The sequence below is a fragment of the Pelobates fuscus genome, chromosome 5, assembly GCF_036172605.1.
Source record: "Pelobates fuscus isolate aPelFus1 chromosome 5, aPelFus1.pri, whole genome shotgun sequence".
NCBI lineage: Eukaryota > Metazoa > Chordata > Amphibia > Anura > Pelobatidae > Pelobates > Pelobates fuscus.
In genome coordinates this window covers 169,978,273-170,122,451 of record NC_086321.1, presented here as the reverse complement: position 1 = coordinate 170,122,451, position 144,179 = coordinate 169,978,273, and the positions used below count along the sequence as shown (strand labels likewise).

The 144,179-nt window shown below is 40.5% G+C and overlaps 1 protein-coding gene across 4 annotated transcripts; it reads left to right on the top strand.

The window, feature by feature from the left end:
- The first annotated feature begins 25,633 nt into the window (after positions 1 to 25,633).
- FAM222A (family with sequence similarity 222 member A) lies at positions 25,634 to 138,183 on the top strand. 4 transcript variants are annotated; one of them, XR_010090880.1, is made up of 4 exons: positions 72,654 to 72,954; positions 114,301 to 114,421; positions 134,055 to 136,169; positions 136,216 to 138,183. XR_010090880.1 is itself a non-coding variant. In XM_063454667.1 (3 exons), the coding sequence occupies exons 2-3, from the start codon at positions 114,340 to 114,342 to the stop codon at positions 135,290 to 135,292; spliced, it is 1,320 nt and encodes a 439-aa protein (XP_063310737.1). In that variant the 5' UTR covers positions 25,634 to 25,685; positions 114,301 to 114,339; the 3' UTR covers positions 135,293 to 138,183. The 4 variants fall into 4 exon arrangements, 3 of the variants coding, with proteins under 3 accessions (XP_063310737.1, XP_063310736.1, XP_063310738.1); XM_063454667.1 differs by lacking the exon at positions 72,654 to 72,954 and adding an exon at positions 25,634 to 25,685 and having other exon boundaries at positions 134,055 to 138,183; XM_063454666.1 differs by having other exon boundaries at positions 134,055 to 138,183.
- The last annotated feature ends 5,996 nt before the right edge of the window (positions 138,184 to 144,179 follow it).

The following is a 144,179-nucleotide window of genomic DNA, read 5'->3' as shown; positions in this document are numbered from 1 at the left end:
TCACTTCGATTTCCAAATGGATGGCTGCTCACTTCCTCAAACTCAACTTGTCCAAAACAGAACTTCTGGTCTTTCCTCCCTCAAGTGTTACTACCCCTGTGTCTGTCTCCCTCCAAGTCAACGGCGCTACCATCATCTCTACCTCGCAGGCTCGCTGCCTGGGTGTTATTTTTTACTCCAACCTCTCCTTCACCCCTCATGTCCAATCAATCCTCAAATCCTGTGGCTTCCATCTCAAAAACATAGCACGCATCCGCCCCTATTTAACCCCAGATGCGGCTAAGGTGCTGGCCCATGCTCTTGTTCTCTCGCCTGGAATACTGCAATACTCTTCTCAGTAGTCTTAGGTGTTCCCAGATTGCACCGCTGCAATCTATAATGAATGCGGTGGCGAGGCTCATTTTCCTGTCCTCCCGCACCTCTCACGCCTCCCCGCTCTATCAGTCCCTGCATTGGCTTCCAGTTAGATAAAGGGCTCAATTTAAAATTCTGGTGCGTGCTTACAAGTCCTTACATAATGCTGCTCCAACCTACCTATCCTCCCTAAGAAACAATTATGTCCCGTCGAGGCCCCTACGCTCTGCCAAAGACCTACGTATATCCTCTGTCCGTACTCCCACCTCTAACGCTCACCTCCAAGACTTTTCCAGGGCGGCACCTCTTCACCCAGTCTCCACTCCTTCAAAAAAATCATTGAAAACTCACTTCTTCAAGAAAGCATATCAATTAAACTGTTAGCAGGTTTTCATCCCCCACCCTCCATGAGTCCTCCCCTGCGACTGTCAAAAATTACCTACTTAGCCCTCAATTAATACTTTTCTAACAACCTACTTTGTAGCCCTACGTTTACCCTTTGTGTCACTATACTCCACTCCCTCTAGAATGTAAGCTCATTGAGCAGGGCCCTCCACCCCTCTGTACCTGTACATCCAGTTGTCTGGTTACAATTACATGTCTGTTAGTCCACACATTGTACAGCGCTAGGGAGTCTGATGGCGCTATATAAATAATAAAATAATAATAATAATCCTTACCTTTTGTGTCACTTTACCCCACTCCCTCTAGCATGTAAGCTCATTGAGCATGGCCCTCAACCCCTCTGTTCCTGTGTGTCCAACTTGTCTGGTTACAACTACATGTTTGTTCGTCCACCCATTGTAAAGCGCTGCGGAATTTGTTGGCGCTTTATAAATAATAACATTGCAATAATAATAATAATAATTAGGTTCGTACAGTAAAATAACATTTTGTAGAAACAATTTATCAATTACCCAGAACCTTCTCTAGAGATTGGGAAACTTTTGGGAAACCTACTCTCGCTTCCCAACCAGGGGATGCAAAGGAGACTTGTTACACAATGGTAGCGCATGCACATTTATAACACTCGTGGTGAAGCAAGAGAACAGCCAGTAGGCATGTTCTCTTACTGACAGACATTGGCAAAGAGACAATGCTAATACTGTGCATAACGGGGTGGGACCCGCAATATTTACAGTGCTTTCTATTGACATCTATACATTGGCTATACATTTCTCTAACACACTATATAGACAGTTTTAAAAGAGGAATGTGCGTTACTCTTGACAGGCACTCTCTAAAACCTTTACCTATTTCATAAAGTCTTGAAATCCGATATTTATGGAAATATAGAGATGGAGGAAATGTAATGGTATATGAACACAAACACCAACACAGTAAACACTAACATTGATTTTCATTAAACTGGGAATTGTCAGGAATTCTGTAGGGAATTGCAAATATAATGTGGAAATACCTGCACTAAATGTCTGACAGTTTATAACATAGGGTGGTCTGGTTTATTCATTAAACAGTTTATGGTGGTCTATTGAAAGCTGTATTGCAAAATTCAGATTAAAATAGCCAAGCAAGCCAAACCTTAATTAAAGATTAATTTGCCAAAATATTGTAAATCTGTTTTCAATGTACGACTATTTATTGATAAGTGAAAAGAACAATCCCTTTAAAATGTATTTTATGTCTATAACACCATATAAAAAAAGTAGCCCTGGTTCATTTTTCAGAGGCCCATCCTAAATTGTGTGATGTTTGCCTCTATTTTACTGCTGTCAATCATTTTTATTGCTACAGAAAGAAACAGGACTATTTCATATCAGATTTCTCTGCAGGGGAATGGGAACAAAGCAGACTTTTTTATTACCCTTTTTTTGCTGTCAGTGATAACAAACCAGTGGTAAAGATCAATCATGCAAGGCTGTAGGTCTTACATACTGACACAATACCACAATAGATTTAAAACTTGTGGGAAATTAGCTAGGAAAATACAATAGTGTCTATTCACTAAACAGTGACTTTACAACCAGCTGTCAAATTAAAAGCACAAAGTAGCAGATTTAGAATACGAAGTGAAGTGAATTTGAAGCTTGATTTAATGTAAAGATAAACATATTTTACGGAAAGAAAATTAGATGCTAAGATGCTAATCACCAAAATGTGACGTACTGCATAGCTTAAAATATAATCTTCTGCATTACTGGTTTTAAAGGGGAACTGGCACTTGTCGGGTCCCTGCAATTTTTTTTTTTTTGCAGAGAGTCCCCAAGGCCAAAGTCTCATGTCTGGTTACATGGTGGTCCCTGGGGGTAGAATGGGAGGTAGTACATATGTAACTGCATTTCTCTCGACAGTATCTTCTTTTTTGTTTGGGCGTTCAGCTCCCAACATGTTCTTCTGCAATGGGCAGTACTAGTTTATTCTTATGCATGCATAAAAGTTAAACATCTAGATCTGCAGAAGATCCATTGAGACCTTGGAAACTTCCATAGATTATTTCAAACTCTGCTTTTTACCACATTTTGCGCAAAATTAGCAAATTTGTGAGAGTAAGTAGTTTCTATTTGTCTTATGTATATCTTCTGATTGTGCTGGGAATTTCAATAAAATTTGGGTACAGTCTTTATTTTCATAAAGATCCTATCTGAGACAGCACTGCTTTTATTGTTCATCACAAAGTATTGCAGAATCTGTATTTGCAAATATCACTAAGCTATAGGATAGGTTTAATGCAAATGATGGATGAACAGAAGAAGAAGGTAGGGAATCTGAAATAAGGTCACCCTTTGGCCTGGTCTAATTGCACAAAGAATTACACACGCATTATTAAAACTGCATTAGCAAAGCCTACGTTTTGCACATATACATTTAGACATTAAAAAGGTATTTAAATTACCATTATTGCATTCTGGAAAATGGTAATCTGCTGCTGTTTTGTAAAGTAGATTATCGAACCATAATTATGTACACTTACTTGGTGCATAAGAGAAAAAATATTTTTATCTGAAATAATTTTATTTAGACATGACAGATTTCCAACGTCATTTTCTAAATGCTAACAAGCATAGTCACAAATTCGATTGCACGGGTTTGTCTTCACCAACAGCAACGTCTTATTAGCTCTAATTTTATTGTAATTATTATATGTTAACAATACAATTAATGTCATCAGTGCTAGAGACCTTTAGGACGTGTTACATAAAAGAATGAAAACATTATAAGTGCTGATTTTTAAAATATTGATATGAACAAGTTATTGACACCTTTATAAACATGATAACAAATTTAATATCGGCTCACGCTATTAAAGGGACACGCTGAGCATCCATGCATTCTGATGCTTAGAACTTGCAATAAAGTTTGTCACAGTAATATAAGGTAAAAAAAAATGTATATAAAAGAAAACACAAACCCTATATTACCTAATGTGTATTAAATAATAAAAAGTAAAAGTTGCCACTCTGAGGGCGCGAGCCAAAACTTTAATCAAATGTAACCAAAAATCGAACAAGAGGGCGATTCCCTAATCACTGGATATATTATTCCTTTTACAATAAAAGGATAAAATCAATAAAAGCATCTAATTATTAAATTAATTACATGCATAAATATAAATAAAAAAATAATAATAATGGCCACTATGTGGGTGATACATGTATAATGTCATGGCTAACCAATTGTACACACAAATATCTACCAGCCTAGCCAGCAAGAAAACCTCTTTAGGACTATATGTGCCGAGCAAAAAAAAAAAAAGACGCTTTTGATGCGTCGTGGCCGTGAGAGGAAGAAAGGGCTGTGACAGCCCGGTATCCTATATGCAACAAAAACAATACCTGCGGAGATGCTCTGTGCCTCCAATAGGGGTTGCTAAATGAAAAAATAAATAGTCACAGTCACAAATTGGCTCAAGCCATAGTCAAGTACCAAAAACATGTAAAAATCACCACATGGTCCAAAAAATGTAAATATATAAAATAAAAATCTCTCAGTCTACATGTTTTGTCTGTCTAGCAAACTTTATCAAGAATTATGCATTGCTGAATATCCAGTTTTTAGGGGTGGTCTATATAAATAGCGATTAACAGGTGCAGTTGGAATTAGCTCCTGTTCAGTAAATAATTTAAGAGAAACCCCGGTATATAAACAATACCTCCATAAACAATTAAAATAACAATATAAATTAGGCATAATATAAATCAAGGAATCATAATCAAATGATTCAAAATGAAATACTTAGCCACATCTATTAATACCAGTTTAAAATTACACTAGGTGTTGCAAAATAACAAAAAAACTATCTAAAATATGTTAGAATCCCCAATTTATTATGGATATTCCATTCCATCTTTTACTTGATGTTAATAATTTCTATTTTTGTAATTATTTTTATTTTAATTTCCATTATTTATACATATGACATACAAATTGCTTTACATTTTTGGGGGCAGGGCCTAACTGTCATGGAGGACAGACGTGTTTCACTGGAGCTCCTCCACAATCTTGGCATCTAATGCGTTACACAGCCCCATTCAGCTTGATTTCAGCAACACTTGGAGCTCACTCCGACGCCTGACCTTGCTGGGCCCGGTTGCAGGGGTTGGTGATCCGATGAGAGCCGAGCAGCCACACTTGCGACAGCATGCGGCCTTGTGTGCACCGGGTGGGAGAAGTGGCCGCTCTACCGCTCCGGAGCTACCCAGCAACTGCTCTGATGGGGCAAGCACCCCGTTACCCCCCCTCCCCCCAGGATCATTGGGGGTGATCACGGTCCAACCCGGGAGGGCTACACTTCACTGGAGAGAGGGAGAAGTGAAGACTAGAAGACCAGCAGCTAACTCAGCTGCCGACTCACTGGTAATGGCGGACACTACGTGCCTCCCCGCGGCCAGGTTCTCAACAGTGAGCTTCAGACCAAGCTAGAGGCTGTCTTTGCAGCATTTTGGCTAAAGCTGGAGAGCCGGGCACTGCAACATGCCCCACCGCAGGCAAGCAGCCCCTTAGCTAAACGGCACCCTCCACGCACAAAGAAAACACCCATGGCCCCACACATCACCCCAGCACAAGCAAAAGCAGAGACATATGCAGACGGGACCTACTTCTGCACCTCGCCGAGGGTCTCCAGTGCTCCTAGCAACTAATACCCATGGGACTGACCAGCTCCACATGACAAGACCTGTGCCCAAAGGGCTTGAAGCACCTTACTAAGTTGCACAACTATGTGGTGCCCGTGACTGGCATCGACTGACAGAATCTATGAACCGTGAGGGCCAGGGCCTCCTCTCAATTACATGTGCCCTCTACTACACACAGCATTTAAGGGAGATCTGAGTCTCAGTTTTGTTTTAATATTCTGTTACCACATGCTGTCTCGCTGGCCAAAGCCTACCTAGGCTATTTTGCATGATTTTTCGACCTTAACCCCCCTGTTCAAAGTAGTAGAATCTAGAGGGAGCCTCCTGGGACACCTACTCTACTTATTAGCCAGAGCTATGAGATTTAACTTGATTCCATTCTTTAATGATATGATTCACCAAAGACTCATGTCAGCTAGTATAGCCTGTTAATGTTCATGTTTCATGTTGATAATCCCCTGACATAGCTAACTATGCTTGTTTATATTGCCTACACAAAAATGTGCCGCTACTTTAATGCCATATCTGTGAATTATTGTGATAATGCTGTGCTTACTTATGCTGTTTTTTTTAAAAATTGCTTTACATTTTCAATAATTTAATATCATTAACTTTCTAATCATTACTATTATTAATACATGCATAAGCGTGACAAAAATAAAAATAAGAGCAGTAATAATAACATATATATATGCACAAATTATGAATTAGTCATTGTTATTAGTTGTACACCGTTTTTATTTTTTTTATTTTGTATTTACACCCACAATGTATGGAAGAAATTTACATTAGGTTACCCGTGAAACCAAAAAGCAAATTATATCAGAGTAGATATCAGGATGATTAAAACTTCCTAAAAACTGCCAACCAAAACGTCCTACTTACTGCCCAGAGGGAGGCTAGGTGGAGGTACTTACAAATATATATATATATGAAAGCAGACTAAATCACCAACTTACTATACTAAACTGTCCTAAAGGGTATGGTAGTCCAATTCTTCATGACCCCTGGGATATAATGTGTCCAGTTTGAAGATCCATTTTGTCGCCTTTGCTAGTAGTATTTTTACTTCAGAGGCACTTAACAAATATCCCTAAATACTATCAATCTATACTATCTATACTATCAATCTGTATACTATCAATCGCCATAACTTCCTGTTTGTTGTGACTTGTATCATGGATTAAAATGTATAGATATGATACGGCTTTTTTTCAATAATCATGCTAATTAAGAATAACAATACCACCACCTTTATCAGCTCCTTTGATCACTATTTATTGTGCCCTTTTTTATGCTAATAGTTTAGTTTCACCATTATTGAGATTATTATTTTTTGTTAGTTGTAGAGTCACATAATAGATTAAAGTGCTTCAATACTGCTTCATAAAATAAAGGGGTATATTTACCCATATGGGACATGGGATGGTATTAGAGGGTGCCTTAAAATCAGTGGTTATGGAAGCTTTCATTATTTCTTCACAATTCAATTGTTTATTCAAATCTTGAGATGTCTGCAAAAACTGAAGTATGGCAATAGCCTGTTTATCATGGGGATTGTCTACGTCTCGGGAAAGTGCTGATCCTATTACATTCTTGAATATTAAAAGCCCTTATTAAGGTGACCTTCCTAATGAATTCATTTAAATCATTAAAGAGTTCCAATTTGCCTGGTTTTGTTAACAAAGAAAATGTAAGTCTCTTAAGAAATGTATTGTGATGTCTACTCAAGGCCATCCCTAACAAATTCAAGATACGATTTTTCATAAATCAAACTGCTGATCACCAAACTGCAGATTCCATGTATCCTATGTGAGCAGGAGTTTACTGAGCATACTCGGCACTCCAATGTTTGGTCTGTGGACTTATTATAGAAACTGGGAATGTGAAGCAAACATAGGAATTTTAAAAGTACATTTTTTACATTTAATTTATTTATTTTGCTTTTTTTCAAATGTATTAACAATAAACGTGTGCATTTGTTCTCAATTTTCACATTCTGTAACTCCGAGTCTCCGAAGCTCCGTATGAACATATCACCAAACAAACAAAAATTACACAGTGGCTTAGAATGCTCAATTAATTCATGTTTTAGAGTTCTGACCAAAAAAAGGTCAAATGGAATGGAGAAGAAGCATTTTTTTTGGAGGGAGGGCAAAAAAACAACATATTTTGAGAGGTCTCAAAAGAGGTCTGCGCCAAGATGTGCGCTGTATATCCTGTCAAATCAAGAGATGGAAAAAAAGAACTATATTTAAAAGCAGAATTCTTTTAGACACTTTTACTGAAACTATATAGGGAGACAGAGCAGCAGACAGGGATTGACTTGTCTTATCCTTGCATTAAATGTTTGGGAGTGGAAGATTACCCTGTTCATTGATCCTAGTGTAAAACTGGTTAGGTTACTTCTGTGCCTAGCCAGTGCTACTTACAAACATTCTAAGTAGGGAATAGATATCATGGGGCATTATGGCCCCTTACTGACAGACCCTGCAGGATGGGCTGCTGAAGCTGAAGTAAAATGTCCATTGTGTCATGTTCCCCACCCAGGAGGAAAATGGTTGTTTTTTGGACTTTTTTTGCTGCAGTTAGTGACTCAGTCTAAAGTAACAGCAAAATCTACAGTTGTAACAGAAGTGTCAAACTAGGCTTGTGAAGACCACCAGCTCCACAATAACCTTTTCTGCTTTTACTGGCACTGTAGCTCCTTCTAACACAGCTAGTTCATGAATTGCAGCTGCTGTGTTTTATGGTCAAAGCAAAGGAGCAGATAAGCCAGTGGACTTGTTGAAGTCAGAGCCCTTTCTCAATGCATCTTGTCCTCCTCCATGTCCAGAAATGTCTGTATTCTTGCTTGTTCTTTAAATTAATTTGAGGTAGCACTTTGCGTATTTCTATAGTTGTGCTTCCTTCCTTTTTTTCTGTATTCTGGCCCAGGAGGAACTCAACTATGAGTCAGCTGAGGAAAGTCCAGAGAGGAAAAGCTATTTTCTTCAGCTAGTGTGCACTTGATTTGCCTCCTACATCTTTAGCACCTACCAGTGCCACTAGTAGCTCATCCACCACCTCCCTTTCCATTAACATTAGTCAACTAAGTGCTAGCGTAGAGGCTAATGTTGCAGCAGCCTTCACTGCCACTAATAAAAAAGTACCTGCAACATAAACAGCCACGAGGCAAAAAGTGGAGGCGTATGTAGCAAAGTTTGGGATCACCTTGTTTTCCTCCAAAAAGGTTTATTTGCAAAGTGCCAATTATGCAGCAAGGAAGTAAGTAGAGGGAGAGTGCTGGCATGAACCTACATATGCAAAAACACCATAATTTTATGTGACTGAGGAAAGGAGTAGAAAATAAAAGCTGTATCTGATTCTGGGCCACCACCTACTACGAGTTGTACCTCCTCCACAAGTGCCACCCTTAGGCAGAGCATGGGGATACTGAGCATAGTGCCACTAGTCAAAATGGACAGTCAGATTCTCAGTCCTTGTCATCCCAGGGACGTATGCACCAGCCCACTCATGAATGTATTGTTGGATTTCATTCCAGAGGTATATCAAAACAGCAGGCTAACAAAATCACCTGGCAGATTGCTGTAGGGTAAGCATATTTTCCCTAATAAAAGTATACCCCTTTTTAAGCAGCTGATACAGGTCCTTGCTCTTCAATATATAATTTGCTTGCAATTCACACAGCAGTGTTCAAGGTGCAGCTAGCTAAGGCTGTTAAGTCAATCAGTGCAATCCACCACATATTTAGGGAATGCTCCTACTGGCCAGCATGTCTTCCTCACACTTGTGGCAGCCAAAGTGCCTGGGTATGGTGGTGAAGGAGGTCCAACTAAGCAGCCTGTCAGGCTGGAGTGGATTGTTAGAGCAGCAGGGTTATCAATTCCTCCTGCTGCATGCTGAAGTGATGGGCGAAAAGCAAAGATAATCAGACAAGTGGTGGCAAATTGTTTGGGAGAGCAGGCAGTCACCAATGTGCATAATGGGTTTGTGGTCAATGATGAAGTTGTTAACATGGTCAAATCTCTGTGAGGTGGTTATTTTGTAGGTGTGTGCTGTTCTGCACACATTCATTAGCTTGTAGTCAAGGGTGCAATTCCCAAAGGCAACACAAAAATGCAAACCATACTTGATTGTTGAAGGAGGATGGCCGGGCACTTCCACCGCAGTGTGAAGACTAGCCAACTTTGGAGATAGTAGCAAGACAAAACACAGCTTTTCATCTTCCTGCCAGTGACTTCCCTCTGAAGCATGAAGATTGGAAAATAATAAGGAAGAAAATGTCAGTTCATGTGGGAAGTAAAAAAAACTTTGAGACACAGTAGTTCCAGTTTGTGATAGGTCATCCCCTTGTTTACCCACCTCATAACAAGGGTGGATTCCTTCCAGGAAAACAGGAAAATTGCTAAAGTGGGGGAAAATGAGAACTTGGCCTCAGCGCCGAAAACAGAGGTTAGTTTTAGCTATTTTTTTTTTGTTTTGTTTTGTTTACTTTTGTGGGCATTAGAGGAGGGGAGGACCAGGATAGGAAGGGTTACAATGATGAAAAACAATGTTTTTTAAAAACATTTTTTGTTTGGTTGAAGTAAACTTTTTACACTGTAACAATCGACTTTAATTATACAATATAGAGTTTGGGTAAAAAAAAATCTCCAGCTCAGCTTTTTTTTTTATTTTATTTTTTTTTATAACAAATTGTGTTATTTGAAAGGACCACATATTCCAGTGATAGCCATTCAAGTCTACAGCTCAAAATTACTATAGATAATTTGATTGCTGATTTAATTTTTTTCTCCACATCAATTTAAAAGCCAGTAATGATTTGAAGATATAATTACAGAAAATCATTATCATATATGGAGTCATTTAAAAATCTATAATAACATTTAATATAATTATGATCAGGAATAGCTCTGTATATGATTTGCAGGTATAATGCCCACATCAAAGAAAACCAATATTTTTTTGGTAACTAATATAATTTGCTTTCAAAACAAATAAGATGTGAAAATAACTGTATTATCTGAGCGAACGGGAAAGGGGAGTACACAGTAAGAGAGGAGAGATGGAAAGAGGAAAGTATAGGAGACAAAATATAGAAGAGGTGGGATGGGTATAGAACGCAATGCATGCAAAATGGGGAGATTGATTGGTGGAGATTATTGCAATAAGACTTTGTAAGGGGGCTGAAAGTGGAGAGGACAGTGACAGAAAAGAGGGGTAGGATAGGGGGAGAGAGGTAGTCAGAGCAGACAGATGGAATGAGACATTTTAGTGGGAAATGGAGGTAAGAATGTATGAAATAATCAATTATAGAAGAGGAAAAGAAGGTACTTGTGTTAAGGATTGCCTACCACTGATAGACTGAATTAATTGTAATTTCAAGGAATGGAACCTTATTTCTATATATAATGAAAATAGTGATCACTTTATGCGTTTTCATACATGCTATACTTGTTTTGCACTTCCCTCAATCTGTCTCTCCATGGCTTAAGTTTTCCATTCTTTTTTCTTATCGTCATATTGCAGCAAACCTACTGCAGCTTTCATGACTTACCTCTGCAACCTCCGCTCCCTCGCTGTTCCGATGGATGTACACAGGTCGCATGCGTGAATGCAGACCGCGTCCCATGAACTCCGACCGCGTCACGTCTCCCAGGCAACGATAGATGCCTGGGATATGTACGAGATTGTTCCACGCTTCTAGACAGCGCGGCTGAATTTAATTAGGATAATACTCACCTCCATGTCACTCCCCAGCAGATTGACAGCCCCATACACCAATAGGGTGTTATGGAGGCTTATTAAGTAGGTTTGCCTTTTGTATGGCACCCTGTTTAAACCTGGAACCGCTGAGCTTTCATTGATCAGTTGTTATGTTCTACCTTGCTAATGCTACCTGTGTTCCTGTTATCCTGTATACCTGTTTTACCTGACCTTGGACTGCCTATTCATTATTGAACTCCTGCTGCCTGGAATTTGACCTTTTGGATTGTCGACCTTGTTTCTGCCTTGCACCTATTAGATTATCCAACAGTACAAGTACTGCATCCTGAGTTTCATACAAGTTGTACCTGACAGCAACCGTTAGCTAAGTTCCTTAAATGTCTTATAACTACGTCCTTGTATCCCTCAGACTCAACTACTAACATTGCTTATACTAATAGTCTTCACACCTCATCAAATCACCAAATTATCTGAATATACAGAGCAGGAAAGTATTCCACAGGACTGTAACTAGGGGAGTGCAATACATACATGAAGCATAGAACAGTAAATACAGATATAAACATGAGATGGTTTATTGGTTTCTCGACATTTAGTGCATACAGCAATGTTTACATTGCAGGGTTAATGCACCCCTAGTAGCTACCTTCCAGTAACTAAAGGCGCTTCCCCTCCTACAGAGCAATTGACTGGTGCAGTGCTCACTAGTCTCCCAACACTTTAAGGAAGCATTGGATTGTCTGAGATCAAAAATACTGTTGATCTCAGCCAAGGAGGCAGGACCAGAGGGCTACAAGGAGAGTAAATTACATTATTTTATTGGAAACACCTAAATAGTTAACATGACACTATAATGTTAGGAATACATGTTTGTGTTCCTTTAATTACATCTGTTCATGATTGTAGCGGAGAGGTAGTTTAATCCACAGGGTCTCCCCTGGTAGACAGGAAAAGCAGGTAATAATCCAAGTAGGCAGATACAGCATGCAATAATCCAGGTAGCGTTATAAGAATCCTTCCCTCCCAAGAACTAGACGACACATAGGCTGGGAGTCAACTGAGCTTTTAATCACAGGTCACCGTATTTATGGGATTCCCCAGGCAAGGGGTTTCCCTACTGACATTTCAGGGGTTGTACAGTAGGGGACTACATGGGGAACTGAATAACCTGAAATTTTCTCCCATCATGCACTGCTGCACGAGAGGGATACACCCACTAGAATATACAGTTAAGTGGATTATCCCTCCATGCAGCAGAACTGACAATTTACATTAAAACCCATAACTTTTTCATTATTCGTTATATTTAAACGAATGGATGTTCGGTAGATAGCTGGGGTCTGAGCACACATTTCGTGAAAGTACCGCTCAGATCCTAGTTTAAATAACCCAACGCCGCATGAAATACACATTACATTTAAGTTCACTTCAAACTACCGATTTAACATATGGGAACAAACTACAGAAGGACCGTGACTCCCGAACGGCTTGGAAGTCCAGCGGTGTTCGTGCCGTTGAGTAGCTGATTTTAGTTCCAGGCACTCGACGATCAAATATAGCTGGGCTAACAAAGGATCCAAGATGGCCGACCGCCGTGTGGTCGGTAGCCGAACGGCGGCCACCCTGAATCCTGAATGTTGCAATCCTTAATGGGAGCCACAAGACCTCCTGTGTGTGGTCTCCCTTTGGTAGTTTGGCTGTTTCACGAACAGTGTTGAAATTCACTGTTCGTGAAACGATTTGCAGGAAGACTGGCGGCTTTCATGCCGCCAGCATAGGAACGCCATTGTTTGCAAGAACCACACTACATACACTTGGTTCTTAAAGGCATACATACACATTTGTAACACAATGCAGTAAATACAGTTTAAAGTGGCTGGATTTGCCACAATGATAATACTTTCGACTTGATCTGGAAGACATGAGTGCTCTACATCTTTACCTTTTCAATGTTTTCCTATACTATATAACTCTCTCGGTTCTCAAGGCATATCTTTTCAGAAACGTGTTAAATTTAACTAAAACATTCCATAAACTGAAATCCTTCTTTGTCTTCCCTTCCACCACTTTGGAATTGAGCCCCTTTGTTCTTATACATGTTGCAGTAAAGAAACATTTTGTTTAAATTTTGAGTGTGGTGAATTGTGACTTAAAAAGAGGGTAAAACAATGTTGTATAGTTGCTTGCTTGGCATTACTAGCTGCACAATTTTGCACTGTAATTAGGAGAGATTAATTTAACCATAATGCAACAATCAGCTTGTTAGTTATTACAAATTGGTTAAGTACTGCTGACACCATCATTTAGAGTGGTTACCAACCTTTTTCACTTGTGTAGCCATTGTCAGTACATTTCCATAAATTGTACCCTTCATATTAGCAAAATGTTTGTTATTAATATAGTGTTGTTGTTGTTATTTTAAAATTTGCCTTATTTCCCCTTTTTGTAATCAGGAATAGCTCTGTACATGATGCTCCCCTGCTTCTCCTCTGCCCCAGGCATATATATAAATAGCACATACTGTGACGATACACACGATGACACACATGTAGATTCATGGACACACCGATATAAACATTGCCACACATGCAGACACAGAGATGCACACACTGACACACATACATATGCATATACACACATATACAAATAATGATCCACACACAGATATATAGACATACAGAAACACACACTGACACTCATGCAGATGCAGAAACATAGATACAAACACTGACACACATACAGATGCACAAACTGACACACATACAGATGGATAAACACAGATGTGACACACACAGATATACAGATTCAGACACACAGATATTCACACTGGCATACATACAGATACACAGCTACAAATACTAAAATACATACAGACACACACAAAAACACTCAAAGACACAGATACAAACACTGACACATACAGATACAGACACACAGATAAAAACACTGGCACACATAAAGATATCCAGATACAGAGAAACAAACACTGACATACATATAGATATATAGATACATACTTTGACACACATGCAGATGCACAGACACTGACACGCATGTAGATACACAGACACACATATACAAACACTGACACACATGTAGATACACAGACACACAGATACAAAGTCTGACTCACATACAGTTGCACAGACACACTGATACACAAACTGCCTCACATGCAGTTACAGATATACAAACACTGACACACATACAGATACAGACACACAGATAAAAACACTGGCACACATGAAGATACCCACACAGACGGAAAGAAACACTGATATACATATGGATAAAAAAGATACATACACTGATACACATGCAGATTCACAGATACAAACACTGCCACACATACAGATACATAGACACACCGATACAAACACTGCAGCAAATGCAGATAAACGGACACAGACCCTCTGCCCCCTACTTGATCTGAGAGGTAGTGGCAAGCTCTCACTTACTTCCACCATTGACTACAATATTACAGGGACCAGCTGTTAAAGCATTGCAGCGCATGACCAGGCCTCGGATTACATATGTCTTTTGGGTTGCCCTAAGTGCATGCTCCATCAGCCTGCTTATCCAACCTGTGCAGTACGGCTGCACCTGTGGTAGTTCTGCCATTACAGATTGTTTTTTCAAGTACTCCTGGGGGATCTGGTTTGTAGCCAATGTCAGAAAGTCAATGTCAGAAAGTCACCCCCTTGCCCGGCGTCTGACAGCTGGCTTGTCTGTACTATTAGCCTGCCAGCTTTTACCATACAAGCTGGTGGAGTCTGAGGCGTTCAAAACATTTGTAGCTATTGGGACACCACAGTGGAAGGTACCCGGACGAAATTTCTTTTCACAAAAGGCAATCCCCAACCTGTACTCGATTGTGCAAAAGGAAGTAATGGCATGTCTGGCACACAGTGTTGGGGCAAGGGTCCATCTGACCACTGATACCTGGTCTGCAAAGCATGGTCAGGGCAGGTATATCACCTACACTGCGCATTGGGTAAACCCGCTGACGGCTGCCAAGCATGGAATGCGTGGCTCTGCAGAGGAGTTGGTGACACCGCCACGACTTGCAGGCAGGCCTTCTGCCACCTCCTCTACTCCTCCTACTCCATCCTCTTCCATAACCTCCTCGGCTGAGTCCTCTTCTGCTGCTGCGTCTTGCTCCACATCAACGGCACCCCCCCAGCTCCCCAGGTACTATTCCACATCCTGGATACGGCAGTGTCACGCCGTCTTGTGTTTGACTTGCTTGAAAGCAGAGAGACACACCGGACAAGCACTCCTGCCTGCCCTGAACGCACAGGTGGAAAAGTGGCTGACTCCGCAGCAACTGGAGATCGGCAAAGTGGCTTGTGACAGCGGAACAAATTTGTTGGCGGCATTGAAGTTGGGCAAGTTGACACATGTGCCGTGCATGGCACATGTGTGTAATCTGATCGTACAACGCTTTGTGCATAAGTACACAGGCTTACAGGACGTCCTTCTTGTCTCTGTTCTTAACTGCCAACAGCTCCTCTTGGCGCAGAGCTGAGGTCTCCCCCCTTCGTATCCGGGTGCATGCAAGTTGTCCTGGGAAACCTGTGCTGTTCTTTTTAATTGTGCCGCAAGCTACTGTATCAAAACAGTACAGTAGCTTGAACAAAGGGACACTTGTATAAAAATTGTCAGTATACAAGTGGTACCCTTTGTTCATCAGGGGGAATATCAGATCCCAGACAATCTTGCCACTGGTTCCCATATGTTCTGGGCAACCTGGAGGGTCAAGGTGGCTATCCTTTCCCTCGTACACCCGGAAGGCCTGAGTATACTCAGTCTCGCTATCACAGAACTTATACATCTTTATACCATACCTAGAGCGCTTGGAAGGAACATACTGCTTGAATCCCAGCCTTCCCTTATACTTCATCAGGGATTCATCCATGCATATATTCCTTCCAGGTGTATAAGCCTCTGCAAACCTGGCAGCAAAGTGGGTAATCAGGGGGAGGATTTTATACAGCCTGTCAAACTGGGGATGCTCCCTAGGGGGACACAGGCTGTTGTCGCTGAAGTGCATGAAATGCAGAATCATTTCATACCTCTTACTCGACATACATTGGGAGTAAATGGGGGTAGAGCAGATGGGGCTACTGCTCCAGTAGGAGCGGATGGAGGGCTTCTTTATGATGCCCATCAGCATAGTCAATGCCCAGAATCTTTTAAATTCTGGCACAGTGTGTATCTTTGCCAAAAAAGAGTCCGGATTTGTAGCTCGGAATTGATGGGCATATAAATTAGTTTGGGCGACAATGTTCCCCAATACAGGGATCCTTAGGACATGTGTCAATCCATATCTGCCAAGTGACCCTATGTAGGAGGAACAGTCCCTATTCTGCTCTGTGTCAGTGTGTATCAGGGATCCTTAGGATAGGTGTCAATCCATATCTGCCAAGTGACCCTATGTAGGGGGAACAGTCCCTATTCTGCGCTGTGTGAGGAGGAGGAACGGGAAATGAGTAGCTCGGCATCCAACCTTGGGCAAATGGGGTCTTTCATGCTGTCGTGCCTGTTGAGGGACCCTCGTATAAAAAGGCTGAAGGAGAACGACCTGTTCTGGGTGTCCACGCTACTAGACACCCGGTATAAGCAGACAGTGGCGGAAATGTTACCGAATTACAAGTCGGAAAGGATGTAGCATTTGCAAAATAAATTAAAAAGTATGCTTTACACAGCGTATAAGGGTGATGTCACAGCACAACGGGAATCTAACAGGGAAAGAGGTGAAAGAGGTCATCCTCCTCCCACGACCACGCCATATCTGCCAAGTGACCCTATGTAGGGGGAACAGTCCCTATTCTGCTCTGTGTCCGTGTGCATCAGGGGCTCTGAGGACAGGTGTCAATCCATATGTCTAGGTGTCAATATGTCATATGTCAGGTGTCAATCCATATCCATTGTGATTTAGGAATGTTAGGTGATTTCTGCCCTTTATGGATTAAAACCAGACTCTACATCAACTGTGTAATTTTCCATGGGAGTTTTGCCATGGATCCCCCTCCGGCATGCCACAGTCCAGGTGTTAGTCCCCTTGAAACAACTTTTCCATCACTTTTGTGACCAGAAAGAGTCCCTGTTGGTTTTAAAATTCGCCTGCCCATTGAAGTCAATGGCGGTTCGCCCGGTTCGCCGGTTCGCGAACATTTGAGGAAATTTGCGTTCTCCGTCCGCGAACCGAAAATTTCGGGTTCGCGACATCACTAGTTAAAAACAATGCTAAGAAAGAGGTTGTACTTTGCCTAAATGTAAATTGAGAATATACATTCTGCTAATTACATTATGTATTTGGGAAACATATGAGGTGAATGAGTCTTAGAATATGTCATAATAATTAAATAATGTTTTACTTTTTTATTATACAGGTATATTATTTGAAATAAGACTTGTGAAGTAAGACTCTTACCAACTCAGGTAACATCTCATCCATCCATCTGTTGAATCTATCTATCTAATCAGTCACTCACTCTATCTATCTATTTGTCTGTCTATACATCTAAAATATCAGTCTACCCGCTATATCTGTCGAATCAATCTCATCTGTTTATCTCCTTTTATCTAACAAACAATAGTAAGATTGAATTGTTATTCCTGTGTTTTATTAATTGTATTAGAAATGCAGTCATATATCCTGGAAGCTCTAGGAAGCTGGCTGCTACCTGCAGGTTGCGGACAGTGTGTGGGACATCTGTGGATTTATAGCAGAAGGTGAATATACATCATAAGAGCGACACAAACACTTATACACAGCATGTATCTTCATTAGCTGTTATGGTACAGAGAAAACTCCGCTATCTGAGCACTTTGGGATCGTCATGGAAACAGTTCGTCTTGTGCATTACCATAGGATGATAACAAGTCTGTCAAAAGTCTCCCCCCTCCCACCACCTCTGTACTCCAAAACGTATAACATATCCCTTCTTTTTATGGAGTATTTATTGATTAACAGTTCAAATGCCAAAGGAGTGCGTAATGCTTGTCATGGCCTGTTTGGCAGTGAAAGAGTTATTAAACATAATAATTTATAATGTTTGTTTTTTCATGTATTTAAGTGGTTGAATCAGGTGGGAATATTTTAATGATGTAGGTGAAATTATATGAATATTCAAAATACTTTCTATAATTCCAGAAAAAAAGTACTCTATAATTTCAGTAGCAGAAAATAAAAAATTCACTAAATATAAAATACCAAATACTCTTGCTGATAGGACAAAATTAAGCAACAGCCAAATAGTGGATACAAAAATCACAATGTAACAAAGAAGGATGTTAATGATATGTCGTAAAAAGTACTTGGCCTCTGACGTGAATTGAAACAGATAATGGAACTTGAAGAATATGCAGAAGATGGTCATAATATCTAGATAAAATAATGATAATAATTAGTCAATCAGATATCAAAAAGATGTATGTGATCTGATACCAGGACACAATTTAGAGATAAGTCAGGTCTTGCTATTCTGTCAAAAAATGGTTGTAAAATACATATTACATTTTTGATGAAAAGGTGGCGGTGATTATTTCTCTCGCCCAAGTAATATAACTACAGTTGTTTTCACTAAAGTGATCATTCAAAGTGAATTTTAAGTGATTTTCTAATGTATGGCCAAAGTACCACAGCTGGAAGCAGAGTTGACTTAGAGAATTTTTCCTGCTCAGCTATTTTTACCTTGAATTTGAAAGTTACTTTGCCACGTCACTTTGGTGAATAGCCCTGGTAATTATAAAGTAGGATTATCAGTATAAGTGATTGAGATCTCCATCACACTGGGTGTTAATCCCCAATATCCCTCAAATAATCTTCCATTCAATTTTATTAAAATGCACACACAGACCACTGCTCTAACAGAAAGGTTGCCGAGGTCTCTGTAAGCCGAGTTCTGTTGGGATTCTAACAAAGGGCAATGTCTTACAATAGAGAATGCCTGTTATGAACCAGGAGAACTGCCTGCCTGGTTGCAGTGACATAATAATTATGCACATAAATAAATGAAGTACAAACCACAAAATCCAATGATGACTTGATATAGTGCACTCGATATATCTTCCTTAACACTCATCTGGAAAAGCATTAAAGGACCACTCCACAGACACATGAAATGCTTTACATACAAGGAGTATCCAATTTTAGCTGCAGCTTAAAAAAGTGCTTCTTTCTTTGAGAAATCAGCATTTTTATAAACTTATTAAAGGAACACTATAGGGTCAGGAACACAAACATGTATTCCTGACCCTATAGTGTTTAACCCACCATTTAGGTGGCTTGCCAAGGGGAAAGCATTGGATTGGCTGAAATCAGCAAGGGGGCGGGGCCAAGCGCAGTTTTGGTGAACCAGCACCTCCTCATAGAGATGCATTGAATCAATGCATGTAAATGAGGAAAATTCAGCATCCCAATACAGAGCGTGGAGACTCTGAACAGCAGAGCTGCCTACTGTGCAGCACTGAGCAAGGAAGCACCTCCAGTGGCCACCTGAGTAGTGGCCACTTGGAGGTGTCCCTATGGGCAATGTAAACACTGCCTTTTCCTGTGAAAAGGCAGTGTGTGCATAAAAATGCCTGAAAGCAATGATTATACTCACCAGAACAACTACATTAAGCTGTAGTTATTCTGGTGACTATAGTGTTCCTTTTAAGATGATGATCTCTGTTGTGTGTTCATGTGCAGTCAAATGAGTTTCAGGATGTTGTGCTAGAAAGAACAGTGTCTGCCACTAGGAAATGTAAGGCTCTGAAAGCTGAAAACAAGGGTAAATAAGTTTAGAATTTGAAGTAGGGAACGTCTGGGGAAGTGATTAGAATAGAATATTAGGGAATGAGATTAAACCGTCGATATGAAGGTGGAGAGAACCCACCCTCCCCCCTGAAAAAAAAAAAAGAAGAGATATTTTTTGTTCTTTGACTTGTATTGTCTGTTGATTTAACTGACTCTTTGGTTAGCATCAAACAATCTAAGTTAGACTATGCTATTGGCGGTGGTGGTTTTCGTCTTTCTTATCCTCCTGTGGTCGATGCTATTGACACCTGATTCTGTAATTACAGAGCTGTGAAATTGTGTGCGGATGAATTTAGAGAAGGGCTCGGAAATAGGGCAAGTTGCTAATTGCATCATTCCATGTGCACCAGTGTATCATTTTAAACCATTTTGCTGCAGTGGGAGAGAAGGAGCCTCATCTGATATCATACATTTTTCTTATATTAAGATGATTCTTGTGCAAAGAAAAATATTACATTTCCAAAACAGAACAGGTAATGAATGACTCATGATAAACCACATACTTTTAGCTTCCTAGATCAGTTTTTTTGATCACAGAGTATTCTTCTGAAGTTGATCTATGTACTTCTAATTGAGTGGGAGCATCATTTTACTGCTTGCCTGAGGCAATAGAATGGCTGGGACCACCCCTGATTTTGCTAATACAGGAAAACCGTGCACGTATGATCTTTTCCTGCTGCATGTCTGCTGATGTAAGCCAGATGGACTGAAATTTCTAATATTTGACATATATGCTCAATTTGATATGCATTAAACAATAACTCAGATAACTATATTTAAAAACCATGTTAAGAAAATGTATGTACACTAAAAATGAATAGAACATATCAATCACATTTTTTCCTGAATTTATACATACATAAACACACAAAAAATGAGTGGGCACAGACAGGTGTAGGATCAATCATCCATCCTTTTTAGTTAACCTAAATTAAATTATATGGTCTCTTGTTCTCTAAAGCAAAAAAAAAAAATATATATATATATATATATATATATACGGTATATATATATATATATATATATATATATATATATATATATATATATAGTGCTTATTTCCTTGTACAAGACAGCATTATAGCATGTAATAATAATTATTCACATTATTCCTATTAACAGAGTACCAGAGTACCTTGCATATTTCAGCAGACTAATGCAGAGCTATGTATGTGAACATTTGGCGATATTGTATATAATGTTCACATTTAGTATTGGGATCCCAAAGGTATGAAATCAAGGTTCAGCCGCTGGCAGAAACAGTCTTCCCCAGTTGTTCCAATGGACATAGGGCTACTGACTGCTTGGTGATTTAATTATTATTATTATTATTATTTTATTATTTATATAGCGCCATCAGATTCCATAGCACTGTAGCAGGTATTTGATGTCCCTGTGTTGGCGATTTAGGCCTCAAGTTAATATGTTTGGATAAACTTATAAGATATTTCATATTATTAGATAAATATTAAAATGTATTTACTTTTTTTAAAATTATGAAAATATCAAAAATATATCATATATAACACATTTATCAAAAATATCAAAATATTGTTAAAATAGTAAATCAAGATAAAACCATTATTTTGCATTAGCAAGGAGCGTGTAGAAATCGCTTAAGTTGACAAATTCACTAAACATATTACCTCCTCTCTGTGTCTTTATGTTAGACTTTTGCTTTTACCCTCTTTCGTTCCTAATTTGCTATCTCTTGCATTTACAGGTGTTTCGACTTTTAAATGTATACTGCTTACTAATTGGCTGGAAAGTCCGCATTGTATGAGATTTAATATAGACAGGGCCGGCGCGTCCATAAGGCGGCACAGGCGGCCGGCCGCCTTAGGGCGCACCAGCTCCGGGGGCGCAAGATTTCAGTGACCGGCAGGAGGGAAGCGCTCCCTCCTGCCAGCCACCATCTCCGCCCCCGGCGCGGCAGTGCTGCGATCAGGCGCTGCAAGGGAGCTCTAACCTCTCTGCTCTGCTCCCTCGCGCGCTGTCTAGTGATGCCGCGGGAGCCGGAATATGATGTCATATTCCGGCTCCCGCGGTATCAGCAGACAGGCAGCCCGCGAGGGAGCAGAGCAGAGAGGTTAGAGCTCCCTCGCAGCGCCTGATCGCAGCACTGCCGCATGCCGACCAGCAGCCCCACTGGACCCCAGGGAATGATTCACACCAGCTCTCCGGGTAGGGAGGCTGGGTGGATATTATTTATTTATTAAAATAATTTGTGAATGTATGTGATGTGTCTGTGTGTGAGAGTGTCTGTGTGAGAGTGTGTGAGTGTCTGTGAGTGAGTGTGTGAGTGTCTGTGTGAGTGTGTGTGAGTGAGTGTCTGTGTGTATGTGTCTGTGAGTGTGTCTGTGAGTGAGTATGTGTCTCTGTGTGAGTGTCTGTGTGTCTGTGAGTGAGTGTGTGTGTCTGTGTGTCTGTGAGTGTGTGTGTGTGTGTGTGTGTGTGTGAGAGTGTCTGTCTGTGTGTGTGAGTGTCTGTGTGTATGTGTCTGTGAGTGAGTGAGTATGTGTCTCTGTGAGAGTGTCTGTGTGTCTGTGAGTGAGTGTGTGTCTGTGTGTGTGAGTGAGTGTCTGTGTGTCTGTGAGTGTGTATGTGTCTCTGTGTGTCTGTGTGTGAGTGTCTGTGTGTGAGTGTCTGTGTGTGTGTCTGTGTGTGAGTGTCTGTGTGTGAGTGTCTGTGTATGAGTGAGTGTGTGAGTGTCTGTATGTGTCTCTGTGTGAGTGAGTGAGTGTGTGCGTGAGTGAGTGTATGTGTGTCTGTGAGTGACTGTGTGTCTGTGAGTGACTGTGTGAGTGAGTGTATGTGTGTCTGTGAGTGACTGAGTGTGTGCGTGAGTGAGTGTATGTGTGTCTGTGAGTGACTGTGAGTGTGTGCGTGAGTGAGTGTATGTGTGTCTGTGAGTGATTGTATGAGTGTTGCATGTGAGTGTGTCAGTGTATGTGTGTGTCTGTCAGTGTGTGTTTGTGAGTGTCTGTCAAATCAGTGAGAGTATATTTGTCATTGAGTCTGTGTGTGACTATCAGTGTGTCTGTCAATGAGTGTCAATCAGTGTGTGTGTGTGTCAGATCAGTGAGTCTCTGTGTTTGTCGTTGAGTGTGTGTGACTGTCAGAAGAACACTAAGGGACAGGGAAGGGAGGGGACCAATAATGGACGGGGACAGGGGCTGGTTAAGAGGCACATAGGTGAAGATGTTATTTTTGAATTGGGGGGGGGGGGCGGAAAAATACATCTTCGCCTATGTACCCAAAAATCCTTGCACCGGCCCTGAATATAGACACATGCAAAATAATACATATTCGGATGAGGAATGTACAAGCAAATTATACTCTGAATGGTAATGTGTTAGGGGAAAACAATACAAGTGAAGAACTAGGGAATGGTTATAAAGAAAATATAATTTTGAATTTGAATAAATCAGTAGTAAGATCCCATCTTAATTATTTGTGCAACTTTGGTCACCTGTTTAAAAAAAAAAAAAAAAAGAAGTGAAAGAACTAAAAAGTAGAAGTGGTCTAAAAATGGAAGAAATTCTAGAAAATGTTAATGATAAAGTGGGTGCCTATAGTGTCCCTTTAAGTGACCTTCAATAACATTAGGCAATAATTCAGAATTGCTGCAAAATTGGGACCAATCTGAATCGATTTTAATGTGCTTACTCTTTACAAGCGCCATTTGTTCCTGGCCCTTTATTTCACCTTTTCACTCACAGGTACATATATATTTTCATACATATCAACACATACTCACCAAAAGGATAGTCCATATATGTTTTCTGTAGAAAATACTGCTTGAATTCATAGGAACAATATGTAATGTATATTGAAGCAAAGTTAAAATTTTCTTCTTTTTTTTATGTGGAAGTAAATGTATAATTCAATTTCTCTGGCACACTCAGTTAGCATTCAGGACAAGGTACAAATAACTTGTGGTAAAACAAAAGTGAAATAAAATGTCCACAGAACAGATCCATCTATAGATTGTAAGCCTTTTAACCCAGCATAAGGTGTGTTGGTTATTAATAAATGAAAATAATAGTGGGAATAAGAGAGGATGTATATGACACACATTAAACTGTTACTGAAAAGGTTCTTATTAGAAACACTCCATAGGAACCATCAAGTATTGAAGCACATATCTCTATCTGCGATTTAAATCCTATTCAAATGAGCAATCTGGAAAAAATAAAAAGACGCAAGGGGTTTATATTCATTACCATATGTTTTGCTTATCATATAACATGTTAAGTATCCCTCCTCTCTTCTAAGTGTTGCTGTTTGCAAACTAATTATGAAGCCATTAGAAATCAGAAAGACAAACATGGGCAGCGATTTTAAAGGAAAGCTATGATATTTTCCTGCGTACACCCTTATACTAATACTAGCAGCTATCTGTAGTGTTAAAGAGAACCTGTCATTTTACCTATAGTGACAGCACCTCATTCACTCACCCAAGGAAACATTATTGAAACACTTACTGGGGTGAGGTGTGTAGCCCAAATAAGTATAAAACAAATTTACTTCTGCAGCACTTCCTAACCCTGGGCATCATCGTCACCCTATGATGTTGATAGGGCACATGTGCATGGTTGGGCATCCATACCTCCGAAGTCTCACTATTTAGGAGGGACAGTCCCAATTTTGGGTGCAAACCCCTTTGTCCCTCTTTTCTATCCTAATGTCCCTCTTTTCTAGGAGCTGGATTGGAATATCGTTTTTGTGTCTTAGTGTGCATAACAGAGCGCCACGGCTATAACATTCACAGCCATGTGTCCTTAAACTACAATAAATGTGTTTAGAAATCAGTCTGTATAAAAAAGATACATTGTTCTTGTTCTAAATACATTTTAGTTGCATAAACTGTGCTCTGCTGTAATTTCTTGTTTGTATATTCTGCTATTGACCATGGTTTGTTTCTTGATATTGTATACTTCTGTAACCCTGACCTGGCACGTTGATACGTTTTCCTGATTTTCTGTATTACAGAGCTAGGTTAATATCTACGTTTATTCTGTCTTTGTTTCTTTGACATTGGTAAGTATTTGAGTATGTTTTTCTCTCTTTTGTACGCTAAGCTCAGCCACTCTAAGGCGCGGTAATATGTCTATTCTACTTGTCTTTATTTGTTGTCCTAAGTTCTGCCTTTTAGGGAATACTAACAGTGACAGTCTTAAAGAGCACCCAGTGCTAACATTTAGCTAGCTTTAAAGTTGAATATAAAAAGCAGGATGTGACAGTTTCCTTTTAATAACTTTGTTGTAAATGCTAAGATTATGTTTAGGGGCGGGGGTACATTTTAGTGGCCTATACATTCTTCCAATGCCTTTCAAGACAGATGGCTTTCCTCACCTACATGTAAGGACCACACTAAATGGAAGTTTTAATGTTTTCAAAAACATCCGTAAGTCATACCTGAAAACCACCCTCTTCCTGTGTTTTTCAGGAAACAAGGTTTAGGCTGTTAAAGTAGGTGGGTTAGAACATAAAGTAGGCTTGATCAATAAAAAAAACAAATGTCTGGGTGGGGGTGAGGAGCAGTTAAGGTTCTTGTTGTTATTGCTTTATAGATGGAGATAACCATGACTGATGTAACTGTACCTGTGTACACAGAACTTCTGAGGGAGGCTGACAAGCAAGACATGGGATATCTCTCATGGCTGGAGGGGAGTGACACATGACTAAAGGATAAACTGGTAATTTATTAATGATATACATTGAAATTTTAATTATTTAAAATTAAATGTATATATATATATATATACATATATATATATATATACATATTTTTTTGTCTTAAATATTAGCATAAAAGCATAAAAATCTTTTTGTGTCACATACTGTAGGTTTGGCAAAAATGGATAAAAATAGTCTAACATAATGCGTAAAGGACAACTTTCACTTCACTGGTGTTTACATCATTTAATAAAACATTGAAAATCAACTCGAATTTGAACTAAAGGATTCCTCTAACCTTTTTTATCCTGTTTAAATAATGATTGTTGGGTAGTGATTTCGCGAACATAAAATTTTCGGTTCGCGAACGGCGAATGCGAACTTCCGCAAATGTTCGCGAACGGGCGAACCGGACGAACCGCCATAGACTTCAATGGGCAGGCGAGTTTTAAAACCCACAGGGACTCTTTCTGGCCACAATAGTGATGGAAACGTTGTTTCAAGGGGACTAACACCTGGACTGTGGCGTGCCGGAGGGGGATCCATGGCAAAACTCCCATGGAAAATTACATAGTTAATGCAGAGTCTGGTTTTAATCCATAAAGGGCATAAATCACCTAACATTCCTAAATTGTTTGGAATAACGTGCTTTAAAACATCAGGTATGATGTTGTATCGATCAGGTAGTGTAAGGGTTACGCCCGCTTCACAGTGACAGACCAAACTTCCCGTTTAACGCACCGCAAACAACCGCGAACAGTCCATTTGCACAAACGCAAACTCCCCATTTGCACAAGGTTGGATACCAAGCTAGCCATGTCCCGTTCCTTGTCCTCACTGATGTCATTGAAGGTCTCTTCCTCCACCCAGCCACGTACAACACCAAGGGTCCCCGAAAGGTGACAACAAGCCCCCTGGGACGCCTGCTGTGTTTGGTCTTCCACCTCCTCAAAGCCACCTTCCTCCTTTGACTCCTCTTCTTCAGACTCCTCTCTCTGCATTGCCTCTCTCTGCATTATTATAAGGTGTGTTAAGTAGTACTATTCCTTTTTTTTTTTATTCTTTATTTATTCCAGTACAAGACATTACAAGCACTACACATACAGCAACATAGGATTTTGAATAAACAAGCATGTACACTGTGATCATGACATGTTACAGTAGCAAAATGAGTTAACAGGCAAGGTCACCCAAATCCCGTAACCAGAGACTGCTAGGTGCAATTACGTCTCAAATTTTCAAGGTAAGTCGCAACTCCATGTAAGCTTGGATATCCCGCCTGGGTTTTAATGGTATATAAAACAGTAAACAGAAAACATATGATAAATGATGACCGCACACGTATTTCCAAAAGAATAATAGGGATAATACGACAGTGCTTAGTACAGGAGCGTATCATCTTTACCACGATTCTATTGTTACCCGCTTGTATTTCCAACATGTGCGATCGGGCCAGAAAATAAGGAGCTAAGAGTTGAAAGAGAAAGAAAGAATAGAGGAAGTGCCTTGAAAGTCCGAGGTCTTAGAGAAGGGGGTGGAGGGAACAGTGGGGGGGGGGGGGGGGTGAGTCCGAGGAGTGTTGCCCGATAAAAAGGTGTCTTGAATAGTTTGCTATCCTGTCGCCGCTTACCCCCACAGGAGTCTGCATCATCTCTGCCCGTGGCCAAGTCAAGTCAATATAATGCACCACCTTTCTCAAATGACCCCAGAGGTGAGTTTGGAAGCCCTAACTCACCCTTCCTATTTCAGTCGCTTGCAGTGCTATTTGTCCAGGGGCTCCAGATTTTATCGAATTCCTGCATTGTCCCCCTGACCTGTGCCGTTAGCTTATCCATCAGGAAAGTATCTTTTATTTTCTGTTTTACCATCGCTATTGTAGGAGTCTCCCTCTGCAGCCACACCTGCGCTAGGGCTCTTCTAGCCGCCAGGTTTATTTTTTTGGATGAGGGTTTGCTCCATTTTTGTCCATCCATCCATGGATCTGGACAACAGATACACCCATGGGTCTAGTTTCACCTCTCTATCAAAAACTTCTCGCTGCAAAGCAGCAATCCGTTTCCAATAGGTTTGTGCCTCCAGACATTCCCACCACATGTGTATATATGTACCCTTAAGACCACAGCCTCTCCAGCACAGGTCCGTCGGGTTTTTACCCATTCGGTACAGCTTCACTGGGGTGGTGTACCACCTAAATAATGTCTTATAGGATTGTTCCTGCAAGGAGACGCACACTAAAGATTTTGCAGCAGCCTCCCATATATCTTGCCATTCTATACCCTCCAAAACCTCATTGAGATCAGCTTCTCACTGATTTGTATATGTGATATCTCCCTATTCTAGTGTGTGTGTGCTCAGGTGAGAATACAAACAGGAAATGAGGCCTGTTGGGAATTGTTCCCTCTTACACATCCTTTCATAAAACGTCAATTGGGTCAGCGCGGCCGCCTTGATCCAGGGGTCTCGGGCGAAATCTCTAAGCTGGAGATACCAGAAATAATCAAAGGGACGTAGTGGAGCTCTGCTTTTTAGCGCATCGAACGTGATAAAGGAGCCATTTTCAAACATTTCGCACAGTCTCTGCAGCCCCGTGCTTTCGATACCTTTTAAGTCTCGGGGACGCATGCCCGGCATAAATGCCTTGTTTCTTAAGAATGGGGTCATGGGCGACGGGACGGAGGTCAGTCCGTATTTAATGGCGGCGGCGTCCCAAACTTTAAGGGAGTTGCGTATCGCTGGGCATACCATTTGATCAATTGGTCTTTGTTCCTTAGGAGTCCACATAAGGAACTGGGGCATGTCTGGGCCCATCAATGAGGATTCCAGATCCACCCACCTCCTCTCTTCTGGGGGTGAGTGCCATAGTGCGATTTGGGCCAATTGAGCCGCCACGTAATAATAGTAAAGGTTTGGAAGGCTAAGGCCTCCTCTATCCTTAGCTCTATAGAGGACATTACGGGAGATCCTATGCCTTCTATTCTGCCAGATAAACTTGCCTATAGCCCGTTGAAGCGGACCCAAGTTAAATTTAGTCAAGTGGACCGGAAGAGCCTGGAACAAGAAAAGTATGCTAGGCAGCACATTCCTTTTCACTGAATGTATTCTTCCGATCCACGAGATCGTTTTGTCAACCCATTTCTCCATGTCGTTTATTAAATGTCTAATCAGCGGGACATAATTTTGCTGATATAGTTGGGAGGGGTCTGCCGTCAACCAGATACCTAAGTATTTGATCTGGTCCCTCTCCATTTGGATGTGATAAATCCTCCCTATATTCGATGCATCATCTTCCGTCATACCTATGGGGATCGCGCTCGATTTGTATAAATTAACTTTATAGCCAGCTACCTCGCCGTATTCCGTCAGAATCCCGGTCAGAGCTGCCATAGAGGCCCTCGGGTCTGTTAATGTCAGCAATACGTCATCAGCGAATCCCGAGACAACATATTGCGTGTCCCCCACAGTAACTCCTTTGACATCTGGGGCATCCCGTATAGCTTGCATGAGGGGTTCCAGCGAAAGGACAAACAGCAGCGGTGAAAGAAGGCAACCTTGTCTCGTACCATTACTCAGATGGAACGGTATAATTTGCGCTCCTGAAATCTGAATTTGCGCCCTGACTTTGGAGTACATAGCCTGAACAGTCATTACAAACCTGGTCGGCATGCTGAAGTGGTGCAATACTTCAAATAAATAAGGCCATTTGACCCTGTCAAATGCCTTTTCGGCATCGAGTGACAGTGTCGGGGTGCCCTTCGTAGCCCGTCTCCCTATAAGGTCTATATTGCGCCTTGTGTTTTCAAACAGTTGTCTGCCGGGTACAAAGCCCACCTGATCTGGGTGTATCAGACCTGTAAGGATCGGGTTCAATCTGCCTGCTAGTACTTTAGCTAAAATTTTGGAGTCGTGATTAATTAGAGAAATAGGGCGAAAATTCTCCGGGGCCGAGTCGTCATTACCTGGCTTAGGTAGTAGAACGATATTCGCTAAAGACATATCTCTATCTGGCGTCCCCCCGTCCATCAAGTCGTTGAACCAGGGTTCCATGTGAGGCAGGAGTTCCTCTCGGAAGGCTTTATAATAGCTTCCATTGAAGCCATCGGGTCCAGGTGCCTTATTGCTTTTCAAGGCGGAGATCGCCGCATCTATTTCAACGGCCATAATAGTTTTTTTCCAGGGCTGCCGAGGCCACCACATCTAACTTGGGGAGATGTAACCGAGAGAGGAATGCCCGTATCCCATCCAATTCCCGTCCTGGGTCCGTGGTTCCGTCTGTCGAGTGGTTATAGAGCTTGGTATAGTATTCCGTAAACACCTTGGTGATCTCTGTGGGGTTTGTCTTATAGTCTCCTGCTGTGTTATTGATCCTTGTGATGTGTGTGCCCTGTTGCCACGGTCTAAGGGATCTTGCTAACAAGGTATCCATCTTGTTCACCTTTTCATGAAGGTACGTTTTGGCCATATTATAGCTCTCGCGGTGTCATCCAGGAGCGTTTCCCTAATCGAATTCTGTACGTTCTGCACCGCCGTTAAATTAGTAGGTGTAGGGTCTGACTTTTGCCGTTGTTCCGCCGTTCTTAAAGCTTCTAATAATGATGATAATAGTTGAGACTTGCATTGTTTCTTCAGTGTCGCTTCTCTAATCAGTATACCCCTAATGACAGTCTTATGAGCTGCCCATACCGTGGCCTTCTACACCCCCCGACTCCGCTTCCCTGACAAAATATTCCTTAAGTTCCTTACGAATTATCTCAACGATTTCTAGGTCTTGAAGTAAGGATCTATTTAGCCTCCAGGTCCAAGGGGACGCCACGCTCAGCTTGTCCAAAGTAAGGGAGATATCCGCATGATCTGACCAGGTTATGGATCCCACCCTGGATTCCGAAACCTTGGGAACAGCTTGGGAGTTTACCAGAAAAAGGTCTATTCTTGAATATGTATCGTGCGATGGCGAATAAAACGTGTAGTCGTTATCGTCCGGATGCTGAGCCCTCCATATGTCTATCAGACCAGATTGTTGCATGAATGCGTGTAATAATTTATCTTGTCCTCCCCTTCTGTGTGACCGTGGGACTCCCCTACATGGACCCCTATTTATTGCCGGGGACGGTGCTGGATTAAAATCCCCGCCTACAACAACTATGCCGTGTGGTAGCGTGTTTACTATGTGAGTCAGCTCCATCCAGAATTCTCTGGATGGATCGTTAGGAGCGTATAGATTGAGGATATGTATAGCATGAGAATGCAAGGACCCTGACACCAATACGTAGCGCCCACCCGGATCCGCACTAACCTTTCTGACCCTGAGTGGGCATCTATGATGTATGAGGATAGCGACTCCATTCCTCTTATTAAGGGCTCTAGCTTCATATGGGGTCCTGAATAAATGGTCTTTCAGGGCGAACTTTGCTGATTTCGACAAGTGCGTCTCCTGCAGGAAGGCTATATCGGGGTTCATGCGTTTTAGTTCCCTAAACATGAGCCGTCTCTTTTTAGGGGCATTTAGGCCTTTAACATTAAGGGATAATAGTTTCACAGGCATGATTTATCCTGTAAGATATCTCTGTATTTAAACATACCGTCATATCTGGTCGTAGTCATAATGCTCTGAGCACCCTCCGACTCCCCCCCCAGAGGAGATATATGAGGAATAGGGATAGTAGGGAAGAAGGGTATAAAGAGTATAGAGGAAAAGAAAAAAATGAAACCAAACACTTTGTACAAAGACCGCCTGGTCTTACCTGTCGCCAGGCGTATTTGGGGTAAATGTCCCGACACCCCCTGAACAACAAAAGATACCTGGGATGTTCGGGACATGGACCAGCCAATAAAGGCACTACTTGAGTGCCAACTGGATCTTAATAAGAAAAAACACATTATAACCTGTGCTTCTACGCAGGGTATAAAGGGCAGCCATATAAGATTTAACAAGGCAAGAATCTTAATAGCTGGGGACAGACTGTCAAGTACAGTTCACTATATATCTACAACTGTTTTTTTTTTGTTTTTTTTTTGTCAAAACAAAATAAGGCGAGTCTAGGAACAGGAACGAGAAAACCTGTCTCTAATACACCCAAGTATATTAAAAGCAAACACATAGAGATCTAAGCCACGTATAGAAACGGGGTTTGGCAACCACCGGCGTGTAGGGGCGTCCCCAGGGGCCATTCTCCAGTATTAAGCCAGTTATATGAAAGCTAAGGGGCAGGAGGGGGCGGGGATACACTACGCCATCCCACCGAAGGGATCCTAATTACTATTGTTCGGTTCCGGTTCCCCTCACCCCCACCCATGGGTGGATGAAAGAGCGAAACCTAGCTACCGGGCCCACCACCGCGTCCACCACCCCCCCCCCCACCTCGATCATGGATCCGACCATAAAGAATTCCGCTATGTAGCCCCCCCTCCCCACCTGGCTGGCCTGGTGGGGGGCTCCGCTCAGGGCCGAACTGTCGTTGCGAGCCTAAACGATCCCCCCTCCTAACGTCAGTTACAACACTACCTCTCATGCTCCCCCCGAACCCAACTGTCGCCTATGCAATCAAAATCGAAGCAATAACGCGACACAAGTATATATACAGTGTGATGCATACGAGTATTTCTGGGCAGTCACCCCTCCCCCCTTTAAATGTGGAGTCCAAATAAACAGTTCCCCAAGGGGAGTCAATGCCGCATGGCGAGGGAGTCCCATAACCCACTTCGTGGCGGCAGTGGGGTGAAGAAGTGGCCTCCGGTCTCGATCCCCCTCCATTCCGAAAACCCCACCACCCAAAAAAAAAGACAATACCGCCCAATCCCACTGCACTCAAAAATAAGAGAGAGGGAGAAAAAATAAATAGAGATAATGGAAAATACCAGCAAAACAAAACAGCCCTAACCCGCCCAACAAGGGGAGAAGACCCCCCCCCATTCCTGCTAGGACCCGGGAGCTTCCCGTGCAGCTCCAACGGCTGCTCCCAATCTGAGCACCCCATGAGGTGCTCCCCGGTGTGAGCCAGGCCTCAAAACCAGCCATCCCATCCGCATCCTACGTACCCTCCCCAGGAGCTACAGCCGCCAAGATCTCCTACCCGCTGTCCTCCAATGGATCCGGGTCATCCGACATCTATGGGCCTCATTCTCCCGCCGCGTACCACTCGCGAGAGAGGGGACAAAGCGCCTCCTCAGCCGGGGGGAACTCCGCCATCGCGACCGGGTTCTGTATGCCCAGACTCCTCAGGAATTCCACAGGGTCTCCATCAGCGTACAGGATTTTAGTGCATCCATCTTTGAATGCCAGCAATCGGAACGGAAAGCCCCAGGCGTACTTCACTCCATGTTTCTGCAAAAGCCCCGTCACCGGGCGCCACAGCCTCCGCTTTTGGAGGGTAGCAGGTGTCAGGTCTTGGAATAGGGTAAGTTCCTCTCCGCCATACCTGATAGGGCCTTCCCTGCTACGCTTCATGAGGGCTTCCTTCGTCCTGTAAAACAGGAACTTGATGATAATGTCCCTCGGGCGGGTATCATTTGCCGTTTCGCCCTGAGAGCTCTGTGCGCTCTCTCTATGTGCCATTGGTGGTCCGGCACTTCGGGTAGCAGTGGCTTGAGGATCTTAGTTACCACTTCCATCAGCGGTCCTTCTCCCTCTTGTTCAGGTAAGCCCCGAAGCCTGATATTATTCCGCCGGGATCTGTTCCCTAGGTCATCAAGGGCAGACTCCACAGTGGTTAGTCTGGAGGACAGTCGGTTAATCTAGGCTGTAGCGGCATTGTTGGCCACGGCCGTGGACTCCACTCGCTGCTCAAGCACCGACGTCCTCACGCCCTGGGCCTGGATCTCAGCCTTAACTTCATGGGTGTTCTTGGTGATTTCGGCAGCAAAATAGCTTCGGACCTCCGCTAATTTAGCCAGGATCTGTGCAGTGTTAGCCTCCGAGACTTCCGAGGCTGCTGCCGCGCCTGGGCTAGGAGGCGAGCGTGGCGCCATCGGGCTATCCCGTCCGCCATCTTGGGTGCTAGATCGCATGGTGCGGGAGGCCGCGAACATATCAGTGGCTCCCTGTTCCGCTGGCTTCTTGGGCTGCTTTTTCGGGGCCCACTTGTCCATATCGACTCCCCCGTGCGTTGCCTCGTTCAGGTCAGTGTTTTTTTCGCTTTAGTTTGCTTTTGGCCTCGTGGTCCTAGCGGAGCTTCACTTGGACACGTCCATCTTGCTCCGGCTGCAGACCACGCCCCCCAAGTAGTACTATTCCTATCAGTTTAATCCCTGTTACGTCCCCTATCAGGGGACGTCTATATATGGCATCGATTTTAGGAACCGGGAGATGGAAAAAGATGCTTGGTCGGTCCTCCTACTTCAAATTTGGGGCACTGTGCGTGCAATCTAATGTGCCACCTGATAGGAGTGGTGTGTTAAGTAGAACTATTCTTATCAGTTTAATCCCTGTTACGTCCCCTATGACGTTATCATCAACTAACTGCTATTCAATCTATTACAGTCAATGTTTTTTTTTTTTTTAAATGTACACTACTGTTACACCAGATATGAGTTGCACTGGTGTGACACTGTGCCCTGGCAGGCCCTGAAATGCACACGCGTGAAGGAAACTAACTGCTTTTATATTACAGTCCAAAAAGGTTTTTTTTGTTAAATGCAAGCTATTGTGACACCAGATAGGAGTGGTGGCACTGGGCAAGTGGGCACAGTATACGCTGTGAGCCTGACACACATGCTGGCAGACAACTAACTGCTATTCAATCTATTACAGTCAAAATTTTATTTTATTTTTTAAATGTACACTATTGTTACACCAGACATGAGTTGCACTGGTATGACACTGTGCCCTGGCAGGCCCTGAAACGCACACTAGTGAAGGAAACTGACTGCTATTATATTACAGTCAAAAAAGTTTTGTTTTATTTAAATGCAAGCTATTGGGACACCAGTGAGTGAGTGGTGCCACTGGGCAAGTGGGCACAGTATATGCTGTGAGCCTGACACACAGGCTGGCAGGCAAGCAACTGCAATTACATTACACAGAAAAAAAAAAAGACTGAAAAAGCAGCCCTGAAAAGGGCTTTTTGGGGTGCTGTCCTTACAGCAGAGATCAGATGAGTCCTTCAGGACTGTAGTGGACACTGAATACACTAGCCTAACTATCCATTTCTCTATCAAATCAGCAGCAGCTACACTATACTGAATGTAAAATGGATGCTGTCCAGGAGGTGGGAGGGTCTGGGAGGGAGGGTCTGCTGCTGATTGACTAGAATGTGTCTGCTGACTGTGAGGTACAGGGTCAAAGTTTACTCAATGATGACGAATAGGGCGACCGCGAACAAGCGATGTTCGCCAAGAACTATTCGCCAGTGAACCGTTCGGGACATCACTATTGTTGGGCATTATTCTATGAACTATAATCCTTTTGAGGGGGATACATTTCCGGTATAAGATGCCCTATTGGGCATTGTGGAGAAGGGTCCCCCTCTCAAATGGTTATAGTTAAGGGGGGATAGTAACAATTTATGTAACCAAAATGTAATTTAGAACAAGAATAATGTATCTCATTAACACAGACTGATTTCTAAACACATGTATTGTATTGTAGTTTAAATGGACATTATAGGAACCCAAACCAATTCATCTCATTGAAGTGGTCCGGGTGTAGTGTCCCTGTCCCATTAACCATGCAATGTAAAACATTGCCTCCCAGACAGCCACTAGAAGAGCTTCCTGGCTTTTCACTCCGTGAAACAATGTTGGACATCCTCACACTGTGCATGAGTAAGTCCAGTTCAATGCTTGCCGAGCATGTGCACTAGGTTCCTGGATCGTTGTGATGTTAGAGGAAGAGACGGAGACAGGTTAGTGTTTTTTAACCCCTCCAACACTTGGGAGGTGACGATAACTTTATGACAGAGGGACACACAGCATTAGGAATGCAGTTTTGTGTATTCCTAACACCATAGTGTTCCTTTAAAGAAATATTACTGGGGATATTATTGCTGTGGATCTATGTTATACACTTTAACAATATGGAGCTCCTAGAAAATATGGACATTAGGATAGAAAAGGAGGACAGAGGGATTTGCGCCCAAAATGAAAAATGTAATTTCAAACAAGGGGCACTTGAAACTTAAGGATTGTGCTATAAAACCTTACAAATGATCCATACTCTGAGCTGGTTGACAGTGAGCTCTTACTCCATCTCTCCTATTCCCCCCGATTGCTATAATGCATGATTAAAGTATCTGTTCCCAGTCTTCTTACTGCGTAGCAAGAAGGAAGATGGGCCTGCCATACTAGTCATGTTGCAGTCAAATTCTTATTTACAATCTGAACTTCAAATCTAAACCACACAGGAAGATAAGTGAGCTTTTATGGGCTAAAATGTTTTCATCATTTTTCAGTGCAGAATGAAACCAATCATGATTTTGGCAGTGAAGGAGTTTATCTTTTGGATTTAAGCATTTGCTCATCTAAGAGTCAATAGACTTATCAGCTAAGTATTATAAAAATTATTTTAGTTAAGATTGAATTGCCAAGAAATAACATTACATAAAGCTGCAATCATTTTTGATGCTGATAAATATGTTTAAGGTCAATGAAAAGCTGACTATGTTGTTTTTTTAATACCATGTTAAAAATTAAATTAGCTTCGTAATTTTATGCAAGATTTCAGATTTAGGATTTAGTGACATATTTTGTTTCCTTCTGACCTTGGTCTGACAATTGCATGCTTCATCCCTATTAAAAAACACACACACACACAGTGGGTGTAACTAAGAACCACAAGGACGACAGTGCAAGAATAAATGAAGGTGTTCCTTTGTCGACCTTCATCACTCCCCCCGAAGTAACACATCTAAGTGTTATTGTTTGTGAGGCTTAAATGAGTGTGATTGTGATGATTGGCTGCATGTGATATGTATCTGTGGAGTGTGATTGTGTGTGTGGCAGACTGAATGTGATTGTGTGTGAGTGCTGGTTGAGTGTTGATGTGTGTGGAGTTGGCTCAGTTTGACTGTGTGTTTGGGGTTTGGCTGCATGTGATTCAGTGCAGAGTTGACTGAATGTGAGTGTGTGTAAGGTTGTCATTGGGCAATTGTTTGGTTGAGTGTGAATGTGTGTGGGGTGATGGAGTGTGACTGTGTGTGCAATATCCTGACAGTAATTGTGTGTGGGGGTTGTGAAATAAAACATGGTATTACCACCCTCAAGCTTACCTTTCTGCAGGGCGGGACTCTAGGTTCTCTTCTATCAATGTGAGTACTGTCCATTCCTGTTTGGCAATGAAAATTAAATGTAAATTAAACTTAATCACCACGTTCCCAGTACTAAAACTCCTCCGCTACAGCTGCCTTCTATGCATCCCAAGACAGGATGCCTGCTAACATCTTCCGCGCTCCTGTCCAATCCAGTTCTTTTCATAGAGAAGCACTGGTTTTGAGATAGGCATGTGTAGCCAATTTAAATAGTGGTATGAGCAGTATTTGATTGGAGGACCCAGTTTCACTCAGTTCTGGGGGAGGAAGCACCTCTAGTCAGGAAGACAGCCACTAGAGGTGTATTTAACCCTGCAATGCTAAACATATCCTTAAACATTGCAAGGTTAAAACTACAGAGTCACTGCATTCAAACCACTTCATTAGAATGAAGTGGTCTGGGTAACTTTAGTGGACCTTTATTTGCTATTTACTGTATTACCAAATTGGCAATATACTAAATAACAGTTTTAGAATATGGCCTCTGTTCAGCCTGGACCTCCCCTTAATAGGCGGAACTCCTGGGCAACCTCTACTGACACATGCTGAACACTTTCAATAAAAATACACACAGGTGTTCACTGAAAACCAGATGTTGTGTTGATGGAAAAAAATCTGGAAAAAAAAATGGCCGAATTCTGACTGCTAATTCTCATATTTACTAAAGCCAATTCCAGTTGATATTCGGTAGGGTCTACTATGTCCCCTCCTAGTATAAATTTAATAGCCCCCACCTACTCACCATGCATGATCATGCACTGTGACTACATACCAGCAAAAGGAAAGTGAGTAAAGCCTCTCAGAACCATGGGAACCTTTCTGACTACAGGGCTACAGGGTAATACTACAACTCCCCATGGGTCTATTTCAATCATGACTAAGGGGGCAGGTGGCTGTAATGACAATTGACTGTATGTAAACAACTGGAGCAACATCACAGTACCAGAAAATAATTAGAAACCATTAAAACTGCTGTCACTGCTTGGCAGTTATGCTTATTCTTCTTTGCTCTTCAAATAAAGAAATTAATAAAATATATTTTAATGTCAGAGTCATCTCGTGGAACTGTGCAATAAAGAGCTTTCAGATGAATGGATTTGGCAGCAATGGGTTAATATGTTTGGTGCTTTAAGTTTCTGCTAATGTGATATAGTCAATTTTCTTTTTAGTTGACAGTTTAATACTTTAGGAGAATTCATTTCACTCCCACTTTTTTGTGATTTTTCTGTTTTATGCAGATATTAGTATTGAATGGCAGAATGCATATTCAGTTTTAAATTGTTGCCTTTTTGTCTCTTTTCATAAATGGATGTCTTAACAAATACATAGGGGTATATTCTCTAAACGCCAAATTGTGGTGAATTAAAAACTCTATATTCCAATGAAAAAGTGAATGCACTCACTAAATTCCAAAACATCCAACCGTGTTTATAGGTTGCAAAAAAAGATCAACGTTTTGACCTCTCGGTCGAAACGCTGATCTTTTTTTGCAACTTCTAAACACGGTTTGACATTTTGGAATCCAGTGAGTGCATTCAGTTTTGCACCTTGACATATTTAGACTTAATCCACCAATCAGAGTGTTATAAGTCAAATTACACAGCGTGGGGAAATTCCACAGAACTTTCCCACGCTGTGTAAAATGACACAGAGCACTCTGATTGGTGGATTTCAAACCAACCAATCAGAGTGCTGTGACAGGTAAATGTAGAGACTTACCTGTCAGTCTCTTCATTTACCTGTCAGAGCATTCTGATTGGATGGCTTAAACCCACCATTCAGAGTGCTCTGAGCCTAATTGCAGGGCGGAGCAAGGCTTTATAAGCCTTGCCCCGCCCTGCAGAGCTCAGGCTGCGCGGAGGCCTCTCTGGGTGAAGATGGATTTTTTTTTTGCGCTCGTTTTTTTTTTGTTTTTGTTTTTTATTGCGTCGGTTATTATGCATTTTTATTTGCCCTTTTTTGGGGCTGAAAAAAGAAGATTTTAGAAGAAAGAAATCATTGAATGGTAAGTGTATTTTTATTTTTAAAGGTACTTAGTTAAATGGTCCCCCCTCATTATTTTTAGGGTGAGGGGGTAGGTAGGAGTTTATTTTTGGGGGGAGGGGGTGACTAGGGGTTTGGGGACCCCTAGTCACCTGGGGGGAGGGGGGTTAAATATGGGTTTAGGGCCCCCACCCGCCGCTCAGGGGTGGTGGTCAGGGGGGAGGACATTAGGTCCCCGACTTATTTTTGTTTAGGGCCTCCACCCACCGCTCAGGGGTGGGGGCCATGGGGGAGGACATTAGGTCCCCCCCAATTTGTGTTTAGGGCCCCCACCCACCACTCAGGGGTGGGGGCCAGGGGGGAGGACATTAGCCACCCCCCAATTTGTGTTTAGGGCCCCCACCCACCGCTCAGGGGTGGGGGCCAGGGGGGAGGACATTAGGTCCCCCCCAATTTGTATTTAGGGCCCCCACCCACCGCTCAGGGGTGGGGGTCGGGGGGGGGGGACATTAGGTCCCTCCCCTTATTTATGTTTAGGGCCCCCACCCACCGCTCAGGAGTGGGGGACGGTGGGGAGGACAATAGGTCCTCACCCCTTTTTTACTTTAGGGCCCCCACCCGCCACTTGGGGGTGGAGGCCGGTGGGGAGGACAATAGGTCCTCCCCCTTTTTTTACTTTAGGGCCCCCACCCACTCAGGGAGGGGGGACCCTTTTTTATTTTATTTTTTTGTTTGTTTAACAGTGAGCAGCCACAGACTGCTCACTGTTTAATAGACATGCCCCTACTCGCGGTATAGCGAGTAGGGGCATAATTTACTAATACTAAGTAATCTTTACTTAGTATTAGTACATTTGGCTGAAAGACCAATTTAGGTCTTTCAGCTTTTTAGTAGATAGCGCCCTAATACCGTGGGAATTAGGGAGTTATCTACTTATTCATTCCTGTCATTACACTGACTGGCTTAGTAACTTACATTTGATATGAATGTATGTTACTTTATTGTTGTAAGTGTTGCAAATGCTTACAGCTGAATCCTGTCTATGTTTGTATACTTTTTATTTGAAATTGTATACAGTGTAACATTCTTCTTCTTTCACTGGGTAAGTATATTCGTACTTAGGCAATACTGTGCTTCGGAACTTCGGAACTTCGGCACTTTGACACCTCGGAACTTCGGAACTTCGGCACTTCAGCAATTCGGCACTTCGGCACTACTACACTTCGGAAAATCGGTAATTTCGGCACTTCGGGACTTCAGCAATTCGGCACTTCGGCACTTCGGCAATTCAACTATTCGGACATTCGGAAGCACTCAAATGTCCGAATTATCTGAAATTCGGACGAATTTTAATTCGGACCGAAACGAATTGCACATGTCTAGTAAAGACATCAAGATCATATATGGAAAATAGCAACAGACAAAATGTCACCTTTACTGGTAAAATTCTTTTATTTTTTTTATTAGTCTTAACATTATGAGCTATTTGAAGAACCTATTGTGTTTGTTTGCATTTTCATTGGTAAGGAAAACATTTGCAAACTACTTCATATGAAAAGGTATGAAAATAAATTGCCTTTTATGTGTGACATTTATAACCCACATAGACTACTTTGGCGTTTATCCATACCCTATTACTTCCGGGTCCTGAGGATTTGCAATAAGAGTGAAGGAAGGGGAACACAGAATATCAGTGTGTCCAATGTGACCAATATTGTTAGTTAGGAGTTACAGAGTCACAGAATGTAATAACGTTTTGAGGATTCTCTTGAATAGATTTGAACAGCGTGATGCCATTAGATCAAAGAGGGCAGAGAAGGGATTACCTCTTCTTCAAAGCTTCAATAATGATTTTAAGATTGTGAGGAAAAAGGTGATGGGCTTTGGGAGATTGTTGCATCTCATACTTTACTGTGCCATATGAGACGCCAATTTCTATATATAAAATAGGTGTGGAAAAACTATTGGTAGAAGGCTGTTATAGCGGAATCAGTAGGAAATTATAGAAAAGATCCATTTGTGTTTTAACATGAATAAAATACTGAATTAGATGCAATATAGGTTATTCTATAACTGAAGTTTGGTGTGCAATCAGCCAACTTGCCAATTACATGGCAAGAGTTTGACAAAATACATGATCGTTCTAGGAAAGGTGGTAAAGTTATGCTTTGTACACCACCAGGAATAATTTGTAGTATTCAGACTTTTTTATTTGGCTCAATAGGGCTTAACACAAGATAATTAGGTAAACTTTTTTTTCTCTAAATTCTTTCTTTTGAATTTTTAAAGAATTGACAAATGACAAAGTTATAAATAATTACAATAAGGTACCCTAGAGTAGAACAATAACAAATGGTTTGACATATACAATTGTCATATTTGCTGTTCTATACAGCATTTACAAAGTTGCTCAATTAGTACATTTGCAGGTCACTAGGTTTCACCTTTTTGTATTTGCTTTGTTAAAAAAAAAAGAGAGAGAGAGAGAGAGAAATTCCACAGAGGGTATCCCTCCTTAGGGTAGTAGAGGGAAAGGTGCATTAATGGGGGAGGCCAAGAGTTCCATATGCATTAATGAAGTGTATTCTTTAGGAAACTATCACTAAAGACATATTTTGCAAATCAGGTGGGTCTTTTGATGGTCGCTTATAATATGTTGGGTTGTTGAAGAAAACATTTAAATTGTAAGTATCTGAAAAAATCTCGGATAGTAAGAATGTTTGGTTTGGCCTATTAATTCTGAATAAGCTTTAATTCGGCCTTCTGTGACTATGTAGACATCTGCTTGGTCTAAATTGTTGTAGTCTTGGGGTTCCATACCAGTAGTAAATATGGGATTTCTATATAGAGGCATTAGTAGGGAGCATTTTAATTTGAGAGCAAATTTTAGTGAAATAGAGTTCCATATATGCAATGAGTGTAAGATAGGGGCATTGGGGCAGAGGTGTGGTGCGTACCTTTTTTAGGAGCCAGATTAAGTAAGGCATCATAGTGGATAGTAGCATGATGTTTTCAATATCCATCCAGCACTTGTCAAGAATTGGGGAATGCCAATCAATTATCTGAGTGACTTGTTTGAAGCCCTACTGTACTTACCCTGGCAGACCGGAGCTTCTGCTCTTCATGCCCAATACTCGAGCCTCCCTGATGCTGGCCACTGTGCGTATACCCCTTTTAAGGACGCAGTGCACGTGTGTCAATGTCATGACATCAGTGAGGCTAATTAGACAAAGTACTAATTCCCTCTCACGTTTTGGGTATGTGGTTACTCCATTAACACCCCCAAACCTATAAAAGATTAGTTAGCCCTATTCACAATGCCTGTTGTAGTGCCTAAGTATCTCAAGAGTGTGCTTATATTTTTAACTATTTGTCTTTTTGGTATTTGACCCGGCTATTCTCTGACTATTCTGTTTTTCTGACTTCCTTGGCCCAGCTTTGGCTTTTGTTATAGGGATTTCTGGATCCCCTTGACCTTGGCTTGTTTTGTATTTTATTTAGTTCATTCAGCCTGGCCACTCTAAGGACCGGTATAGGTACTTTCTCTGTCCCTTTTTGCTGGGTTTATATTTTACATGTTGTAAAAGTTGAGTTGCATATAGAAATTTTTTTTAGGTGCAGGAGTGCTAGGCCACCATTCAAAGAGGGAAAATACATAATTAGCTTGGAGATTTGTTGCCTTTTGCCATCCCAAAAATGTGTAAATGTGCTTTTGTAGAGTCTTGAGTTCATACATTTGAACTGTTCTCAGGGTGGTTTGGAATAAATATAAAAGTACAGGAAGGACATACTTCTTAATGGTAGTTAAGCATCCCAGCCCGGAGATAGAGAATTTGGCTCATTCTTTTAGTTTTTGTTTAATGGTTTTCAGTAGGGGAATGTAGTTTAGCGAGTAGAGTTGATCCCAGTGAGGCAAAATCTTCACTCTTAAATAGGTGAGTGGTTTTTCTAAAATGGGTAAATCAAAGTTTATGTTTAACAATTTGATTGAGTGTTGAGGCATGCAAACAAAGATGGCTGTACACTTGGAGGCATTCACCTTGTAAGTTGATGCAAGTATTGTATTAGACATTAAATAGGTGAGGTAAGGAGGTCATGGGGCGACTAACGGTTACAAAAATATTGTTGGCATATTTCACCACTTTGTATTAATTAGATTGCACCTGGATGCCATAGATTTTGGAATAGTAGCTAGTAGTGGTTCTATACATAAGGCAAATAAAAGTGAGGAAAGGGGGCATCCTTGGCGAGTGCCATTGCGTCTTGCAATACTCTTGGGGAGCCCTGGAATTTAAATTTGTGTGGTCAGCTTCTGTAACTGCTTTTTAAGAGGAACTGTGCTACTCTTACATCTATGCTCTCTGAATGTGACACAAGTATATGTATTATAAATATGACATATGTTGTTTTCTGTGGTATAGACTTGTATTGCATTAAAATACTTTTACTGATACCTGCTGCAATTAACACATATATAAATAGTGGATATTGGTTTCTCACTCATGGAGTCTCCATATACATTATGATAAACTATCAAAATATTGGTTCTCTTTGTTTTTTAAAGTTACTTGTTTGTCATTCCAACATATAATATTTTTTAATATGGTTATATCAGAGTTATTCACACAATAATCCAGCAATATTATAATATAATATTATACAAATAATTGCCTTTAGAGCTTAGCTGATGTAATGTAAGGACAAAGGCAGAGAGAATAAGAATGACGTTGTACAGTTTAATTTTCACCATGAAAAATGTATATTAATTCAATCATTTTATGTTTTCTTTATTTATGTGCCATGTCACCCAAGGATGCTACTTTAACGGTCATTTTATTTTTGAATAGTTTTACCTCACCACCTGCATCTTTTGGGTAGGCAACTAACTACATTTCTATCATTACTAAACAAATAAATAGACAGCACATATTACTGAGCACTGTGTTTTATTACTATTTTTGAAGTGCCAAGAAAAAAATACAGGCATATATTGACATGTCACCATGAGACATAAACACAGGGTTTTCAATAAGAATTGTGGAGCACAGTCGAAATAAATGTACAATTTTAGGAAAGTAAGATATCTAGCAGATGCTTAAATAAGGCCAATGCTTGTTTTGTTACATAAACTATAAATCTGAAAAGTAGTGATGTCGCGAACATAAAATTTTCCGTTTGCGAACGGCGAACGCAAACTTCCGCAAATGTTCGCGAACGGGCGAACCGGGCGAACCGCCATAGACTTCAATAGGCAGGCGAATTTTACAACCCAACCCTGGCCACAATAGTGATGGAAAAGTTGTTTCAAGGGGATTAACACCTGGACTGTGGCATGCCGGAGGGGGATCCATGGCAAAACTCCCATGGAAAATTACATAGTTAATGCAGAGTCTGGTTTTAATCCATAAAGGGCATAAATCACCTAACATTCCTAAATTGTTTGGAATAACGTGCTTTAAAACATCAGGTATGATGTTGTATCGATCAGGTAGTGTAAGGGTTATGCCCGCTTCACAGTGACAGACCAAACTCCCCGTTTAACGCACCGCAAACAACCGCAAACAGTCCATTTGCACAACCGCAAACTCCCCATTTGCACAAGGTTGGATACCAAGCTAGCCATGTCCCGTTCCTTGTCCTCACGATGTCATTGAAGGTCTCTTCCTCCACCCAGCCACGTATAACACCAAGGGTCCCCGAAAGGTGACAAAAAGCCCCTGTATTTTTTTTTTTAAATGTATACTACTGTTACACCAGATATGAGTTGCACTGGTGTGACACTGTGCCCTGGCAGGCCCTGAAACGCACACGTGTGAAGGAAACTGACTGCTATTATTTCACAGTCAAATTTCTAGTTTTTTTTTTTAATGTACACTACTGTTACACCAGATATGAGTTGCACTGGTGTGACACTGTGCCCTGGAAGGCCCTAAAACGCACACGTGTGAAGGAAACTGACTGCTATTATATTACAGTCAAAAAAGTTTTGTTTTTATTAAATGCAAGCTATTGACACCAGATATGAGTGGTGGCACTGGGACCACCTTAAAAATATTGGATATCGCTAAAAATCATGATCACTATATTCTTTCTCTATAAACCTCTAAAACGAACCAAACTACTCATCCATCCGCTATGCCACTTTATCCCACCTAGAACTAGTGCCCAGTTAAAACACTTGACTCTTACTTACCCACACTCAGTCATGCCACACACATTTCACCACTACTCTCACTGAATCCCTCTGACTACGGCTAAATTCATCTTATACATCAGAACACTACTCCTAAGATTGGGTTGTATCCATGTCTCGGGTCTTTCATTTAGAATAGGAGCAGCTTCGGTCTCCTTCAACACTGACACTCCAGTGCATATTATTAAAAGATTGGGCAGGTGGAAATCCTCAGTCTACAACCGATATATTCCTCATCCCGAGAAAGAAATGAGGAAAGCTTTTAAAAGTTTGGTTTTGTAAATATGATGCAATAAGTGTGTTTTTCTTAATACCTTTTCACCCTCTTTGCATGAACCCGATTTACATATATTACCAATATGTTTCTGAACATATATATTATATTATTCACTCACTCACTCTCTGGGCCAGCCTAAGACATCATGCTGCCTAGGTCCAACGATAAATGACTATGGGGGATAATGTATAATAAACACAGGTTACTGGCTATGGGGGGATAATGTATAATAAACACATGTTACTGGCTATGGGGGGGATAATGTATAATAAACACAGGTTACTGGCTATGGGGGGATAATGTATAATAAACACAGGTTACTGGCTATGGGGGGATAATGTATAATAAATACAGGTTACTGGCTATGGGAGGATAATGTATAATAAACACAGGTTATTGGCTATGGGAGGATAATGTATAATAAACACAGGTTACTGGCTATGGGGGATAATGTATAATAAACACAGGTTACTGGCTATGGGGAGGATAATGTATAATAAACACAGGTTACTGACTATGGGGGGATAATGTATAATAAACACAGGTTACTGGCTATGGGGGGATAATGTATAATAAACACAGGTTACTGGCTATGGGGAGGATAATGTATAATAAACACAGGTTACTGACTATGGGGGGGATAATGTATAATAAACACAGGTTACTGGCTATGGGGGGATAATGTATAATAAACACAGGTTACTGGCTATGGGGAGGATAATGTATAATAAACACAGGTTATTGGCTATGGGGGGATAATGTATAATAAACACAGGTTACTGGCTATGGGGAGGATAATGTATAATACCCTAACCCTAGAGGACCAAGCTAGAAACCAAAAAATAAGAATAACCAGAGAGGAGATATAACTCCACAGAGCCCCCTCCCCAGTATTACCTCATACGTAATAAGCTATTGAGACTTGCACATAAACAAACTTTAATTTTATTAGTAATCAGAAAAACAGAAAAGAGACAATACTAAAACTGCTATATAAATCTAAAGGGACCATCTAGTGGGCCTTAAAGAGAGAAAAGTAGTGAAAAGGACTGCTAGGTCTGCCGCTATAGCAAAGAAAATATATTTAACCATATATACCCATGATAATTTCTTTGGTAAATAGTTAAACAATGTTGAGACTCACTAGGTATAAGATAATATATAAAGTGTCTTGCTACATGGTAACAACTAGTATGTCAAATCCTGGAGAGATACCAGAAGCATGAATTTTAACTGTAGCAATAGCCTAACATGAGCCTATATATAGGGCAATAGGAAGAAGGGGAAGGAATAAGTGTAATGGAATAGAAGTGTCTCCTCTCCTTAATTATTCAAAAATTCAAAAATATAGGAGGGGACCGGAGTGTACCGAGTATTTCTCTGTCAAGCAAAATACATAAAGGGAAATATCCCATATGTTTTGCTATTATGAGAATAGTATATCGTACCAGTCCAATAAACTCCTTACACACAGGACTCAAATTAGAAAAATTAGGGTCCAAAAAGCCACCAAACTCCTATCCATGGACCGACTAATAATAGTCAGAGGAAAAAATAGCCTGTTGAGATGGCAGCATAGAAATGTGTCACTAGAGAGTCACCCTCTGTCAGGTAGACCCTCAGTGAACTTGTAACTCTGATAGCTGTCAGGCATATAGGGCTAATGACCTAAACTGAGCTACTAGGGTGGAATACCCCAAAAGATAAACCAGTGTATGTTAGGGAATAGTCCACACAAATATGTAGCAACAGAAGGTAAATCGAAAGGACAGGAGGTTTAGAGGTAATTGAAAAACAAACCCCGACCACTACAACTGAGACTAAGGCCTAGCAGCACTATCAGATGCAGACTCTAAGATGGCGGAGACCGCGCACCTAACCCCAAGATCTGAATTAAAGATGCCCACCCCACAAACGCCGCAACCAACGCGGTTCAGCAGCACCAAAGGATCAGACACCCACAAAGTCCAGCCGCACGCACTCATCCTGGCACCCTAACGGGACACCTACCTCGGGTGACTCTCTTCAAGTTCCCAGCTCCGGTAAGGGGATGGAACAGCAACTAGCGGCGGGAAAAGGGGCACAGCAAGCCAAGCCAGCACTTGCCTGAACAGCAGGGAACGTCAGCCCCCACTCCGCGCCACGCACCCTCTAGACACACCGGGGTCCAGGTCCAGCGAGCCCGATGCCGCACATCAGTCCGTGCAGCACCTGTCAACCAGCCCCGCAGCAGCCGCAACACAGGCAGACCACCGGACAACAGCGTGAACAAGCTGAATCCACAGAGGGCATGAATTAACCAGTCACAAGGGGACTCTCTAAATATGACCTAACTAGTCTTCACCTGTCCCAGTATAACTATGGCAATGTCGAAATATTACCTGTCAATGTTCTAGCCTTACTACTAGCATTCATATGTAGCTATAGGGGTCTAAGGGGTGATGCTATATCTCTCATATCCAGGGGCGTACCTAGAGCATTTGGCACCCGGGGCGGACCCTGAGTGTGGCACCCCCCCCCCCCCAATAATACAAATGTAAGAAAACACCCACATATTTTTTCAATATTTTCAATACCAGTGCTTTTGTAGAAAGGGGCTGGTGAGAACCTTCTAGAAAACTCCTGCCCTGCCCCTTTCTACAAAGCCCCTTGTCTCGCCCTTCATATAAAAACCCTGCACCCCGATCACATACATTTCATACACTCCCTACACATAAAAACCCTGCACCCCGATCACATAAATTTCATTCACTCCCTACACATAAAAATCCTGCACACCCCCTTAATAAAAAACCCTGCACACCCCCTTAATAAAAAACAAAAACGTGCACAACCCCTCTTAATAACAAAAAACCTGCACACCCCCCTTATAAAAACCCTGCACACCCCCTTAACAAAAAACAAAAATCTGCAGTTGTCATGCCTTAACTATGGTATCCTCTTACTTCCTGGTTCCACGGAGCTTAGCCACACCCCTTTATGACACGGTCTCCCTATTTAATCCGACCGCACCAGCTGATCGACGCTGGATTATTGAACTACGTTCCGTACTCACGAACCGGCTACAACATCGTTGTGAAAGCCCTCTGTTACCGGACCGGACTGGAAGACTTCAAGTTCCCTTCACCTCTCCCCATCCACGACTAAAGCTGAACTCTCTCCTTCCAGGATAACCGCCTCTGAGGAGATCTCGGGAACCAGTGTTCTATGTGCCGGAAGCTAAGTAAAACCTCTGTGATAAGCGTTGCATCTCAAAGCTGTTATTTCCTGTCTCCAAAGTCCTTCGATAAAACAAACCCTTTACAGCTAACTTCAACTCATACTTTATCTCAGTTAGCTGCATCTGTCTTGCTTCAGTTAAAGTCTATGGAACAGCTATTGTAACCTCTTATCACCTAATTCATTAATACTACTAAGAGACTCTTTCTGATTCAGTGTCTGCTAATTACTACCGTTTACTACTTAAAGCTACAGTGCCTGTAATTGTGGACTTCAGTTATCGTTTACTACTTAAAGCTACAGTGCCTATAATTGTGGACTTCAGTTATCGTTTACTACTTAAAGCTACAGTGCCTGTAATTGTGGACTTCAGTTATCGTTTACTACTTAAAGCTACAGTGCCTATAATTGTGGACTTCAGTTATCGTTTACAACTTAAAGCTACAGTGCCTGTAATTGTGGACTTCAGTTATCGTTTACTACTTAAAGCTACAGTGCCTATAATTGTGGACTTCAGTTATCGTTTACTACTTAAAGCTACAGTGCCTGTAATTGTGGACTTCAGTTATCGTTTACTACTTAAAGCTACAGTGCCTATAATTGTGGACTTCAGTTATCGTTTACTACTTAAAGCTACAGTGCCTGTAATTGTGGACTTCAGTTATCGTTTACTACTTAAAGCTACAGTGCCTATAATTGCGGACTTCAGTTATCGTTTACTACTTAAAGCTACAGTGCCTGTAATTGTGGACTTCAGTTATCGTTTACTACTTAAAGCTACAGTGCCTATAATTGTGGACTTCAGTTATCGTTTACTACTTAAAGCTACAGTGCCTGTAATTGAGGACTTCAGTTATCGTTTACTAATTAAAGCTACAGTACCTGTAATTGGACTTAAAGTCAATACCGTTTACTTTTTATAATAAATATTCAAACTATAAGAAATCTGCAGTTGTGTTCCTTCATAACAAATGTTTAGACGTGACAGCAGTGCACATCCTCCCTTAATAAATAGAATACTGCAACCCCCTTAATCAAAAAAACCCTGCACCCCCATTATTTAAACCTCCCCCTTTAATTCTTTAATCCACAGACCCTTTAATTAATCCACACACCCCTTAATTAATACACCCCCCTTAATAAATCCTCACCCCCCCTTAATTAATACACCCCCCTTAATTAATCCTCACTCCCCTTAATTAATACACCCCCTTAATTAATCAACACACCCCTTAATTAATACACCCCCCTTAATTAATCCACACACCTCTTAATTAATACACCCCCTTAATTAATCCACACACCCCTTAATTAATACACCCCCTTAATTAATCCTCACTCCCCCTTAATACACCCCCCTTAATTACTCCACCCCCTTAATTAATCCACACCCCCTTAATTAATCCACCCCCCTTAATTATTACACCCCCTTAATTAATCCACTCACCCCTTAATTAATCCTCACTCCCCCTTAATACACCACCCTTAATTAATACTCACTCTCCCCTTAATTAATAAACCCCCCTTAATTAATCCACACACCCTTAATTAATACACCCCCCTTAATTAACCCACACCCCATTAATACACCCCCCTTAATCCACACCCCCCTTAATTAATACTCACCCCCCCCTTAATTAATACTCCCCCCTTAATTAATCAATACACCCCCCTTAATTAATACACCCCCTTAATTAATACACCCCCCTTAATTAATACACCCCCTTAATTAATACACCCCCTTAATTAATACTCACTCCCCCTTAATTAATACACCCCCTTAATTAATACACCCCCTTAATTAATACACCCCCCTTAATTAATACTCACTCCCCCCTTAATTAATACACCCCCCTTAATTAATACACCCCCCTTAATTAATACTCACTCCCCCCTTAATTAATACATCCCCCTTAATTAATCCACTCACCCCTTAATTAATCCAATCACCCCTTAATTAATCCTCACTCCCCCTTAATACACCACCCTTAATTAATACTCACTCTCCCCTTAATTAATACTCACTCTCCCCTTAATTAATACACCCCCCTTAATTAATCCACACCCCCTTAATTAATCCACCCCCTTAATTAACCCACACACCCTTAATACACCCCCCTTAATTAATCCACACCCCCCTTAATTAATACTCACTCCCCCCTTAATTAATACTCCCCCCTTAATTAATCAATACACCCCCCTTAATTAATACACCCCCCTTAATTAATACACCCCCTTAATTAATACACCCCCTTAATACTCACTCCCCCCTTAATTAATACACCCCCTTAATTAATACTCACTCCCCCCTTAATGAATACACCCCCCCTTAATTAATACTCACTCAAACCTTAATTAATACACCCCCCTTAATTAATACACCCCCTTAATTAATACTCACTCCCCCCTTAATTAAAACACCCCTCTTAATTAATACAACCCCCTTAATTAATACTCACTCCCCCCTTAATTAATACACCCCCCCTTAATTAATACACCCCCCTTAATTAATACACACCCCCCTTAATTAAACCTCCCTCCCCTTTAATTCTTTAATCCATTATCCACCCCCCCCCCTTTAATTAATTTAGCCCCATCACATAAAATTACTACTTACATTTTATTGATGCCTTGACCGACTGGGTGCCTCACCGCCCGGATCCTTCCGCTGAAGATCCGTGAAGGGGGGCTGACGGCGCTGCGCACGACGCCATCACGTTGCGCGACGCCGCGGCCCGCAACACTCCTCCCCTTCTCATCCATGTAGTAAGTCCTGCCGGGCCACAAAGGTGCTGCGGCTGTGCGCAGCGTAATGATGGGGGCCGGGGGGTGACACATGACACCGGACGTCATGGCACCCCCCTAGTCAGTGGCACCCGGGGCTGGCCGCCCCCCCCTTAGTACGCCACTGCTCATATCTAAGCATGTACCTAGCTAAACTGAATATACTGCCTGCATGTAACTTTATCTTGCATCTAATTTACCAAAAAATGTGCAATGCCTAGCAACTACCCTATTTGTTATACAAGCCAAGCAGCTCAAGGACTGCCATTGGGGTACCTGGAGCCAGTTTGTATTTTTTTTTTTTACCTGCACAGCAAAAATAAAGATAAAAAAAAAAAAAAAAAGTTTGACTAATACTAGAGGAGAGTTAAATAAGGATAAACAAATTCTTAAATTCCTTCTGTTGCTACATATTTGTGTGGACTATTCGATAACATACACTGGTTTATCTTTTGGGGTATTCCACCCTAGTAGCTCAGTTAAGGTCATTAGCCCTATATGCCTGACAGCTCTCACAGTTACAAGTTCACTGAGGGTCTACCTGACAGAGGGTGACTCCCTAGTGACACATTTCTATGCTGCCATCTCAACAGGCTATTTTTTCCTCTGACTATTATTAGTCGGTCCATGGATAGGAGTTTGGTGGCTTTTTGGACCCTAATTTTTCTAATTTGAGTCCTGTGTGTAAGGAGTTTATTGGACTGGTACGATATACTATTCTCATAATAGCGAAACATATGGGATATTTCCCTTTATGTATTTTGCTTGACAGAGAAATACTCGGTACACTCCGGTCCCCTCCTATATTTTTGAATTTTTGAATAATTAAGGAGAGGAGACACTTCTATTCCATTACACTTATTCCTTCCCCTTCTTCCTATTGCCCTATATATAGGCTCATGTTAGGCTATTGCTACAGTTAAAATTCATGCTTCTGGTATCTCTCCAGGATTTGACATACTAGTTGTTACCATGTAGCAAGACACTTTATATATTATCTTATACCTAGTGAGTCTCAACATTGTTTAACTATTTACCATAGAAATTATCATGGGTATATATGGTTAAATATATTTTCTTTGCTATAGCGGCAGACCTAGCAGTCCTTTTCACTACTTTTCACTCTTTAAGGCCCACTAGATGGTCCCTTTAGATTTATATAGCAGTTTTAGTATTGTCTCTTTTCTGTTTTTCTGATTACTAATAAAATTAAAGTTTGTTTATGTGCAAGTCTCAATAGCTTAAGGTGTAATTACTGCAATATAAAAATTGGCAGCCCCAGATGAGACCATTAAGAAAATGCACAATTGCATCCCCAGACCTCGCATCCTCAACCCCAAGCATGTACCCGAATCTGCACACACTGTTCAATTACCCCCTCACACCAAGTGTGCAGGCAAATTCCTCAGACAGTCTCTTGTACAGAGCCAGGTTGTGCACTGTGTCCAGAGGTCGCTTCCTCTTGGCTCCTTGCCCGGGAAGGGAACAATGGGCTGAAGTTCCACTCAGTGGCGGATCCAGGGGGGGGGGGGGGCAACGGGGCAATTGCCCCCCCCGAGATTCTCCCCTGCCGGCTAATGCAGGGCTGGCATTGCCCAAGTGGCAGCCCTGCAAAGTGCCTGCGGACCGGAGGGGAGATCAGAGTTCCCCCTCCCCGGTCCGCAGGCACTGTGCTGGCAGCCGGCAGGGGAGGGACAGAGGACCCGGGAGCTCAGCCTGCAGTTCCTCCGAGTCCTCCTCTTGCGAGATTTGGAGCGTTGCCGCGGTAACCACGGCAACGCTCCAAATCTCGCGAGATGAACTCTAGCCTTGTAGCTGGGTTTGAGTTCATCTTACCACCACTGGGACCACCAGGGATTCCCCACCGGACCACCAGGGACTAATAAATGTCCCCCCTCCTCCCAGTAAAGGTAAGAAGGAAGGGGGGACATGAATATATTATTTTTAATTAAATTAAAAAAAAAAAAAGCCTCCCTACCCTCCTTACCCCCCATACACACACTACCACACACTGCCCCAGAAACACTGCCCCCATACACACACTACCACACACTGCCCCATACACACACTACCACACACTGCCCCAGAAACACTGCCCCCCATACACACACTACACACGCTGCCCCCCATACACACACTACCACACACTGCCCCAGAAACACTGCCCCCCATACACACACTACGCACACTACCCCCATACACACACTGCCCCACAAACACTGCCCCCATACACACACTACACACACTGCCCCATACACACACTGCCCCAGAAACACTGCCCCCATACACACACTACACACACTGCCCCATACACACACTACCACACACTGCCCCAGAAACACTGCCCCCCATACACACACTACACACACTGCCCCCCATACACACACTACCACACACTGCCCCAGAAACACTGCCACCCATACACACACTACACACACTACCCACATACACACACTGCCCCACAAACACTGCCCCCATACACACACTACCCCCATACACACACTACACACACTGCCCCACAAACACTGCCCCATACACACACTACACACACTACCACACACTGCCCCAGAAACACTGCCCCCCATACACACACTACACACACTACCCCCCTACACACACTGCCCCACAAACACTGCCCCCATACACACACTACACACACTGCCCCATACACACACTACCACACACTGCCCCAGAAACACTGCCCCCATACACACACTACACACACTGCCCCATACACACACTACCACACACTGCCCCAGAAACACTGCTCCCCATACACACACTACACACACTGCCCCCCATACACACACTACCACACACTGCCCCAGAAACACTGCCCCCATACACACACTGCCCCACAAACACTGCCCCCATACACACACTACACACACTACCCCCATACACACACTACACACACTGCCCCACAAACACTGCCCCCATACACACACTACACACACTACCCCCATACACACACTGCCCCCATACACACACTGCCCCATACACACACTACACACACTGCCCCGTACACACACTACACACACTGCCCCCATACACACACTACACACACTGCCCCAGAAACACTGCCCCCCATACACACACTACCCCCATACATACACACACTACACACACTACCCCCATACACACACTACACACACTGCCCCACAAACACTGCCCCCATACACACACTGCCCCATACACACACTACCACACACTGCCCCAGAAACACTGCCCCCCATACACACACTACACACACTGCCCCCATACACACACTACCACACACTGCCCCAGAAACACTGCCCCCATACACACACTACACACACTACCCCCATACACACACTGCCCCACAAACACTGCCCCCATACACACACTACACACACTACCCCCATACACACTACACACACTGCCCCACAAACACTGCCCCCCATACACACACTACCCCCATACATACACACACTACACACACTACCCCCATACACACACTACACACACTGCCCCACAAACACTGCCCCATACACACACTGCCCCATACACACACTACCACACACTGCCCCAGAAACACTGCCCCCCATACACAGGGGCGTATTAGCCGCGAGGCAAACAAGGAATTTGCCTTGGGCGGCATTTTCCAGGGGGCGGCAAAAAACGCCGCCCCCAAATGCCCAAGGCAAATGTCTTGTTAGCCTTGCGGCTAACAGACATGCTGGGCTGGTTGCTGGGCGGCCGGCGAGGGAGCTCTTCCCCTGAGCTCTCTGCTCAGCTCCCTCGCGCGCCGCCCGCAGAGTGAGACTGGGAGCCGGAATATGACGTCATATTCCGGCTCCGCCTCCCAGCCTCACTCTGCGGGCGGCGCGCGAGGGAGCTGAGCAGAGAGCTCAGGGGAAGAGCTCCCTCGCCGGCCGCCCAGCAACCAGCCCAGCATGTCTGTTAGCCGCAAGGCTAACAAGACATTTGCCTTGGGCATTTGGGGGCGGCGTTTTTTGCCGCCCCCTGGAAAATGCCGCCCAAGGCAAATGCCTTGTTTGCCTCGCGGCTAATACGCCCCTGTGTATGGGGGGCAGTGTTTCTGGGGCAGTGTGTGGTAGTGTGTGTATGGGGCAGCACAAAACCAAGATACACCACTGCCCATACACACACTACACACACTGCCCCCATACACACACTACCACACACTGCCCCAGAAACACTGCCCCCATACACACACTACACACACTACCCCCATACACACACTGCCCCACAAACACTGCCCCCATACACACACTACACACACTACCCCCATACACACTACACACACTGCCCCACAAACACTGCCCCCATACACACACTACACACACTACCCCCATACACACACTGCCCCATACACACACTGCCCCCATACACACACTACACACACTGCCCCCCGTACACACACTACACACACTGCCCCCATACACACACTACACACACTGCCCCAGAAACACTGCCCCCCATACACACACTACCCCCATACACACACTACATACACTGCCCCACAAACACTGCCCTCATACACACTGCACACACTGCCCCACAAACACTGCCCCCATACACACACTACACACACTGCCCCACAAACACTGCCCCCATACACACACTACACACACTACCCCCATACACACACTACACACACTGCCCCACAAACACTGCCCCCATACACACTGCCCCACAAACACTGCCCCATACACACACTACACACACTACCCCCATACACACACTGCACACACTGCCCCACAAACACTGCCCCCATACACACACCGCCCCAAACACACACACACACTGCAACTCTCACACACACTGCCACCCTCACCTACACACTGTACCGCTCACACACACACACAGACACACACTGCCCCACACATACACTGCCCCCTAACACACACACACTGCAACCCTGACATACACTGCCGCCCTCACGCACTTGCACTTCACCACTCACACACACACTGCACCTTTCACACACACTTCACGCCTAACACATACCACTGCTCCTATGCCCAATATCCCAGCAGACCCCAGGTAAGTTGTCAAACTGTTCTTAAACGGTTTGACTACTTACTCTGGGATGGGATCCTGGCACTACTGGCGCCATAACTACTACACTGAGATGTAGTGGTTATTGTGCCTGGATTATTTCTTTAAATAATCTGCAAGTGCCCCTCCCGAGATCAGGTTCTGGATCCACCACTGGTTCCACTGGAAGCAGGTATTGTACAAAGTGAGTTGAGCTGAAGTTACCTTCTTCTCGAGTCTCCTCCAGAAACGAGCGCAGATGTCATCAAATGCCAAGAGAAAAGTTTCTTCCCAGTTTTGTTGCATCTCCTCTGCCAGTAGCATGGATTTTACATGTGGAGCTTCTATCTTTAGTCACTAAGGGTGTTGCTTGTTTTCAGTCAACTGAGTGCCTCTAGTGAAGGGAACAGTAATAAAAAAAATAGATAACTGGATTGGCAGGGACTGTCCAGAGGGGGGTAAATGGGGTTCAGCTAGATTATCTGACGGAGAATGGGGTTACTGGCTGCAACCCCTATATTGCGTGACTCAGTGGTGTATCTTGGTTTTGTGCTGCCCTAGGCAGGACAAAACTCAGACACCCCCCCCCCCGCGCGCGCGCCACCCCCACCCAACCCTTCCCCCCTGCCCCGCCTTCTAAATACACACACATTCACTGACAGATACGCATACACTAGCTAACAGACACACACAGTCAGACACACACAGTCGGACACACACACACACTAACAAACACACACAGTCGGACACACACTAACAAACACACACAGTCGGACACACACACTAACAGACACACACAGTGAGACACACACACTAACAAACACACACAGTCGGACACACACACTAACAAACACACACAGTCGGACACACACACACAGTGAGACACACACACTAACAAACACACACAGTCTGACACACACACTAACAAACACACACAGTCGGACACACACACACACTAACAGACACACACACTAACAGACACACACTGTCGGACACACAGTCAGACACACACAGTCAGACACACACAGTCAGACACACACACTAACAGACACACACACTAACACACACAGTCACAGACACACACACTAACACACACACACACACTATCAGACACACACAGTCAGGACAAAACTCAGACACCCCCCCCCCGCGCGCGCGCCACCCCCACCCAACCCTTCCCCCCTGCCCCGCCTTCTAAATACACACACATTCACTGACAGATACGCATACACTAGCTAACAGACACACACAGTCAGACACACACAGTCGGACACACACACACACTAACAAACACACACAGTCGGACACACACTAACAAACACACACAGTCGGACACACACACTAACAGACACACACAGTGAGACACACACACTAACAAACACACACAGTCGGACACACACACTAACAAACACACACAGTCGGACACACACACACAGTGAGACACACACACTAACAAACACACACAGTCTGACACACACACTAACAAACACACACAGTCGGACACACACACACACTAACAGACACACACACTAACAGACACACACTGTCGGACACACAGTCAGACACACACAGTCAGACACACACAGTCAGACACACACACTAACAGACACACACACTAACACACACAGTCACAGACACACACACTAACACACACACACACACTATCAGACACACACAGTCAGAGAGACACACACACACACTCACATTAACACATTATTTTTTTTATTTTATTTACTCCCCCCCCCCCCCCTACCTTTGGGAATGCTGGGGGTGGGGGGTTCTCCCATTCCCTGGTAGTCCAGTGGCTGCAGGACGGCACTGGCGGGCAGGCTGGGCGGCCGGCGAGGGAGCTCTTCCCCTGAGCTCTCTGCTCAGCTCCCTCGCGCGCCGCCCGCAGAGTGAGGCTGGGAGGCGGAGCCGGAATATGACGTCATATTCCGGCTCCCAGTCTCACTCTGCGGGCGGCGCGCGAGGGAGCTGAGCAGAGAGCTCAGGGGAAGAGCTCCCTCGCCGGCCGCCCAGCAACCAGCCCAGCATGTCTGTTAGCCGCAAGGCTAACAAGACATTTGCCTTGGGCATTTGGGGGCGGCGTTTTTTGCCGCCCCCTGGAAAATGCCGCCCAAGGCAAATGCCTTGTTTGCCTCGCGGCTAATACGCCCCTGGCGTGACTGAGCAGGCCTCAGACATAGACCACCCTCAGCAGTTACAGGACACTGCTTTCCAAGCAGGTAGATGGTGACTTCAGGGCAGAGATGCTATGAGACTTTAAATATAGTCTCTAGTTAATGTTGTTGAGGAAACCCTGTAGCATGCATTCTGCTTGGTTGGCAGGCCCCGCCAGTGTTTTTTATTGACTTTACAAAGATGGGACAGCCAAAAGTCTAAAGAGGGTACCACTGTTTAAGGGATGCCTTACCAGTAGCACTGGTGATGTATAGATTGCAGTTTAAAAAGCTGAATCCTAGAGATTTAACATTTATATATAGATACAGATTTTGAAAGAACGAGAATATTTAAATTTGAAATATAAAATATAATTAGGCTATTTACACAGAGAAAATAAGTATTGAGAAATGTACTCAAGTATAGTGTGTGTGTGTGTGTGTGTGTGTGTGTGTGTGTGTGTGTCTGTGTGTGTGTGTGTGTGTGTGTCTGTGTGTGTGTGTGTATTTTGTTGCAAGATCCTAGTGAATAAAACAAATATTAGCTGAAGATAATGAAAAGAAAAATATATTTTAGTAGAGCTGAACTTCAGAAATATAATCTATGTGTCATACACAGTATATCTGTTTGCAGTGAATCTAGAACTAACAACATCTGCTCCTATATCCCAGCTCCCAGGTCAATTACAAGGCAAGACCCCTGGGGGAATGTTTAGAGCTATGGAGAGCCCCTAGGACACAGTGACAGAACATCCAGGGATCAGCAATGGGAGAGATGTGCTGAACACTGCAAATGCTAGTAAAAAAACAGGCAATTTAGGATGCTTTATAATGAACTGGTTATGTGTTAATTATGGTAGTTAAATAATAGCCATGTGCATACAAAATACACATGTGCCTTGTTTCATACACTGTGCAGGAAAAAAAAGTGGTTTTGTTATAGCTTTAGGAATCAGGACTGTCTCTTAAGAGACTTTTCTTTTTCATTTCCTTTTTATAAATCTGGCCTGTAGCTTTATAGTGAGCCAGGCTAAGCCATCACTCATCTAATAAAGATTCTCTAAAGGTTTCCCCAATGCCCAGTTTTTTTTTTTAATGATAGACCAATAAATTTTTTTTATAAGGGCCAATAATAATCTTGAGGGAGAACCGGCTCAGTGCAAGATCAAAGCCATACGAAATTATAAGAACAACGAACAATCCTATAGTAAAAACAGACTTTGCTTCCAAATAATTGAAATTAAAAGTGAAAGCATTCATCCATGAATGGATTTCAAGTGGATCCTAATCATAGGTACCAGCAGTAACATTTCTTATTCATGATGCCAGAGAGAAATGTACAGCTGGGAAAGGATGTGTGTGTGTGTGTTGCGTGTATGTGTAGAGGATGCTTGTGGTGTATGTTTGTGGGGGTGACTGCTTGTTGTGTTTTATTTCTGAGGATAGGCTTTGTTGTGTTGCTTTTTTCTGAGAATGCTGCTCGTGGGGTTGTGTGTGTGGGGTTTGCTGCTTGTCGGGCTGTGTATGTGGGGGAGGCTGCCTGCAAAGTTGCATATGTGGGTAGACGCAGCTTGTGCGGTTGGGAATGTGGAGGGAAGGATACTTGCAGAGTTGCATGTGTGGGAGGGAGTTTGTTTTGGAACTGTGTCTGCATGGGGCTGTGCAAAATAAGCGACTATATCTCCCTCAAGTAAGCTGGTCTCAGTAGAGGAATCTCAATGAAGCTAAGCTGAAGTGGCTGTAGTCGGGTACTTGTAGCAAGTTGTAGTCCTATATCCGCTGCTTCATTGTTGCATGCCAACCTGGGTAGGAACTCACTCCTCTACCCACTGGAACAGGTCCCTAAAAGGCAAGTATGGACCCATCTGCATGTTCTCCTTCTTCCAGGCAAGTATCAGGCCTTCTACATGTCTTCCAACCTCCCTTGCTGTCTGCAGACACCATCCTGTCTGCTTAGGAAAGAATATACCTTTAGTGGGGGTATAGGGGCTGAATTGTAGGAAATTATGGCTTTTGTGAGAAGGTTAGGGACGGTAGTATGGGGGTAGATGCTATATGAAAGGGGGATATGGGCTGTAGAGGGAAGGGGCTGCAGATGGTGGGATAGAGCTAAGGGACATGTATTACATTAAAAATAAATAATTTAAACATATAAAGTTTATTTCCTACTCCCTAAGGCTTGGGAGGGAGGAATACTGATCCCTAGTGGTCCAGTGGGAGATGCTGCTTGTCTACACCTCTGTTGGTTGCAGACAGCTCCTTCCAGCTGGCTCTGGAACTCGTGATACTATACTCTGATACCGTAGCATGTGCATCACAGGTGTATCTTCCATCCTGTTTTAAGCCTCCCTTATATGATTATGGCAGTCATATTAACCTCCATAGGCTCTTTTTTAAATTTTTTATTTGACTGAATCATTTCAAATGGACAAATCGATTTTGATTAACTGAATTGGCACAATAACAGAATTTGGTTTGTCAGAATAAAAATTATTATTTTATTTTTTGCTATGCACATGTCTAGTTGCTACTATTCCCCTAACACCATAACTTGTGTCTGCAGGTGTGAAGTCATATTGAATGCCAAGGGAACAGTGATTTGTTCCCCCTATACTCATCTATTTATTTGTCATACTCTAGTAAACTAATATAGGTCAGCACTGTGGTTCTCTGTAAAGTCATTCTGAGACTTGTTTGGCCATTTCAGTGTTGATTTTCCTCTCCACCCTTTTGTCAATTCACTCCTGGTTATACCAAACAACTATTTAAATACTGCAATATACCTCTAATTTGAACTATATTTTCATACTATACTGAGCTATTCAAAGTTAAGATTACCTCAAACCCATGACAAATAGCCTTCCCTCTGTGCAGAGCTGGGACACAAAGAGATACTCCTGGTAGCAAGGTTTTCTAAATCGGTCAGGTTGAGAACTATAGGTGAGGAGGAGAATTAAGAGTCATGCAACTGTAATAAAAATTTTTTTAATCAAGTTAACATTCCAAAGGAAAAGGATAGGTTAGACAAATCTAGGCTACAAGGAACATGGGAAGATAGCAATGTGTACTCAGATACTAGATAGGGGGGGACGTATGACTCATGTTACGGGGATCAGAGACTGTCCGCCAAGCCGACAGGATGCTGAATGAACTTGCCCTTTTGCTGGATCTCCCAGGTATAAGCCCTGAAATGCTAGCACCACCATCGATTACTTACTGCACGGGGGGCACTTTGGTGAATCCGGAGAGCCCATATTTGTGAAGCCTAGAAGTTGGGGGCACGCAGTGTACATTAGCAGCCTACATGCATCTTAACTGGGAAGAGGCGGCCACTCTTCCCACTCCCCCCACTCTCTGCGCTCTAAAGTAATCAGAACAGACCCACCTAACTCCTACCCCACTTCCACCCTTGGCCCCCACTACTGGACTACCGAGTACAACTTCTCTTGACATGCAGGCTCAATTACACATACAAAAGAGAAGTCACTGCGCAGCTCAAATGGCGGAGACAACTGCTTCTGGGTTGTGGAGCCTGATGCTGCAATGTTCAGTCCAGCAAGACTGTGCAAGTCTAATCCTTTTTCGGCTGGAGGCCATATTTGAGCACTTCTGGGCCCAACTGGAAGACAAGTCAGCAGCAAGAGGCAGGTCAGGATGGCCCGCTTCCGGGCATATCACCCTCACAAGCTCAAGCCACCCTAAATACCTGCCCTCCTGAGCTGAAGGCCAAACAGGGCTTGTACCCACCACACTGTTCATCCAGGTGGAGGTACAAGAGCTGGCATCAGCACCAGACCACCCAGAACTTCTGTATTTTCCCTCATGAGAAGGACTTGATCCCTATATACTGCTGAGTCTGTGGCATGGAGGTGTTGGCCTTCTGACTAGCCTGGGGGTGGAAGAACTCCCTGGGCTGTACAAGTGCTCAACCCAGCTGACTTTCCTATTCAACCAATAGTCCGTGGACTATGGGAGTCAGTTGAATATTGGTGACCAAGTAAACCGAACAACTTGTTATGTTTTATAATGTAATGTTATCTCCTTGATTTCTCGTATTTCCTCTCACACTCTCACGCTAAGTGTAGCAGCAAGGAAATGGAGCTGTTGGTCTTATATTCCTGCTTCCTAAGCATCTTTCTAGCATATTATATCATTACTTAGCCAGGTCCAGAGCTTCCTATAGGCGACTTAGGCAGTCGCCAAGGGCACCCCTTAGGAAGGGTGCCACCAGGAGTACCGGCCACCATCATGCTGCATTCGACTGAGTGCTTTATAGAGAGCCTCAGGTGGCTGGAGCACTGCCCGGGCCGGCATATCCATGAGGGTGCACCGGCCCTGGGGCACAAGATATGAGGGACCAGCAGGAGGGAAGTGCACAGCCCTACCCTGTGTAGCATGGTTGAGTTCCTGTCCGCTGTACAGGAGCATCCAAACAGAAACTCCAGTACCGTGGACCGGACCGGAGATCGACCATGCTACACAGGAAAGGAGAGGGGGGGGGGGGTGAAGAGAATGAGGGGGGGAGACCACTGAGGGAGGGGAAGCGGGGGGGAGATGGTGGAGGAGAGACCTCTATGGGAGGGGGTGGGGTGAGAGGAGAGACCACTAAGGGAGGGGGGTGAGGAGAGACCACTAATGGAGTGAGAGGGGTGGAGGAGAGACCACTAGGGGAAGGGGGTGAGAAGAGACCACTAAGGGTGAGGGGAGAGGAGAGACCACTAAGGAGGAGGGGGGAGAGGAGAGACCACTAAGGAGGAGGAGGAGGAGGGGATGGGAGAGAACACTAATGGAAAGGGGGGGGAGGAGGGGAGAGACCACTAATGGAAAGGGGGAGGAGGGGAAAGACCACTAATGGAAAAGGGGGGAGAGGAGAGGCGACTAATGGTGAGGGGGAAGGGAGAGACCACTGGGGGAGGGGCAGATGAGAGCAGAGACCACTAAGGGGAAGGGGGAGAGGAGAGATCACTAAGGGACAGGGGAGGAGAGGAGAGACCACTAAGGGGGAGGGGGAAGAGGAGAGATCACTAAGGGACAGGGGAGGAGAATAGAGACTACTAAGGGGCAGTGGAGAGCTCTATGGGGGGGGGGGTAGGAGAGAGCACTAAGGGATGGAGGGAGCACCACGGGATGGGGGGAGGGTAGGAGAGAGCACTAGGAGACAGGAGGGGAGAGCTCTAAGGTACAGGAGGGGATCACTAAGGGACAGGGGAGATCACTAAGGGACAGTGGGGCAGGGGAACGTTCTAAGGGACAGGAGGGGAGAGCAGTAAGGGACAAGAGGGGAGAGAGGCTGAGGAAGGGGAGAAAGAGAAGCACAAAGGGGCTGGTAGGACTCAGCCCCTATCCTACCCCACACATTCTCTCTTTCACACTACACACAAAATTAGTGAATTAAAAATGTAAAAACTGGTGAGAGCACACTAATGGTGTACATATAACATACACAATATTACCATCAATGAGTAGATACATAAAAGACAAAAAATGGTAGGCCATAGTGAACTCTGTATATACAATAAAAGTATGTGTAAATACAAATTCGTCTCACTCACATATTGCTGAGCCTGCTAAAGTGGGCTCAGACTAAAAGCGCCTTGGATCCAATATAGTTGTTGAGATCAGGAATTGGCACCAATAATAGGATGCTCCATGAGTTGCTGGATTTAAATTCTCCCTTTGGGTTCCCACAAAGTCGAAAACATGATGATAGGAAGTGAGCAGGATCAAATTTTTTACAAAATAAATATAAAATATGAAAAGATCTCAAATATACAACCGCACATACAACCGCACTGACGCGTTTCGACAAACAGTCTTTATCAAAGTGCTCTGTAATTGCTTCAGACTCCCGTCCGTTTAAATCTCAAAAAAAGCGATTTATTCTCCATGTGTAACAAAGATAAAAGAAAGTAAATCCATTTGAAAAAGTATTTTTTGACGAAACGCGTTATGGATATTTAATATTTGTGTTCTTTTATATATATTAAAGTATTTTTGGTCATTTATTCGTGCCAATCAACTTTTTTAAAGACACATAACCTTTCTTTTTACCCTGGCTTTTTAATATTATTTTATTTATTTTTATTGGTTTTATAAAAACCTTTGGAAAATATCCCTGGAAGTTTCCTGTACTAAAAGAACTCCTTAGGTGGGGATCAATCCACCCAAGCTGTCATCACAGAGCAGTTGGCCTGCTCTTGCCTTGTAAGTACATTCTTTTATTATTTTATCAACATTACTATACAGTGAGCACTATTGGTTGTTTCTTTTATTCCGAGAATTGGACACCAGTGACGGAGAGGAACCCATTTATATCCCATAAGCGGGGATAAAAAACGCTGTATGCGCTTTACTCCAGAGCTGGATATTAGCTCTGGTAAATGTGAGTTTTATATTATTACTCCTTTATATTCACTTTTGAATTTTACATACTGCACCATTGGTTGCCCTTCTCTCTTTTTATCTTTTATATCAAGTGGATCCACCACACCAGTAGAAGATCTCACCACCAAAGACTATCTGTAAGGATAAAGATTCGGATCTTTTCTCTTTTATTGGACTTTTTATTGGACTTTTTATTATTTATTGTGGCGCAGCCTTTTTTATTGTTTTTACTCTTCTCCATGTGTGTCCTCTGTTTCTTCTGGGTATGTCATTACCGGTTACGTCACTTCCGGGTTAGCGGACAAAGTAAGTGATGTCTTTCCGGAACGTCCGGTCACATGATCGGGTTAGTTCATGGCAAAGTTTGCAGAAAATGTCTCTTATCATTGCACATGTCCTTCAGTTAATAACTTATTTTCAGGCAAAAATAGCGATCTGTGTGTTCACAACTTTTATTAAAAAAATTATATAAATAAAAACATAAGAAAAAGACGACAAATAATCCAAATACAAAATGAATACATATAATAGAAACATAGAATGTGACGGCAGATAAGAACCATTCGGCCCATCTAGTCTGCCCAGTTTTCTAAATACTTTCATTAGTCCCTGGCCTATCTTATAGTTAGGATAGCCTTATGCCTATCCCACGCATGCTTAAACTCCTTTACTGTGTTAACCTCTACCACTTCAGCTGGAAGGCTATTCGATGCATCCACTACCCTCTCAGTAAAGTAATACTTCCTGATATTATTTTTAAACCTTTGTCCCTCTAATTTAAGACTATGTCCTCTTGTTGTGGTAGTTTTTCTTCTTTTAAATATAGTCTCCTCCTTTACTGTGTTGATTCCCTTTATGTATTTAAATGTTTCTATCATATCCCCCCTGTCTCGTCTTTCCTCCAAGCTATACATGTTAATATCCTTTAACCTTTCCTGGTAAGTTTTATCCTGCAATACATGAACCAGTTTAGTAGCCCTTCTTTGAACTCTCTCTAAGGTATCAATATCCTTCAGAAGATATGGTCTCCAGTACTGTGTACAGTACTCCAAGTGAGGTCTCACCAGTGTTCTGTACAATGGCATGAGCACTTCCCTCTTTCTACTGCTAATACCTCTCCCTATACAACCAAGCATTCTGCTAGCATTTCCTGCTGCTCTATTACATTGTCTGCCTACCTTTAAGTCATCAGAAATAATCAGCCCTTAATCCCTTTCCTCAGATGTTGAGGTTATGACTCTATCAAATATTCTGTACTCTGCCCTTGGGTTTGTACGTCCAAGATGCATTATCTTGCACTTATCCACATTAAATGTCAGTTGCCACAACTCTGACCATTTTTCTAGTTTACCTAAATCATTTGCCATTTGGCTTATCCCTCCTGGAACATCAACCCTGTTACATATCTTAGTATCATCCACAAAAAGACACACCTTACCATCAAGACCTTCTGCAATATCACTAATAAAAATATTAAAGAGAATGGGTCCAAGTACAGATCCCTGAGGTACCCCACTGGTGACAAGCCCAAGCTTTGAATATACTCCCTTGACTACAACCCTCTGTTGCCTGTCACTCAGCCACTGCCTTACCCATTCAACAATATTGGAATCCAAACTCAAAGATTGCAGTTTATTGATAAGCCTTCTATGTGCAACAGTGTCAAAAGCCTTACTGAAATCTAGGTAAGCAATGTGTACTGCACCACCCTGATCTATTATTTTAGTTACCCAATCAAAAAAATCAATAAGATTAGTTTGGCATGATCTCCCTGAAGTAAACCCATGTTGTCTCTGATCTTGAAATCCATGTGTTTTTAGATGTTCAACAATCTTATCCTTTAACATGGTTTCCATCACTTTCCCCACTACTGAAGTAAGGCTTACTGGCCTATAGTTGCCCGACTCCTCCGTATTACCTTTCTTGTGAATGGGCACAACATTCGCTAACTTCCAATCTTCTGGGACTACTCGTGTTAACAATGATTGGTTGAATAAATCTGTTAATGGTTTTGCTAGTACACCACTAAGCTCTTTTAATAGCTTTGGGTGTATTCCATCAGGTCCCATTGACTTATTTGTCTTTACTTTTGATAGTTGAAATAGAACCTCTTCCTCTGTAAACTCACGTGTAATAAATGACTCATTTATCCTTTTTCTTAACTGAGGTCCCTCTCCTTCATTTTCATCTGTAAATACCGAACAAAAATATTCATTGAGGCAGTCAGCTAGACCTTTATCCTCATCTACATACCTTCCTTCTTTTGGTTTTAATCTAACTAATCTTTGTTTTACTTTTCTTTTCTCATTTATGTATCTAAAAAAAGTTTTGTCACCCTTTTTTACTGACTGTGCTATTTTCTCTTCTGTGTGTGATTTGGAAGCTCTTATAACTTGCTTAGCCTCTTTCTGCCTAATCTTATAGGTCATTCTGTCTTCCTCACTCTGGGTTTTTTTATAATTACTAAATGCTAACTTTTTGTTTTTTTACTATTTTGGCCACATCTGCGGAGTACCACCGTGGTTTCTTGAATTTTTTGCTTTTACTGACAAACCTAATGCAATTTTCTGTTGCCTTCCGTAGTGCAACTTTTAAATAATCCCATTTCTCTTGGACTCCATTTAAATTGCTCCAGTCTGATAATGACTCCTTTACACATATTCTAATTTTAGAAAAGTCTGTTTGTTTCTGTGTGGTGTGACTCAGTCACTGTTCTTATATTAAACCACACTGACTGATGATCATTGGATCCTAAACTTTCACCTACAGTAATATCTGATACCAAATCTCCATTTGTTAACACTAAATCTAGTATGGCCTCTTTACGAGTTGGCTCCTCAACGACTTGTTTTAGAGAAAATCCCAGTAGGTAGTTTAGAATATGTGTGCTCCTGGCACAAGTAGCTATTTTTGTTTTCCAATTCACATCAGGAAGATTAAAGTCACCCATCATGATAACGTCCCCCTTCATTGTCATTTTAGCTATTTCTTCAACTAGTAGATTATCTAACTCTTCAATTTGTCCTGGGGGCCTATAAATCACAACTACACGAGTTACTGTGTGATTACCAAATTCTAACGTAACCCAAACGGACTCTATGTTCGCCTCACTAACCTTTATTAGGCTAGATTTTATGCTATCCTTCACATACAGGGCCACCCCTCCCCCTTTCTTGCCTTCCCTGTCTTTTTCTATATAAAGAGTACCCTGGTATTGCTATGTCCCAGTCATTTTTCTCATTATACCATGTCTGCCACTCCTGCTACTCCTCCACAGCAAGGTCCTGAAAGGTAAGTAAAACTAGTTTTACCCTTTCATTATAGTTAGTGCATTCACTAAGCTTAGGCACATGGGACATGTAGGGTTAAGTGAGGGTTCAAATTAGGGTTAGGTAAGTGATTCTAATCTCTCTCACACTCTATTCTTACCCTAACCCTTGGGGTAAAGGATAAAATAAAGTGTGGGAAATCACTATTTAGAGATATTCCCCTAATGTGAAATATCACTAAATATGAACAAGTCCCTAATCCGAACCCTAATTTGAACCCTAACATTAACCCTAAATGTCCCATGTCCTAATCTTAGTGAATGCACTAAATATAATGAAAGTGTAAAACTAGTTTTACTTACCTTCCAGGACCTTGCTGTGGAGGAGTAGCAGGAGTGCTAGCACGCATGTGCAGCACAGGATCCAGCTGATGCCCCTCCCCGGAAGTGACGAGGGTAGGGGATTTTCATGGGTAGGGAATTTTGACAGAACACCGGCACAATAACCACAAAAATAAAAACCTTTCCCATTATTTTGATTTTAAAAAATCTAAAAATTTTGTAAGAGAACTTCGACTACTTTTCCATATGATAAAAATATTGTCGAACGTTTGTAGAGGACTAAACCTGCCCCAGAGTCAACACTGGGTAGGACAACATTTTCTTCCCAGTGTGACATAAAAAAATTAGCGTAACTTGGGGCAAACCTAGTCCCCATAGTTGTTCCTTGAACTTGTAAATAAAATTGATTTTCATACCAAAATAATTGTTTTTTAAAAAACATATTAATCACTTTTAAAATAAAAGCTACTTGTTGATCCTTAAATTCACCAAATGTATTTAAAGAATGTCTAGTAGCTTTACAACCTTTGTCATGTGCAATATTGGTGTACAGACTACTGACATCGCAAATCTTTTTCCCATTTAAAATCTTTTAAAATATTTGATAGGTTCATTGTGTCTTAAAGATAGGTTGGACACTGTTTAATTAAACCCTGTAAAAATGTATCAATGTATTGCGATAATGGCAAAAGAAGAGAATCTATGCCAGATACTATAGGCCTCCCTAGGGGACTTTTTATATCTTTATGTATCTTTGGTAATACATAAATGATTTTTGGAATTCTTGGAAAATCCACTTTTAAAAATGTATATTCCCTCTCTAATACCAACTTCTAACCCCACTTTTAAGAAATTGTCATATCCCTATATACTACATTCTATAAGCACACACTTTAGATCCTCTACACTAACACATAACACATCCTCTACACACTCCACTCCCTGTGAGCGAACTCATGGGTGGAACAGACCTTGAGCAAGGGGCCCACAAATATGGAGCTGGTCCACATTCCCCCAGAACATTGACTTTTGTGACCACAGTTAAAAACAGCCTCTAGAGATCCTGTTCTATAACAGACCAGTGGAGCCAGACTACAGCCAGGATCCATCATCATCCTCATCTGGTTGTAAGTAGGCAATCTAGTATATTATTCGTGGCACTAATCTCTAATTTACGTCACATTAAAGGGACACTATAGTCCACAGAACCACTGCAGCTTAATGTAGTGGTTCTGGTGTCTACAGCCTGTCCCTGCAGGCTTTTTAATGTAAACACGCACTGTGTGCAGCACTGGCGTTAGTTCATAAGGCAGATCATATGGGTGGGGCATTGTGATGTCACATGGGGGAGGGGCGGCAAATTTTTATTTTGCCTAGGGCAACTCACATACTTAACTAGTCTGTTACTGACTTCAATTACTTTTAACCCCTTAAGGACACATGACATGTGTGACATGTCATGATTCCCTTTTATTCCAGAAGTTTGGTCCTTAAGGGGTTAAATGGGGCTGATCTCCCTGGGAGCTAATTTTCTTAAATTTTTAAGCTAGAAGTATCTCTGTTATTACTCATTCAATGTTTACATGTACATGCATGCTACTGCTCCTTTTTGTTTCTATTGTATTTGTAACATGCCTCAATAAAATAGCGATAAAAAAAATAAATGAGAATCAAGTAATCATATATTCCAACCATCTGATTTTGTCCTGCTGACTCACTTTTGACCTCTGATGTCCAGCTTCTGGAGACACCAGAGACCAAGTCCCCAAAATGCCCAACATATCATAGGACATGCTCATTCTGTGCATACTCAGGGCAATCATTCCACATGAGAGTGCATGGGCATCCCTAAGCACTAGCCTAAGCACCTAAAAGTAAACAGATTACAGGAGATTTTGACAAATGTTAGATATATACTATTTAGAATATAATCACAACTATGGACAACAAGCAGAACAGCAGCATCAGGGACATATAAAGTTGGTATGTGCCTTCTCAAGAGTGTTCACTAGATGGAGCTGGAGGTATTGAGCTTCTATTCAGTTGTTGAGGCAGTAGGTCAAAGCACTGGCCGAGATGGCCCTATGAGGGGCATTGGAGCTACCAGAGGCTGGAGGAAGAGAAGAAGGGAGCATTGAAGCCTGGCATGGGTGTCCACACTTTCCATCACAGCATCACTCACTGCAGGGTGAATAGTGCAACCCGCTGTATGGAGTGCTCGGGACTCTGCTGCCACCCAGAGGAATCTGGAACCATGAACTAGATGCACAATCATTGTGAACACCGATGGTATTTTGAGAAGCATGGGATGCATGGTTCCACTATAGACCATAACATTGTTGCTATTTGAATTAACCAAACTTACAATTGGTTCTGTCATGTTCCCGCTTTTCAGTTGGTCAAGATAACCTGTGAAATCCTGTTATCTGTACATTTGCATATAATTATGTGTATGCAACAAGTGTGATTAAACCAATACAATCTAAATTAGGCATCTTTCTTGGTACTTATTTTCGGACGTACTTCCATTGCCTTAGATTTTTATTTTATTTTTTGAAGGGCTAGCTTGCCCCAGAACAAGTTAATGAAATAGGGACTGTAGTACCTTTGTGCCTTCTTACCCTACAAGGTTCAACCATTTCCTAGCCATTTAACCCCAAAGTTGCTACCCGAGGATCCCATCTAAGCTGCCTTTTCAGTCCTTCTCCTGGCACTGCCCTGATCTGGAAAGCTTGGCTTCGGCACTGACACTCTTGGCCTATTGCAGGCCGACCCATTGTAAGTAGCAATAATATTGCTCACAATAAGCAGTATTGTTACTACTTTGGATCAGTGCCGCACAGAGTGGAGGACTGGTGAGGCAGTGTATGAACAACATGTGTGTGAACAACACAACTGCCACACTGATATTTAAATAGCTGAAATGTAACAGCCACTTTGTTGTGTCAGTGTGTATTTGTACCCATATAATCTGTGCTTTATCACATTATGTGCTTTATCACACTGATTCAGCTTTATACGCACTATTTGGGCCACCCTGTGTAGTATGGATAGACTAGTTCTGCTGTTACTGTCTCTTTAAGGGACATTTAAATTTTTCCGCGAAATAAGCGCGTGGCTACTCCTTCCTCCCAGGGGCTCCACTGGGACGCCAAGCACTTCACCCTGGTAACCGCCTTCCCCCGCCTCCCGCTGGGACGAACATTCTATTCGCTGGTCTCCGGTTGGCTGCAGCTGTGGGGTGGGCGTGTCCGGGGCGGTGCGAATGGAACGAAGACTGAAGCATCTTTCCTGTCTGCTGTCAGTTCCCGACGTGCAGAGCAGCTGAGAGGACCCGCTGGCCCGGGCTGCCGCATCGCTGTAATCTCCCCCAGCTCTTCCCATCCATCTCTGCACGCTCGGATCAGCCCTCCTCCCGCTGCTCCCCGGGCACTGACTGGCAGACCGAGCCCAGGCACCGAGCTTCTCCCAGCTATCCGGGAGCCAGGCACAGGGGGTCGGCATAGAGGAGAGGATTGAGGGGATCAGCTCTCAGTGTGTACCTGCTTCACACAGCTTGGATATTTATATTTATTGTCTGCAGAGAAATATCGCTGGATGTACGAAGAGTCTGCGATTCCTCTAATGTGGATGGGATTAGTACTGGCTCTGGTGCTGCCTATTAGATTTTACCAGTGTGGAGTTTACAAGAATAATAACAAAGACATCTCTCTTTTTACTGTGTGTGTGTTTAATATTTAAATGAATTTTTTTTTATATATTTGTTTCTGGGTTTACGGCTGTCATCCTTTTATATAAAGGAAAAAAAAACGTTGCCCCTGAGGCTTGAAAATAAATTGAATTTTCACTGCTAAAGGAAAAAAGAGGAGAAAATAAAGATTAATAATAGCAGCTTTCTTGCAATTTCAGATCTCTGCAAGAAGTGGAACATTTCTAAGGTTTTCTTTTTTGGCATTATTTTAAAGCCAATTTCTACTGCTCTTTATTTTGGTGGTTGTTTTTTTTTTTTTTTTTTTTTCCTCATCTGCCTGGAAATTATATATACTATATCAAAGCTTTAGAATTTTTTTTCTTTTCAAATATATATATTATTTATTTTTTTGTGTGGATTATTGCCACTTTCCTTTCAACTCCAATGAAAAGAGCATAATACGAGACATTTAATTATATGAATGATTTGTGAGGACTGTCCATCCAAACTCTCATGTTTTTGCATCACTTGATTTTTCTTTTTTTAACTTCTCACTGGATTTTCTTGGAAGATAAAGGCTATTTAAAGGGATAATATTCTTTTTTGAAGATCTCCCATGCTTGGATTGGATCTTGGGGTTGTACTGAGACTTTTTTTTTAATTTAAGGTATCTTTTATTTAGTGGATCAAAGGAGCTTAAGCAGAAACAACCGAAGAGTTTATGGTAAATATTGGATGGGGTTGGATTTGCAATGTTTAAAATGCAAAATATTTTAAAAGTACGTTTTAAGGGTATTAAATAACAGATGGTGGATTTTCCTCCCAGCTATCTCGTTTTTATGAATGCCGGTTTAAACTAGTTGCTTTATCTTAATCATTACCCATCTGTGTATAATTAATAGACATGCACATATATTAAATTCTTTGAAAGGGTTTTTTTTTTCTGCAGGGGGATGCATACACTAATTCCATGCTAGAATCTGACTTTCATTGTAGGTACTTTTTTTTTTTTTTTGGCAGGATTTTTGCACTGAATTCTATGCCCCTAAAGTAGGTTTTCTAATCCTGTAGGAAGGCTACAACCATAAGATGCCCTAACAGTAACTTTGAAGTTTTTTTTTGTTTTTTTGTTTGTTTTTTTAAAGAATATTAACACTAAGTGATTTATTGTGTAATATATTTTTATGAACGCTTTTGTCATGTCATTGTCATGTCAAAGGTTACAGATGAAATAAGCTCACCCATTTTAGATTTGTGTGTGTGTGTATACACACACACACACACACACACACACCCCTCCCCTAAACCCTGTAAGTGTGTGTGTGTGTGTGTGTGTGTGTGTGTACACACACACACACACACATATACTTACAGGGTTTAGGTTATCTTTAAATACACTTTTGAAACACACAATTCCTGACTGTAGGAGATCAGTCAAATTCGAACTCCCAGCATGTTAATAGTTAACAGCACACTGTGTGGACCTGTTCTTTAATCAGTTGAATATCCATTTTCACTCATGTTTTTTGTAAATGATGAATTGTCCCTTTTCTTGTGGTACAGGGAAATAAACAGAATACATTTGCATGACACATCTCACAAAGTTGGGTGAAATGATGCAGAATATATTCCTGTTTTCTTCAATAACAATCATTTTCCTAAACAATGTGCGTGTTCAGTCACTCTACATACAGATGATGCTTAAATACTCTGATCACTCAAACATATGTTCCTCTCTGAGTTTTTGCAGTAGTGTATTAAGCAGTTTCATGTATAGAGTGCTTTCTCTGTAGAAGTAAATGGACGCAGCACAGTAATCCTGACATGGTCATTCTAGTAATTGAAGCAGACATATGGTTAACTCCTTAAATGATAGGAATGCCCAGTGCATGGCACTGAATGGGTTAAGGCCTATCCCCAAGCTTTCAGTTTTAAAACCTATATTAATTTAGACTCCGAATCTGATATCTTGTGATATCTACGTGTGGCGAAGATGAACTAAGCCTGCAGTGGTCTGAGGATTGCTATAGAATTGTATATATGTATATGGAAACGAATGGACAAAATATACCCTTTTATGTTTTTATACAGAGAGCTGAATGTAGCCTGATAATAAAACATGGGCCTTTTTAAGCCTTGCTGATAGATGCATAAAAATACAAAAAAAAGAGAATATTTTCTGTAAATAAGATTTAAACATCTGCACTAGTCTATTTTTTTTTTTTTTGTTTTGTTTTTTTTCCTCCACAAATCTCTTCCTACTATATGGTGGTGCAGTTAGATTTAGTCCAGGAGTTGCTATAGAGGGTATTAATAACCAAACCTAAATAAGATGCTTTAACTTGCAACCAAAGTAGTCCTGTAGGTGTTCAGTTCATCCTAGATTTCTAAGTGGGTTTTTTTTTTTTTTACACCAGTTGCTCTATTTATAAATAAACACTATTGTACAGGTTACACAGTTTTGTTTCAAATACAAAATTAACTAGATTATACAGGGAAGTCTTAACATGTGTTTGTAAATGTATTTTATATACGTGCAGCTTGTAGATAAAAGGGTATGCCCTCCTGCTGCAAACAGGTTAAATTGGGAAATAAAAGGCTTCTTTTCAAAGAAATGTCCATTCTCCAGAACACAGTGATAAATTCCTAGGTTTAGGTTTACAACAGGAAACATGATTATTCTATTTTATGGCTGTTAGGCTTCTAATGGCAATTGCTTCCCAAAAGGGGAGAGAGAGAAATTTAATGGAAGCCTATTTCAGAGTGAGAAGAACAGGTCATCCGAGGGTGATGGAGGGCAATTGACTAGAAGGGAAGGTCTGGCAGGCTCCTTTACAGGCACCTTGGGGGTTCATACACAAGAAGCCTCCCTAGACAGTAGTGCAGAACAAGAATGCCTTACAATTGGGTAAATGTTGACAATGGAATCACAAAATGGATGATGTTGACAATCATGCATTGGTGCCACAAATTTGATGCCTAGATAGTGTTATGGATGTAAGCTTATTTGAGCAGGGCCCTCTACACCCTCTTTTCCTGTGCGTCCAACTCGTCTGGTTGCAAAAACTTCTGTTAGTCCACCCATTGTATAGCGATGCGGAATTTGGTGCTTTATAAATAAGCATATTGGAGTACCGTTTACTAACTGGGCAGTGGTGTGTGTATGTTGACCAAGACTTCTGACCCTGGACGGAGTAGAGCTCTCTATTTTTTTATATTCTGGTACACAGAATGAGTGTAACTAAACTACTGTATTGAATGACATATAATTCTGTTGCCCATATATCCTTTATCTTTGTTTCCTAACCCCACATCACCGGTAAAGAAAGTCTATATCAAATGTTTCTTAATAAGTAAGTCAAGAACAGGTGGGCTGGGAATAAAATGTTTTTTGTTTTTTTTTGAGGGGGGGGGGGTTTAGAAGTCAACTTTTATCTCTCCCTCTCATTCTCTGTTTGGATGCCCAATCTACCCTTTGCTCTCCGAAAAGCTAGGGACTCCCCTAAACTGCTTGGAATTTTATGGGTAGCTTAATTTTCTAATTGTATTTGACCTCCCCTCCCCTCTTCTCCTGTAGCGAATAGATGAAAAGATTAGGATAGGTTTATTGTGTGCTTTAGTCTGTGTTTATTTAGCTGCAGATTTAATGGGAACAGACAGTTTAGTAGGCTTCTTGATGAGACAGCCCTGCAGATGGGTGATTTCTCTCTTTTGTCTGTCCTTGTTTTGCTTGTGAAGGTAGACACAATAAAAACTGTGTTCTGCTTTTCAACCTCAAAACAGATAACAAGGCAGAGAGGAAATGAAAGGGATTTAATGGCATATGGCCTGTTAACCGTTTACACACCACGCGAACTATCACAAAACACATAGCTACCTTGGTTTGCACTAATCAAATATATTTTTGTACAAAAATACAAAAAAAACATGTTTTCTATGCTATGTAAAATGCATAACTGAATATAAGACAGATCAATGGTAGATCGTTCAACCTCTGGTCTGGTATTTTGAAGAAGTAAGTTACCAAATGGTCCTAGGCTTTTAGAATGACTGTTTTAGAAAAAAATAAAAAAAATTATATATATATATATATATATATATATATATATATATTGTTTCTCTATAGTTGTTAACTCTGAAACACTCTCCAATGGAATCATTTAATGAGGCAAGTAGTACATATTTAACTTTGGGTTCTACTGCATTATTTTAAAATATGTGAAATAAGTTAAAATGATGATCAGCAACCATCAAGTACTTCCACTAGACATGGCTCTCACATGCTCAAGTCTGCCATATGAGATATATGCCCATGTTTAGTGAAATTGATATTTCCTATATCCACCTTTCGGATGATTACATATACGTTTGGTATTATGTCGCCAAAAGATTTATCCCAGTGTTAACAGACTGGGGGTGGACGACTTTATTTGTGTCCCAGTAAACTACTTGGTTATTATTTTTAAGGCTAATGAAGGCACTGTCCTGATCTTCAAGACTAGGATGAACATTTTAAAGTATATCTAAAGCATCCATACAATTTTTGACATTGTGGTCAGCTATTATAAAAGAAATGTTCTCACCAAACTTCCAAGCAATAGTGTGTCGTACTTTATTTATTTTTAGTTATTTTTTTTCTCTCACATTAGAGAGTTTAAGACTTCAAACCATTTGCCCCCAATGCAGCATGGCTATCCTAGAGTAGTGGCCCAACTTGTCATCCAGGGACATTTTTCATGGCCAAAGCTTTCTTTAGAATTTAAAGCCTTTGTCATGTTATATCAGTGTTTTTGTAGATAAGCGTCCAGCACATGGAAAGACTTTAAGAAGGAATGCATTAAGCCTCAAACCCCTGCTGTTCCAAGAGAGCTTATGAGAAATATAAAGACTAATACAATGTGTTTACTACTTTTTTTTTTTCTTTTTTTTTAATTAAAATAATTGGGGTGTGGATAAAAGGAATATTGCTGTCTGAATGTCAAACACAGTCATATCTGTGTTTAAACACAATCATGTATTTTACAGCCTCAAACTCTGAGGCATTCCTCACACTATACACCCCACACACACACTCACACATACGCTCACACTAAATTCTTAACATGCACTCCTACAATATGGATCTATAATATGCATTTTATTCCACATGCAGTAAACATCTCAAGTGATATTGCAGGTTGCATACACTAGTAAATATGCCACTTGCGCTTCATAAAAGGTTCTATATTTCCACTCATTAATAAAAAAAATTTTTGGGGGGGGGGGGGCAACAGAGGCTATTCCAGGACCACTTAGCCCGGTGAATGTTGTAAAGGGACTTTAGGGTTGACATTGTCAATTAATTGGCATAATGAGATTTGGCACAATAATTCAACTTAATTAAATATTGATATATTTCAGTGCTTAATTGAAGGTTACATTAACAATATAACCTCAAACACGAGCATATACAAGGTTGTGTTTATTCAGTGGGATTGTGGTAAATAAATAGTTCAAATAGCTAAAGTGAAGACATTGCCAGCGATACTGCACTTGAAAGGACCACTCTAGTGCCAGGAAAACATACTCGTTTTCCTGGCACTAGAGTGCCCTGAGGGTGCCCCCACCCTCAGGGACCCACTCCCGCCGGGCTCTGGGGGGAGGAAGGGGTTAAACTTACCTCTTTCTCCAGCGCCGGGCGGGGAGCTCTACTCCTCCTCCTCTTCTTCCTCGCGACGTCATCGGCTGAATGCGCATGCGCGGCAGGAGCCGCGCTCGCATTCAGCCGGTCGCATAGGAAAGCATTCATAATGCTTTCCTATGGACGCTTGCGTGCTCTCACTGTGATTTTCACAGTGAGAAGCACGCAAGCGCCTCTAGCGGCTGTCGGTGAGACAGCCACTAGAGGCTCTGGAGGCTGGCTTAACCCTCAGAATAAACATAGCAGTTTCTCTGAAACTGCTATGTTTATAAAAAAAAAAAAAGGGTAAAAGCTAGCTGGACCTGGCACCCAGACCACTTCATTAAGCTGAAGTGGTCTGGGTGCCTAGAGTGGTCCTTTAACTGCGAAGGGTTAAATTCAACGTTCTGCAAGCATTTTAGCGTTCTGCATCCTGTCCTTGCCCCAGTATGCACTCTGCTTAGTCTGTCTGGGGTTTTGCCCCACCTGCACCCATCACTGTGAGTGGATGCCCTCTTCCTTGCTCTAGGCTACACTACAGCAGCTCTTTGAAGACTGATTTTGCTGATGGCATGTTCTCTGCACATCTTCAACTGACCCCTCTCTGCTATTTCTTAAAATCTGATATTGCTATTCAAGCACAACGTGTATCCCACTTGTCACCTGACAGAAATGTCAGGGCTCTGTATCTCAGATGCACATTTCCTGTCATCTGTCTGCGGGTAGGAATAAAAGTGGTAGCATTGTTTTGACTTGTATAAAATCAAAAGGCATGAAGTCTATTTTTTTTTTTTTTTATTATTACTAAGTAAACCTGCCTGCTAATGTTCTAAAATGCCATGGCAGTATTATGCAGGCTTGGAATGAATACCATAATAAATACGTGTGTTAAGGTAATACATTGTCAGATAAGAAACAATTGGAATGTTTCTCAATTAAATGTAAAGGGACACTCAAAACACCAAAAGCTAAGCATAATCTAACAGGTTTGAATTTTCAGTTTAAGGCCAAAATAGCCGAATTGAAGCATAGCTACATTTTGCTATGATGACCTTAAATTTGAAATACACTTTTAATTCACTTTGAATTCTCCCTTTAGTAGATTGCCCTGGGAGCCTTCCCTCTCAGTCGCTGACATGTTACTGAGGAATGACACATCCTTGTTGGTCATTGGTTCTTTTGCTCAAAACATGCAATGTTGGGCTGTAGTAGGATTCTGCTGGCCAAATTACTGCAGCCCTTCTGTGCTGGTGAAAAAGGGTCAACAATCATTTAGTGGTGCAGAAAGAACTGCTTGTGGGACAAGCTCAGTAAGTAAGGGACAGTCGAATGTTTTTGCATATTGTTTATATGTATTAAACATCGATACTTCTACTGTCTGGGGTGTCCCTTTACATTAATCCCCAAATACAAATTTGCATTCATTTTACATGAAAAGGAACAGTTTAGGAAAATCGACCTCATCTAATTAATTTTTTACATTGCCTGAAGGGCATTTCCGCTCTGAAATTTTAATACTAAAAATGCATCCTTATTGGGCATTATTAATTATTGTATGGGAACGATAACCCACTTCAAATGCCATGTTTTGGCCTTACAAACTTTAATCACTTTATTAACTAACCATACACTGGCACTGTGTTTGTGTTGTGCAAAACGATTGCCAACTGGCTCAGAATATGGATCAAAATGACAGATTTTATACAATGTGTGCTTACATGGTATGGTGGCTGATATCAAGTGTGGTCCACCATTAAGTCCATCTTCCAAAGAAGATCTCCCGAACTTAATTTCATGTTTTTGGCACCTGAGAAGTAAAATGTGTTGTGCCATACGGACACTTTCACCATGAGACCAAACAAGTAGAGTCCTCACCTTCTCCAGTGCAAGGCAGGTTTAGGTAATCTGCCCTACACAGGGGTATACCCTTTGATATATCAATGTTATTTTATACCGTTTCAATTCATGAGGCTGATATTGGCTTTTTTAATAGTTCATAAATAGTCATTATCCCGGGATAACATTCTAAACCAAGAATTAGAAGCATCTTAAGTTTGTTACCAGAATGTAAGCATTATTTAATGTTATACCCCCTTTTCACCACAAATAACCACATTATTTTACTTAGTGTGCAGAGCGTTATTAAAGGTTATTTGCCTTACAAACTTTTTTCTATTCCCATACTGTTTATCCTATGCCTTACTTCTATGCTTGATTTTCATTGACTTTTTCCTAAAAGCGATGACCCTCATTCTATTTCAGTAAATCCGATCATACCGTATTAACATACCGTACATTGGTCTACTGCTAAGATATGTTCTCAACCAACTTGGGAGCTAAATAGGCAGTTTTTTGATTTGTGTTCTGTTTGATGATTTGGTTCTATTTCATTAAAGTCTGTAACAGCTTTCAAGTCGAGTTCCTTGTGTATGATTCACTTTAATGAACAAATCCTGTGTTTATTTATGATGTGTTGATATATGTCTATTTGGCACCCCTGGCATCTGCAGACTACATTTACCATGATGCATCCTGGGAAATGTAGTTCAAAGCCATCATAAGCTATATTGCAACCATAGCAATTTTCAGATTAATTTCCATAACAGAAAAGCTATCTCCGTGAAAGTTAAACCAATGTATTTGCTGGTATTGGCTAAGGGGCTCTCAAATGGTGAAGGCGTGTGTTTTATCCATTGCAACTATTACTAAACTGTAAGTTTAACTTCTATATAATATTATTTATTATACATTTTATGAACAGGTTTATCTTCTCTGCAGATTTCTTTTATTTAATCTAGGTCAGAGCAGAACTGCTTTATGACAGTACCCAGTGAGCGAGGTCATTTTTGGCACCCATCCTGTTTTCCCTTTGCGTTTGTTTTGTGTGACTGTTCTGTAACCTCCTGTGAGTGTCAGACAGCCTTTCAGCAGGGAGGCAGAGAAGGGGGTGTATCATTTTAGAATTTGTATGGGTTGCAAAGTCTGTGCCTGCCTTTAGTTAATCAGTCCTTATCCCAACTGGAAGTGTTATATGCAATTCAGTTTTGGAAGCCCGTCAGCATGAAAAGAAACTCTTTCATTGCCAGCCTAACCAAAGGAAATGCATACAAACTGAAGCCCTACTGCAGCAGGCCCCTTCACATGTGGTTAACAGAGATTGAAAGGCGACTCACCTTGCAGTAGAAATCGGTAATATAGTAAGGGAATTACAAAATGCTTGTGCTTGTCTTGTATTATTAGGTTGGAGGTTTACAACAGCTAGCATAAGGCAAGATTTCTAGGTTAAATGTTAGCTGTCCTGTGACCTGCAAGGAACCTTCCGTTTCTAAGCTACAAATAATCTTGTGCCCTGGCCAAGAATGTAGCGCCACTACAAAGAGTCATGCTCACTCATGCACACCGCAGAAAAACCCCTACATTGTTTTACAGAGGGGCTTCAGTGTCCATATTTTCTGTGTTAATGTAATAAAGAAAATTATAGACTTGGATTGGGATGGGTATTTTTTTTTTTTTTCTTCCTATTTTTCGAGTGCCCTAGATGTCTGTGAACTATATTTTACATCATTCCCATCCCATCAGGGCTGGCTGGTTATGATAGCTAATGAAGTTCACAAACATCTGGATTGCCAAAGGCTATCCATTACTGTCATTGAGCATCCTTGTGAGTAAAGTATTCCCATCAGCCCTGGACTTGGTATGAGTAATCTACTCTCTGCTTGTCTTGCTATTCACAAAAAAAAAAAAATCCCCAGGGTGGATTAAATGGCTATTCTAGCCAACCTGAGAATTATAATATGAATCTTTGTATAACTTGAGCTGCCAGTTCCATTATTTGTTTGTTTTTGTTTTCTTTTGTCCTCCTGAAAAGGTCATTGTTTCATTGTCTGTATAATTGCAAGCTCTTTCTGGTACAAAAAAATAATAAATTAGAAAATCTGCAGGTTGGCAAACCGTTTCTACAAAAAGAATAGAACCAGAATCCAAAAATCTTTCCCTCAAGTTCCTTATTGGCATGCCCTGGGCAAATAATACTTTTGCTTGTTCTGTTGCATGCTAATGTAGTACCCTGGTGTGTGATAAATATATCCCTGTATGTCACTAGCACTTACATTACTGTAGCTTCCATGAAACTTTAGGGGATATATATTAAGAGTAATTATTGGGGAAAATTGGAGTAATCCCCTTGGAAACTGACATAATGTTAATTCTGATTGTTTCAGTTTTACAGTTTTCTCCAGAATTTGTATTTATTTTTGCAGTCAACCCTCAAGGTGTCTATGTAACACCACATTAATCTAGAATATACATATATAATCTGTTTCATAGGGACCAAGATTTAAATAAATGCAAGGATTGTGGGCCAATTCGAGCATCTCTGTCAACACATGCCATTTAACGAAATTCTAATGCAGGAATTATTCTCCTAAATCTGAAGCTTTTATTAAAACTAGACGCAGGGCCTCTTGTTTGGCATCAGTAAGAGCCCAGTATTTGTAGAAGATATTCTATTCAGTGGAAGTGTCCCAGCTTCTCTAAAACATTCCCAGCAGGCTCTTGTCAGATATAGGTCATTAACTTTCTTTCATTGAGAGTTTGTTTACATGGCTGCCATAAATAGTATGTGTTTTGCACTCTCCAGAAATTCATACATACATCCCCCTGGCTTGTTCCTTGAGACTGCATTACCCCTTTTGCATTACCACAAAGAGCCCAGATTTACAATATGTCCATTTGTAAATGCAGCTTTATAGCTTTGAAATATAAATGTCATCATATATAGAGGATTAATGATGCTGAGGTTTTATTTTTATTTTATTTTTTGGGGGGAGGAGGGGGGCATGGAGGTTGGTCTAAAATAAATGATGGCTTTTAAAATTTAGTCATATCCGTTTATGGGCCCTTGAGTCAAAGGAGCATCAGAAGGAAGTACGGTATCTTTTATAAGGCTGTAATCTTTTATAGAATGTTTACATTTTGTATGGTGTTTGTTTAGCAGATAATTTGTTTCAGTGTGACAGAAGTACAATTGCTGGCAGATTTCACAGCCAGAAAATGCTATCTACACAGTCCCACTGCATCAAATTACATTGATGGTCATGATTCATAGAACATCATGTATCCTAAATTATTTCTTCAAAGTGGCAAATCGTCCGTAGTTTTTTTTTTTTTTGTTGTTTGTTTTTTTCCCCCTGTGTTCTTCAAACTGTATTAATAGATATAATAACTATGTGTTTATGCTGTCTATGGATTGTATCCCTTATCAAATTATATTATTAGTCAGCATTCCCTTGTAAAGGGATCTTTACCTCTGTATTGTGACTTCCCATTACTGTTTGTCATCAGAAGTCTTGTTCTGAGATTTATCTAAGTATAAACAACGCGGAAGCTGCCAAATAACTGATTTTATAACCCACATCCCCAGCAGTGAGAATGGTACTTTATGCAGATTGTTGTTTTTTGTTTTGTTTTGTTTTTTATGGGGGGAAAAAAAAGATATATGTGAACATTTTAAGGTTTACTCCGTATACACCGCATTGTGTTGAATAGGAAACTGAAGTTTACTTTTTTGGTAAAATAGGTCTTGAAAGCTTTTTGAGTGCAGATTACTTTATGGGCAATATATTTTGTATTATGGAACGCTTGATATTTGTAATACACATTTGCAACAATTGAAAACGGCACCTCCATGTGACACTCACTGAACACCTTTTGAGAATAATTTTGGACTTTAGGGCTGACGTGCAGTGAGTGACCTTCTAGCCACTGTTATCTGCCATGTGATGGCTTTGGAATGGCACCCTCCCTGCAATGTGGACTTAGGTTAAGCAGGTTGGAAAGCGGATTTTGATTTTGTTATCTTTACTGGTGCAGGTCCGTTTCCAGTGTCCCATAATGGTGTTTTAAAAAACTAAAGTCTCAAGGTTCGTAAAACCGTTCTTATTAACAGATCATGTACCTCTTCTAAAATGGTAAGCTCTAAAATTGTCTGTTTTCTTGTTTCAGGTTATTTGTGTATTTTTGTTTGTGGAATTTTTGCCAAATTAATCAAAATGTAATATATTTTAATTTATGTCCATTTTCTAAGTAGGATACTATGAGACATTTTTGAGAGAAATGCGATTTTGTCCCTGGCTTTTACCCTTCCGTGATGTTGGCACTTTATGCAGTCTAACTGGCTTCCGTGCCATAGCTATAGAGAGGATATTGTCCCGGCAAGAGTTGTAGCAAGGCACTATGCTCATTCTCACACTGCTTATGCATAAGTGTGGTGAACAGACCTTACTCATTGGATTAATATAGTGAACCCATAAACTCAGAGGATGTTGTCCATAAGTGCTCTGGCAGTAAAATGCTGCGCAGGACTCTAAATTCTTGGGCAATTAAACAAATCATGGTTTAAGTGATTTCTGAAAAAAAAAGAAATATTCCTTTATTGCCACATTAAATCTTTGAACTATTGACACAAACTCTTTAACCACTACCCACTCCCTATGATGCATAATTATGAGGACTCGTCAGTACTGAATATTGGAATACTTGCAAAGAATGCGAAAGGGTACCTTTTATTCATAATAAAGAATACCTGAATCTTTAATACCTTGTTTAAACACTAAACTAAGTTTAGAAAATGATCTCGTAATGTACTTTTTTGAGAGTTTATTTAATATGACCCGTGATCTGTCTCTATGGAATAATATCATTATGTTTTATAGAAGTTTGGATTAAAACTTATTTGCTCTACTTATTCCAGGTCTGACATATTTCCTTTTAAAGGGATTCTATAGTGTAAGGAATACAAACTTGTATTCTTACACTATAGTTCCCTTTGCCCCATCCTGGCACAGAAAGGATTTCAGACTCTCTGAACACTTACCCGATTTCAGCGCCCATCTACCTTGGCATGCAGAGCATGAGGACATCCAGGGTCAGGTGACCAAACGTCGCTAAACCACCAGGAAGTGCATTTAGTGGCTGGCTGAAAGCCACTAGAGGCAGTCTTTGCATTTCCTCAACTGCAATGATTTACATTGCAGGTCTAAGGGGGACTGGTACACTGCACCCATACCACTTCAATGAGATGTGGTCCATGTGCCTGTAGTGTCCCTTTTAAGCAACCTGTTTTGTGTTTGGGGTTAGAGGGTTAATGTTCAGATACAGAATTTATTTTTCTTCTTTCATTATATATATTGTTTATTTTTAAAGCCATACAATTACTCCATTCATAGTCCCAAAATGTATCAACTATGATATAAATGTTGCTGAAAAATGACATCTAATCTAAGCTTTAATGCAGATGGTGCATGGATCCTTTTTATATTTTTGAAACTGCCACGCAAAGGGAACGTCGGTAATCTGCAATTTATCCTAATTTATGCATTTTATGCAAAATATGATTTTTCTTGCTTGTTTTGCAGGGATATTCCTGGCTGATGACTTAATGAAAATCAAAAATTGCTTGCTTCCTGGTATAGGAGAGGTTAAACAGCAGTCTCTTGTGTCCTATCTTGTAGATAAGCAGATGGCTCCTGTCTGCTGTCTCTGTATTAAAGCCAATCCATTGCATTGATTTACTTTCATTGCATTGTGCAAACCTAAATTGGGGATAGCAGAGAGGCCACCATGAAGATGGGTTTATAGTTCCAACAAATGCCCTGGAACATCAATAATGTCTAGAAATAACCACATGTTCTTCAAGATGTTCACAAAACCTACACAATGTTAGTGCTGCTATAAAGAAGGATGTTGTTTGTAGAAGATATTTATAATGTAATTCTTGGCTTCCAGAGGCAGATTTTGTACTCATGGGTTAAGATGATAAAAGGACAGGACATAGGCCGGTATAGATAACCTACAGGCTGTAGGTTCATTAAAAAAAAGTCAGAAAATTGTTTGTGTACGTTTGCATGTGTATGTGTATACCTCTAAAATCTCTTTCAACCTCTAACTTAAACACGTATTATAGAATTAATAATCATCTCACAGAAATCTCGCAGTCGCTCGGCTGGGAGAGTTGCATAAAACTGTTAGTCTGACCTATGTCTATCTTAACACCTATCCTTTGTGCATAAATGTGATAATTTGGCCCTCAAATATATTGTGTAATATTGCCTGAGTGTTCTGATTTAAATTTAAAGAGTAGCCTATTTTTTTTTATTTTTGTAAAACTGCATTCAGATGGAGTGCAATACCAGTTTTAATTGTGGTATTTAATGTCATGTCTTTGCATACTTGAAAAGCAGAACAATCTAAACTCCGATATTGACCTAACTTTTTAAAACCACTTTTCAGTTCACCTTTATTCAATGTGTCATCAGTGTTGGCATGTAGTAAATTTTATTTCTTGAGAGTTAAAAGGGACTTTCCAGTCTGTTTTTTTTTTTTTTTTATCATTATGTGGATAATGCATTCATATTTCAAAACCATTACCAGTACCTATGACAAAAAAAGCATGTTTGCATAGAACTTTGTTGTCACATGTGACCAAAACTTGGGATGAGAGGTTCGTCTAATTCGTTTTACCGAATCTTTATCAGCAGGTGAAATTCTGACTAGCTGAACCGCCACGTGTACAAAATTCTGTGTCCAGAAAAAAAAATTCAGACAGATTCTAGTGCTTGAAATGTCCTTTTTATATTTATATTTAATGCTTTCCACTGTATCAATATATGAGGCTTGGGGACAAACCTTGTTGTTCCATTCTTGGCAAGTATTTTCTTATAAATCTTTGATAAATTCAGCAACACCTTTGGAAAGCATCATGGGAGTTATAGTTTGTTGTTTGTGGTGTTTTTTTTTGTTCGTTTTTTAACCGCTAGGGATCTCCCTTTTCTCTAAACTTTGAGTAAAGCAATTGTTTGTTTTTGTTAAGCTCCTTTTGATCTTTTTCTTTTTTTTTCTCTTCTTCATGAACTGCCATGCAAAAAAAATCAGACTATTATTTGCATGGTGTTCTTTCACTTGTTTGTTATATGGCAAATTCCTGTAGATTTTAACACCAGAAGCAAATATGCTGATTTAAATATTGTTTCGCAAATGTGATTCCATAGGGTATGTAAGTGTGATTGCATTGTGCTTGGCTCTGTGAGTGTGTCTTGAAAGATTACAGGACTGCTCAATATCTTGTATTCATCCTGTAATCTTGCAGAAGAACACCAGCACTTGGGAAGAAACGGACTCTGTACTAGATATAGAAAAAATAAATATATCAAAAGCAGCACGCTTGACAGGTGACTGGGACCTCCTGGGATAATCACATATTCTGAGGACAGAGGAAAATGTTATTTATGTTTTATTCTTGTATTATCTGTTTTTCTTTTCCCAAGCCAAGCCGGATACAGCTGCTTTGGATTTTTTTTTTTTTTTTTTTTAAATCCTGCACCTGATATAGAGTGCTTATTTCAGTGGCCAGATTCTATGGTTTTCAACTTTGTTACCATGGTCTCTATACAGACCCTGTTAGACACTGTTTGACGTTTATAATTAATGAGTTGGTAAGACTTTGATGGCTATATTGTAATATTTGTTTAATTTTTGTTTTGTTTTGTTTTTATAGATACACAATATGAGGCTTATATGCTGGGATATGTTTTTTCGGAAGGATTTTTAGAATTCCATGTCCCTGGTTTATTGACTCAATTTGCCTCCTGGGGTGAAACTTCCTCCAAGTCTCCACCAGATGCTAACTCCACTACTATAGTATGCAAAGTATACGCCTACAGTGTGTACGAATAGTCTATTGCCATTTAGTAGTGTTATCTGTAATTCAACAGACAACATACTTTTTTTTTTTTTTTTTCACCACATTTAAACTTAGTGGTGCAAATAGTTTTTATCCAGTATGCTAGCTGTTTTCTAATAGACGTTTTTTTCCAATTCCCTACGCTAGTAAATCATTTAAATATTTGATAAAATAAATAAAGACAAATGCAAAATGCCTGTAAATTTTCTAGATATTGTGAAGGAAAATAATGAAGGGCATGTCTGAGTCAGCTTACTGATGGTAGATATCGATAATGTCTAGGATATGGATTTCTCTTTATTTAAAGAATTTGTCTTGGGAACCATACTGTTGCGAAGCTGGTACCTCATGATTTGTAGCCTTGCTGCTATACTATTTAGCCAACATAATGACTATATCTGGATGCATGTGATACTAGGTTGTTGCAGTTGTCACTTGAGCGTAGTTAATGCTGCTTGTTTATACCTGTCCTATATTTTGAGCTTTTATATTGTTCTTTTCCTGTGGTGTTTATTTTTTTATTTTATTTTTTATTTGTGCCAGTTAAGACTGCGTCCAGTACTCTGTATAGCATAACTATTATGCTTTATGACCTAATGGGCCATGCCTGCTATATATCTGTTGGTATGCGGTATTGCAGCCTCCCCAGACTAAGACATAACAATTGTTTACATTCATAAGTTTGGATTTCAACTGTCTTGGTAACTAGTTTACTTGGCGAATAAATTTTAATAAACTTACTTATTAGGGGATTTAATGGTACTCGTGTCTAAATTTATATTTCACAAATCCTTCATGTTGTGGTCCTTTAACTCAATGAAACCTAATTATATTGCATGTTGTATTTTCTTGTTGTGAAGTGTTTATTGTACTGTAACACTGAACAAATCCTATATATCAACATGGACTCTGCAATACCTCTCCAGTCTGTCATGTGCATACTGAGCCAGATGAATTGCATCAAGGGAGGGACTGATGATCAGGAAAAAAAAAAAAACATTTTGCTCTGCTTGCAATCCATAAATGTTTAGCAACGTAATATGTAGATACAGTACCTTTATAAAAAGTAAAAACTTGCTAAATAAAAAAAATTCCATTCCTCCTCAATCAGTAAGAAGGCATATCACGTTCATATCATAAAAAAAACACCACACTAATGCAAATACCATAACATGGATGTAAACCATAAATAATATAGAAGAATTTACATATATTGATTAAACAGCTGACAGCATTTTCTGACAGTATTTAATGTGGCGTGAATATGTAATGAATTGTTGGCCACATTTGAACGGTATGTTTTGAACAGTATGTTTGCCAGGGGGATTGGGACCCCCATTGGCACATCTAGTTAAAATTATATTGTTACATTCACTACAGACACAGAAATTTTTACCTCATCTCCTTTTCTAACCCACCAGGATCAAAGCAAATGCAAGATAGTGCGTTGTTTGAAGGTGTATGTTGTGTGTGTGTGTATGCTTTACGTATGTACATACGTAAATACTTAAAATTAATTATACATAGAGTGAAGATTGTTTTTACCATAATCCTTGACCGTAATGTTTGTGATTAATATAGAATCAGCTAATGAGGTTTGATGGAATAGGACATTTTCCTGTGAAAGTAAGATGTGTTAATGCACTCTGCTGGTGTCACAAGAGCAAAGGAGCAAATTGCTTTTTAGATTAACATTTAATTAATAATGAGATCTGCTAAGAGGCGTGCGAGTTTTGTGTGCGTGTAAATGGGTAAAAAAAATTATATTAAAACTTTTTATCATATTGCTTTACATTTATGATTGTCTAAAAAAAAAAAAATCCTTCTATTGTATTTGCACGCTAGCGCTATAAATAAGCTGCGTTCATCCATTTTGCCCCATGTGCGGACTGTATCCATCCATTTTGCCCCCTGTGCATCCGTTCAGGCCCGGTGCACACGAAGCCTACAAGCAATCTGCCCTATGGACATACTGTATTGAGTCCAATTTTTATATTTCTCAAAGGTTTGAAAAAAATCTGTTCAGTATACTTGCTATGTGTTTGCAGAGTCCAAAGTCTCTTTTGGACTTAACTCAGCAAAATTCTTTGTTAAAACTTGGGAGGGAAGAGAGAGATTTTAAACTTCCCCAATCTGTCCTTCCCGACCTGGCACTCGGCCCTTTTTATTCTCTGTGGGCAGCTGAGACGTTATGATTATATTTCACATAAGTAAGTCTTATTGAATAAATAATACCCTTATGTATTTTTAATTGAGCCTGGGCAAGTGGATAGAGTCAAAGGAATTAAAAGGTTGCACTGAAGCTTAAGGTGAACCGCACACTTTGTTTAAACCAAGGACGATTTGTTCTGTAAATGATCACAGGAATGCTGAGCTTTAAAACTTAGTGGTTGTAGCTTTGTATAGATCATCTAGCGATAATTATAAAAATAGGCTAAATAGTGAAAAATAAGGACTAAACGAAATTAACAAAACTAAATAAATAATAAAACTGCCATGTAACACTGTAGTCAAACAAAAACGTTTTTGGTGCATAGATCAAGTCCCTGCAGTCTCGCTGCTGAATTGTGCCATTTAGGAGTTAAATATTTTTGTTTGTGTCTATGCAGCCCTAGTCACACATGCCCTGACTGTGACTGACACAGCCTGTATGGGGAAAAAAAACAAAACATTTCAATAAAATGTTAACTTACTTTAGAAGTTTGGATCTGCTGCTCTATAAATGCACACACAGGGGGTTATTGTAATGTCTAGCAAGCTATTAGCAGTACAGGAGATAAGAAATTCTAAATTAAACAGAATTTGCAATAAAGGAAGTGTAAACATTAGATGACTTGTTACAGGAAGTGTTTAGGAAGACAGTGCACATTACATGAAGGGACGACTGATTAGACTGGTATAAACAAAGTAATTTAACTCTTAGATGGCAGAGAATTGAGCAGTGAAACTGCAGGGGCATGATCTATACATTAAAACTGCTTCATTAAAGTTGTCTTGCTGACTATAGTGTCTCTTTGAGTTTGGAAATAGCTACAAGCCCATTAGATAAAACCAATCAGACATCAGTGCTGTTGATCTAAAAAAAAAAATGAAACACAAGTAAATTAAGTGATTTCTTCATGACAAAATCTGTTTACTCTGGATCTGTTTTTAATTAATATCGCTTTTCACTTGAAATGCCTGTTAAAAGAGTAAAAATGGTATTAAAAATAATGTACAACAAGAAAAATGCCTGAGCTAAGCACTTGTTTTTAAATATGCAGAATATAATATTAACTGCTTTAAAAGTGGGAACAAATTGAGCACGCTATTCATTAAACAATGTGTAGTGAACAAAAATCTTTCCAAGTTCAGAATAAAATGGCAGTTGAAAATAAACGTAGATTATATTTTCGCTTATTTTGCAAATAAACGTGACTTGCAGTTAGAAGAATGTAGAAGTCACTGTGCTATCTCGGAAAGGCAAAATAAAAAGAGTAAACAATGAATATAAGAAAGGCATGGGTTAGGCAGAAGTTATCCTTTTACTGAACCATGTTTATGGGATGGCAAAATAAACACGTTCCTTGCAGATTATTTGCAAGAAAACAAATTTGTAGGGAAATTGGCTGTTTATGTTGATGCACAAATACTCATCATCTGATTCCTCGCACAGTGAATTTGCCATTCATTAGCATTAAGTAATGCACAACTACATAAATGTAGAGCGAGCCAATTTCAAATCCATTACCCATTATGCTGTTGAAGGAGCTACTGTTTTCTAATTTCCAAAATCTGAATGTCCTACTGCATCACCTGCACCCACTTCATCTCAATGTGTGTGGTATCCCTAATCTCTCCTGGTAGTCCGAGTATCTTGTACATAGATATTAAACACCAGCTGTCATGGAAATTTTGTCCAACCATCACAGTTGATTGGATCTGATTATGCCTCATCACTTTTGCAATTCAGGACAAATGTTCATCCGTTCTGAATTTTTATTTATTCCTTTTAAAACCATATAAAATCAATGACCACTCCTAAAATAAAAAATATATATTGTTTTCGAGCACACCACAATGGGCTTGTTGGCGACCAAACTCAGGACTAAAAAACAGAAAAATAGAATGTACGATAAAGGCAATAATTACATCTGAATCCTTTTTTGTGTGCTCACAATATTGTAATATTGTAATGTTGGCACCTTTTAAGTAATGTATGCGATTTTTATTATTTTTAATTTGCACTGAGTTTTCTGCTTTGCCCCTTTTCTATGTTTGTCTAGTTTATATTTTAATGTGGGAGGACTCTGATTTCTGTACACTTTGAACAGTGATTTGGATTCCTTTTCTTTTGGTGCATAACATGAGCCATTGAAGAAGCTCTTAAAGTTGTGAGTAGCTACTGTTAAAATGTAATCTATATCTATGGTATAATCTATACTATTAGACAATATTTTACGGTCTGTGATTAATTTAGAAAATTAAAATTCTTGTGGAAATACCTGCAGTGCTTACAAGTATTTTAATTTAGCCTGTACGAGCATAACACACACGGTTACCAATTTTAATGTGCAAGACTGAAAATAAAACAAAAACGCTCTTCCAGGAACACCCATGATCTGAGTTTTGATAGACTCAGACAGAGGACCAATTATCCTTGGACCATACCATCTAAGTTGGAGGACAATATTATTAAGGTCAGTCAGTACTGGCGAGCTGCTTCTCTCAGATTTATATCTATCTTCGTGACTGATCTCCCATTATCACTGATTCATTATGGGTATTATGATTATATTACAAGGATAAATAGAGCTCAAGTTAAAAATGCCCTTTGAAGTACTATAATTTCCATCTCTGTTCTTGTGTTCAATGAACCTCAGTCACCCTTTCTCCTTTCTTCTGACCAGCATTTCAAATAATACTTTTTACAACAGTTGCAACAGCTTTGGTAGATATGTTCTCGGAGTGTAAACATGTCATAATGTCTGGCTTACAGTCTGCCAGAAAACTACTCTGCTTCAACTTTCACTCAATTTTGTAACATTAAATAGTCTAATTCCCATTTCCTGGGATCCTGCAATACTTGCAGTTGTTTTTTTGTTTTTGTTTTTAATTTAAAATATGTATTGTTTGTTTTAAGTTTTTTGATTTTATTACTTTTTTACTTGTATTTTTAGCAACGTAAAATAATCACAATATAATCTAACTTTTTGGAATCTGAAATGAAATGTGCTGAGTGAGACATTATAGAACTCCCCACACACACGCACACACTACTTGTAAAAGTATTGTTGAAATACAAACCTAACTCCTGTTGTGTATGTCTATCTGTACTATCTCAAGAGGCTCCTGGATGAGTTATACTTGAATTTACCTATTTGTTATGTTGTTTGGATCTTTACAGAACTTAGAGGCAACTTATTTATAAAATATTTTCCAAGAATTTACTTTTTTCTTGTTTTAAAGTATTTGCCCTCATATAGTTTTGTGTGATACAGAATATTCAGTTATAATAGTTAAAATGTGGAGTAACAATTTGTTAATCCGAGGGGAGATTTTGGAGTCAAGAAGGATTTTTTTTTCTCCCATTTTTCAGCAAAATTGGGCATTGTAACAAATTGGATCCACAACAGAAACTGTTGTGTGAGGTTGAACTTAATGAACTTGAGTCTTGTAGTTATATAGCATTTTTTTTTTTTTTTAATCATGAAAATATCAGAGTGCATATACCCCCACACAGTGTCACATTAGAAGATGTTTGGTACATGCCAGTGTACAAACATACATACTCTCATGCCAGGGACCATTCAAAAGACTCAGACCAGAGCCCACCCACAGGAACCACCAGACTATATTAACATATGGGATTTGGCTTTGGTTATAACTTATAGGTCAATTCACATAACCTGACCATCATTAATAATTACATAATCACTTAAACCAATTGAAGCTACCAGCCTCAGGACACCAGTCCCACGTTTAGTCATACTCCCACATAACCAGAGTTTGGGTCCTATGAAGTCATAAGCTTAAATAGGTACACCCTTCCCCTGGGTTACAGGTGACACATTCATCTTTACAAAGCAGTGACCAAGACAAAAATTCATGCAATATTTTTATTTCTTTACATTTTATTTTTTTAAGAAGTTTAAAGATCCACATTCAAGATAAATAAATACAATCAGTAGTAATGTAGTTTGTAGTTACCGTTAATGTAGTGGTTTTGGTGCCAAGACTCTGTCTCTGCAGTCTGACAAATGTGAGCATGTCAAAAATGGCAATGTTTACTTTTGTCAGTCAAGATGTGAAGAATCCAGTTGTCTGATTGCGACAAATGCTGTGCATGTCTAATAGGTCCCCAATGCTACTTTTATGAGAAGCTTTGAATACAGGGCTTGACAAAATTGTTTTGAAGTTAAGAGCTAGGTTTTTGTATTTTCTAACAAAGCTTTGTTTTCAGGGGAAAAAAAAATACAATTCTTTAAAGGGACACTATAGTCACCAGAATCACTACAGCTTGATGTAGTGGTTCTGGTGTTTATAGCCTGTCTCTTCAGGCTTTTCAATTTAAACACTACCTTTTCAGAGTGAGTGACAGTCACTAGAAGTGCTTCCTAGTCCAGTGCCTCTCACACTCACAAATTCTTGTTGTTTTTTATTTTATTTCAATTTAAATCCACCCAGCCTAACTAGCTTTAAAAGAGCAGGAATTGATCCTTTCCCTGGGGTCCAGTGGGGCTGCTCCCTCGAGCGCTGTTTAGTGATGCTGGACTGGAGTGATGTCATATTCCTGCTCTCAGCATCACTGCAAGGTGTGCATGGGAGCAAAGCAAGAATATTTCAGCTCTCCGAGCCTGCCTCCTTCATTCTCCCTCATCTGCCCTCCTCGTAAGGACAGAATTCCTAGTCGCCATGGTTTGTCAAGCTCTGATATGACTAAAGATCATCTGGAAAGCTGTATTACCAGCTTTCTTATGAAGGAGAGGTTGATAATGTACTGTAAGGAACACTAACGATACATATATCTAATGTTTGTGCTCTTTAAAGGACCACTATAGGCACCCAGACCACTTCAGTTCAATGAAGTGGTCTGGGTACCAGGTCCAGCTAGGGTTAACCCTGCAGCTGTAAACATAGCAGTTTCAGAGAAACTGCTATGTTTACATTAGGGTTAATTCAACCTCTAGTGGCTGTCTCATTGACAGCCACCAGAGGCGCTTCTGCGTTTCTCACTGTGAAAATCAGTAATGCTTTCCTATGGACTGATTGAATGTGCGCGCGGCTCTTGCCGCACATGCGCATTCGGCGCTGACGTCGGCAGAGGGAGGAGAGTTCCCAGAGGGAACCCGGCACTGGAGAAAGGTAAGAGTTTAACCCCGTCAGCCCGGCGAGAGTGGGACCCTGAGGGTGGGGGGGGGGGGGACCTAAAGTCCCTATAGGGCCATGAAAATGAGTTTGTTTTCCTGGCACTATAGTGGTCCTTTAATATAAAATACATGCATATATATGCCAAAACGTTTGTGGTGAGACCAAACACATTAATACTCCCCAAAGTGTAAATAGAACATTTATTGTTGTGCATCACCTGCATATTTCAAGTTTGACTTTGGAAAGTCCCCCTTGGGCACAAATGGGTACAGAAGCTCGAGAAATTGTTTCCATGGCTATTCCCAGTTTGACATGTGTGTGTGTATATATATATATATATATATATGTCTCTGTATAAATATATCTCACATACAACCTGCAACTCAACTACTTATTGAGTATGTTTCTTATATTTAGTGTTTTGGGATGTTTCGTACCAATTCTTCAGACTATGCATTACATATCAAGTTTGGGAAAATATATTAGCCTCCGTTATTTACGAACACTAATCCGAAATTCTGTTTGTTGTAACAAAAATTTAGGCGGCGTCCTAGTCTAGTGCTTCCTTATTTGCATACGCAGCACAAAGGCTGCTGGGGAATCTTGTTAAGCATTAAAACATGAAAGACATTCCACTGCTCGCACAAGCAAACAAACAAAACTAAAAAAAACACTTCTCTAAATCCTTTGCAAGCCCTCCCCTACTAACCCCGCCCAGATTTTCTGTGGATGTCCAATCACAGACTTCCCAATAAAGCTCAATGAGAAGTCTTTTTACAAGTCATGCTCTGTGGGCAATTGGCTGCCTCTTGAGTGTGGCTGCACTAATCTAGACAACTAGGAAGTAACATTACCAGTTCTCTTACAGCCAGGAGGGCGTAACCAGTATAATTCATAATAGTACCAATTTGTATTGAACACTTTTTATAAAATAAAAAAAAATACACACTTTTCACACACAAAGCACTTCAGCAACTTGAAGTACTAGAGGGGTCTGGAGTGTTCCTTTCAAAACACTTTTTTTTAACACTGAATGAAAGGGCTGTGCCAGGGGTCCCCAGACACTGCTTTCACTTCAATTAGATCAGGCAGTTACAGTGCCTACACTGACTCTGATTTCCAATCTTACATTGTAAGTTTTTTAAATGTACATATAAATTGCATTGTTTACTGACATCAGCACAAATAACATTGCTTAAGGTAATCCAGGAGATAAATGAAACGGAGAAGAATCATCATGCACAAACAAGTCAATAAACTCTCATCCATGTATTTAAAACTAATCAATGCTTAAAATATTGTTTTTATTTGCTTGTTTGTAATTAGCATAACCATTAGAGCAGCATCTTTAAACATGATCACGTTATATAAAAAAGCTTTACAGTTGAACTCTTTCAGGACAGCTCGTAGTCTCTACTGATGGGACGTGAGCTATACAATGTCCCGGTGCTTAGCATTAAATTAGTCATCAGCACTAGGATTAATTTGGGATCAGTAGGGACCCATTTAGTACAATCTGTTGTAGCTTTAGGGATAAGGACTATGTTCAATGTGACACCACCCCTTTTTATCTTTAAAATCTTAGCACGTGCATAATTGCAGTATTCTAATTTATTTTTATTTTTTTACGGATGGATATTTATTATAATGAAGCATAGTGTTTATATTCTATAGTTTTTGTGTTTTTCTTTTTCTTTTTTTTTTACTTAAAAATTTACTGATCCATCAATGCTCTCAAGAATGACCTTAAAGGGACACTGCAAACACCATAACCACTAAATTTTGTTATGGTTTTGTTGCCCAGTGTGCCCCACTATACTCCCTGTTGCAAGGATTCAGACCGTTTTAGTGTGTGAATGTACGTATGTGTGTATATTTATCTTTATATTTTTCCCTGATTGAAAATGTGTAAAGTATTTTACAACTGTAAACAAATGAGAAACCTAGTTTTGTTGTTGAACCCTGTTTGTCATGAAAACCCACGTTGTGTTTATCTTGCTTTAAAGGACAACTGTCACCTCAAAACTATTTTAGCATAATAAAAAAAATAAAATATAGAAAAGTATGTGTTAAATAAAATTAGAAAAACAAACCCCTAGTTTTAGTGTATGGATTCTTAAGCCATATACATACACCTTGGGTCAAGGGTGTTTGAAAATTGGGGCTATCTGGACCAAGGCAGGACACATAGGAAGAATTTTAGCCTGTCAAATAGGGTAGTTATTAAAAGTAGAGAGAAATAATAAGAAAATGTATTTTTTTACTTTTTTCCTTAAGTTTATTATTCTATATTGAGACATTTGTGTTAACTTTTACTTTAATTTGCAATTAACGTTCAGTGTTTCGTATTTTTGTAATTGCTTGATATTATGTAGCATTAGGTCCGCTACCAAGAAGATTACATTTGCCTAGATTGTCAGTCAAATAGATTTCATTAAAATGCACAATATTGATGTTCTTCTGAAGGATTTATTTCATTATAAACCATGGTAAAAGGATTGCTTTCTTTGAAACTTTGGCTTAATCCCTTGAGAATTCTGTCATTTTAAAACACACATGCGCGTGCACACAAACACACTTAAAGTTGTAGAAGTATATTATATTAGTGATGTAACTAACTCGCTGATTAGCGTCGTGACTTTTATTTTCATGAATGAAATTGCTCGCCGATGCTGCATAGACTGCTGTACAAGCTCTTGGAGAGTCCATTGCAAATCACATAGCTGTAGCAATAATTGCAAACTCTAAATTGGAACTTGCTTTTAATCAGAGACAATTCCTAATTCCCTGTGACATCAAAGAGTGGATGATGGCTTTACTTGCACTAATTTTAGAATACCTAGCTAATGAATAGGGTGAAGGGAGACCAGGAGAAAGATATCAATGCCCTTTAATCTTTGAAGAAGCGCAAGTGGTTGTGGTGCTTGGCGTGTCCCTTTAAGCGATGCTGTCAATGTTCTCTTTGTTTCTGGTCGTCTTTGAGCAGACTGCAGAATGTTCAGAATATCTCGCATACATCTTTGTTGGAGCACACAGGTGCTGTATGAAGGCTTTAGTCATATACTTTTTGTTTTGTCCCTGTGATCTCCTTTTCATCCTCCTCCTCCTACTTGCACTCTACATGCATCCCTAGCCCTCCCCCACTCTACCCCCATCAACTGCAGATTTAGTTATGCATAGACAACTGTAGCAGAAAATCTAATTTGATGATTAGCAGAACTGCCAGGATCACTTCATGTCAAGAGATGCTATCTCTCTGCTTTCTCACTGATTAATCCCTCTCACAAAACAGCTGCAATGAACTTGCCCCTAAGGGCTGTTTGTAGCCATCAATATAGCTCAGCAGTGTCCCACCTATTGAAGACTGCCAGGGATGGCAAAGGTATAGCTTCCATGTGCGGCTCTCTTTGGAACACACACAGGAAACACAGTAGTGTTTTGTAGCTTGTAGTGGTTACTTTTATTTAGTTTTTTTTCTTTTTCTACTTTGTTTAATAAAGTGAGTTTTAATGTAGTATTATATTTTCTGGAAATATGGTCTGACCAATTCACAGAAACAAACTATACGACTATCTGGAAAAAAAAAAGCACCTTTTTACTGAAAAATCTGAGTTTTGAGTATTAAATAGGAACTGTGATCCTATTTAAATGGTGATCAGTCCATTCACTTACACCTATAAATGCTATTGACTGAGGCGCATAGCAAATACAAGTATAAGTGCACTTACGTTAGTCCTTGAAGGTGTAGTGGCCCTACAAATATACAATTGGGCATCTAACTTTTTCTTTTTATTTTTTATAACCTGGAAATTCCTCCAATGATATCATACATGCATGTGCCTGTGTGTTTTTTATATTCTACATCCTGCAGATGAAAGTGCCTTTTATGTAGTAAATCTCACCTTAAGTGACACCAATAAGATGCAAGTTTAAAACAAAAAGTAAAAATTACAAATTAGAATTTAAAAATGTCACAGCTATTATTTAGCTTTAAGTGAACTATTACGTTGTACTGAAGAATAATTGACATTTAAACCGTAAACGTGGGTAGACTTTAAAGGTGTTACTCCAAGCACCAGAAAAACTTCAGTGGAGTTCTTGAAACATACATAGACTAACCGCTTCGCAGCTGGAGGTGTCACCTCAGACAGTGTTATTAAATAGCCTGCTGGCTTATGTCAATTCTGTGCAAAATGTAGGTGTCAAATTACTTTTGCTTCTGTTTATGCAGCCCTAGCCACACCTCCCAGTGACTGACCCAGCCTGCAGAAAAAAAATATAATTTTCAATCAGATGTTAAAAGGACACTCCAGGCACCAAAAAAAAAAACCTAATCTAAATTAAGTTGTTATGGTGCCAGGAGGCCCCTGAAGGCACTCTTACCTCAAGAGGTTAAAAACCCAAATGTTGCCTGCAGAGCCAATATTAAAGAACGGTTTAACCCATTAGGTAAGAGGGCCTCCAGGCACCATAACAACTTACTTTAGATGAAGTTGTTTTGGTTTCTAAAATGTCCCTTTAAAGGGACACTGTAGGCATCTAGACCACTTCAGCTTATTGAAGTGGTCTGGGTGCCAACTCCCATCACCCTTAACCCTAGAGTGGTAATTATAGCAGTTTTTAATAAACTGCAATAATTACCTTTGATGGTTAACTCCTCCTCCTAGTGGCTGTCTACAGGACAGCCACTAGAGAGCCTTCCGGGCAGATAGGCGACTTTCGGTCGCCTAAACGACGTTGGACGTCCTCACACTATGCATGAGGACATCCAGCGTCTCCGAATCCCCATAGGAAAGCATTGAATAATGCTTTCCTTTTTGGAAATCATAATGCGAGCGTGGCCAGTCATGCGCATTAGGTCTTCCTAGTTGGTAGGGGAAGAACGTGGGCGGAGCTGAGCCAGCGCCGAGGGACATCGGCTCTGGGCCAGGTAAGTGACAGAAGGGGTTATGAACCCCTTCTGCACCACGGGGGATTGGAGGGGGTCCTTGACAAAGGGGAAAGCTGTTACTATAGTTTCTCTTTAACTTCCTTTAGAAGTTTTTTATACTTCTGCTCTGCACATGAAACATTAATCACACACAGGATGAAGGAGATACAAAATTCTAATTTAAACAGACTGTGCACTAACCGAAGTTTAAACATTTGATCTCTTCACAGGAAGTGTTTCGGAAGGGAGATGTGACTAGGGCTGTTTAAATAAAATGATTTAACTCCTAAATGGCAGAGAGTTGAGCAGTTATACTGCAGGGGCATTAACTATACACCAAAACTGCTGCCTATAATAAATTTGGGGATGTGGGATGGATCAGCCCTAAAGGGGTTACTACAACCAAAACCGTTTAGCAATTTCCTGGCTAATTCCTTCTAATATTTTCCTATTTTATATCAGCATTTTTTTCCTTTCATTCGTAATAAAAATAATCCTATGTAAGTAAACTAAATAACATCAGTACCAAATTAAACTCAACTTGTTAATCATGAACACAAAGTGCTTCTATTGTTATTTCCAGTGATTGCTTTGTTATTTTGTTAATTATTAGCCCCTGACCTATCTTAATCGCCTGATTGGCAAAGAGGCCAGTTGCAGGTTACTGCTTCATATGGTTTGTGAAGGGATTAAATGTCCCTCTGGCTTTTTACTGAAAGTACTGTAATTAACCCCTCCCTGTTACAGACCACAGGCTATGTGCTATAGATTTATTTATTTTTTATTTTCGTTTTTTTTAAGTATACGGATCAATGCTTTTGGGTCTTTGTATAAAAGTTTGGATGGGTGGTTGGGGGAGATCTTTGAACTTCAGTGCATTGACAAGTGCATTTGAATGATGCACACATTTATTTGAGGAATGCTGCAGTCAAAACACTTCAGTTGTATGAAAACACGCAATGACGACTCTGTTTAAAGGGCACTACACTAAATCACTTTTATTTATTTTTTTATTTACTACTTAACCTTGTTTAGCTCTGTGTGCCTTTTCTGCTGAAATTGAAGATTATACTAGCTTTAGTGTACTAATAATCTTAATTTTAGTCATGACAGGAGGCGAATATTTGCATATCTTTCTTTACTGAAAACTCCAGCAGCATAGAAACAGTAACAACCAATCAGAGAAAAGATATGGTGCCCATAAAAGGCCCTGTCTATGACATCACTTCCTCTTTCTTTGAAGCGAAACAATAAATATCAACAATAAACATAATCATATTACGTCAACAGTTCCACAACATATTAGAATAATCAACTCCAGTAGTTCCGTGATGTAGAGTTATGGAAGGTGAGTCTTTGTCTTGATGAGAAGACGTTCACGCTGTAAGAAAAAGAAAAAGGTGAAAGGACTCTGGCGTGGTAGCTTGTCCGCATACAATAAACATTAAGAATCTGATATACCAATGGATACTAGAATGAGTAACATATCAATATATATTAATTCTAAAGCAATGATATTTAAGAATCTGTAAACACAACATAATTCAAGGTACATGTCTAATTATTCAACCTATACAAGTCTCTCAAGCCACATATCTAAGTAGCAAACATACAACCATAACGTACTTACCTTCCTGAACATAGAGGGCATATTCTGTTAAACACGAGAAAAAACATGGGAGGGATCCTATAGGGTGGGAAATATTCGCCTCCTGTCATGACTAAAATTAAGATTATTAGTACACTAAAGCTAGTATAATCTTCAATTTTACCACATGACAGGAGGCTTCATATTTGCATTTTTAAAGCTTAGAATTGACCAGTGTGAAGGAAGTATGAGATGTTTGCCGAAATAGAGCGTTCTAAACGTACCCTCTCGCGCTCAAACCGCGCATCGTATAATGTCGGTTAGGGAAGCGTCGGCCGAAAAGGACTTGTGGGGCCACCGCACCCTTGACCGAGTGGGCTCCGAAACAAGGTTCGACGCTCGTTAGATGCAATAGCCCGCGGCTCCATCTAGCCAGTGCAGTGGTAGGCACCTCTCCATGAGATTCCACGTAAGAAGTCAGGAGTAGACCCGTCGCATGAATACGAAGGGGAATGATTTCGGTACACCCCATTAGCGTTCCGACCACACCTAGTTTGGTGTCTGACACAAAGTATGGGTATGACACCGAAGATGAACTGGACTAGTTCGTCTCGCTATGGTAAAGGTAATCCCATCTGGTGTGATAGAGGAAACCATCCATATCGAAAGCCCTAACGTCCGTCACCCGTCTAAATAAGGCGAAGCATAACAAGCGGGCTACTTTGGCTGAAAGTTGTTTCCGTGACAAACAAGGATTGTCCTGCTATTCCCCCAAGGAATAACAGCACCACATTCACCTGCCAGAGGTGTGAATACTTGGGTGCCGGGTCTCGATAATTCGGCACCCCGTATCAGTCGACAAACCGGTGGATCTTGACCTACTGGTCCGCCCTGTACCGGAACGTGCGCCACCGATATGGCAGATCCGATCACGTTGAGGGACCGATATGACCGCCCCAACGAGACCAGGTGTGACAGATAGTTAAGGATCGGTGGGGTAGGTGCGGTAAAGGGATCGGAATCCCTTTCCACCCAACATACACTCCAGGCCGGACAGGCAGAAATATAGCATTTCCTGGTGCCGGGGGCCTGAGTCCCATCAGAGGTCTTTAGTTGATGCAATAGGTCGTGGACATTTCAGGAGGCCCTGAAATCGTTCAGTCCACTAGTGCCAGTCGTCCTTCCATGACAAAGAAGTGGGCTTCCCCTTGAGGTCCCGTCAAAATAGAGGGAAGGTAGGGAGTGGTAGAGGGTCCTCGCGAGATGTCCCCAGGTGATCCGGGAACCACGGTTGGCATTGTCCGAGGAGTGTCAGGAGCGATATCCTGTGTGTGCGTGTGTATCGAAATAACCCTTGCCATTGCGGAGAGCGGTTGGGTCCGTTTGAATGGATTCATCCACCACTACGCATCCGGAGGAAGAGTAAATGATTGATTCGCCGATCCAAGTTTGCAAGTGAAGTAGTCACCATCGAAATTCCGTCCTCACTTCTGCCGACAGTGGTCGCATGAGTGACCGGCGTGTGCGTATCTAACCAGCAGTCGTTGTATGGCCCCGTAGCGTAGTGGGTCAGGGGATATCGATTGTATGGAGGAGGAGAGGAATCCCACAATCCGGTGAATATTCTGAGAGGAATCGTATCCAACCTTAGATCGTGTCCGACATCCAACCGTATAGGGGTGATCTTGTTGGGGACCGACGCGTAACGTAGTTCTCCAAGCCGATGTCGAAACCGAGGAACTGACCCGACACAGATGGGGGAGCAATTGTCTGCGTACTACCAAACAAAAAACCCGTGAAGTCCAGAACGTGAACGTCAAATTTGACTGCAAACGTAGTCTGGATTCGCAAGGGGTCAGCAAGTCCTCCAGGTACACGGGACATCGCACGTCCAAATTCGCGGATGTGAGCCCTCACCGGCTTCAGTAGCTTTGTGGGTACCACAGCGTCGTAAACTGCTGTGTTAGTCCTCATCACTGGGATCGGAGGAAAACTAGATAGTTTAGAGTAGCGGATATTGACAAGTATGTGTCCTCAGGGTCCCGATGTGTAAACCAGTCGCTATCGTTCAGGAGATCTAGAAGAAGGTAGATTTTCCCTATCCTGAAGCGTTTGTATACCACGTAGGAGTTCCCTTGATGATAGGTTGACTCACTAGTAGATGAAGCGGTTGGTGGTTCGGTTCCGCTACCGACCAGTCCTCCCAAAAAAGACACCTTTCCCCGAAGGGGTGTGGAGGATTTGCCTCAGGGAGGTGTGGGCTAAAGTTAGTGTGGTGGGTGAGTTCCCACCGTCAAATAGTAGGTCTTGTGCTTCTGGGTCGAATACTAGTCGATCTTACGTTCCACTTCCTCAGATGGCGAGTTGTCTTCGTGTGAGTGATCTATTATGTCCAACGTGCGTGGTGGATATCTACTTGGACATGAAGGTCTCCAGCAAGCAGTTTGGGGCAGAGCTCCTAACAAGAAAAAACATACTCCATTGAGTAGGCTAGAAGTCCTAGGGGGTTGAGAGTGTTCTCCATGACCCGTTCTCATCCTGTTGGGAGATAGTAGTCAGTGGGAGTAGTGTTTGAGGGTCAGCCCGTAGGGGTGTTAGACTCCCGGTAGCACTGGGGGTCACCCAGGTAAAGCGGCTTGAATTGCCTGCATCAGGTTGTCTGAACGTATGAAATACTCGTGTCAAGTGTAGAGGGGTCACCTCCATTAGTTTAATCCGGCTATTGGGAGCTGTGGCGTAGGCGCGATTGACCGGTAGAGCGGGTCCGGTTAGCTGGGTGCACCATAAATGCACGCCAGAGCTGTAAGCACGGATGTAACTATACTGGCTTATTATAGAAGCGCGTGGGACCTGCCCCCATAAGGTCTGCAATCGCAGGGTCCACGTGTATACGACTGGGGTCATCCCAGGTGGTGTGCCATGGTAACCCAGAGGGCACCCACATTATAGTTGTTGTTGGCACCTTGCAAGTATTGCATGCATGTCTGGGGGCCACACCCAGGTGGTGTGCCATGAAAATTTGCTCAGAGGACACCCACGTTCAATATTTACGCCAGGTACAGTAAATGTACGGATATGTATCCCTGTGAAGGGTACTCCGCAATACACTCAGTACACTCATGATCCTGCCTGCAAATCGTATCCAGCAAGGTGGTACTGATGCTTTAATGTAAAACTGCCAGGCAGTGTTTGAGCATCCATATATGTATGCAGTAATCAGTGATAAAGTTGAGGCGTAGAACTTTGTGCACTCTATCGGGGTTCACCCCGGGTGGTGTGCCGTGGTAATCCAGAGGACACCCACATAAACGTAAAGGTCTATGAGTGACCTTGCATGCATATCTGGGGGGTCACCCCAGGTGGTGTGCCATGAAAAATACCCAGAGGACACCCACATCAATGTAATGGTCTATGAATGACCTTGCGTGCATATCTGGGGGGGTCACCCCAGGTGGTGTGCCATGAAAAATACCCAGAGGGCATCCACATCAACGTAATGGTCTATGAATGACCTTGCATGCATATCTGGGGGGTCACCCCAGGTGGAGTGCCATGAAAAATACCCAGAGGGCATCCACATCAACGTAATGGTCTATGAATGACCTTGCATGCATATCTGGGGGTCACCCCAGGTGGTATGCCATGAAAGAATACTCAGAGGACACCCACATAGCTTTGCACCGTCAGGTACAGTAATATAATATGACCCTTTGTAGGGTACAGTAATACAAAATGCCCTTTGTGGGGTACAGAGATATAGTAGATCTTGTTATAGGTACAGTATATGTTTAGTATAACAACTGCGATATTGTATGGCTTCACAATAATACATAGATTGTGTGCTCAACATATAATCATCCATTGTAAGGCACCATGAGAGATATATCCATGAGAGTAAATAATTATAACTGTATCCATAAATGAAAGTGCCCAGAGAGGGGAAACCCTGAAGGGGTTAATCCAGATGCAGGGCGCGGTGATCGGGTAATTCCTGTAGGGTATAGTGATATAGTAGAACCCTGTGCAGGGTGTAGTAATATAGAATGACCCTGAGTAAGGTACAAAGACATAAAGATCCTGAGGTATAGGAAAAACATTGTGTCTCCTTTAATGCCTGCATGTAAATATATGTTTGGCAGACACTGTTGGCAGGCACTGTGGCAAAAAATCGCAACAGGGAAACGTTAAAGAATATCAGCACACGATCCTCTAGCCAGTGTGTACTTACACAGCAGGTTGAACTCTTGCTGAACAGGGGAGTTGAACTCATTGAGGAAAAAAATCACAGTGCAGAAGGGTATAGTAATACCAGATCCCCTGAGGGGAGGTGTAATGTGTTAAATGTCCCTGCAGGGATCCTTTAAATAGTATGTGTACAACAATACACTCCACAGCCTTCATAAATCATAAATAGTGCATGCTTTACATCCTTCACATAGATTCCGTATAGAAAAAAGGGTCCTTAGATGGCTTGTGGAAGGATATTTATATATTGGTATATATGTATATATTGGATATTGGTATACAAACTGCAAGTGAGTCAGTAATTGGGGCAGAAAAGAATGCCTTAAGAGCAATCCTTTATGTAGGACCCTGAGCCTGCTTCCACCAAAACCTACGCAAGGAGCTTAGTGTCCCTTCAAATATAATAAATTCCAGTTTATCCCTATGACAGGCACAGCTTAACAGACTAGGAGCTAATGATTATTGTGCATTCACTCTCCTGCAATAACAAGTCTTGGAGCAGCTCTAGTGCGTTGCGGCGGTCGGGTGATTTCCGAACTGCCGTGTGTGAGGTAGGGCGGCCGTCGCGGATCTCGCGAGCCGCGAGATCCAAGATGGCCGCCGGCCGCGTGTGTAAGAACTGCCCGCTCGCGGCTGCGAGCGGGCTGGAAGAAGAAACGCGGCAAACAGCAAAATTAACCCCGGCTACCCCCCACCCGGCCCCCTGTATGTAGAGGGAGCAGGTCCGCGCGGCGAGTGTGGCACGGACAGCCGTGACGCCCGCGGACCGCCGAACGGAGACAACATATAAATACACTTAAACAATAAATCCGACAAATTCGATGAAAAACAGGGGACTGGATATAGGAAAGGAAAGGGACAGGTTATAGGTAGTCAGGGTGAGAATAAAGTACAATAGCATTATGGAATAATTGATAAGACAGGTATATAGATAGAGAAGTAATGATTACTCTGACCTGTTGATGGCTGGAGCAGCAAAGAAAGAGGAAGTGATGTCATAGACAGGGCCTTTTATGGGCACCATATCTTTTCTCTGATTGGTTGTTACTGTTTCTATGCTGCTGGAGTTTTCAGTAAAGAAAGATATGCAAATATGAAGCCTCCTGTCATGTGGTAAAATTCTTTTGTAACATTTAGCATCTGGATTATTCCTGATGTTACAGGTTTACTGAATGTACCCAATCAGGGAGGAAAAACAAAAACTAGGTTCTCTGCACATTGACATGCGTTTCTGCTTGCACGTACTCTGGGAGTGCATGTGTGTGCAAGGGCAGTTGAGGTTAACACTAAACTCTGGCTGCACCTTATTTATGCAAGTAGCATGGATTCAAGATTTAGATTTGAAAGGGTTACCCCAACCACCATAACCACTTATGCTATATAAAGTGGTCACAGTATCCTGACACAGTGGTAGGGGTCTGGAAGTGCATTGTTTCTGCTTGAAACACTACACATCCATAGATATTCCTAATTTTGTGTTGGGGCTAGATACACCCCCAGGAAACCTGACTTACACAGCCCAGAACTCTGCACTAATGTCAATTCTTTGCATAAATTACGTCTGTCGTCAGTGCGCACTGCACAGTTATGTTGAGAGACATAACTGCAGGCTCTACCTACAAGGGAGAAGGTCTTCCCACTCACACTGAGGAAAGCCTCTCAATCCTCTATCTGGATATTTTTTTTTTTTTTTTTTATTTCCCTTACTCGTGAGTCCGAGATGGGCATATTATTGCGGTACAAACATTGTATAAGAAACAAGCATAGTCTGGCATTAGTCCTTCCAACTAGGTATAATACAACTGGCAAACTGGTGAGTTGGGGGTTTTGTGTATAAGAGAAATCGCTAACGTCTGGTATATGTGCTCAGATCTAATTGTGGTCCACGGCTCATGTGGTATATGTCGGTGAGGGAGCAATTCTCGCTGTGAGTATACTCTGCCTGCGGGCATGTTCACCTGAGTTAGTGGGGGGGCTGCTCCAGAGCGAAGGACGTGGAGCCAGTTAAGGTCTGATGTGTCTCTCGAGACTATCTCGTCGGTGCCATTCTATTTTGTGGTTGTCATGTGGTGTGGGCTGACGTGTGGGCTAGCGAGTAGGCCACGATCTAAGGTCCGCACTTTATGTCTGTGAGGGTTTAGAGGTCGGGCTAATGACCTTATGTGTTACGCCGCTGCATATAATGCAGAGGCGGGGGGTTGGGAGCCGCTATGGCCGTGGGCTCTCTACTGTCTGTGTGAGAGTGCGCTATATGTAAGTCTCGACCGGTCTGCGAGGGTGTTGGGTAAGTATTGGCCTCTGTGGTCGGTGAGAGCCTAAGCTCTAGTGTACCCAGAGTAAAAGGCTATCTGGATATTTTTCATTATCACACCCTCCCTCTTTTTTCATTCTCTCCCTTTCAAACACTCTGTGCGGGCTTTGAGCATGCGCATTTGCTGTGAGCGCTTTAAATCCTCCAATCAAAGGCTTCTCATTAAAATGTCGGCACAGCCCTCGTGTCCTGAAGATGGGGAAGCACTGGGATCTTCATCTGGTGCTGCATTACAGTGATGACTGGATAAAAGTCATTTTGGGGCACTTAAAGAATAATGCCAATAGGGCATTATTCAGATAAAACTGAAAAAATGGTTGGAGGAATTCTATAATCTCAGTTGAGCAGGACTGTTTTTATCTCTGGTTTCTGTTAATTTGCCATTTACTTACGGTTTTATATCCCCTATGCAAAATTATAAAGCTTTGTGGAATATGGTGGCAAGGCCAAAATAATTGGCCAGTCTCAATGTTCCCAAGCCGGCACAAATACTCACATACCTTTACACACAGATGCATATGGTTTGTTGATGCTATGTAAATGATAATGATGTCAGGCTTCGGTGGTGACGTCAGCAAGGGGGCAAAGCCAAGCATTATATGCTGTTTATTTCTAAACAGCTATTTGATGGAAAAATATTTAATTATGTTGTTTCAAAAAGTCGACCAAATTACGTGCTGTAGATAGTCAAACGCAAACCAACATAATGTATAATAATGTACAAATAATATAAATTTTGACTTCTTTGACAAAACTACAATAATCTGCCAATTTTGATTCCTTCTGGAACGTTCATTATGGAATATCTGGCTTCTCATTTAGTCCACCAGGTTAATCTTTATAACCCAGTGATCTAAATATTTTAGTCGCCAAACTTGCCCCCCTCCCCACCAGTTCCTTTGATAAAATGGGGGTGAGGGAAGGTGAAAAAAAAAGGGGGTAAAAACAATGCAAAGAAAAATAAATCACCAGCTCTCTACAAAATGTACTGCAAACTCCTCAATTTGCCTTTGAGAGAAAGCGGGAGGACAGATGGAATTTAGACAGGCGTTTAGAGTAATTACTCTGTAACAAGGATTTTGTTGTGAAATTAGTATCTTAAGGAGGTGGCACTGATATCTTTCAAAGGATGAATACCTCATTAAGAATCTGAATCAAGAAAATCGGAAAGTGGCAGTTTGCAATTGGTGCTCAGCAGACACCTGCCTGGTTTTAAATAACAGCTTTGTCCTTCGTCTTTTAAAAACTTGTATCAGTTTTGCCGAACTGCTTTGTTTAAGTGATACAAATCGCTTGTGTTTTGCATACCATGGAAGATCTGTAATTCCAAAAATGTATGTCACGGGAAGATAATCACGTCTGCTTGCAAGTTTATAATACCTTAACATTAGCAAAGGTGTTCTTATGTCTTGGTAAAAATGGCCATTAAAAGCTTTAATGTTCTGCTTTCTTTACCTAACAAATAGAAGAGGACATGTGATTTGAAGCTGGATTAGATCCAGTTTAGATGCCTAGATTGGATTTTGCATTCAGTCATTATTCAGACATCATGACTCTTGTTATAAGCACTTTAAAATTATCCTACGCATTCACTACACCAGCTCATTTGTTCCTTTCATAATGCTAAGAATCCGATGAAAATATATCTACTTGAACTTTTTTTTTCTTTTTCATCTTCTTTTGTGTTTTTTACATAAAACGTGAATGTTGCTTGTTTTGGGCAGTTTCCTAACTTTTTACGGATAATTTGTGCCAACATAACAGAAGCTTTGTCAGGATACACGCCTGCCAATTTTTCACAATATTTTAGTAGCTTCACAGGAGCAATTTAGTAATCTCTTAATACATATATACGACTACTATGTTGGCATACAGCTTGGTAACACTGTGCTTAAATGAATGGTATCTACATACACAAATTAGTTTTACATTAGTGTGCATATAAGTTGCATCTTATTATGAAATTGTGTACATTTCTAACATGTTAAGAGCAAATCAGTGGCATCTTGCTGTATAAATTAGTCGTATTTATGTGTGCAAATGAACCTTTTAATATGTAAATTATCGGCACCTGAGTAAGCCATGTTAGAACATCTTTGTAAACACTTTAGTTATATCTAGCATTTCTAAACACTGCATTATACAATTAAGCTGCATTTCTGTTACCTCCTCTATTAAGATTCAATCTCAGTGTTTACAGAGGGGATGTCCAACTTTTGCAATTAAAGGACCACTCTAGTGCCAGGAAAGCATACTCGTTAATGAGACAGCCACTAGAGGACATAGGGGGAAGGCTTAACCCATTCATAAACATAGCAGTTTCTCTGAAACTGCTATGTTTATGAAAAAATGGGTTAACCCTAGAAGGACCTGGCACCCAGACCACCTCTTTAAGCTGAAGTGGTCTGGGTGCCTAGAGTGGTCCTTTAAATGATGCACCATTTTTTGTAAAGTCAGCTGCTATGTAAATTGCATAGAATACTACAAAATAAGTAGGAAGCTGTTACTGACCTTTGAATGCAGATAATTGTACTATAATTAAGCTGACCGTATGAATTTAAAGCTAACTAAAAACAAATCGATACCGAAAGATGTAATCAGCATAGCCAACACTGGCCTAGTAAAATTAGAGGGAACAATATTCTAATAATGCTTATTAACCAAGGAGAAGGTATGCCACTGCCTCAAGGTCTACAGCACCACTATGTGCATCTGTGCGCTGCGGTGGTTAGGGTGCTAGGAGTGTCCAGATGATCCTCCCCTATAATATATATATATATATATATATATATATATATTGCCTTGTTGTCTTGTTGTCTTGTACCTTACATGCCCCAGAAATCTATTGACAGGGGCTTGTTTTATCTCTATCGTATGTGCATCAAGGCAGTGATTATTTAATGGACACTTTTTCGGCCTTCCCACAGTGCTGTATTAATATCAGTATGCCGGTACCTGCAAACTCCCTTACAGTTATGGTAGCTATTAGTCATCAATTTCCAAAATGTATTATACAAAGTGATAGACAGAAAAATAAATTTCACATGCTAACATACTAGGAATAAGACTATTCTAAATAAGCAACACTACTCTGATACATGTGTTTTATTTATCACCCCTCCACCCACCCCGGATTGTGAAAGCATGAACTCTGCCAGCAATCTATCCATATTTGTATTTTAACCTATTTTTGTTATGGCTCATAAAATGCCTGCGTGCCAAGGGACACGTGAAGACAGACTTTCACATGTTCCCAGTGTGTCGTGCTTAGGAGAATGAAATGGTGTTTATCTGCAATTACCATCCACTGAAAATGTTGACTTAAGGTAAATTGCTCAGGGTTATTCAGGGTGCTCAGCTAGTGTGCTGTGTGGCAGGTATCAATAATATGTCTTAAAGTACAACACTTTTAAACATCGATATTCCCTGAAAATAATCGCAATAGCAGAATCGCTTATAGAGATCATATTTAATATGCTTTTTAAATATTTTTTTAGAATATTATGTATAATGTCAATAATTTTGTTTATAAAAACGATTCTCGTGCTGCATTTTAGATATATATATATATATATATATATATATATATATATATATATATAAAAACCCTGTTTAGTGCAAATTCAAAGTGAATTTCAAATTTAAAGGGACACTTTAGGCACCTAGTTCCCTCTATCTCATTGAAGTGGTCTAGGTGTAATGCACCTGTTGTTTTAACTGTACAACTGAAAACTTTGCCGTCTTGCAGAAACAGAAATGTTTACACATCAAGTTTAAAATGTCTCTAGTTGGATTGGCTGAGATCATCAAGATTGATGGTCTCAGCCAAGGAGGCGGGGCTCTGTCATGGATAATGGCACACCTCAGTGTGTCATAAGTTTGCCATGGCTAAAATCTAAAATTTACCTTTAATTCACCTTGAATTCTCATTTTAGTAAATAACCCTGTAACACTCTGTCTTGGGTATACTTTATACCTTCAATGTATGGTAAAGTTTTAACCTTTTATGTGTGCTTATAATTATACAAATCATATTTTAATAAATATAGCAAATATAATGGGCGATGTTGGCTGGCAACTATGGTTTTCCATCAATTACCCCTTTTTTATTTTTTTATATATATATATTTTTTTTAGATTACTGCTCGAGTGCCTGCCTAATATCTACCTATCCATCACATTTGTATATTTATTTTTAAAAATGTGACTTTATATAACAAGTGCTGTTGCAAAATATAGATATTTGGTTATCATGGAGAATATTCCGCACTCTAATAAATAAAATTCTCTTGCATGTTTCTGCCCAGATACAAATACTTGCATGTTTCTGCCCAGAATCCCTTGCTGCAACTGATGCAGTGTTTGCTATATAATTGTGTGTATAGCAGATTAATGGACTGTTCCAGACATGTGACTCTGCTCAGAAGTGTTCTTTATCATTATTGTATCAATGTATTAATTGCTTTGCTGTCAGGCATCCCCATAATTTATTGTTTTGTAAAGCGTTGTTGAACTCCACCAGAGGTCAGGCTGATATATGCCTGTGTGCATGTGCATAAAATACAGGATTTTGCCCTAGAAATCTAGAATGTAAAAGCTGTAATGTCTCCCATCCCAAGCCTTGCTGTTTATTTTTATTTTTTTTAAAAAATATTTTATTATTTAATCTACAAGATATCCTTATATATTACCGGTATATCCTCACATATTTATACCCTTCCACTTGTGAAAAACAATTCTACTAGGAGAAGTTTTTAATTAAAACGCAGTCTTATAAAATAGTGTTTACTCATTATTCCCGTAAATGTGCCACTTCCTATTCCCTTATATTTTATTGAACAACCTAGTGAAGTTACCCAAAGGCAGTATTTCACAATAGTTATCCAGTTTAAACAGAATCTAATGACACGTGTAAAAGAAGGTCATATGTATTAAAATAGAAACATGTCTATCTTGGAGGTGAAATCTAAATGTATCTAAACTTGTATGCTGTAGGCCATTTTTTTTTTTCTCTGTTGATTAAAGGTACGCCTGCTCATGAAAGTATTTAGAACTGCAGGTGTTAACTGTCCCAACAGCTATTGATGACCTTAATGCTACGATACAGTATTCCCATTGATCCCATACAGCTATGCTGTAAAAGTATATAACTAAGACATTCTAATGTACTCTGACCTTATAATGAATTGTTTCACAGGGTTTCTCTCTTCCGTTTGCTTCAAAATCGTTCAGTTTCTTGTTGGCATGGTTTGCTACTGGTGTATTTATAAAAATCCTACCATATGGTAGATCCATTGGCAGTCTAAGCACCATAACCTATTCATGCTGTTGTAGTGGTCATGGCTGCTAGTAATAAGTTCTGGGTTACGTTTAATAAAAAATGGAGGTCCGAAAACAAAATTGCACTCAATTTATAAATGCTGTCCAAATAAGGATTAAATTGATATCACTATAAGCAAAAATGGAAGGTGATTCCTTTAAGAACCACTGGTATTGGTCAAAGCACTTTAAATGGCTTGGTTTAGAACCAGGAGTGATACAGACAGCCAAATAGTAGCCATTACATTGTCTAAATCTCAATGAATTACAATTTAAGTTGATGAATAGGTGGCATTTTGTCCTAATCAGCATTGCAAAAATGTATCGAAATGGTACGATAGATGCTGGAGATGCAACAGATCAAGTTCAATCTGGCCCAAAGTTGAATAATTATTTTCTAAATGGTTAGGATGTAAATTCGACCACACTCCCATTAGGGCACTTCTATATATGTCTTTTGAAGGGCTGAATCAAGATTAGAAAAAAATATTTGTGCATTTAATGACATGCAGCAAAACTGGAAATCATCAAATTTACTTAATTGGTCTATGGTTAAGACTCCATTTATTTTCCAATGCAGAATAGAAAGAGGCATTATGCCATACGCCAATTAAGACAATACCCAGCATTCTTTCTAGAATAATATACTCAAGGCAATGGGAGAAGACAGATAACCGGAATTAAATACTACAGAAAAAATGAGTTGCATTGAGTGAGATAGTAACAACATCTAGGAAACACTTCGCTGTACCCTATATTTAACATTGGTTTATATAATAGTAATACTAATATATTAATATAACTATTATTGACCAAAATCTCTAGAAAAAAAATTGGCCCTGTGAATCTGATATATTGTTGCATGCTCTTAAATTCTAAAAAAGGATTAATGCTCTTATTTTCTCCCTTTTGGTTTACTTTTCTTGTAGTGTAACCATCTGCCCAGCTGACCACAACTCCTCGTAACCATGTTGGCCTGTCTTCAGAGAACCCAGAATCCTCCAGTGAAGCACCTTTTATGTGCAAACAAGGGACTAGAACCTCGAAAGTGTAAGTAGCAATAACAGAATCATATAGTGTTAAGTATTTTTATAGATGTGCCTCTTTTTATTTATTTGGATCCTACATGCTGCCGCTGAAGCCGTACACATTATGATGTAAATGTAATGTCTATTATTAGATTCTGCGATATTTACTTCTTTGTTAATTTAAAAATATAAGACCCAGGAAGATGCATTTCACAAAAAATGACTGTTCTTGGTGAGGCTGCAATACATACACTGACTTAACTAATGACATCCTCTTGAGTGACCTTTAATAACACATGAATGGCATAACTAAACTACTATTTTCTTTAAATTGGTAGCATGTTTGTCTGTATGTCGTACTACCGTATAGATATGCCTAGTGTAGCAAATTATTAATTTTGTGGTATAAGGGACTTTTGAATATGGTTTTGGTTACTGCTAAATAGCAAACATATAATACATACAACCATTACACTCTCAATTATCACTTTGTTAGGTACTAGGTTTAGTATTGGGTAGGACAACCATTTTGTTCACATAGAACAGCCTGACAATGGTGTGGCATAGATTTTATAGATTCAATAACATACTGGAAACTCTCCTTAGGGATTTTACACCGTGGTAACATAATGGTATCAGCTTCTAAAATTTTGGGCTATTGGAGTGTTCCAAAGCCATGTTTATGGTAGCTGGTTGACATGAGAAATTGGTGACTTGCAATAAGCAGACATCCCAAGTCTCCTGGTATTTCCGTGAGACTCCCTCATTTTGCATGCGGCTCCCTGACACCCGCAGGACATGTATAATATCCTGGAAATCACACACACAATTTGACGAACAATGTATATCAGATTGTGTGTGTTCATTTTCCAGGATATTATACATGATTTGTGCCCCCCCCCCCCCTCCCCCCCACCTAATACTCACTAAGCAGATCCAGTGGGGTGCCGGCACTTTAAGAGCCGACCACAGAATCAGCCGGCAGAGAGGAAGTGATGGCCCGCTGTCACTTCCTCCCTTCTTCACAGAGAACCGCACAGGAGGAATGGAGGGAAGAGAAGGCAGCAGCTGTACAGGCATCATGGGTGCATATGAGAGGCTGGAATGAGCTGCTAATGCATGCTCACTTCCATCAGCCTCAGTCAGAGCTCCAGGACACAAAAGGTAAGGTAACATGATGGTGGCTGAAAATATATAAAGTATGTGTGTCAGTGTTTATCTGAGTGTTTGTGTCAGTGTTTATCTGAGTGTTTGTGTCAGTGTGTGTATCTGAGAGTTTGTTTAAGTGTGTGTATCTGAGAGTTTGTGTCAGTGTGTTTGTGTGTGTCAATGTGTACCTGAGTGTGTGTCAGTGTGTATTTGCCAGTGTGTGTATGTGTGTCAGTATCTGAGCATGTGTCAGCGTGTGTATCTGAGTGTGTGTTTCAATGTGTGTGTGTGTATCTGTGTGTCAAGGTGTTCATACATGTTTGTGGTGTTGAGGGTGTGCTGTAGATGGTGAAGAGCCACCTCCCTGAAATGCATTTTTCCAGGTTGGGATGTCTGAATCAATATGTTTATACGTACTGTTTCCATAAATTTAAAGCACCTTTGGGCTTTAGTGCTTTGTGATCGTCATAACTGTAGGGATTATGCAAGCATCAAGAATGGCTGCACACAATGGATTGTAGGGGTATAAACCATGGGTGCCCTTACTCCATCCATTTCAGACACCCCATTAGGAGATCTTAAAGGTAAAGTATCTTTTTATCTGGTAATTTTGCCAATATTCTGTTTAAAGTAGAGGTACACTGACTTCATGGTGAACAATACCCAAATAATCGGCGTGTTTCAAGTTCACATCAAGAAAACATGTTTATGTTATGTTGGATCATGTTTACTGTGCATAACATAACTAGCTGTAGAATTTACGAAAATTTGTAATCCCTCCCAGATTATTATTTTAGGAATCACAATTTTTTCTTATTGTATTTTTATTCAACCCATGAATGTCTGTTATACAGTATTTGTGAAACTCTGATTCTCAAAGGGACAACCTAAGCACTAAAACCACTTCACCTTAACCCCTTAATGACACAACTTCTGGAATAAAAGGGAATCATGACGGAATATATCCGTCGTCTGTCCTTAAGGGGTTAATCAAGTAAATTTTGGAAATAGTTGCTGTCCCTGTAGTCTTGCTGTTTAGAGAAACCGCATTGCTTACAGTTTCCACACCTACTATTGGCTGTCAGACTGAAATACATTCAATTATTCAATCTTTTTTTGCTTCCAGCATTAACATGTTAAAGGGTTACTCCAAGCCTGCTGTAGTGATTATGATGCCAGGAGTAGCCTGGCCTGGTACTGGGGTAAATAGTTTAGCCACGGTTTACCGTCTTACCTGGGTCTCCACCGGGTGCCAATGGTCCTTGCTGGATGGTGATGCACTTACGGCTTCTGCAGAGATGTAGAATCCGGAAGCAGACATCCTCACCAGTCATTGGCCAAGAGCGTCATCTGACAACTCTCAGCCAATTAATGACTCTGATTCCAAGCAGGGTGCGGACACCCCAATGATGCTGCCAGGGTTGTAATTACACATCAGGCAGTAGAAGTTACACTCTGTATATGCAGTGTTGTATAGGCATTATGACCACTTCAAATCACTGAAGTGGTCATGGTGCTTGATTTAACCCTTCAAGTATGCTGATGCTGGGTTCTGTGTGCATCCATTGCTTCTCCATGAGAATAATTTAATTAAAAGTGTCTCTAAACCAGCATTGGAATGGCAGATTGTGATGATTGTAGCACATGCGCCATATGTCCTCAATGCATCTATGTGCGAAATATTTGATTGGACAAAAGTCCAAGATTGATAGATTACTGGAGTATAATTGGGTTGCAGTGAGGAAACCATTTCAGTACTGAATTACCTCTAAATTTAATGGTGATTTTAAAGTTTGGGGGTTATTTTGTTTTTGTTTTTTTGTTTTTTTTACTGGGGAGGGGTCAGTAAGTAACAGTGACACGTCTTAGAAAAAAAAATAGCTTAATGATCTCTCTCAGATTGTATGACACATAAGTGTTTTAACCTCTTCAGCAACTACTAATTTATAAGCATGTATATAACACCAACTAATTTCACAAAAAAAAAAAATTACAAAATGTTTTAGGGCAAACCATGAGAACCGTGCTAATACAAGCTTACAATCTAAAGGCTACTCGACTATAATCCCTATATGTCTTAAAATAATTAAGATAAATAGTGTCCTTCAGTGGCAGGCCAAGTTTAGGCAGCTTTGGTATTATGTTATAAAATGTTCTGATATTTCAAGCACAGTATGGGTTAACTGTCTGTTTGTAATAGGGAGACATGTCGCTGAAATCCAGCCTTCTATTTCCAGTGTCACCAGCTCAGGGAGCGAAATGACATGACGTGATAAAGGCCTTTCAGTAAATTCAATGGGGTTCTATTTTAATACAGATTTCTTTGTCTAAATTCTGTAAGATTTCTTTATTTATTCCACCACTTGCTATTTTTCCTCAGCTACTGTATTCATCTTAACTCATTCCATGCCAAACAGACTACAGTGTATCATTGACTTGCTAAGTCATGGATTGGGTTACTTGCAAAATACATAGATTTATATGTGTGTGTGTGTGTGTATGTGTGTGTGTATATATATATATATATATATATATATATATATACATATATATATATATATAATTGATATACAAAGAAAAATATATAAATTTGATATACATATATACTGTTTAGGATTCGGAGCAAATAATAAAATAACTTTATTGAATCACTGAGTACTGTTTAGTATGATTAAGACACAAGTGCTCCTTTGCCTCGGTCATTTTATTGGGTAAATAAAACGTTACTCATGCCTTCAGATCTAGTCAAAGACCAACAATAGATTTTGTGGAATGGAACATGCGAGTTTGGGTCAAGCTGGGTTTATAACATAGATTAAGACTGGCTGACGACCAAGGTCGGGAGGGCCTGCTATTATCTACTCACCACACGTCAATAGAATTACACCCATCACCAGAAGGTCACATCTTTTGCAAGCCAAGGTAAAGCAGAATAATGTATCATTTGTATATAGCAAAGTCTGTCAAAAGTGCATCTAATATGATTTCGCTTCCTCAAATCCTTCCTGTTTGTTTACCATTTATTTTTTAGAAACTATTCATAGATCCAAGCCACAAAATCTATTTAGAGGACAGTGGATTTCTATCAAATTAATGAAAAAATTATTAAATATTCATTCGTACTACATGACAGAGCCTTTCTTGACCTCCACAAATATACACTACATTTTTTATGTTTTGACTGGTCAAAATGATCACTTTATTATGTGTTTTATAACAAATCTGTAATGCCAAGACCTTTTGATGTAAAGGCTGGAAACCAAGTGTTCTTTTATGCCCTCCTTGTACTTGCATTCTAGTAAATGAAATTATTAAATTAACTTTGTTAATTTAAAAAGTGTGCCTCCTGCAGTATTCTGCAATCCTACACACACACCACCATTCTGACAATATAAAATAATTCTGTCGGCAGAGGTAAAAGATGAAGCCTATGATTTACCAACTGAACTGGTTTACGGTGTGGAGAGATGAGCAACTGTAACTGGACATGTTTATTTTTTTCAGCCCCTAAGAGAAGAGATCTAGAAGGAAGGAAGGAAGGACAGATCTCATGCATAAAGAGCAATGGTCCTGCTTGTGAAATGGGCCCCAAAGTATAGACTAGACTAGAAGGATCTTGACATAGCTTTCCAATCTTGTTAAAATGAATCTAATCCAAACATGGGGACTCTGGATGAAATAATGCTCTGTGTTCCCAGCCATACAAATAAATAGGGATTATATTCTGCTGTGACTGGTGAGATGAACAATATACCCTTCTTCCCACTGGAGGTTCTGCATTGAATTTTCAAGACAAAATGTGAAAGTCCGATGACTGGATCATTAAGTGTCTCATTACAGCAACGCGAGGAAACTTCACACTTTAGAGAATATCCTTTGCCTAATCCAAAAGACACATTATAGTAGACAGTTTAATTAAACCAGGCGTAAAATAAGAACTAACAGAAAGAAACTCACGAGATGCTTGGTGAGTCCCAAAATATATAATGCTTACAGAATAAAAACTGCATTGTAGCACCACTCATGCTGATTTATATTTTTCTGTCAGGGGTCAGAGACTTAACCCATGACAGAGAAAATCAATTTAACTGTGCATCAGGGTAGTAGGGCTCACACGGACTAGAACATGAGCTGAGCCCATACTCACAGCATGGAAGCCTTGAAGGCAGGTGCACACATCATCGGCATATGTAGTGATTTGACCACACCTTTCATAAATGTAAACACTGTAATGTAAGATAATACAAAGAACTTCTTTCCTTACTAAGGAAGGGTATTGAAACATTGATTACGTTTTACAAAGCCCTAAATGCATATTATCTGCTCATTGTGCAACCTTGTCCAGCGGCCTTTAGTTTCAGTTCTTTGATTACATGTTTTTGTAATTTAATGGTAACAAGTTATTTCTCATGATAATTTAGCTATATTTGTGCATTTTTGGTAAATTACAAGGATGTATTATTCACGGTAATTCTGCATTCTATATGGAACAATGTTACACAAATTATTCACACCATTTACTACATATATTAGTAGTTTCTTCACAAACATTCCCTATATTGAACAGATGTATTTCAAATAGTATTGTAATTGGACATCAAGCAGATGATTAAGTACCCTCTTTCTCTATAAGGAGTGTTTCAAGGGGTTAAACATGGCTTAGAAAATGTCCGTTAATACGATGTAGTATGATGTATTATGATTACACGGGATATTTGGATTCTTGAGAATTTCCTTTATAAACTGATTGAGAAACAGTTCAAAATAGTAACTTTGTGATTTGCGACAGTAAAATCGCTAGCTGGAAATCATCAAATATTATATTATACCTCCAATACTGGCATCCCTTCAGGCAGAATGCATGTGGCCAGGGGTTAAAGGGGGCACTGACCTGAAAAAAAATCATGAATGCTGGGATTCCTGAAATTCAGTCTATTTTTATTATCTCTAACTAAAAAAATGATAACTAATTGTATACTACATTTTGAAAACATGTTAGTACTTCATAAAATACTGTCTAGTATGTGAGCCTCCCAATATTAGCCCCGGGGATAGGTCTTGCACAAGGGGCATACCAGCATGGACATGCAAATTGCCATCTGCATCTGTACATACCTAGCAGCATGAAGGTGCCTTGTTTTTACACATTTATGACCTTCTTTATTTAATGGTTGGCTCATACATGTACATTTTCACGTTTAATATTCTTTTTTTGGCTTTTTTTACAGAATATTGGGTTCAAAGTGAGTTAATACACATAGGTTTTAAACCAAGGCAATGCCAACAACTCTGGACAATTCTAAGTATCCTCTAAATGACTTGCAAAATTTAAAGTAGCCAAACATAGTACACTATTACCCTGTGAAATGTTCTAAAACCAAAGCATGCCCTCAGACCCTCTGCCAATTCCAATTTCATGTGCAAGGTTTGCCGGACTGCCCATTTACTGGATAAACACACATAACTTATGATATTTATTCACAAAAAAACTCTGTGGTATGCATTTCCCATATAGAACCCGCCATTAAAATATAATATGAAAACCTTAGATTTACCTCTGACCCCATGAAACGTTAACCTTTCTTTCCATGTGTTAGTAAAAGCCATGCCTGAAGTAACACTATCTACATGTCACGCACATATGTCCCCTGGAGCCAAAACAGAAATATTCTTTTCTGTAGGTGTCCCTGATAATACCTTCAGTGTTCTAGTAGTTAGTGTTTCGTGGACCTGTCTGTCGACTTTTTTTTTTATCTCTTAAAATAATGAACGCAGTTATTTATATAGGGAGGTTTTTTTTTTCCTTTTTCATAAACCCACCAGTGTTTTCACTCAATAGTTGTTCCTTGCTTTGCCCCTGACCTTGCCATTATCCAGCTTTAGCGCATAACCTTTTGTTCTAGCACATTTCTTCCTGTGAAAATGCTAATTTGATTTATTCTTAATCCTGGTAACCCTTAGGTTTTTAGACCTAAATCAGCACTCCTGATAAACTAATTAAGAGTTTCCATGTGTGCGGCAGGAAAGACTTAACCCTTTCATTGCCAGCGGACCAAACAACGCAATGCAGAGCAATAAACTTCCTAGCCCGCAGATCTTTCCTGATTCCCTCTGCTGGATGCACTGCAGGAACTGTATTTAAATTATATATAAATCATCATCTGCAAATCCATGCAGCCAAATTCATTTCAGTATTGCTCTGTTCAGCAGAGAGGAGCGTTCTTCTCTGTAATTAAATGTCACTTACATACAGTATGCCTTTATTCCTGGGCCGCTCTGGCCCTGCTTTGTTATATTGATGAATCAGACCTGCACCGTAATCTAACATGATATAGCTATCTATACCTAAAACACAGCAGCTACAATAAAACAAGAGATCCAGTGTTGTACTTAGTACATGCATATAGGGTTAAAATATAGTCTTTCTTAAGAGCTGGCTGTCCCCTCTAATATTTACTATTTCCACTTTTGATATTTTTATCCTCTCAATATGATACTTTATATAATAAATAATATACACTAATGGTTATAGTTGCAAACCTAGAATATCCATAAACTGCATTGTCTGCAATATTATATAATATATAAGATGTGTGTATTTGTCGATATGTATGTGTAGATAGACAGAAGATCGTAAGCTCATTTGAGTAGTGTTTCTTTCACATCTTGTATCTGTCAAAATTATTTGTGTATGTCAATTATTGAATGTTAAATATTCTCATTGTATATTTAGTAAGCTGTTTGGGAAATATTGGTGAGCTATAAATTATGACGATAATGTGATAATTATATCATTTGATACAAAAAATATGATTTTTAATTTAAACCATCACAAATATAGCCACACTGTAATATGCTTGCACAATGACAGTCAAGATCAGACTTGTACAATGGAACACTTCTGAAATTAAAAAAAAAAATGGTGATATCTAGTTAACACCTTTGCTGCCAGTTTGATCTGTACCAGCATCACAGAGGTAGAAAAAGGAGCAACCAATCTGTCAGAGAGAGAAAAAGCATTCTCATTTTAAATGGATTGGAAGGGCCCTGCAGCTCGCCGGAGGCAGGCTTAAACCCCCCTCTGTACTGTCATTTAAGAGACAGATCTGCAAATATTCTCTATATTAATATTTCATTTGTCTCTTAAAGGCACAAGGCCATATTATGTGATACACGGTAATGATTGCTCTTTTAAAACTAGTAATCTGCTCATCGTTTAACCTTTTAGATTCCAAAAGACATGCGTTGAGAATCTCGCCTGTGTAGCTGGAAATTAGCAGGCTGAATTTGCCTTTACTATGAGTAAAATATTAGATTATGACAGGAAATAGTAATGCAGATTAATGGCCACAATTCATGGTTCAATGACTGTATACTTCTCGGGGTAAATCGTATTTTAATGGAACATTTTGATTGTATCAGTGAAGCATGGCTGTAAAGAAAATCAATACAACTGACTCCATATGTAATAAATAGGAAACACAAAAAAATGTATCCATTCCAGATGTGTGTGTGTGTGTGTGTGTGTGTGTGTGTGTGTAAACAGTGCCTTGATGAGACTGGAATATCAAAATTAAAGTTTAACATGTTGTATCAGGACTTCCATCAAAAAAAAAAAAAAGCACAAAATTCGTATTTATTGACACGTCTGACATAATTGCAGCATGCAACAATGTTTTTGTTTTATGGTCAAGTAATGCTTGGCTTTCCAAAAGTCAATTCATAGGTCAAGTGCCCGAGGTCGGCTAAGGTTGGGGAGGCCAATAGTCTGCCAATCCAGCAGACTTACATTAACACACACAGACCTTACAATATTGTGCTTAGTCATTGGACATTCAGTCTGTTAAACGCTGCCATCGTTTAACTCTTTGAGTGATTGTGATGCACATGGTTTATTTTCTAAGACATTTGTCAGTTCCATGTAATTACTGCACCCTATTCCCTGTGTGTGCATAGAAGCAGACAGTGCTTGGAAACAACCACATTTATGCATAAAACATCAGATTAGACAAGTCTTGACTGTATAAGAAATATGTTAGAATTATCATATTTTGTAGGTCAAATATTAACATGAAAAATACAAGGGCATAAAAAGTCAAAATTTTGAGAATGTAATAAAAAGTTGAGTAGGGTGATAGTCTGGTTAAGGAATGGGTTAATACAGTTTACTTGCGTTCAGATGAACTGCTCGCTTAGGATTCGTGTTGCCCTCTAGGACTATAACACGATATGACAAGCTGTGCTGTTGCACCAGTCAGGGCTAATAATGTGTCTTGCGTTGTTTGTGCTGAGCAGACGTATGCAAAATGATGTGTACACAATGTCTGGCTGGACCAAGTTAACCATCCTTGTGCCAGAAGTATGACTAACACATTTTTCTGGCACACGTGCAGATTATGTATGGCAATATTCAGAATGCCGCAAGACTTATGTATTTGAGTCATATTGCGTATCATGTATAAATATTATGCCTGGGAATATACCGAAACTGCTTTACGCGAGTATTAGAGTCCTTGGGTTTGCATCCATATAGCCCAGTTTTGACTTTAGAAGCAATTTATTATAATTCTTGAGTGCTAATCTTGGCAATATAGTGAAAAGTAAACTAATGCCATTTTTTAAAATAATGAGACTTTATTCTTATTTTCTTAGGGTAAAACCTTAAAAGAAGACTCCAATGCCCAAATGTAACATTTCTGTTTTTAAATCACTATTTAGTAGATATATCCCTAATGAAAACATGCATGCTTTTAATGTTTTAACTGTGCGTTTTTTAAATGGGAGCATATCTAAAAAAGATTTGAAAAAGCTGTAGATCTCTTGCCCCACAGCCTTTTGGACAGCCACAGAGAGTCTGGGTTAAAAGGGAATGACTGGCAATCACAGACTTCCCAATGCAGCTCAATGAGAAGTCTTTGCAAGGCAGGTGCTCTCGGCAATTTCGGACAGTCGGATGCTTCCGAATTGCCAAATTTCGGAAGTGCCGAATTTCGGAAGTGCTGAAGTGCTTCGGACTTTTGAAAAGTGGCAAAACAGGTAGGGGTAGGATTGTGGTTGGGGTACGGTTAGGAGTAGTGTTAGGGTTAGGTTAGGAGTTAGGTTAGAAGTAGGGGTAGTGTTGGGTTAGGAGTAGGGTTTGGGTAAAGAGTAGAAGTAGGGGTATGGTTAGGGTAGGGTTAGGGTAGTGGTACCTCTACCCCTAACCGTACCCCTAAACCTAGTAACCTATATTTTTAATATCCAATTGTTTAATTTACATTTAACTCATTGACACATGGAGAATTTTGCCAGGAACAGAACTTGTGATCTGAGGTTTGAACAGGTTCTTCTACAGTTGCAAAATCATAATCCACTTCAGACTAGAATATCATATGATATTCAATTCTTGGACGCCCACTCCTACTAATCCATCTTAAATTTATAGGTACATTTCCCATATGAAATTTAATGTAACATGGTGTGTTTACTATTTTAAATAACTAATTTACAGCCGTAGGATAGATTTTTACTTGTTTATTTTTTTAAAATCTTTTAAACAAAAAGCAATGATTATGCTTCAAAATATGCCATCTTTAATCTGCATTTGTAACTAACTGATGAAAAATAAATAAATTTTACATTTCTACCAATCCATTCTAAAAAATGTTGGGACTTAAAATATATATGAGTTCAGTTTATACTCTGAGATGTAAAAATCTATGTAATTATTGAAACCTTACTATCTGGTTAGCACAGGAAGAAGCCTTTGAGGAAAAGAATTTGTGTAATAAATCAGCTGTGATTTTTTTTTTTTTTTGGAATAAGACTGGTATATCCGGTTTCTGATTCTAGTTTACATGATGCTCACTGCTATCTTGTGCAGGAGACTTCAATCTGCATCTATTTATCTTCTGTTAAACTGCTATCAAATATGGAGCAATTATCATGGAAACCAATGTGGTGGTCCTGCAGATTTCTGTTGGTTTCCACCAACAGATCTTTGTGAATTTCTATTATCAGTTCCATTACTTTTTAATTAATCACGACCTCCTTAGTGAGGAAACGGTGGTTTGTTCTGCCTGAATCCCTAGCCCCCTCAGCTCATGTGTGCAGTCTACTGGTCTGTCTGCCCAACTTATGGGTGGAATTCATTGCATGCTGTATTAGATCTCTTGAGGGTTTGATGATTTTCAAAGGTCAGTCACAATTATCAAGTGTTTATGAAGATCGGCCCATCAGAATTTCTTGCCACTGCCTTCCACCTCTTCCTTCTCATACATCTCATTTAAAACGTCAAATCGCCTCTTTCGTATAGTCTTCTTTCAGCAACATTTGTCCTGCCCACGGCAGAACTAAATTCATTATAGTGCTCAGGCTGGCAGTGTATCATGGGAAAATCCAGTTCACTAACATTTTCTGTACTACAGTCGACAATCATTGGAATGTGGATTCTGATCTTCCTCCTGCCTCACTTTGGTTTTTGAAGACCATCATCTCAGCCCATGTGGTCTCCTCGTTTTTTTCTTGATTCTGTAGTCTGCCTCACTTGTCTCTTTCCACTAACACATAGTGTAACATTTCAATAAATACAATTGCGTTTTCTCAAGCACATAGTCTGTGTCCATGGAATTTCCCTCTTCTAGAGGCACAAAGCAGTTCATTTCTCTAGCTGACTAAGACAAGGAATTTATATGAAAGTCACTGCAGATAAGGAATTTATGTGACATATTTCGCTGTACAAAACGCATGAAGCAGCTGGCCAGCTTTCCGATTTCACTGATCTAAAATGGATCATTCATTAAACAAAAATCAATGATGTCGTATCCCCAAGTGATTACAGTGCAAATTTTTCTTTGCTTTAATTATGGCTTTCTTTTTTTTTTTTTTTTTTTTTTTTTTGGGTGGTCGATCCTTTCCTGACGTGTATCTTTTTTTTTTTTTTTTTCTGAACAGTTAGGTCGTCTATAAAAAGGCGAACACTGTGATAAAGTACTTTATAAATACAGACTGCGCTTTCCAGCTCGGAGGAAAGATATGACACCCGATATTTAACAAAAACCTTTTCATCCCGTTTTACAGTGCTGCAAAATATGCCAGGGCTTTATAAATAAGCAATGATGACAATAATCCTTGAATTGTGAATGGCTAGAACGAATTACAGGAGGAAAGCATTTTGCTCTTCAAAGAAAGAGGAATACTATAAGAGATCTTGCTCTGAAGAATATTGTGTGGCAGGCTCCTAAGAAATGAAGTATTACTTTTACAGAAAAAGCCACCCAGCAAGTGTACTTGAATAATGCTCTGCCGGGCAAGAGTATGCTTACCATAAAAGAAAACTAGGCATTATATAGGTGTGTGCGTGTGTGTGTCTCTATTATTTCTGCTAAATATATATAATGCTATGGAGTCCCATTCTGCAAGGTGGGTGGCATGATCTGTGAATTGTTTGCCATAATGCCCAGTTGACAGACTCTGCATGGTGGGGCCCTCAATTACGGGGCATTGCTGGGACTTAAAGGGTTACTCCAAGCACCATGACCACTTTAGTGATTTGAAGTGTATATGGGTAGCATTTAGTTATGTAGTGCTGTACATATGTAGAGAAGCCCGTTTACCACCGGAAGTGAAAAACCACCTCCAGCTGCATTGCTAAAGTGTCATCAGCCAACTTGGAATTAGAGTTGCGGACTGGCTAATATCAGTTCTGTGCATATTCCAATGCACAGAATTGCATTTATTGACTAAAAGCAGTCTGCAGAAGCCAGGTATTAGTCAAAGCAAACTTAAAGGAGAGCAGGGGCCTGGGAAGACCAGGTAAGATGGCAAAACATTGCAAAATGTTTGCCCAATTACTGGTAAATAGGTCCAGCTTGCTGTAGTGGTTATGGTGCCAGGTGTCCCCTAACAAACCCCCATTGCAAGGAGTCTTTTTAAATGGTTTTACTTCCTACTTATTGTCCAGCAGGCACTGCTTCTCCCACCTACATTACAATCTGAGAGAGCCTAAAGTTCCGTTAGCTCTCCTGAGGGAAGCGATGCAGTGCATTTTACAAAAAGTGCAGATTTCAATATATCTTGGTAATTTTATACATTAACAGTGGAGCTAAACTCAAGAGGCAGCTATTGCCCAGAGCACCTACCTTGCAAAGACTTCTCATTTAGCTGCACTGGGTGGCCTGTGATTGGACAGTCACAGAAAGTCATGGCATGGTTAGAAGGGGAGGGCTGACAAAGGCAACAGGCATGGGGATGTATCCTCAAAATAGGGATTTTTTTCCCATATTGTCCCTTTAATTGGTAATTAATTGGAAACAAACTATTGCATAAAATGTAGCTGATCTAGATGTAATCTGAGTGGAGAAGGAGTCTTTCATTTGGCATTTTGAAATGAAACAAGAAATGTTATTCTAAGTGAGAGTCCCACCTCATTCTGGACATGTGATTGATCATGGGACATTTGGAATTTGCAACGCATGCTAAGCTATTCCAGAACAGCACTGTATTTAATGAAATCTCATAAAAATAAATAAATAAATAATAGCACTCTAATGGCAAACGTTTAGCTAGCTATTATGATGTGCCTTTACTTCCAAAGTGACAATTCCTCTTTAAGTATCCAGCTGGAAGAGGAGTAAAGAGGAGTTTTATTTTCCATTATAAGTTTGCAAATGTCACACAGCTAATTAGTGCCACATTAATTGAGAGTTGGGGATTCTGCCAAGGACAGCGGTGTCAGCTTGAAGGACAATGCAGATAGTGTGTGGCAAAATGCAAAGAAAAATTTGTCACTGAAGAAGATAGTTGTATGTATCTGTTCAGGCACGCCTATAATCAAGAAGATGTAATCCTTAAAGGAACACTATATTGTCAGGAACACAAACCTGTATTCCTGACACTATAGTGTTTAACTATTTAGCCCTCCTTAGATCTCAGGAAAAGGGTGTTTAAACTCACCTTTCATCCCACGCCGCACTGATCTCGCCAGTGTTGGCTGAGATCATTAAACGTTATGATCTCAGCCAATCCAATTCTTTCCCATATGAAAGCATTGGGTGGCTATTATGCATGCGTGGCATAATGCCGCTCTGCTCCAATCAGCATCTCCACATTAAATCAGTGCATCTCTAAATCAGTGCATCAGTGCAAAGCGTGGAGATGCTGAATGCCAGTGCTGCACACTCTGCAGCACTGGTCTAGGAAGCATCCGTTAGTGGCCATCTGAGTTCGTGCACCGAGAGGTGTTACTAGACAGCAATGTAAACACTGCCTTTTCTCTGAAAAGGTAGCGTTAACGTTTGAAAATTCTGCAGGGATTACATTAGTCTGCATCTTATCCAAATGCACTCATATACCCCTTGCCAATGATGGGGGAGGGCTAATGAACGAAAAGATAAAATATAATAAAAGATTCCCAGCTAAGAGAAACAATAAAGTCACTTAAATGTAAATCTCCAAAAAGCAGGCTGTAAGCCTAATTGTATTTAGAAATTAAAGAAGATCCCCAATAAAGAGTAACAGAGCAACTCTGAATTTTAAATAACTTATGTAAACTTCCAAATTGTATTAAGTGCTTGTGTTTCTTTTAATGGAATACATTTGAACCACTTCATGCATCAAACCATCCCTTGATTCCTGTCCAGCCAATTGTTTAGTAGAGATGGTCCTTACACCTTTCTTTAATAAATAATTTTCCATAATAAGCAGCCAAATTATAGATTGTGAGGTTTTCACATCTCCACTTTTTATACAGGGCCAAACTATAAATGTAATACGTGCCAATTTTTAATCCGTATGATTTTCATATTACTTTTTACACATTAACACATGGAAACACAAGCACTGAACACAACTTGGAACGTTACGTAAACTATTACAATTTAGGGATTCTCTGTTTTGTCCTTTTTTAATTGGGTTAATGAACTCCTTCAAGAGGAAAGGTTGATTTTTTAACCGTAAGAACAATAAGGATGTGGAATTTTCACCTGAAGTGTTTTTTTCATTCGACTCTTAACAGATGTTTAAACAGCATATAGATGCATACTTTCAAAAACATAATATTAAATTATATATATATATTTTTTAAACTGTGGGGTACTAGCTTCTTGATCCATGGATACATCTGACTGCCATTCTGGGGTCAAGGAGGATTTTTTTTTCTAATTTGCAAAATTTGAAGTGGTTCAAATGGAGTTTACCTTCTTTTGGATCAACAGCAAAAACAAATGTGAGGAAGGCTGAACTTAATGGACACATATCTCTTTTCAGCCCATGCAACAATAAGACTAAACCTCTTGTGACCGTGCTGACATGTCATGCATAGTAAAGAATCTTATATTATCTATACCTCACCCTCTATAAAAGCAGTTTCCAAACAAATCACTCCTAGAATGGGGGAACCCTTTAGTGCTACAGTGCATGCAGGTAGGTTCTCCATTTGAGAAGGTGCAAAAACGTGCATTGTGCGGGACAAAATGTTAACCTATGATAATCATGTTACATATATTTCTCTGGTGAAAGGGATCCTATAGTACCAGGAAAACAAAGCCATTTTCCTGGCACTCTAAGGTTAATAGGCAACCCCTACTTTTCCCCCACCCCGTTAAAACCCCAGCAGGGAAGACCTAATGCACATGCACGGCAATGGCCGCATGCGCATTACACCTCCCCATAGGATTACACCTCCCCATAGGAAAGCATTATCTAATGCTTTCCTAGCAGGAAAATCTGACGCTGGAGGTCCAGGAGGACATCCAGCAGCAGATAACGGACCAAATGTCCGTTTGCATTCCAGAAGCGCCCCCAGTGGCTGTCTTAGACAGCCACTGAGAGCAGATTTAGAGCTGCAATGTAAACATTGCAGTTTCTCTGGAATAACGATGTTTAACATTGCAGCACTAAATGCAAAAGGGTCACAGCACCCAGACCACTTCAATTAGCTGATGTGGTCAGGGTGCCTACAGTGTCCCTTTAATGGAACCATACAGGAAGTCCAGTCCGTGATAATGGTAAGGATGCTACATATATAATATAAACCGATTTAATAACGGTTAAGTGTCCTTCTCTGTATCTCTTCTCTGCTCATGAAATTAATACATTTCACAATAATATTGAAATATCCCATTACAATTTCTATCAGTGTAACATTTCACTGGAAGCTGCAACTAAATGAGCTTAATATACTGGTTAATAAGGGTTCCTGTTTTAGACACCTATAAGGCGGTCTTGATGGCATCTTCTCTATTTAATTAGCAACCGTTTGAATGGCTCCGTTTCCATACTTCCACCATTTGAGTCACTCCTTCCCTTATGTTATATATGCTACAGATTCCCTTACTCCAGCCATCTTCATTTGTGTCGAGAGATGGAACTTCACAATATTTTTCCCATGTGGATTTGTGTAATACAGATGATGGCTTGTATGTACTTTACTACTTGTACTAAATAGAGTGCAAGCTGCCAGGACAAGCTCAGATTGGAAAACAAACAAATAAAAGCAAACTTGGTCTCCTGGTAGGCTGCCCCCAACAAAACAGGGTGAGTGCAATATAATTTAAAGTATTTATTTGTAGTGAGCGAGAGCTATTTTTTGCTATTATTTTATTTAGGGTATATTAAGTGACACTAGTGGTAGGCATGGAATGGGAGTTGTTTTTCTTTGGTATACTATTTAGTTTTTTTGTTGTTGTTCTTTTAATAAGTGACCAACTGCATTTTTTTCATTTTATGTTTTAATGGTGCAGTAGAAAGGCTTAGTTGTTGGTAATTTATATCCTTTTTTAAATCTGGGGTTCTTCACTTTTTGATGGGGTAACTACTGCAAAACTAGTCATGGAGTCATGGCTTTAAAATGTATTTCAGTTAGCTCCTACCTTTTTGTTATTTTTTTTTCTATAGTGCTCTCTAAATATGCCACTTACTCGTGTCATCAAAAATACATGAACTCGCTATAGCATTATTTAGGGTATCCAAGTTATTTCAACCTATTGATGTTGCAAACCTGTTGCCTGCATGAGAGGAACATAATTATATTTTCTCATTTTAAATAGAAAAAAAAAGTAAATGGGAAAAAAAAGGCTTTTCTTAAATTAATATTTTTTTCCATCACAGTTGTTCAAACTTTTGATGAAAAATAAATGTGCAAGGGCAATTATTATTTTATTTCTCTGTGTAATAGAGTTTGAAAAACGATGTTAATTTTGCAGCTTTTGATTATCTGTAAAATTGCAACGAACAGGCTTTTTTGGGGTTCATTATATAAAATAAAAAAAAAATGCTGATTTCTCTTCCTGCGTAAATAGACTGTTTGTATGCTTTTTGGAGGGGTTAAACACCCATGAAATTACTTCTGTAATGTATTTTACATCCAATTTATTCTGACTGGGTTAAAATGAGGTTTGCAGAGTGGACCAAATTCCTCTTACTCTTACTGCCTGTATTGCACTATTTCCAGAAGAATAAACTTGTGAATCAGAAGAAACCAAGGAACTGAAGAGGTTAACATGCTCTTTTAAAATTGCCGTCCTCATTAGAACAAGTAAAACCAATAATTGGTCATTGGATTAAATTAAAGGAACTGCTATAATTGAAGGCAGGGATAGACTAGCATTAAGATTGTAGCTGCTAAAGCTGCATATCCCAGAATCCTCAGCCAGTCATAATGCCTCCATTGTCCGGAAAAGACTTCTAATATTCTGTGTGCTCGCTTGCCAGTACTTGAGATATACAGCCAGAAGCATACTTCTTAATATGCCAAATTGCCCGAGAGGGACTTAAATAAAATGAACATCTATCAATTTGATGGATATTTAAGTTACTGCATAACTGAGGAAATATGTTGTCTAGCTAGAAGATGGCCAAGATAGCAATTCAAACTATTTATAGACAGTTACTTAAGGTTAAACATACACTACTCTGAGTCTGATTGTTATAGCTGTGGGATGCTGCAATACTCTAGTTACTAGAGTTTCCAAACCCTTCTGCTTAAGGGTCTCTCAATTTTCTACAGTTCAGAAGTAGTGATAGTGGAAATGTGGAACTGCACTCTGTCCCAAGTGTTATGTAGCTGGGTGCAACCAGGCCAGTCCCAGTACCAGGGGCCAAGTACTCAATCGCAGATAGAAGAAAGGTCCAGGCACTCCAAAGTACAAAAAGGCAAGTGTATTGAACCCACTGCCACTCACAACATTTCGACCTATACATATTTAGGTTGAAACGTTGTGAGTGGCAATGGGTTGAATAAATGTGCCTTTTTGTACCTTGGAATGCCTGGACCTTTCTTCTATCTGCTATCAATTTTCTACACTGATAACTTATCCCTACAAGCCTCGAGAATATTGTGTGTACTAGAGTCTAGTACACATAATATTCTCTAGGCTTGTAGGAATAAGTTATCAGTGTAGAAAAGTGAGTGAGACCCTTAAGCAGAAGGGTGGCTGAGAGGTGTGTAGAAGGCACAACTTCACCTTTAGGCAATTCACATCATCTTCTAGTACTTTACATACCAAGTGGATTGTAAATGTCACGGGACAGGGATCTTCAGAGTATTGAATAATGCATGCATGCAGCAGATTATCATATTTATATTTTGTTTAGAGAATTCATATGTGTTTATAATTTACATTGAAGAGGATTACTATGAGCTAAAAGCCCTCACCTTGTCTGTCAATATATTAACCATTTTAGCAATGAAATAGCCACCTAATGTACGTTGTGCTTTCAGCACCGAATGAGTAAAATTGCAATCAGCAGATTTTCTCTCCTAATTATAGGGGATTTTTAAAGATAACAGTTCAGTCATTTTTTTTCTCCCCTCAGAGTACTTGGGTGGAACCACATGCCACAGTTCTAAGGCTCTTTTTGTCTGTTTTAACAGAAAAAAATGAGACAAACGTGTTCAGAGCTGACAGCTACTGCTTTCCCTGTCATTAAATTATTAACTGCCATCTCTCAAGTATGGACTTTTTTTTTAGTAACAAAAAAACATTTTTGGGAACATTAGACATGATTTACCACTATAATCAAGAATAATTCTGTTTAGAAAATTGCTCTTCTTAATTTGTTTTTAGCCTTTTTTGTTAAGTAGTTCAATCTATTTTGGTACATGCTGGATTAAGAATTTGCTGATATCTAATTTTGTATATTTATTTTGCCCGTCTTCCTTTATGTTTTTTTCTAGTGTTTTTTTCAAAATCTCTGACTTTATTTTCCTTTTTTGTTTTTTTTTTTACTGTCCTGTTTTAAACACAATCCATAGTTTCACCTATGTATTTCATAATGTGTTTGTTCAGTCTTTTTCTACCATCCATACCATTGGCTTTAAAACATTTTTTTTCAATTTTTCTAGTCCCCTTTTCACCACTATTCTCCCACATTCCATCCCTGTTTCACTTTTGCAAAGCCTCACATACATAAAAATATTTTAAAGCAAATTTGATTTTAACCAAGTCTTTGTATATCATTCCCAGCATAATTTTGCAACTATCCATACACCTGTAGATGTTGACTTATGTTGCTTTTGTGTTTTTCAGGTGAGGCAGCCACACCAATGCAGACTACCCGGTACCCCAGTCCTGCTGAACTGGATGCCTACGCACAGAAAGTAGCTCACAGCCCACTGACCATCAAAATCTTCCCTACAAACATCAGGGTTCCCCAGCACAAGCATCTAAATCGGACTGTAAATGGTTATGATACAACTGGTCAACGTTATAGTCCTTACCCGATGCATACAGGTGGATACCAAGGACTGCTTGCTGTTGTCAAATCTTCTAGCAAGAGTGTACTGAAGAATGTAGAGGGTAAACGGACTAAAATATCTACAACACAGGTTGGTGTTGCTCCTTACCCAATGTCAAGCACTTTAACACAAAACCAACCTTGCAGTGGACAGCTGAGTTATCTTGGAAGCCAGAAGCAACTAGATGCACCAGTACCACCCAATGTGACTGTGGCAGCATCTGTCATTCCGTTAACGGGCAGGAATTTGGCACTTCAGCAATCAAACCTGCCCTCCATCCAGAGCATCATTTACCAGATTAACCAACAGTGCCAGGCTCAAGCTTCTCATCAGGCTTGCCAAGGGGTGGTGGTTACTAACTCCAGCCCCGCCAAGCAAGGTATGACTAGTGGCTTTACGACCATGACTGGGAGCACTGTGACCTATGCTGGGACGGTCTTACAAGACTGTAGAGCAGGTAGTGAGCTAGCACTGGGGGCAGCCCCTGTGGTATCAAAAGCTGGATCTTATCAGGATGGCATTGACTACCTAATATGGCAACAGAAGCAACAGCAGCTCCGAATATACAGTGGGGGAAGTGGAGGGGGAGGAGCAATCAGCAAATCACCCGAAGTGTGTGCAGGAGTGTCTCGTCCTTATACTCTTGCTAGTGCAGTTGAAAAAGTCAGCTCCTCCCCTTTGAACTGTGTTGGCATGCACGGAAATTTCTCTGTGGGGCAGTATTTTGCCCCTCCTTGGAACAGCATCTTAGTCACGCCCAACAGTGACTGTTACAACCCCCAGGAACTTGCCAACGGGCACAGGGATTTGGGAATACACCCATCAGACGGACTAACCAGCATCCCCAGCAAGACCCTTTGCAATACCTCTATTCTTAGTAGTAGCCTTCAATCCTTGGAGTATCTTATCAATGACATTCACCCACCCTGTATCAAGGAGCAGATGCTTGGAAAGGGTTATGAGACCGTGTCTGTGCCACGGCTTCTAGATCATCAGCATGCCCACATACGTCTGCCCATTTATAGATAAAAACAAAGTCCTGCCCTTTTCGATATTCAAGTGGCCAACACTGGTTTTTCAATCTATATGATGTTACGTAGCTCTGAGGAGACATGCTAAAAAAGAGTTCAAAAGGCCCCAGGATTCAGTGGCCATCCTACACTTCTTTGTGGTCAGAGAGCACAGCCTTGTGAGGCCTTCTGGCCACAAATGAGTTTTACTTTTGTGGTCCAAAAAGCATAACTACTGCTGCCTGTAACCCTCAGTGCTTAGTCTGTTAACATCTTTTTAAAACATTTTCTGAGAATTGGGAGAAAGTGGTATGTCCTAAATAAAATCTTCATCGTGGCATATACCATCAAATTCTAGAATTGGTATCTACACTGAATGCAGGCTCATTTCCCTTAAATCTTATTAAATGTATTGTTTTGTTTTATTTCGCGTTTTCCAGTAAAGGAGACCGGACCAGTGAAACAGAAAATGAAGGGTAGCCTTAAAGTATCTATTTATTTATAGTAATAAATGCGAGGTATATGAACTATAATTTTGATTAACCCCTCTCTTGCCAATGTATTCTGCCAAATTTTCTCTTTTCAGTTGGTCTAGGCATTTTTGAGAGAATTTGAGCTGAATGTGAGCATGTTGTTATTAAATATGGAATGGGAAAAGGCTGGACAAAGATTTATTTAACAAAAGTTATTCTGTAGTCATTAGTGTTAGGCAAGCGACAGGACTCAGCCCTGCAAACCACATTGTCCTATCCATTTTTTTTTTTTCAGCCAGCTACAGATGATGGTAGCTGCGGTCTAATAACTTGAAACCAGGACACCATTCGAAACTGGTCTACAAATCACAGAAGGGTTACAGTCAAGACTGGCCAGATCTGGTCTACAAAAGGTTCAGAAGGGTTATAGTCAAGACAGTCCAGATCTGGTCTACAAAAGGTTCAGAAGGGTTACAGTCAAGACTGTCCAGATCTGGTCTACAAAAGGTTTAGAAGGGTTACAGTCAAGACTTTCCTAAACCAGGTATTAAAGGTCAGGAGCACACATAATTCTCAGCATGGCAATGCAAAAATTCCCTTTATGCTGTTTTTAGAACCTGAAACCCTAATTTTAAATTAATGATATCACAAGCTGTTATAGTTATACAACAAATATGCAAACATTTTAATAAATTTTAAAAAACATCTACTTATGTGCATTTGTTGCAAATTCACAGGCTTGTAGATTGGCTGAGACACCTCTTGGTCTGAACAGAACCTAGTCAGTAAGCTTCCATTATTTCCAATGGGAATCAAGCATTTACACTAAATCCTGCCCAGTAGTGATTCATTAGATATATAGTTTAGTACTTGACAGCATTCTATTCATCAGGGGATGGTGAATGTAAATGCTGTCTAAATGGATAGCAGCTGTACTGCAGCTCACTTCAGCTTACTGACAGCTCCATTTAGAGTTTTGTGATAGTCACTATAAGATGTGATCTTGTGAATAAGGCTCGGGCTCTTCTCCTTTCTTTTGCAAATGGCTACCATTAATAGCAGTTGTTTGCTGGGAGACAGGGGCAGAGAACCGCCTTGCACCAAAACCTAAATGTGCACAGGTTTTTTTATGGTTCTTGGAGTGTCTCTTTAAAATCATGATAGGAGTATGACTTTCAAGACCTCATTTAAGCAATATTGTGTACTTGCATCATAGAATGCCATAGACACTAGACAAGTCGCACTATACATTTCTTACACGTTGTTGCTCTTAGCCAGGCTTTAATGTGTGATAAATGCATAGATGGATGGACTAAAACTTGCATAATTCTCTACCAGTTTCATGGTAGATTATGGATTGTCATTGTTGCCTTACTCATACCTGACAAACACCATTCCTCAAGGTAACAGATGCATTGGGGACATTTATAAAAGTCATCCTAAGGGACAAGTAGTGCAAAAATCAAAAGGTGGAGCAGCCCAAAGCGAATGCATTAGCCTCAGCAGGAACATATTGTTGGTTTTCTTGGGCATTGATCCACTTTAAAAACTATGCACCACTTTTCCCGTAGCAACACTGAAAAAATCTCCCCCACTGAGTTTATGGTGAAGCACCTTGCGGTTCAACAGTAGTCATTTTTCAAAAACATAAAGTAACTTGCTCTTGCAAGGCAGGGCAGAACACCTAGAACCGAACGGTCACATGTAGATTTACACACAACTCGGTAGCTAACTAAAAGTTTTTATTTTAGAATTTACATCATCACGTAAATTAATAGTATACCCATAGTGCCAATTGCGTGGGAATATGGGTGTACATAAGCTTATGGTATATAAGTAGTTGTGTGGTATTTCTTTCAAAATTCTTGGGGCAATGAGGTCACTGTGGAGGTACGTGTGCTTTTTTTTTTAACTTACCTGTACAGCTGTACTCACCACAGTAAATGCATCCATGATAGTTTAGTAATTCTGTGTATATATTACACAGAATGTCATTATAACTATTCAAGGATATTGTTTGCATTACCCACAGTGCATTGCAGATCTCACTGGCAACAAAGGGAGTTAATTTTTTAATTCATTTTAAATCTTATCATAAAATGGATTTCTTTTCTGTACATTTCCACTAAAATCTGGGCTTTATTGTTATCCCAGTTAATAAACTGAATAATAACGATGATTAAACTTCAAAGAATGTGAATGGTAGTTTAATGTTTTTAAAAAGATGCTGCTATTTTGGAGACAACAGAATACATCAATTTCTCTTCTGTGCTGCAAAATGTTAGTTATATATAGTATCAAAATTGAAATATATAAATAGATATTACTATGTCATGCCAATGTTGCTTTATGTTATTGAACTTTATTTTATTGTTGCTTTGCTGCCAAAGGCTCTGGCAGAGAAGGGGTTAATTAATTAATTAAACATTTAAGCTAATACTAATTTCTTTTTTTTTTTTTAGTCCATAACTTGCACTAGTGAAAGAGAAATAAAAAAAAGCGTAGAACTGAAGAGCGCCTGCAGGATGATCTTTAAATTAAAAAATAAATAAAATTATTTAAAAAAAAAAAAAAAAACTTGAAAACTTGAATATAATTTTTTTTGTAGTGTAATAAAATTGTATAATTTACATGTCGGCTGCTAAAAAAACAGGCAAAAAAAAAAACAACTTTCCTCATCCCAACAATGCTTTCTTTTGCTTGAATAGCCTTTTAAATCTTATTTTTCTGTTTTTCTTTTGTCTTTTTTCCTTTCTTTCTGAAATACAATGTTGTTCACTTGGTTCTTGGTTCACTTTGCTATATAGAGCGAATGATAGTCCAGGAATGCAGATGTTAGCGCTGTTAGAATGTGCCATCTGTGAATTTCAATCTCCTTTTGCTAATCTCTGTTCTAAAAGATTTTTTTATTATACATTAAATGGAATAACATTTGAGTGTCCTTATTCTATCGATCTTTGAAGCACGTTTTTAATGACAATGCAACCGCAGTAACAAAATGTGCTCCTTTTACTAAATTGGCTTTCGGTTTCTATTTTATTGTTACAGTACATAGTATAAAAGTACAGAATTCCTTCACACTTATATACTATCTTTTAGATCACCTGAAAATTCTCTCTAATTTTGCTAAAACCCATTCAGTACAAGCAGATATTCCTGTCTATAACTGTGCCTACCATCACTCCTCACTTTATAATTCTTCTAGGTGCTCCTATACACATTATGCAACTCCTGCTATAATCCCTCCTGTAGCAACCATATAATACGAACTATATATGCTCCTATATATCCACTCTATAACTTATCTAACCTCTCCAATAGGCATTTTATATTTCCTTCTACAACTTATCCTATACTCGTGCTTTAACAATTCTAACTCCTCTAACCAACACCCTGCAACTCCTTTAACAGATCTTAACTCCAGCTGTAACTGCCCCTGTGCCCACCCTCCAACTTCTCCCGTAACTTCCCTGCCCCCACCCTGCACCTCTTCCTTTTTACTACCTTTGTCCCCATGCTGCACCTCCTCCTCCTGTAACTGCCCCATCCCATCTTGCAACTCCTCCTGTAACTGCCCCCATCCCCGTCTGGCAAATCCTCCTGTAACTGCCCCCATCCCCGTCTGGCAACTCCTCCTGTAACTGCCCCCATCCCCATCTTGCAACTCCTCCTGTAACTGCCCCCGTCCCCATCCTGCAACTTCTCCTGTAACTGCCCCGTCCCCATCCTGCAACTTCTCCTGTAACTGCCCCCGTCCCCATCCTGCAACTTCTCCTGTAACTGCCCCCGTCCCCATCTTGCAACTTCTCCTATAACTGCCCCGTCCCCATCCTGCAACTCTTCCTGTAACTGACCCTGCAACTCCTCCTGTAACTGCCCCCGTCCTCACTGTGCCACTCATTTTTCTAACTTCTCCAATCTGCCCCAATATTCCTCTTATTCTCTCTCCTCTAACCTTGAGGAACTAGTTGTTTTATAACTGTCTGGAATTGCTGCTTTATTTTTATATGTCCACCCAAACTGCTCCATAGATCGTATCCGCTGATTTACATGGTCACTTTCTAATATCTTTATGTAATTTCTATATTGCACCCCATAGTAGATGTACAGTATAGGAGCACATCCTTAAACATGTTAATTACATTTCCTTACCTATTCCTTGTGATCATATAAATTGTTCCCTGTTCAGATGCCATCTGGCATGAAAATCATTGACCCATGAAGAGCCACAAGCCAAGCATTGATTCACAATGCACTGCTTGCCCCTGTTGACACAGTTAACGAATAAATCTGACACAAACTGAACCTTTTTTTTTTTCCACTAAATCATGCCTCTGTGAAACTTGCAATCTATTTCATTGATGGCATACCTTGACACCCCCAGAGTTTGTGAACTATATTTCCCATGATGCTTAGCATCATGAAAAATATAGTTCATACTTATTTGAATGGAAAAGGTTAGCCATCAATGGGTTATATTCGGTCAAAAAAAAACAAGACCACAAAAAAAAAATGCAGATGTACCATATGATGTGGGTTTTTTTGTTTTGTTTTTTTCCCCAGAGTAAAATCAAACCATTATTTAAACTGAATGACTTGTGTTAATTTCATTTCTGCATTTGTGATACATGTAATTGCCTGTTAATCTTTTCATTTTGAAAAGTATGATATCTTAAAATGAAACCTTTTTCCTGCTCAAACACAAAAACAGAGCTACACTATCTATCTGAGATTTTTTTGTCTGTTAGATTCCTCGTACAATATATTACACTGGCTAAGTTAAGGTCAGGAACACAAACGTATTCCTGACCCTATAGGGTTAAAACCACCATCTAGCCACCCTGGTCCCCTCATGCCTCCCTAAATATAGTAAAATCTTACTTGTATTCAAGTCTGGAGCCGCTTATTTTGTCCCTGTTTCCTTTAGACCTGCCTGTTGACATCATCAGAAGTGGTAGCCTGATCCAACTGCAGTGCTTCTCCATAGGATTGGCTGAGACTGACAAAGAGGCAGATCAGGGGCAGAACCAGCACAATTCAAACACAGCCAATCAGCATCTCCTCATAGAGATGAATTGAATCAATTAATCTCTATGAGGAAAGTTCTGTGTCTGCATGCAGAGGGAGGAGATACTGAATGTTTGGATGCATTTTAGGCAGCCATCACCCAGGAAATATCTCTCACAGCTATCTGAGGAGTGGCCACTGAAGTTATTACTAGGCTGTAATGTAAACACTGCATTTTCTCTAAAACAAGCAGTATTTACAGCAAAAAGCCTGAAGGTAATGATTCTACTCACCAGAACAAATTCAATAACCTGGAGTATTTCTTGGGTTTTCTTCCTTAGCCCGTTAAGGTAAAAAAAAAAAAAAATGTAGCAATTCTGTATGGTCATTAGCCAGACTTATCCAGTGTTCTCTATAGTTTACATTTACATGGCACATTAAGGGATGAATTGCACCCTATCATTTAAAACTTCTCATGGACACTCCGTTAAAGGAACACTATAGGGTCAGGAACACAAACATGTATTCCTGACTCTATAGTGCTAAACCCACCATTTAGGTGACTTGCCTCCCCTTTCCATGGGGGAAGCATTGGATTAACTAAAATCAGTAAGGGGCGGGGTCAAACACTGTTTTGGCCAATCAATACATCTCTAAGCCAGGACGCACCTCCAGTGGCCATCTGAGGAGTGGCCACTTGGAGGTGTCCCTAGGGGCAATGTAAACATTGCCTTTTCTCTGAGAAGGCAGTGTTTACATTAACATGCCCAAAGGCAATGATTATACTCACCAGAACAACTACATTAAGGTGTGTGTATATATATATATATTTATTCTGGTGACTATCGTGTCCCTATGTAACCTTATTCACTCAGTGCTTGTTCCAAATCAGGGAAGCAGCTTGTTGTGGGTGAGTGTAAGGGCAAGATCTAGTAAGAATTTAAATACAACCACTCTAATATTATACAATCAGTGGCCTGTGTTGAGTGTTAAATGCATACTAAGTGTAGCGGTACTTACCCTTTCCAGGGGCCGTCCGGGGTCCTCTGTTCGAGCCGCGCGGTCCTGCTGCTGCACGAGCCGCGCGCGGCTCATCCGATGGCTGGAACAGGAAGGCTGGCAGTGACCGCGAAAAGCAGTCACGTGTCCCGCCTGACTCTAAGAGCGCGCCGCGGGTCTCGGGCACGCTCTTAAAGGGACAGTGGAAGCCTACCATTTGGGGGCGTGGATATGACAGGGGCCAATCAAAATAGGTGTTTAGTTATATATACTCACCTTTTTCCCTTAGTTCCTTGCCCTATCGTGGTTTCTGTTTCAGTTCCCTTTAGCGCTTGTTATGTTTAGTTGTGTTCCTTCGTACTTGACCTTGGCTTTGTTTTCTGACTACGTTATCTCTTTATCCTTATCTGTTCTGTTTGCCGACTTGCTGTTTACTGTGTACCAGACCCCGGCTAGTCCTAGTTTACGCTGTCTCTTTGTGCCCTTGACCTCGGATCGTTCCTGACTCTGTACTTGTCCTATATACGTCGAGTCCGGCCACTCTAAGGTCCGGTAGACGTATCTCCCCTCTGTGTTGTCTTCTGTTTAGCTGAATCCTGCGTGTTGGGGTATATTTTCGTTACATTACAATAGGGCCATGGACCCCGCAGATTTAGCTCAGCAGATGGCATCCCATGAGGCTAGATTTGTAGCGCAGGATCACCGTATGGATCAGATAGCCCAGGCTCTCCAGACGCTCTTATCTAGAACTATTCCAGCAACCACACCTTACCCTCCTACACCTCTTCTTCCTGAGGTATCTGCTTTGCCTAATACTTCGGCCTATTTAACACCTCCTCCTAGGTATGGAGGGGCTCTAAGACATGCAGAGGTTTCATTAATCAAATAGAATTCCACTTTGAGATGTATCCACGTTCCTTTCCCACAGAAAGGTCTAAGGTGGGGTTCCTTATGCACCAACTTACCGATAAAGCACTTGAGTAGGCAAATTCTATTTGGGAGGCTAATGGACCTATGGGGCATGATTTCAACAGTTTTCTTACAGCTTTTCGTAGAACTTTTGACACAACGAAAAGGTCAAAAAATGCTGCATTAATGAGAATTAAACAGGGTTCTAGGTCTGTGGCTGACTATGCTATTCAGTTTCGTACCCTTGCTTCACAGGTAGATTGGACCAACAATGGGTTAACTACTGCATTCATGGAAGGTTTATCTGACACTATATTGGATGAGGTAGCAGCTAACGAGCTTCCTATTGCATTAGAGGACCTTATTGACTACCTCATTGATATAGATAATAGGATTCGTGACAGGCTCTATACTAAGAACAGGAATAGACATTTGGTTACACCTATTAACCCCAGAGTTGATAAACCTGAGGGTGTTAAAGTATCTGAGGAGGAACCCATGCAATTATGGGTTGCCAAACTCTCTGATACTGAAAAATTACATAGGAGAAGGGACGGACTCTGCCTATACTGTGGTAGGCGAGACCATATGGTAAAGGAGTGTCCTTTGCTCCCGGAAAACTCTATCACCTAAGACCTTATAGGGGACTGGCCTTGGGTGTGATATCTAAGTCTCCTAAATTGCCTCCTAACCGTTTGCTTCTCCCTGTTTCTTTACATATGGGAGAGAGTTGTATAGCTGAGCACATCAACGCTCTGGTTGACTCCGGGGCAGCTGAAAATTTCATAGACTCTGGTTTTGTTAAGAAAAACAACATTCCCATCAGAGAGAAGGAGATACCCTTGGCCGTTGAGGCCATAGATGGTAGACCATTAAGTTCTCCAGTTGTTACTCATAAAACTGTACCGTTACACATGTATACAGGGGTTTTACACTTTGAAACCATTTTCCAGGTCATCACCTCTCCTTCTTCACACCTCGTGTTATGGTACCCATGGTTACGAGCTAACAATCCCATTTTTGACTGGGAGTCAAGGCAAATAAAATCATGGAGCGAAGCCAGCGACGAGTCTTGAACTATTGAAGTCACCCCTTTGAATTCTATTAATGTTCCTACTATTCCTCCTTTGTCTACGGTTATACCCCCTCAATACTTATTTCTCAAGACTGTCTTCGATAAAAGGGAGGCTGACAAATTACCGCCTCACAGACCCTACAATTGTGCTATCGATTTATTGCCTAGCACTATAACTCCAAAGGGCAGGGTGTACCCTTTATCTGTTCAAGAAAACCATGTCATGGAGGAGTATATTAAGGAATCACTAGAAAAGGGGTTTATTAGGAGATCCTCTTCTCCGGCTGAGGCGGGGTTCTTCTTTGTATCGAAGAAAGAAGGTGATTTAAGACCGTGTATCGATTATAGAGGTCTAAATAAAATCACTATCAAAAATGCATACCCTATTCCTTTATTCTCGGAATTATTCGACAGGCTCAAACATGCTACTGTATTCACTAAAT

What these genes read in the sequence shown, in the direction of transcription:
- FAM222A (XM_063454667.1), top strand. Translation starts at nt 114,340, where the DNA reads ATGTTGGCCTGTCTTCAGAGAACCCAGAATCCTCCAGTGAAGCACCTT. An exon ending in GGGACTAGAACCTCGAAAGT is followed by an intron (nt 114,422 to 134,054) that starts GTAAGTAGCAAT and finishes TGTGTTTTTCAG; the next exon opens with GTGAGGCAGCCACACCAATG.